This window comes from Phacochoerus africanus, chromosome 5, assembly GCF_016906955.1.
Source record: "Phacochoerus africanus isolate WHEZ1 chromosome 5, ROS_Pafr_v1, whole genome shotgun sequence".
NCBI classification, from domain to species: Eukaryota; Metazoa; Chordata; class Mammalia; order Artiodactyla; family Suidae; genus Phacochoerus; species Phacochoerus africanus.
Window position 1 is genome coordinate 103,263,899 of NC_062548.1, and position 144,179 is coordinate 103,408,077.

A 144,179-nucleotide genomic window follows, 5' to 3' on the forward strand; every position below is an offset into this window, starting at 1 on the left:
AGTAGGAGACCTAATATCCCCCTCACATCAATGGACAGATCCTCTAGACAGAAAACCAATAAAGCAACAGAGATCCTAAAGGAAACAATAGAAAAGTTAGACTTCATTGATATCTTCAGGACCCTACATCCAAAAAAAAAGCAGATACACATTCTTCTCAAATGCTCATGGAAAATTCTCAAGAATCGACCACATATTGAGACACAAAGCTAATCTCAATAAATTTAGGAGCATAGAAATTATCTCAAGTATCTTCTGACCACAATGCCTGAAATATAGAAATAACCATGGGAAAGGAAAGAGAAAAAACCTACTGCATGGAGACTAAACAACATGCTCTAAAAAAACCAATGGGTCAATGAGGAAATCAGAAAGAAATTAAAAAATACCTCCAGACAAATGATAATGAGACACAACCGCTCAAAATCTATGGGATGCTGCGAAAGCAGTGCTCAGAGGGAAATTCATAGCAATACAAGCCTTTCTCAAAAAAGAAGAAAGATCCCAAATGGACAACTTAACCCTCACTAAGTGAATAAAGAGAAGAACAAAAAAGGCCTAAAGTCAGCAGAAGGAGGAAATTATAAAGATCAAAGAAGAAATCAATAAAATAGAGACTCAAAAAACAATAGAGAAACTTAATAAAACCAGAGATGGTTCTTTGAAAAGGTGAACAAAATTGACAAACCCCTGGCCAGATCACTAAAAAGAGGAGAGAAAGAACCCAAAAACCAAAATTAGAAATGAAAAGAGAGAAATCACAACGGATACTGCAGAATACAAAAAACCATAAGAGAATACTATGAACAAACTATATGGCAACAAAGTTTGACAATTGGAAGAAATGGACAATTTTCTAAATCTTACAGCCTGCCAAAACTGAATCAGTAGAAACAGACCAACTGAACAGACCGATCACTAGAAATGAAATTGAAGAGGTCATAAAATCACTCCCTCAAATAAAAGTCAGGACCAGATGGCTCACAGGTGAATTTTATCAAACATATAAAGAGGAATTGGTGCCCATCCTCCTTAAACTTTTCAAAAGGTGAAGAAGAAGGAATACTCCCAAAGACATTCTATGATGCCACCATCACCCTCATTCCAAAACCAGACAGAGATACCACCAAAAAAGAAAGCTATAGGCCAATATCTTTGATGAATATAGATGCAAAAATTCTCAACAAAATCTTAGCCAACCGAATCCAACAACATACCAAAAAAATATACACCATGACCAGGTAGGGTTCATCTCCTAGGTTCACAAGGATGGTTCAACATAGGCAAATCATCAGCATCATACACCACATTAACAAAAAAAAAGTCAGAAATCATATGATCATTCTGACGCAAAAAAAGCATTTGACAAAGTCCACATCCATTCATGATCAAGACCCTCGCCAAAGTGGGTTAGAGGAACATTCCTGAATAATCAAAGCTATTTATGAAACACACAGCAAATATAATCCTCAATGGGGAAAAACTGAAAGCTTCTCCCTCAAATCTGGAACAAGACAGGGATGCCCACCTCACCACGCTCTTCAACAGAGTTTTGGAAGTCCTAGCCATAGCAATTAGGCAACAAAGAAAGAATAAAAGGCATCCATATGGAAGAGAAGAGATCAAACTGTCTACTGTATGCAGATGACATGATACTGTACATAGAAAACCCAAGGACTCAACCAAAACTACTTGAACTGATCAACAAAATTCAGCAAAGTAGTAGGATATAAGATTAACATTCAGAAGTCAGTTGCATTTCTGTATACCCAATATGAAAATTTAGAAGGAATACAAAAAATACAACCTTTTAAAATTGCACCTCCAAAATCAAATACCTCGGAATACACCTGACCAAGGAGGTAAAGGACCTATATGCTGAGAACTATAAAACTTTAATTAAAGAAATCAAAGAAGATGTAAGAAATGGAAAGATATTCCATGTTCCTGGATTGGGAAAATCTATATTGTAAAAATGGCCATACTACCCAAAGCAATCTACAGATTCAATGCAATCTCTATCAAGTTACCATGACATTTTTCACAGAACTAGAACAAGCAATCCAAACATTTATATGGAACCACAAAGACCCAGAATCGCCAAAGCAATCCTGAGAAACAAAAACCAAGCAGGAGGCATAACTCTCCCAGACTTCAAGAAATACTACAAAGCCCAAGTCATCAAAACAGTGTGGTACTGGTATCAAAACAGACAGACAGACCAATGGAACAGAATAGAGAACTCGGAAATAAACCCTGACACCTATCGTCAATTCATCTTTGACAAGGGAGGCAAGAACATCAAATGGAAAAAGAAAGTCTATTCAGAAGCATTGCTGGGAAACCTGGACAGCTGCATGCAAAGAATGAAATGAACACACCTTCACACCATGCAAGAAAATAAACCAAAATGGCAGAAAGAACTTAAATATAAGACTAGACACCATCAAATGCCTGGAAGAGAACATAGGCAAAACACTCTCTGACATCAACATCATGAATATTTTCTCAGGTCAGTCTCCCAAGGCAACAGAAGTAAGAGCAAAATAAACCAATGGAACCTCATCAAACTGACAAGCTTTTGCACAGCAAAGGAAACCAAAAAGAAAACAAAAAGACAACTTACAGAATGGGAGAAAACAGTTTCAAATGATGCAACCGACAAGGGCTTCATCTCTAGAATATATAAACAACTTATACAACCCAACAGCAAAAAAGCCAATCAATCAAAGGAAAAATGGGCAAAAGACCTGAATAGACCATTCTCCAAGGAAGATATACAGATGGCCAACAAACACATGAAAAAATGCTCAACATACCTGATATTTAGAGAAATGCAAATCAAAACTACCATGAGATATCACCTCACACCAGTCAGAATGGCCATCATTAATAAATCCACAAATAAAAAAGTGTGGAGGGGGTGTGGAGAAAAGGGAACCCTCCTACACTGTTGGTGGGAATGTAAACTGGTACAGCCACTATGGAGAACAGTTTGGAGATACCTTAGAAATCTATACATAGAACTACCATATGACCCCGCAATCCCACTCTTGGGCATATATCTGGACAAAACTTTCCTTAAAAAAGACACATGCCCCACATGTTCATTGCAGCACTATTCACAATAGCCAAGACATGGAACCAACCCAAATGTCCATCGACAGATGATTGGATTAGGAAGGTGTGGTATATATACACAATGGAATACTACTCAGCCATAGAAAAGAATGACATAATGCCATTTTCGCACATGGATGGAACTAGAGAATCCATCCTGAGTGAAGTAAGTCAGAAAGAGAAAGACAAATACCATATGATATCACTTATAACTGGAATCTAATATACAGCACAAATGAACATCTCCTTAGAAAAGAAAATCATGGACTTGGAGAATAGACTTGTGGCTGCCAGGGGGGAGAGGGAGGGAGTGGGAGGGATCAGGAGTGTGGGGTTATAGGATGCAAACTATTGCTCTTGGAATGGATTTACAATGAGTTCCTGCTGTGTATCATTGATAACTATGTCTAGATACTTATAACAGAACAAAGGGAGGAAAAAAATGTATACATGTAAGTGTAACTTGGTCCCCACGCTATACAGCAGAATAAATAAATAAATAAATAATAAATAAATAAAATTGAATAAGACAAAAAAATAAATTGGAAAAAAATACTTTTATAGTAATAATTGTCATCTTTCATATAAAAAGATGATCTACTATTAGAATTTGTGTTTTGAATTAGAATGATTTGTATAGCTCTAGCCCCATTACATGCCCTGTCTCCCATGTGGCCACTGGCACACATTCCCGAGTTGGCAGAGAAAAATTATACCCATGGCCTTGAAACCAAATAATTGGCCCATATGTCAATGAAGCCATAGCCTTGGCTTCTTTAGCAGCACGTACTGATCAACTGTGCCAACTGACTAAGCTGACCCCTCTGATGAGTTACTGTCACTAAAGGAACAAGGCTGATTTTTATCTTTAACTATAGGAATGATGCATACCTAAAAATGTAACTGATAAATGTAGACAGAAGGACTAAAGCATAAAAATACCGTTTCTATCATCAATGTAATAAATGACCTAGACAAGGATCATCATTAAATGCCAAAATCATTGGATAAAGGGTTTGGAGGTAACAAGATATGCACCCTACAGATAACATTTTATGTGCAAGATTACTAATCAAAAGGAAACCTTTTTTTGAAATTCAGAATGTAGGACCTTCTAGAAGACAATAGATTTATGCTCTTCAAAAAAAAAAAAAGACAATGTCATTAAAAACAAACAATAAAAAGACAGGCAGAGTGTTCTGAATTAAGAGACTGAAGACATAAAATAACCAAATGTAATATAACAACTTTGGATCTTGAATTTTTAAAATGAGCTTTAAAAGACATTTCTCCAGTTGAACATAGCACACTATATAATGTTACTGAATGTCACTTTTAGGTGTGAAACTGGCATTGTAGTTATGGAGGAAAACGTCCTTATTTTGGGGATTTACAAGCAGTAGTTAGAGTGAAGTGCTATGATGGTTGCAACTTGGGATAAGATAGAAATAGAGATGGATAAAGAGATAGATGATGATGGATTGGTGAATGGATGGCAGGAGGAAGCGAGTGTGATAAATAGTTACAACTGAATGAAGAAGATACGTGTCCATTTTCTTTAGTCTTAAATTTTTCAAATAAAAAGTTGGGGGAAATAATGCAGAAGATAAAACTATTCTCTTCTTTTACTCCACTATACAGTAAATCTAATCCTGAAACATAGCCTAAGATATTTAGGTTGAATGCATTTTAATAACAAAAGCTGATACACACTGACACAAATGTCTAAACAAGTTGTGGCATCTCCTTGTGGGAGATATTAAAACCTAGTGTGCAGTTCTCTAAAATGACTTGATGCTATTGTAATCAACTCAAGCTAAATGTCTGGCTGAAAACTAACCCCTAAATATCCTCTCTGTCCAGGAAGTTCTGATTATTAATTTACTCCAAGGACACTTACCTTATAATTAATAGAGAATTCAAAAGAATAATACAGCAAAATAATGTATTTTTTTTTTTTTAGTGTCTGTGAAACTAAATTCAGGCTTCAAAATGTAAGCTAGCACACTGATGCAATAGACTCCCTATAGTTAAATTCTGTTAATATTCAATAACTACCAGAGTAGTTTAAGATGGAAGCCAGCCTTATCACCAATGGATTAGGGAAGTAACATTTTCCCCAAACCTAGAATCAATTTCTGGCCAATCTGGATTTTTTAACATTTTTTTTTTTTCCCACTGTACAGCAAGGGGGTCAGGTTATCCTTACATGTATACATTACAATTACATTTTTCCCCCACCCTTTCTTCTGTTGCAACATGAGTATCTAGACGAAGTTCTCAATGCTATTCAGCAGGATCTCCTTGTAAATCTATTCTAAATTGTGTCTGATAAGCCCAAGCTCCCGATCCCTCCCACTCCCTCCCCCTCCCATCAGGCAGCCACAAGTCTCTTCTCCAAGTCCATGATTTTCTTTTCTAAGGAGATGTTCATTTGTGCTGTATATTAGATTCCAGTTATAAGTGATATCATATGGTATTTGTCTTTCTCTTTCTGACTTACTTCACTCAGGATGGAAGTCTCTAGTTCCATCCATGTTGCTGAAAATGGCATTATGTCATTCTTTTCTATGGCTGAGTAGTATTCCATTGTGTATATATACCACACCTTCCTAATCCAATCATCTGTCGATGGACATTTGGGTTGGTTCCATGTCTTGGCTATTGTGAATAGTGCTGCAATGAACATGTGGGGCATGTGTCTTTTTTAAGGAAAGTTTTGTCCAGATATATGCCCAAGAGTGGGATTGCGGGGTCATATGGTAGTTCTATGTATAGATTTCTAAGGTATCTCCAAACTGTTCTCCATAGTGGCTGTACCAGTTTACATTCCCACCAACAGTGTAGGAGGGTTCCCTTTTCTCCACACCCCCTCCAGCACTTGTTATTTGTGGATTTATTAATGATGGCCATTCTGACTGGTGTGAGGTGATATCTCATGGTAGTTTTGATTTGCATTTCTCTAATAATCAGGTATGTTGAGCATTTTTTCATGTGTTTGTTGGCCATCTGTATATCTTCCTTGGAGAATGGTCTATTCAGGTCTTTTGCCCATTTTTCCTTTGATTGATTGGCTTTTTTGCTGTTGGGTTGTATAAGTTGTTTATATATTCTAGAGATGAAGCCCTTGTCGGTTGCATCATTTGAAACTGTTTTCTCCCATTCTGTAAGTTGTCTTTTTGTTTTCTTTTTGGTTTCCTTTGCTGTGCAAAAGCTTGTCAGTTTGATGAGGTTCCATTGGTTTATTTTTGCTCTTACTTCTGTTGCCTTGGGAGACTGACCTGAGAAAATATTCATGATGTTGATGTCAGAGAGTGTTTTGCCTATGTTCTCTTCCAGGCATTTGATGGTGTCTAGTCTTATATTTAAGTCTTTCTGCCATTTTGAGTTTATTTTCTTGCATGGTGTGAAGGTGTGTTCATTTCATTGCTTTGCATGCAGCTGTCCAGGTTTCCCAGCAATGCTTGCTGAATAGACTTTCTTTTTCCCATTTGATGTTCTTGCCTCCCTTGTCAAAGATGAATTGACGATAGGTGTCAGGGTTTATTTCCGGATTCTCTATTCTGTTCCATTGGTCTGTCTGTCTGTTTTGATACCAGTACCACACTGTTTTGATGACTGTGGCTTTGTAGTATTTCTTGAAGTCTGGGAGAGTTATGCCTCCTGCTTGGTTTTTGTTTCTCAGGATTGCTTTGGCGATTCTGGGTCTTTTGTGGTTCCATATAAATGTTTGGATTGCTTGTTCTAGTTCTGTGAAAAATGTCATGGGTAACTTGATAGAGATTGCATTGAATCTGTAGATTGCTTTGGGTAGTATGGCCATTTTTACAATATAGATTTTCCCAATCCAGGAACATGGAATATCTTTCCATTTCTTTACATCTTCTTTGATTTCTTTAATTAAAGTTTTATAGTTCTCAGCATATAGGTCCTTTACCTCCTTGGTCAGGTGTATTCCGAGGTATTTGATTTTGGGAGGTGCAATTTTAAAAGGTATTGTATTTTTGTATTCCTTTTCTAATATTTCATTATTGGGTATACAGAAATGCAACTGACTTCTGAATGTTAATCTTATATCCTACTACTTTGCTGAATTTGTTGATCAGTTCAAGTAGTTTTGGGTTGAGTCCTTAGGGTTTTCTATGTACAGTATCATGTCATCTGCATACAGTGACAGTTTGATCTCTTCTCTTCCTATATGGATGCCTTTTATTTCTTTCGTTTGTCTAATTGCTGCAGCTAGGACTTCCAATACTATGCTGAATAACAGTGGTGAGAGTGGGCATCCCTGTCTTGTTCTAGATTTGAGGGAGAAGGCTTTCAGTTTTTCCCCATTGAGGATTATATTTGCTGTGGGTTTATCATAAATGGCTTTGATTATATTCAGGAATGTTCCCTCTATACCCACTTTGGTGAGAGTTTTTATCATAAATGGATGTTGGACTTTGTCAAATGCTTTTTCTGCTTCTATTGAGACGATCATATGGTTTTTGACTTTTCTTTTGTTAATGTGGTGTATGATGATTTGCATATGTTGAACCATCCTTGTGAACCTGGGATGAATCCCACCTGGTTGTGGTGTACGATCTTTTTGGTATGTTGTTGGATTCGGTTGGCTAAGATTTTGTTGAGAATTTTTGCATCTATATTCATCAAAGATATTGGCCTATAGCTTTCTTTTTTGGTGGTATTTTTGTCTGGTTTTGGAATTAGGGTGATGGTGGCATCATGGAATGTCTTTGGGAGTGTTCCTTCTTCTTTACCCTTTTGAAAAAGTTGAAGGAGAATGGGCATCAGATCCTCTATGTATGTTTGGCAGAACTTGCCTGTGAAGCCATCTGGTCCTGGACTTTTATTTGTAGGGAGTGGTTTTATGACATTTAATTTCATTTCTAGTGATCGGTCTGTTCAGTTGGTCTCTTTCTTCTTGATTCAGTTTTGTCAGGCTGTAAGATTCTAGAAAATTGTCCATTTCTTCCATATTGTCATATTTGTTGGCATATAATTGTTCATAGTATTCTTGCATGGTATTTTGTATTTCTGCAGTATCCGTTGTGATTTCTCCTTTTTCATTTCTTATTTTGTTTATTTGGCTTCTTTCTCTCCTCTTCTTAGTGAGTCTAGCCAGGGGTTTGTCAATTTTGTTTACCTTTTCAAAGAACCAGCTCTTGGTTTTATTAATTTTCTCTATTGTTTTTTGAATCTCTATTTTATTGATTTCTTCTTTGATCTTTCTACTTCCTTCCTTCTGGTGACTTTAGGTCTTTTTTGTTTTTTTTTTATTCATTTAGGTGGAGGGTTAAGTTGTCAATTTGAGAGCTTTCTTCTTTTTTGAGGAAGGCCTGTATTGCTATGAATTTCCCTCTGAGCACTGCTTTTGTGGCATCCCATAGATTTTGAGCGGTTGTGTCTTCATTATCATTTGTCTGGAGGTATTTTTTAATTTCTTTCTTGATTTCCTCATTGACCCACTGGTTTTTTAGTAGCATGTTGTTTAGTTTCCATGTAATAGGTTTTTTTCTCATTTCTTTTCCTGTGGTTGATTTCTAGTTTCATGCCATTGTGGTCAGAGAAGATACTTGAAATAATTTCTATGCTCCTAAATTTGTTGAGGTTAGCTTTGTGCCACAACATGTGATTGATTCTTGAGAATGTTCCATGTGCATTTGAAAAGAATGTGTATTCTGATTTTTTTGGATGTAGTGTCCTGAAGATGTCGATTGTCTAACTTTTCTATTGTTTCCTTTAGGATCTCTGTTGCTTTATTGGTTTTCTGTCTAGAGGATCTGTCCATTGATGTGAGTGGGGTATTAAAGTCTCCTACTATGATTGTATTCTCATCAATATCTCCCTTTATGTCTGTTAATATTTGTTGGAGGTACCTGGGTGCTCCTATATTTGGGGCATATATGTTGACAATAGTAATGTCCTCTTCTTAAATGGATCCCTTAATCAATAAATAATGTCCTTCTTTGTCTTTCTTTATGTCTTTTGTTTTAAAGTCTATTTTGTCTGATATGAGTATTGCAACTTCTGCTTTCCTGTCATGTCTATTGGCGTGAAATATTTTTTCCCACCCCCAATCTATATGTGTCCTTTGTCCTAAGGTGAGTTTCTTGTAGGCAGCAGATTTAAGGTTTTTTCTTTTTTATCCACTTAGACACTCTGTGTCTTTTGATTTGAGCATTCAGTCCATTGACATTTAAGGTGATAATTGATAGATGATTATTTATTGCCATTTTAAACCTCATTTTCCAGTTGATTCTATGATTCTCCATTCTTCCTCCTTTTTTTCGTTGGATGGTTTCCAACTATTTTCTACTTGAGTGTTTTTCTTTTCATTTTTTGTGAATGCAATGTTTGGTTTTGATTTGTGGTTGCCCTGTTTTTTAAGTATGTTAACCCTTTCCTATAATTGTGTGTTTTAGCCTGATAGTCCTGTAGGTTCAAATACTTCATTACTATACTAAAATAAAGATGAAAAAAAAGAGAGAGAAAAATAAGAAAAAAAATTTATAAAAGAGTCTATTTATTTCCTTACTTCCCTTGCCCACATTTTATGATTTTGATGTCTTTTTTAAAAAATTTTATTTTGTTTTGAACATGTTCATGATTAAATCTGTGTGCTAGCTTATTTGAGTGACTGCTGTCTGATTGCAGTTTCCTCAGTCCTAGTTCTTCCTCTTTTATTTTTTTCTTTTATTTTAGAGAAGCCCTTTTAATATTTCTTTTAGCCTGGGTTTTGTATTGCTGTATTCTTTTAGCTTTTGTTTGTTGGAAAAAAATTTTATTTCCCCTTCTATTTTAAATGATATTCTTGCTGGATAGAGTATTCTAGGTTGCATACTTTTTCCTTTTAGCACTTTAAATATCTCTTGCCATTCCCTCCTGGCCTGTAGTGTTTCTGTAGAGAAGTCAGCTGATATTCTTATGGGGGTTCCCTTGTAGGTAACATTCTGTTTTTCTCTTGCTGCCTTTAGGATCCTCTCTTTATCACCTACTTTTGCCATTTTTATTATAATGTGTCTTGGAGTGGGTCTATTTGGGTTCAGTTTGTTTGGGGACCTCTGTGCTTCCTGTATCTTGAACTCAGTATCCTTTAGATTTGGGAAGTTTCCAGCAATAATTTCTTCAAATATATTTTCCATCTCCTTATCCTTTCTACTCCTTCTGGAATCCCTATTGTGCGTAGATTGGCCTGCTTTATATTATCCCACAGGCCTCTTATATTGCTTTTGTGTTTTTTTTTTTTTTTTTTCATTTGGTTTTCTGTCTGCTGTCCTGTTTGGGTGATTTCCATTATTCTATCTTCCACATCACTAATTCGTTCTTCTGCATTATTCATTCTGGTTTTTACTGCCCTTAGCTCAGTTTGTATCTCTGCAAATGAATTCTCTAGTTTTTATTGGCTCCTCCTTGTATTTTCTAGTTCCTTTCTGAGGGAGTCTGCATTACTGTTCATATCTTCTCTTAATTCCTTCTGTATTCTCACTAGTTCCCTTTTGAACTCAAAGTCTGTCAGACTGCAGAAGTCTGTTTCATTGTTGACTGCTTTAGGTGAGCTCTCCTGTTGGTTTAACTTGGAGTGATTTCTCCGCTTCTTCATCTTGCTTGTTGTTTTCTTTTTCTTGGTAGAGCTGTACTCCCCGTGGCTGGGCAGGGTTTTTCCTGGCATTGCTGTGGAGTGTTTTCTGAGAGCTGGCAGTGTTGGCTAATCTTCTTTGAAGCAGCATGGCTTTTCCTGAGGGTGGGCAGGGCTAGCAGGGTCTCTCTGAAGGAAAGGAGGACTTACTGAGGGCAGGCAGGCCTGGGAGGTCCTCACTGCAATGGAAGCAGATTTCGCATGGCCAGGCAGAGCTTGCTCTGGTGTTTCTGGGCTATGGGGCTCTTCCAGGAGGCTGGTGGTGCTGGGCACTGCTCCACAGGAGTGAAGCACCTCCTGAGGGCATGAGCAGCTAGCCAGGCCACTGGGAAACAAAGGGGCACTTCCCCTGGGCAGCCAGAACTGGCAGGACCATCTTGCAATGGAAGCAGATTTCCTGTGGCCTGCTGGAGCTTGCTCTAGCTTTTCTGGGCTGTGGGACTCTTCCAGGGGGCTGGTGGAGCTGGGAAGCTGTTCCGCAGGAGTGCAGCACCCTCAAGGGTGGGAGCGGCTAGCTGGGCTACTGGGAAACCAAGGGGCACTTCCCCAGGCCTGCCAGGACTGGCAGGACTGCCCCACAATGTAAGCAGATTTTGCACGGCCGGGCAGAGCTTGCTCTATCTTTTCTGGGTTGTGGGACTTTTCCAGGGGACCAGAAGTGCTGGTCACTGCTCCATGAGGGTGTAGCCTCTCCAGAGGGCAGGCAGGCAAGTAGTGAGGCCAGCCCTCCAGGATGGCAGGCAGCCTCAGGTCAGGTGCATGCATGGGGTAGGGGGAGGGGGGATGCACTGGGAAGCACTGCTTTCTGCTAGCTGGTGGGCAAGTGAGCTCGCTGTGGTGCAAGGAGAATTCTGTGGCAGCCCACCCCTCCTCCTCTCCCCATCCCAACACTGGTGCCTTGTCTCTCCTGTGGATACAGCTCTTCTCCTGGGTTCCCTCTGCTGTGGCTTTCCACTCCCCAGCCCTCAGCACATTGCACCCTCCACCCGCGACGCTCTGCTTCCTAGTTCCCCAGGCAGTCTCAGCACCACCAACCCTATGCTCTGCTTTCTAGTCCCCCAGGCAGTCTCTGCACCACCCACCCCAGCCCACTCCTGGGGATTAACCTCTGGAGCTGAGGTCTCGGTGCCCAGCCCCCACCCAAGCATCTCGGTTTTTGGTGACTGTGCCCGTAGTTCAGATGATCTGTTCGGCTCTCACTCTGCCTTTCAGATCTCAGACCTATTGCTGTGCTCTTCTTGGCGTCTGAAGATCCCTCTGATTCCATTGATCTTTCTGTCGATTAGGCGACTTTCCAGGGTGTGGGGTCCCTTTCTCCTCCACAGTTCCCTTTCAGGAGTGCCCGTCCAGCCCCGTTTCCCCTTCTCTCACTCTCCTCTTTTCTCATTTTACCCAGTTATGTCATGAGATTCTTGTTGATGTTGGAGTTTAAGTTCTTCTGCCAGCGATTAATTGCTGTTCTGTGCCAGTCCTTTAACATGTAGATGTGTTATTTTTGTTGTGTTTGTGGGGGAGGGTGAGCACGTCCCCCTACTCTTCCGTCATCTTGCCTTTCTCTCCCAATTTATTTCTTTAGGTTCTATTTTTTTGAATATTTAAAGATTTTTGTGACTTGCTTTTTTTTTATTTCTGGCAGCTACCCCAAATAATACTTCTGCTGAAAGAAATTTAAAAAGATGTCATTAAAAATGATGTAAAATATATTCTGCTGAAAGAAATTTAAAAAGATGTCATTAAAAATGATGTAAAATATATTCTCAAATAGACATTTTGGAGTTTCCATTGTAGCTCAGCAGTAACGAACCTGACTAATATCCATGAGACGCGGGTTCCATCCCAGGTCTTGCTCAGTGGATTAAGGTTCCTGCATTGCCTGAGCTATGGTGTAGGTTGAGACATGGCTCGGATGTGGCTCGGATGTGGCTCGGATCCTGTGTTGCTGTGACTGTGGTGCAGACTGGCAGCTGCAGCTGTGATTTGACCTCTAGCCTGGGAAGCTCCATATGCTGCAGGTGCAGCCCTAAAAAAAAGACAAAAAAAAAGATTAAGAAAAAGATGATGCATACTGTCAGAAAATTTGTCCTTATAAAACCTCTGAAATCTAGACTATTTTCAAGAAAAAGCAAAAACAATCACAGAAAAGAAAATAATTGTTGAGGAATTCAAACAAACATTGAATGAAATATTGATAATAGTGTCTAATAGGATGAAAATTGGGAAAGGAGATGATCAATACTAATGTGTTTTAAAGCTCTTTTATTTTTCAGTTGTAGTTTAGTGTTAGACTTAGCATGTTAAAAGGTTAACGGTATAATCAGAATTCTCTTGTGGCACAGTTGGTTAAGGATCTGGCATTGTCACTGCAGCGACTCCAGTTGCTGCTGTGGTGTGGGTTTGATACCTGGCCCAGGAACTTCCCATGCCGTGAGTGTGGCCAAAAGAGATGTTAAGGGTAAAAGAACAAAGTATATAAACTCCAAATCAATATATGAGAAAAAAAGTGCATTAAAGGAAAAAAAAAAACCAAAACAAAACAAAAATAAAAAGCAAGAAGACAGGAAAAAAGGAAAGGGACAAGTGAGATAAAAAACAGAAAATATACTAGGAAAATGTATATCAATGATTATAATAAATGTAAATGGACTCAATTCACCAGTTGAATAACAGAGATTGTAAATTGATAAATCATTCAGATAAATGTTATTTATAAAAATCTATAACAAAAGAACACATAAAGGTTGAAAGTGAAGGGCAGAGAAAGTTTTATCAGGCAATCACTAATGAAAGAAATCTGGTGTGGCTATATTAATACCAGAAAACAAATGGATTTTAAGGAAAAAAAAAGCCTGATGTATACAGAAGGTCATAGCACAATAAGAAAAGTTTGATTTCATAAGGAAAATACAATTCTAAATGAATGTGTAACTAATAAAATATCCCCCAAATATATATGAACTGACAAACCCATCACTATCATAATGAGAAATTCCATGCTTTTTACTCATTATTGATAGGGAAATAGGTAAAAAAATAAGCAAACTTTTTATAAGATTAGAACAGACAGGTACAAACTTTATTTAAGGTACCTATAAGGAATTCTGTATTCAACATGAGAGAATACACATTCATCCCAAGCGATTATAAATGAGGCATATATAAAAATTGATTATGTACTCGGCAACAAAGAAAATTTCCATCAAATTTCAAAGTTATTATTCTGGCCAAAACCTTGGACCACAATGTAATTAAGTCAGAGCTTAAAAACAGAAGGATAAATAGAATTTTTCCTAATATTTAGAAATTAAATTTCTAAATTAATCATAGGTCAAGGAAAAATAATAAGGACTATTAAAGATAAATACTAAGAACTGAAAGAAAATAAAAAATTTTCATATAAAACTTACAGAAAGCAATAAAAGTAATGTTTTAAGAAAAATTTTTTATCCTTAAATGCTTATTTAGAGAAAAATAAAAGTTGGAAATTAATGAACTAAGCATACAACTTAAGATATCAACCAAAGAATAACATTAATCTAAAGAAAGTAGTCGGAAGGAAATAATGGAGACAATAGTAAAAAAAAAAAAATGAACTAGAGTAGTACCCATTGCAGCTCAATAGGTTAAGAACCTGACATAGTGTCCATGCAGAAGTAGTTTGATCCCTGGCCTTGCACAGTGGCTTAAAAGACATTGTTGCAACCTGCAGCATAGGTCACAGATGCTACTTGGATCTGGTGTTGCTGTGGCTGTGGTGTAGGCTGGCAGTTGCAGCTCCAATTCAACCCCTAGCTTGGGAACTTCCATATGCCACAGATGGGGCTCTAAAAAGAAAAAAAAATAATGAACTAGAAAACAAAGACACAGTAGAGATAATCAACAAAGAATTGAAGATATGAAAAACATTTGGTGAAACTAAGCAAGAGGAAAAAAAGGAGTGAAGGCAGAAATAAATAGCATATTAAAATATTTTAAAAAGTAAATGAAAGAAGTCGGAAAGGAGGAAAGGATAGTAATTGTGCATTGATTGAAATTTCCAGTTTAAAAGCAAATATTTTAGGTTATATACAGGCTGTTTTCAAGATACAAACCTAAAACATAAGGACATGAAATGTTGGAAGTAAATAGTTGAAAAAATGATATAGAAGGTTAACACTAACAAATAGAATGATAACTACGTTAATAGCACATTGAGTAAACTTTGACCCTAGGTTCAAATAAAACACTGTAAGAGACATAAAAAATTACTACTTAAAGTTTCAAGTTGGGAGTTCCCTTCATGGCTCAGGGGTTAACGAACCCTACTACCATCCATGAGGACACCAGTTCTATCCCTGGCCTCGCTCAGTGGGATAAGGATCTGGGTGTTGCTGTGAGCTGTGGTGTATGTCTCAGACGCAGCTCAGAGATGCAGCTTGGATTCCGCATTGCTGTGGCTGTGGTTTAGGCCAGCGCCTGTAGCTCCCACTCAATTCCTAGCCTGGGAACTTCCATATGCTGCGAGTACGGCCCTAAAAAGGAGGAAAAAAAACAGGCTTTAAGTCATTAGCAAGCTCTAAGAGTTCAAAATTATAAACTTAAAGACACACACAACAGAACTATAAGTAGAATTTGTCAAATCCATTATCACTGTGGATTAACACATATCTTTCAGCAGTTGACAGACTGTATATGTTGATAAAAACTCTTTGGAAAAATCACTTGGTAGTATCTTGTAAAATTAAAGAGTTGTGCTAACTCTATGACCCAGAGCTTTTGCTTCTAGTTACATGCCTAAGAGAAACTCTTGCACATGTGAACCAAGCATGCTTGTATGTGCAATGTTTGTAATTGCAATTTTTTTTTTGTCTTTTTTGGACTGCAGCTGCAGCATATAAAATCCCCAGGCTAGGAGTGGAATAGGAGTTACAGCTGCCGGCCTATACCACAGCCACAGCCACAGCCACGTGGGTTATGAGCTGCATGTGCAACCTACACTGTAGCTCAGAGCAACAGCAGATCCTTTACCCAGTGAGTGAGGCCAAGATCAAACCCATGTCCTCTTGGATGCTAATTGGGTTCATTACCACTGAGCCAACACAGGAACTCTGCAAAAATTTTAATCAACCCAAATGTCCAACTGAACTGGCAGTTGGTGATTTCATACAGTAGAACAAAATGTAGAACTAATAATTTACGAATTTTAGCTACATGAGTCAACCTGTATGAATCTTCATTTTGAAGTAGATAGACAATTTTCGGAAGAATTATGCCAAATTTGGGGAACAAAGCCAAATACGATAGGGTTTTTATGAACTCCCTGAACTGTTTGGTGAGTGTGAACCGGTTTCATTAAACAAGAGTCAGAAAGAGATGCTCTGTCTTCCTGCTTCATCTTTAAAAAAAATTGTTTGTTTTAGATTCTTTCATCAAAGTCAGTTGTTTCTTTTATTTACCGATTTATAGACACATAATATTTCACTCTTAGTTCTTAATAGGACATTGAGCTTCATCAATAAATGTGTCACTATTGGGGAGGGTGGTCAGTGGTATGTAAACAGGTGATTTTGGAAGACTACAAATAAAATCCTAGGCATTGATCATCTTGCAGAGAAAGAAAAATTAATTTAGTTCCAAAGGAACATTTTAATGATAAAGCAGTGAATAAAAATTGCATTTGAATTACAGAACCAAGACGTAAGTTTGATTATTTTTGGGTTGCCTGATAGCAATCACTTTAGTTCCAATCCCTATATCACTAATGTTTTCCCAATCATATAGTAATTGATTCCTAACGTTCTAGCCAAAGAAAGGTTTTAAAACTGGTTACCTTTAAAAATGATAATGATAAATAGGCATTCCCATTGTAGCTCAGAGTTAAGAACCCGATATAGTGTCCATGAGGACGTGGATTTGACACCTGGCCTCGATCACTGGGTTAAAAGGACAGACTGAATTTCTTTGCAGAGCAGATGCTGACTCACAGACATTGAAAAACTTATGGTTTCCAGAGGAGACAGTTTGGGGGGTGGGGGGATGTGCTTGGGTTATGGGATGGAAATCCTGTGAAATTGGATTGTTATGATCGTTATGCAACTACAGATGTGATAAATTCATTTGAGTAATAATAAAAAAAAAAGAATCTAGCGTTGCTGCAAGCTGTGGCGTAGTTTACAGATGTGATAAATTCATTTGAGTATTAAAAAAAAAAGAATCTAGCATTGCTGAAAGCTGTGGCGTAGTTTACAGATGTGGCTTGGATCCTGTGTTGCTGTGGTTGTGGCACAGGTGGGCAGCTGCAGCTCTGATTCAAACTTTAGCCCAGGAACTTCTATTTGCTGCAGGTGTGGCCCTAAAAAGAAAGAAAAAAAATAGAATGAGTAAATAGAGCATGCATACTGACCCCACTGAGACATGTGGAGAACTATTTTGGTCACAGTGTTTTCTCTGCAGAAAAAGGTCACAGATTACCTCCTAATGCCAAAGAAATGTTGGTCAGATGATTAAAATCACAGAGTTTAAAGACTTGAGAATAAATGTATCTCACTCAAACAATTACTAAGTATCGCAGAAGCTAACAGAAAAATAAGTCACATTTGTTTTCTTCATTCCAAAGTTAAAATTGAATGCTTGATGGATCAATAACAGGTCTAATAGCATATTCTAACTGAATCAGAGTGTAGGATGAGTGCTTTGAAGAAAATGGATTGTTGCTGTCTAAAAAATGCTGTAGGCCAGAATCTACTACGTTTCCCCTCCCCTATTTTCCTTCCCCTGATGTTACATTGAGACATTTAGTACTATTTTAAAAATGGAGAAAAGTATTGTTTTCCAGCAAGAAAACAGAAAACCACCTATTGTCAGAGTCTCATCCTCAGGGTGGTTTGCACTCTTGTCAATATCAGAAGTCAGCTCTGGTATAGAGTTCATGAAGGCTTGGTTAGCTCTCAAGAGCTGTAAACATTGATGATGATAAAGCTGGCCTCTGGAGACCCTTAAAAATGATTTCACACACATGCACCATGTCCTTAATGAAGCCCGGTTTAAGCAAGCCAACATAAAGCAAAAAACCCGAACAAGCATACCAAATTTTGAAACTTCTAAGTAATAGTGAAATACATGAGGTTTATCTAGGACCCAGGAGTGATCATTCCGTTTAACTAGATGCTCAAATGGTTTATGGGTAAAATGTCATTTTAAAGGACAGGGAGTTCTCTCATAGTGCAGTGGGGTAAGGATCCAGTGTTGTCACTGCAGTGGCTAGTGTTACTGCAGCGGCTAGTGCTGCTGTTGTGGCAGGTTTGATCCCCGTCTGGGGAACTTCCAAATGCTGTGGGCACAGCAAAAACTCCCAAACCCCAAACCGAAACCAAACCAAACAAAAAACCTACATAAACAATCATGTCAATATAATAGGGTTGTATTTCCTCTGCCTCTTCACAGAAGTCATTATCACCTGATACCTAAAAGATAGGTCCTTTTGTTACATAGCTCTTTAATAATAAACCCTACTTGTACATAGAAGAAAAAATTTTTTCCTAGTAGTTGACTAAGGGCATTCTTGCAACTATTTTGAACATGGTCCATTCACCTGTCCACAATAGATTTGAAGATATGTTAAAAAAAATCTTTTTGGATGTATAGAAATTGTGATTTAAACTTATAAAGTCAGCATGATAGTACCTCATCTTACTGTGGCAAAAAGAAAAGAGTTGTTTCATAACTTGGCTATTGTGAATAATGCATTCTGTTTGTTTTAGATGTGATCTAATTGACAAACTTAATACCTTATTATCAGTATAATTTGCATGGTCTCAGCCTCTGGACTTTCAAGTCCTCCCCAGGTAACTCTTTTGTTTTTCTTTTATTACTCAATGAATTTATTACATTTATAGTTGTACAATGATCATATTATTTTCTACTTTATTTTTATTTTTATTTTATTTTATTTTTTCCACTGTACAGCATGGGAACCAAGTTACACATACATGTATACATAATTTTTCCTCCCATTGTCATGTTGCGATGTAAGTATCTAGACATGGTTCTCAGTGCTACACAGCAGGATGTCATTGTAAATCCATTCCATGAGCAATAGTTTGCATCTGTTGACCCCCAAGCTCCCAATCCCTCCTACTCCCTCCCCCTCCCCCTGGGGAACCACAAGTCTATTCCCCAAGTCTATGCTCTTCTTTTCTTGTGAAAAGGTTCATTTGTGCTGTACACCAGATTCCAGTTATAAGTGATATATGGTATTTGTCTCTTTCTGATTTATTTCACTCAGTATGAGAGTCTCTATTTCCATCCATGTTGCTGCAAATCGCATTATGTCGTTCTTTTTTATGGCTGAGTAGTATTCTATTGTGTATATATATACCACAACTTCCTAATCCAATCATCTGTCGATGGACATTTGGGTTGGTTCCATGTCTTGGCTATTGTGAATAGAGCTGCAATGAACATGCGGGTGCATGTGTCTTTTTTAAGGAAAGTTTTGTCCAGATATACGCCCAAGAGTGGGATTGCTGGATTACATGGTAGTTCTATGTATAGATTTCTAAGTTCTCCATAGTGGCTGTACCAGCTTACATTCCCACCAGCAGTGCAGGAGGGTTCCCTTTTCTCCACACCCCCTCTAGCACTTGTTATTTGTGGACTTATTAATGATGGCCATTCTGACTGGTGTGAGGTGGTATCTCGTGGTAGTTTTGATTTGTATTTCTCTAATAATCAGGTATGTTGAGCATTTTTTCATATGCTTATTGGCCATCTGTATATCTTCCTTGGAGAAAGTCTACCCAGGTAATTCTAATCAGTTGCATGGATGAGAATTGCTGAGTTAAGTCACTGATGTTTCCTGGAGGCCTATTTGACTGCCTTCTCTTTTCTCATGTGAGAAAGCAGAAAGCAGTGATTCTCTTAAACATAGGGAAGTGGGAGAAATCACCTTCAAAGCACCTGGAGAGCTTTTCAAATACCATTGCCTGGGCCTCTAGTTAGAGAATCACAAGCATAAGAAATATAAGAACGAAAGGATAATGTTATTATGGATTATAGATTTAATCTCAATGTGCCCAAATATATATATTTGAAGTAAATACGTTAAAACTAACATTAGCTTGAAACATATGAAAATGTTGTTTATGTATGTACAAATACTCAGACATCAGTCTAATACTATTAAAAATACTCATGCCGATGGAATATGAGAAAAAGAACGTATACACATATACGACTGCGTCATTTTGCTGTACAACAGAAATTGGCACAGTATTATAAATCAAGTCTAATTAAAAGAAAAATTCATGTTGCATGTTTTAAATAATTGCAATTTATTAGTACCAATGCTAAGAAAAGCTTCTCTAAGACTTAATTCATTTGTAAAATGGAGACTGTCCTAGGTGAAGATGATGATGTTAGCAATGCTGATTTTGATAATAATGATGATATTTAATATCTGTTAAGCACTTGCTAAGTGTTCATCAATATGTTAAACGCTACATAGGTTACTGCATTAGTCTTCACCAAAGACCCTAGGATAGGTACTGATGTTACTCCCATATTACAGGTGAGGGAACTGAGGTTTGGAGAACTAAATGATTTACCCAAGGTTATAGTGATATTCCATAGTGGAACAAGGATTTGGGCTTAAGCTGACTGAAGAATATATATCTCTATAAGATGCTACCTCTTTGGGGATCATGGAGGTTCTGTTTAGGTTTCATAGCTAGAGTCTAGGTCAGACAGAGTAATGGCTGTATTTCCATCTAGGTCTATGGAGACAGCTTATCACTCTCCAAGGCTACCTTCCACCTTGATTGGTTGAATCTTACTTTATCTTCTTTCATCAAAAATAGTTTTAAGTCAGCCGGATATTATTTTTTGAATCATCAGGAATTCCTCAGATATTTTTCCTCCTGTTTGGGGGTCACAATGTACCTGATGTAGGATTAGATTGTGGTGTATGGTTAGGCTATTCGAGATGGCTGTTTTCTTGCTTTCTGTATGTTCTCTGATTGACCAGTCTCTGCTTTACTCACATGACTATCTGATCATTTAATTGTAGGGCTTAATTATCCCTGGTAACTGATGAGCCCACCTGATGTCAATTCCCCTCTATAAAACAGTAGCCTCCTCCTCCTTGTGTGAGTAGCGAAGGCTTGCTGTACGCTGTCCGTTGTCTGCTGCACATGGTGGGTGTTGTTCCAGGAGCCTTTGTGTAAGCTCCCCCATCCAGTAAACTGCAGCCGTCTCTGGGCTCTTTTTTCAGTCTCGAGGCTGGGCAACTTGCAGGCCTACAGGGTACAGCCCAACAGATGGTAATTTAAGATTAATGAAGAATGGTCCTTATCCTCAAGGAGTCTCAGTTAAGTAGGGAAGATGAAAGATAGCACAGTAGAACAGCTTCTATAAGTTATGAATGAGATCCAGGGATGGTAGATTGGGATGGACTAATTTTGGTGTACCAGTGGGTTGCCTCATGAGAGCTTTCATAGGTGGGACAGTTGAGTAAAAAATTCTCTAGGCCTTCAAGCGTGAACAAAGTTACTGCAAGCAGAGGGAAATACTGTCAATTTGCCTGGATGCGAGGGACTTTGTATGGCAAATTTGTGGAAACTATTAGGCTCAGTGTGGCCAAGGTGAAGTTGGCTAGTGACAAAGTATACAGTGTAGGGTGGGGGTTAGTGGGTAGGAAGAGAAATGGCAGGAAAGGAAGGCAGTGGCTAGGCAAAAGGACTTTAAGCCATGGTAAGAAATTGAAAGTTTATCCTGTAGGCAATGGGATTCTATTCTCCCCTCAGTATGAGGTTAGAACTTACTCGAAGGACTAGGCTGCTGCCCTCCACAGCCTCAGGCACTCCTAGGCCTGCCCTGGGGGCCTTCCAAGCTTCGAGATCCAAGTGTGCATTGCCAGAGCACTGCATTTATTCCTGTGAAGGCTCAACATTCTCCTCACTATCTGCCTCTGGCACCAACAAGCAGCTCTTGCTTTTCTGCCCTTGTTGACACCTCCAGTACCATCACCACACAAAGTGGGGACAATTGTCATCCTTGTCAATTTCCAGACTTCAGAGGAGACCTTCTCAATTTTTCATCACTGTGCCTGCTCAAGACCACACCTCTCTCCAGGTGGGGAATGTGGAGGAGGAAGCAATGGCTCCAGGGTTGCTGACCACTTGATCAAAGGGTTTGGAGACCTACACAAAGGGGTAATGGACCCCTCCATGAGAAGGGCATTGCTGAACCTGGCTCAGAAAATTCTGTAGAGACATGATGCTGGAGAACCTTTTGAACCTGGGCTCAGTGGGGGTTATTCTCCATAAACCCAAATGCTCATCTAGGTGGAGCAGAAAGAGCTGAGGACTGAGAGAAGACTCCTTCAAGACACCTGTGCAGACCAGAAGACTCAGCTTGAAGCCAAAGAGACTACCTACTGCAAAGCTGATGAAGTTTGGGGAAAACCATTTACTGGCAGGAAAACATGCAGAACTTGTAAGCAGCAGAATCCCCATGGGTGCAAAGAAAGTGAGAAAGCTTTTAGTTACCACTTATACTTTAATCAGCAGGCACCAACTCAACCTGGAGAGCAGCCCTGTGAATATAGCCCATGTGGACAAGCCACAGAAGGGAATTCTACCTATATTAAGCCCAAGAGAAATTACAAGGGAGAGAAATGAAGTGAGTGTAAAGAATGTGGGAAAGCATTTACCTAGGCTCTGCACACATGTGATGGATTTCATCTGGTGAGATACTTTTTTTTTTTTTTTTTTGCGTGGATGGGGCAGAGCTCATTGCAGAGACAGGGAAAAGGGCTGGCAGCCCCTGGCTATGAAATCTAAGCCTGGGTGGCTGTTGGCTTGGTAGCTGTCAGGTGCTGTCTATCCCAGGGTGGCTTCAGTGTGGGCACCTCCTTTGTGAACATGAAGCTGTCTCCAGTGGTGTGTCATGAAGGGTGGAGGCAAATAGTGGGGGGGTCCCAGCACAGTGTCCTCATGAAGGGCTGGTTTTTCATCTCTGCATTCCACTCACTGGACCTTGAGCAGGCAAGCGACTCCCTCATATCTGTGTTTGGAAAGATCACATAGAAGAAGATGAACTAGTTTTCTTTGCCTAACATATATTATGGTTGCTTAAAAATAAATGTCATTATCATTATTATCATCTTCAAATGTTAGAACGAGGAAGGCCTTGGAAATGTGGTCTAGCACTACCTACCGCCCTAGAGCTTTGTGTTTTGTTTTGAACCCAGGTTGGGAAAAAGAGTAAAAATTATACATTCGTTTCCTGAATAGTTGGTGTAGGAAATAAAACTGCTTGAAGCAAAATTGCCTGTTGCATCATGTTATACTTAAATACAGATTTTTTTTTTTAAAGAATTAAGACAAGTTTGAGATTTCTTAGCTGTTGGGTAAGTCAGTGGAGGATTTTCTAGTTTTTGAGGGGAAATATTAATGAATTCAGGTATAAATCAAGATCCAAAATTTGTGGGTTACCTACTTGTTTAGAATAGATTTTGTCATGAAAATTGTGATTAATTTCACAGGCAAATCCCCAGAAGTTTAATTCAAAAATGTAGGTGAAGCTAGCTCTCTTTTGGTTGTCATTTAAACTAACTGAAGCAAAAAAAAAGTGATAGTCATGGTGGAAGGTGGGGAGTTTAATGGCTTGCAAGCCCTACCAGGGCAGAGACCTCATCCGTCTCACTTTTGGATCTCTAATGCCTAGTAACATGCTTGGCCTTTAGTAGGTATGTACTGAATATTTATTGAATTAATGAAATAAACCAACCCTAAGAATGTCAGAGTTTTAGGTGGACCATAGACTGAATGGATTTGAATACCCTCAGAATTATCTTCCTTGGATTTCCATTGTCTGCTGCTTTGTGTGTTGGCCTTACTCTTGGCGACAAAGTCATCCTTGTGGCTGGAAACTTGGTCATGTGGAACATTTATATTCACATATTTTCAGGTTTTGCATTAAACAAAAAACTTCCTCTTTTTAAAATCGAAAATCTTAAGGGAAAAATGTTCTGATTGGCTCAGGTGGAGTTCATTGCTTACTGTTAGATCGGCCATGGCAGGTGGAATCCTTTATGAACATGAAAACCTCAGGAACTATATAGTTAGGCTGAAGAAAGAGGCTTTTGCCAGTTTCCTACTCGCAGACTTTATCATCTTTTAAGAAAAGAGCCTTAACCAAAACAATGGGTTATAAAAAGAACAAGGGGGTGTATTCCCTGTTTCCGAAGTGTATATACTTTATGATGGCTCAAGATAATGAGATCTAAAAAACAAGAGTCTTGAGATATGCAAAAGCACACTGAAGTGAATACAAGTAATTTTGATGAAAACACAGCAGAGAGAAAATTACAGGAGAACAATTGAGAAGAAATGAGGAAAAAGCTTCCCATGGTATGTTTAGAGAAGAGAAATGTTATTTCATGGGAATATTTATACATTTTTTGAGTAGCTGCTATGTGCCAGGTGTTGCAAATGGATCATGTTTAGATCAATAAGATCTGTGAGGCAGAGTTTTTCCCCAAACAAGCTGGAATCTACCTCGATGGAACTGACGCATTTGAAACATCCATATGATAGCAATAATGGGAAAACACAAAATCAACCTAAAGAATTATGTAGCACTCCTGCAGAAAATGTTTACTCAATTTATATGTGATTGGTATTAGAGTTCATTTGTAACCATTTTCATGGAAAACTCCTTACCCTGCACCCAATCAATGATGTAGCTGTTAAATTCTCATATGGTGATGACTATACCCTGGGCAATAACAAAGTCTCCAATCTGTTCTATTTTGAAATATTTCTTACTCCTAAACTTCTGAGGATTGATTCTCTCACACCCTTCTGAGGTGTTTTTGATATACCCACTTAGGGAGCCTAAATCATCTCTAAGAACTTATTATTACTTATATTTTCTACATTTTATTTTCAAGTCACCTGCATAAAGAGTTTCTTGGTTATTAAAGCCATACTCTTAAAACCTGGCATAAGAAAAGGCCAGAATGAGAGGTAAATTTAGCCCAGTTCCGCAACTACAATGTGAAGCTTCAGTAGGAAATCGTGCTTCTATTAAATACTGTTTGAGCATTTTCCTAAATGTTATATAGATAGGGAAAGTTCTATCGCACATGCAAGTGAACTTGCATAATGCCAAGTAATATGCTTTGTTTTTCCTCGTGTGTGTTTCTTCTGTTTTTGAACACTTTAGGTTGTGAATCTCTGCAGATCTGCCTTCTGCAAATCATTTGGTAAGGAAATCTTACTGAGGATGTGGAAATACTGCGAGAGAATCCTGTGATCCTGATAATTCCCAACATGAAGAGATACTTTTGCAGGTTAGTCCTTGAACACATTTTCATCCTTCACTGAGATCACCTAATGTTTGCCATTTGTCAGGTACCTGCTATGTGCCAGACACTGTTCTGGGCCTTGAGGGTACAAAGGTGGATAATACACAGGCACTGTACCTGGTTGGTTAAGCCTATTTTCTTGCTGTTTTCAGTGTTGGAGGTAAATTTCTACTAGAAAATTCATGTGAGAAGTTGTGGTAAAGCCATTTTTTTGAGGTGTAATTGATTTAAAATGTTAAATGAATTTTAGGTATACAACCTAATGATTCGATATTTTCATGTGCTGCGAAATATCAATGTAGTAAATCTAGTTAACATCTTGTCTAATTATTGAGCCAGCAGGCAATAAAGCCAATTCCATTGTGTAAGTTTCCCTAGTTGGTCCTCTGTTGGTCAAACAGAAGTCACCCGAGTGGGTCTTCTCACCATAGGGGGAAAAGTGCAGGGGGAGGCTTTTGTTGCTTCAGGTTTCATATGTGCTGTTGGTCTAGGATTGGGCTCCACAAACTTCGGTGCCAACTGGGTAATTGGATATTGATTAGATGAAGCAAGGTAAAAGGGGCAGGGATCACCCTTTCCCTTTGAAATTCAGGCTCAAACACTGGGCTAGAGCTGTTGGAAGTCCTCACCTTGACCTTCAGCATCTTTGTATGCTGAGAATGAGCATCTTCAGAGGAACCACTATCTCTTTGCAGTAGTTTTGCTGCAGCGTTTGGCCTTAGCAGCAGGCACCTAGTTGGGAATTGGTAGAGCTCCAGAAATCTTTTCTTTGAGCTCAAGAAAGCCCATATCAAGACCCTGTCTTTGAAATAAAGTAGCTGCCTAGTTATAACATTTTCAGGCACTAGTTTTCCTGAGCTTTATTGTAGCAGGATAGGATGGGTTTCCTGGAAGGAGGTTAATATGGTTCCTGATTGGAGTGGTTTGGGTTTGTTACAGGAGAAACTTCTGTATAGTTTGAGTGGCTAGCTTGAGGGTTATCAAAGTTCACTCTAATTTCTAAGTCAGCAATTCTATTGCAATTGTTATTCAGGTGGTAAAAGCAGATAATAACCATACCTTAGAGGTTTTTGTTTGAACCAGGCTTGTGTCTGTCTAGTATTTTTATAACTGGCCTATTAGAGGTTCATCTCTGGAATGGGGAGGGGGCAGGGTGCAAGGAGAAGACCTTCATAACTTGAAAAATGCTTTTCTTGTACCCCCCTCGGTGTAACAATGATCTCAATCACTTATTTTATAATTTCTTGACTGCTGCTTGCCTATATCTTATTTACACGTAGCTGGTTGGAAATAGACTTTGTTCCAACAGAGAAAAAATAGAGGTCTTGAAAATAGTTTGCTGTTTCCATTACACATGTAAACTTTAAAAATTGTAAGCTTCTAAGCAGTGCTGAATTTTGCTGTTTTGTTGAAAATGCGCTCAAACTGGGAAAAGATGCCTTATTCATCACCTTTCTTATGTTCTCTGGGGGTTGCCAGCATAGATGATTATCAGAATCTTGATATGTTTTGAACTATGAACAAACAAATCCACTTATTTCCTCAGGTGGTTTTAGAGGGCAAATAACTATGAGTTACTAGTCAAAAGTCAAAAGGGTAAATTATTGAAAATTAACAAGAAAAGGGGGCAGAGCTAATGTTTCATTTAGTCATCTTAAAAGATCTCTGTAACTAAAAACACTTATATAACACATTTGAGTGATATTAAGTATTATATAATTAAAGTGTTGTCCAGAAACTGCTCAGTTTAAGAGCTACAAATTCATAGGAACAGCATTTATTGAAAAAGTGTTATGTACAGGCTCTGTCATATACATTATATGGAGTCAATATAACACTCCGGAATGGGATCAAATTTCCATATCTTCCTGATAAACAAAGACTTAGAGAGGTAATAAGCCTAAATTTTCATAGCTGGAGCCAGGAATTAACCCCAGGTCTGCCTGCCCTACAAAATGTGTGCTTTTTTTCAGGACATCAAAACCCACCTGTCTTTGATGTGATTCCCTTCATGTCAATTCATGCCATGATTTTCTAAGAAAAGTCTCTTGAGAATGCAATTGTGTGGGTGGTTAAATGATTGATAGAAAAAACAGAAGAGTGCTAGCAAGAAGCTTCGTTCTATTCTAAATATCGCAGGTTTGGGGGAAGGTGTATGTGGGACAGTATAATTCTTATAGCTTTTCCCCTTGCCTCTTAAAAGCCCCATAGATTTTTTTTTTTAAGACAGGACAAATAAAAATACGCCAAACAAAATTAAGTATAATGGTTTATTTTATGGTGTTAAAGTCCTATTCAAACATTTTATGATGTGTTTTGTTTGTTGTGGTTTATTTAGATAAATGAATTTCTTTCTAATCTGTTTCTTAGCTATCTTGTGAGTAACAGAATTTGGTATTTTTTTCCCCCCAGTTGTACACTTGGCTCAGTAGTAGTGGTAGTGGTCATGGTGGTGATGAGCTGTGTGTGTGTATGTGTGTATGTGTGTGTATGTGTATTGGGGCATGGTTCAGGTTACAACTTTTTCCTTAAACTTAAAGGCTTAGGACCCCATATGAGAAGAGTTTGTCACTACCTGCATAGTGTGAGAGGTATTGAAAAGAAAAATCTATGGAAGTGATTTTTTTTCCCCTTCTCAATCTTAACTAGACAACAGTGCTTAGATTTGTTATTACTGGGAGTTGTGTGTGGCTGTGGGCCAAAAAGATTGGCACCGTGGTATATACTAAATGGAACATTGGTGATTCAAAAGCAAGGAGAGGCATGGAAAGAGGATTGCACACCCTAAAGCAGAACTAGTTGGCGTTAGTACCAACTTTGTGGTAAAGCCTGAAGCCAAGAGATGTTTAACCCTTGACCAACCATGACTTAGATTTCTATCTCATAAGGACAAGGCTCATGGGGACAAGGGTACAGTGAAGACAGCAAAAAGTGTCCATGGCACCCACATTGAAGATAAGCCTTCAATACTTCACCAGTTTTTGAATGAGCTCAGCTGCCTTGACCTACCTCTGACTTACTGGGTGCCAATCCTAAGTGAGCCTAGCCTGGAGACTTACTAGTGTTAAGATGAAACTTTGTGCTAATTAAGTGGGAACAGGAAAGAGGATTTTGTTTTCTTATCAGAGTCCTTTCTGGAACCTATAGACCTAATGTAGTATTTCAGGATGTTCTTAAAAAGTACCCTTTGAAAATGTAGATATGGGCCTTAGACTGGCTTTTCTGAGAAGGGTTATTAACGTTTTTATAGGGAAGGTTTTATTTTTCCCAAATACCTTGTCACCAGAGAGTAGGGAAGCATAGGCAGAAGATGAAGATAGAAAGGATTGTTATCTGGGGGTCAGGTTACCTGGCAGAGGTGACCTATGGTTGAGTCCTCCTCCTTCTTTTTAAGCCTTGGGGATAGATTTGGAAGAGAAAGCATGGCATAGGAAACTGGTTAGGAAAAGAAACAGGTAAGCCTTGAGATCTAAGGCCAGGTTCTAACCAATGACCAGGTTCTAACAAGGTAAGACACTATTAAATTAAACCATCAATATGAATTCATGAATCCCTGAGTAGCCATTTAATGTATAGGGTGTCAACATAGGATGCAGGCTAGAATCAGTTCTTGCTGGACACTAAGCCAGGGTGCCTTTCTAGGCTCATGAGAGCTTGAACACTTGTCTTGAAACACTTGATTAACTTCCACAAATCAAACGTAGAAATTAAAGCTTGATTTTTGAATTTTGATAATTAGCCTTAACTTAGTAAATTTAAACTGATTTTACTTTGATATAATCATTTCCCTCAACTCTATTGATTTTGACTTTCTTTTCATGGTGACATGTTGGACAGGATCCTGAAATCTTCCAGTTACTTCTAGCTTAAAAAATATAATTGGAGTTCCCTGGTGGCCTAGTAGATAAGGATCTGGCATTATCACTGCTGTGACTCCAGTAACTGTTGGCCTGGGAACTACTGAATGCTGCTGGAGAGACCAACAAAACAAGACAAAACCAACAATAAAACAACATTCAGTTTAACATTTTAATCTCCTGACTTAAATCTTGGATCTGTGACCACCTGGAGTGGGAAGTGTTGTGTTCCCTCTGAGACTCTTTGTAATTGTCCTTCTCTTTCTAGTTCCTCTTACATACTCATATTGGTAAACAGAGAGAAGAAAAGTACTAGAGTCTGGTCTTCAATTGACCTCTGTGTGGCTTCTTCATTGTTACTGCCAGTCTGGCCAGTATCATTACTGATGGCCTTTATAGGACAGGTGTCCAAAGGCTGGCTCTGTGGAAGTGCACATGTATGTGGGATGACCTTTGTGGAAGGATCCCTTTGTATGGGGCTGTAGTGTCTTATTACACAAATGCCCTTCGGAGGAAATCTGGCTCTATTTCAGACTCAACTATATCTTCCCTGGCAGTCAGCCTTCCTGAGCCTGGTACTATCAGGACAGCTTAAGACCAGCTTCTCTCTGTGATCCTAAAGGAATGCACATTTTGTACTATCCAAGAAGAGCATGTTCAGGCTCTCCATGGTTTGTTCCTCTTTTTCTTCTGCTTTCTCTTACTAGCTTTCTCCCCCTGGTTCTGTAGGCACAGGGTAGATCGTTACATTCTCTGCACAAGCAGACACCTTTTGGGGGTAATAATCATGGTCTCCTCTTCTCAAATTGCCCCCATCTTTCTGAATAATTCCTGGGACCCTGCCTCTTCCATGGAGGAATGTCTACATTTCATGTAGGTTTCTACACCACCCACTAGGTCCATAACTAAGGACTCCCACAATTTCTTATTTCCATTCTAGTTTATTAGTGAAAAGGAGTGGTGGGGCTGGGGCGTGGGATGGCCCTGAATTGATGACTTGGGAGACTTGGGAAAAGTTCAGCTACTTCCTAGTGAGTTTTTATGGAGGTTTTGGACTCTTGATGTTGGCCATTCTGTTTAAAATGTGGCATGCTCTGTGCTTCTTATCAGTTTTGAGTCTTAGGTGCTAATGTGGGAGCAATAGAAAATGTCCCATTCAACCTTCTGTTAAACTGTCTTCTCCCTGCACAATTTTGCCTATCATTGTTTTTTTTTTCCCCCCCAGATCTTGCCCTATCTCCAAGTAGAGCATGAAAGGACACAGCTGAAGCACAGCTATTAATAGAGAACATGTAAATTACAATCTAAAAGGCAATATTTTAAGGGTGAAAGGGATTCACTAGGCAAACCACGATGCTAGGAAGATGCATGCTAACAGGGTCTGTCAGTGGAAAATTGGGACATATGTTCACAGTAGCTATTGGCCCCTTGAGTATGTTGGTTCTTCCTGGTGTGACTTTACATGGCTGTGCAGGTGTGAGGATAAGGAATAGCAGGTGTGTCCTGGTCCCCAGAAGGAGGCAGGCTCTGCAATTGTTAATTGTTAATGGCTGGTAAATGTCATGCTCTTTGGAGTGTTGAAGTCTCCACAGGAGGTTAGTAACACAGAGGATAAAGTTAAAGAATTATAGCATACATCACTTATATAAACTCAGTTCTACAAACATGATGGATGCACTTTTGGTGCCAAGCTCTTTGGATCATAAAGGTGGATTATACATAGGCCCTGCCTTAAGTGGTTTATGATCCAATGGGAGAAGAATATGAACAAATATCTACAGCACAATTGGATTGTAGTTAGTATCTCACAGAAAGGAGCAAGGCAGAGTTTCTGTCTCAAATCTGGTAAAAGGCAAATTATTTTAAATGAGAACACTTTTTTAGTATTTTATGTAGGTTGGTGACTTCTCTCAGATGTTAACCAAAATTCTAGAACAGGAAGTGATCACAAAATAGGATGACATTTCATAAACTGTACTAACATGAAAATTTATATTTCAAATCATTTGTATAAACAAATATCAGCAATCTTATTCAGAACCATTTTTGTGTGTCATAATAGTAAATTTGGATAATGTATAAAGATTATCTCTGGAGAGAAAAATAAATACAAAAGAGACAAAATGTAACCAACATGTAAAAAAATAATTTTCTCATCTTTCCCTCATAGCATTAAAAGAAAACTTTCTTTAATCTGAACTCAGTAGAAAGTTGCAAAAACATCATGAAATGTGTTCTGTATTAAGTTGATGTAGTTTAAAAATAAAACATATCAAAACCAAAAATAAACAGCAGCTCATTGTATCTTAATGGATAAGGTTCCTTAGAAACTCTGCGAAAATCTCAGGCTGGTTTCTTTTTTTCAATTGAAGTAAAGTTGATTTACAATATTGTTTCAAGTGTGTAGCAAAGTGATTCAGTCATATATATATATTTTTTTTCAGATTATTTCCCATTGTTGGTTATTATAAGATAGTTGTATATAGTTTCCTGTGTTATACAGTAGATACTTACCCTGTTTTATGTATGGTAGTTTGTATTTATTAATCCCATACTCCTAATTTATCCTTCTCCCTACCCCCCTTTACCCTTTGGTAATCATAAATTTAATTTCTATATCTGTGAGACTGTTTTCTGTTTTGTATATAGATTCAATTGTGTTATTTTTTAAAGTCCATGTGTAAGTGATACTACATCATAATTGTTTTTCTCCTTCTGTCTTTCCTAAGTATAATACTCTCTAAATCCATCCATGTTTTTGCAAATGCCAATATTTCATTCTTTTTAATGGCCAAGTAATACTCCATTCAATGTGGTATGTGTATGTGTGTGTATATATACACACAAATACCACATCTTCTTAAATCTGTTGTCTGTTGATGGGCACTTGGGTTGTTTTCATGTCTTGGCTATTTTAAATAGTGTTGCTATGAACAATGGGGTTCTTGCATCTTTTCGAATTAGTTTTCATCTTTTCTAGATACATACCCAGGAGTGGGATTGCTGAATCCTACAGTAGCTTTATTTTTAGCATTTTTTTTTTTAGTATTACTCAATGAATTTACTACATTTGTAGTCGTACAATGATCATCACAACCCAATTTTTAGCATTTCCATCCCAAACCCCCAGCGCATCCCCCCCACCCCCCAAAATGTCTCCTTTGGAAACCATATGTTTTTCAAAGTTTGCAAGTCAGTACCTATTCTGCAAAGAAGTTCATTCTGTTCTTTTTTCAGATTCCACATGTCAGTGATAGCATTTGATGTTGGTGTCTCATTGTCTGACTGACTTCAATTAGCATGATAATTTCTAGGTCCATCCATGTTGCTAAAAATGCCGGTATTTCATTCCTTTTAATGGCTAAGTAATGTTCCACTGTGTATATGTACCACACCTGCTTTATCACATCCTCTGTAGATGGACGTGCAGGTTGTTTCAATGTCTTGGCTATTGTAAATAGTGCTGCAATGAACATTGGAGTACATGTGTCTTTTTGAGTCATGGTTTTCTCTGGAGAGATGCCCAGAGAGGGATTGCTGGATCAAATGGTAGTTCTATTTTTAGTTTTCAGAGGCATGTCCATACCGTTTTCCACAGTGGTTGCACCAGTTTGCAATCTCACCAACAGTGTACTAGGGTTCCTTTTTCTCCACACCTTCTCCAGCACTTACTGTTTGTAGACTTTTTTTTGATGGCCATGCTGACTATTATAAGATGGTACCTGATAGTGGTTTTGATTTGCATTTCTCTAATAATGAGTGATGTTGAACATCTTTTCATGTGTTTTTTGGCCATCTGTATGTCTTTGGAGAGTTACCTGTTGACATCTTCTGCCCATTTTTTGATGGGGTTGTTTGTTTGTTTTTTGGTATTGAGTGGTAGGAGGTGTTTATAAATTTTGGAGATTAATCCCTTGTCAGTCGATTCATTTGCAAATATATTCTCAGATTCTGTGGGTTGTCTTTTTGTTTTGTTTAGGGTTCCCTTTGATGTGCAGAAACTTTTAAGTTCGTTTAGGTCACATTTGTTTATTTTTGTTTTTACTGTCACTGCTCTAAGAGTTGGATCTGGAGAAGATGTTGCTGTTGTTTATGTCAGAGAGTGTTTGGCTTATGCTTTCCTCTAAGAGTTTTATATTGTCTGGTCTTATATCTAGGTCTTTAATCCATCTTGAGTTTATTTTGTGTATGGTGTTCTGGAGTGTTCTAATTTCATTCTTTTCCCATGTGGCTGTCCAATTTTCCCAGCACCGCTTATTGAACAAGCTATCTTTTCTCCATTGTATAGTCTTGCCTCCTTTGTCATAGATTAGTTGGCTGTAGGTGCGTGGGTTTAATTCTGGGCTTTCTATCCTGTTCCACTGAACTATACTTCTGTCTTTGTGCTAGTACCATGCGGTTTTGATTGTTGCTTTGTAGTATAGTGTGAAGTCAGGGAGCCTGATACCTCCAGCTTCATTTTTCCTTTTCAGGATATCTTTGGCTATTCCGGGTCTTTTGTGCTTCCAAACAAATTTCAAAATATTTTGTTTGAGTTCTGTGAAAAATGTCCTTGGTAATTTGCTAGGGATTGCATTGAATCTGTAGATTGCCTTGGGTAGTATAGTCATTTTGATATTATTAACTCTTCCAATCCACGAGCATGGTATATCTTTCCATCTATTTGTGTCATCTTTGATTTCTTTCATCAGTGGCTTATAGTTTTCAGAGTACCCGTCTTTTGTCTCTTTAGGTAGGTTTACTCCTAGGTATTTTATTCTTTTGGATGTGATGATAAATGGGATTGCGTCCCTAATTTCTTTTTCTGCTCTTTCGTTGTTAGTGATTAGAAATGCCATCGATTTCTGTGCATTAATTTTGTATCCTGCAATGTTGCCAAATTCATGAATGAGCTCTACCAGTTTTCTGGTAGAGTCTTTAGGATTCTCTAGGTATAGTATCATGTCACCTGCAAATAGGGATAGTTTGACTTCTTCCTTTCCAATTTGGATTCCTTTTATTTCTTTTACTTCTATGATTGCTGTGGCTAGGACTTCCAAAACAATATTGAAGAGTAGTGGCAAGAGCAGACATCCTTGTCTTGTTCCTGATCTCAGCAGGAATTCTTTCAGCTTTTCACCGCTGAGAATGATGTTAGCTGTGGGTTTGTCATATATGGCCTTTATCATGTTGAGGTAGGTTCCCATTATGCCCACTTTCTGAAGGATTTTTATCAGAAATGGGTGTTGGATTTTGTCAAAGGCTTTTTCTGTATCTATTGAGAGGATCATATGTTTTTTATTCTTCAGTTTGTTAATGTGGTGTATCACACTGATGGATTTGTGGATATTGAAGAACCCTTGCATCCCTGGGATAAATCCCACTTGATCATGATGTACAATCCTTTTCATGTATTGTTGGATGTGGTTTCCTAGCATTTTGTTGAGGATTTTTGCATCGATGTTCATCAGTGACATTGGCCTGTACGTTTCTTTTTTTTGTGGAGTCTTTGTCTGGTTTTGGTATCAGGGTGATGACGGCCTCATAGAATGAGTTTGGGAGTATCCCTTCCTCTGCAATTTTTTGGAATAGTTTCAGAGGATAGGTGTTCTTCTCTAAATGTTTGATAGAATTCACCTCTGAAGCCATCTGGTCCTGGACTTTTGTTTGTTGGAAGTTTTTTCATCACAGTTTCAATTTCAGTTCTTGTGATGGGTCCATTCATCTTTTCTATTTCATCTTGGTTTAGTCTTGGGAGATTGTACTTTTCTAAGAATTTGCCCATTTCTTCTAGGTTGTCTGTTTTATTGGTGTATAGTTGCATGTATTTAATCTCTTAAGATCGTTTGTATTTCTGTGATGTCTATTGTTACCTCTCCTTTTTCATTTCTAATTTTATTGATTTGAGTCCTCTCTCTTTTTTACTTGATAAGTCTGGCTAAGAGTTTATCAATGTTCATCTTTTCAAAGAACCAAGTGTTCATTTCATTGATCTTTTCTATGGTTTTCTTTGTTTCTACTTCATTGATTTCTGCTCTGATCTTTATGATGTCTTTCCTTCTACTAGCTTTAGGTCTTGTCTGTTCTTCTCTCTCGAGCTGCTTTAGATGTAAAGTTAGCTTGTTTATTTGAGCTTTTTCTTGTTTCCTGAGGTGGGCTTGTATTGCTATAAACTTTCCTCTCAGAATGGCTTTTGCTGCATCCCATAGGTTTTGGAGGGTCGTATCTTCGTTGTCATTTGCTGCCAGGTATTTTTTAATTTCCTCTTTGATTTCTTCAGTGATCCATTGGTTGTTGAGTAGCATGTTGTTGAGTCTCCACGTGTTTGTGTTTTTTGCATATTTTTTCTCGTTGATGTCCAGTCGTACAGTGTTGTGGTTGGAAAAGATGCTTGATATGATTTCAGTTTTAAATTTAGCGATGTTGGATTTGTAGCCCAGGATGTGATCAATCTTAGAGAATGTTCCATGTGCACTTGAGAAGAATGTGTATTCTGTTGCTTTTGGATGGAATGTCCTATAAATATCTATTCAGTCCATCTGGTCTAATGCTTCATTCAGGGCCTTTGTTTCCTTGTTGGTTTTCTGTCTGGATGACAGATTGTGTTATTGTCAATTTCTCCTTTTAAGGTTGTTAGCAGTTGCCTTATGTATTGTGGTGAACGTATGTTGTGTGTGTAGATATTTAAAATTGTTATATCATCTTCTTGGATTGATCCTTTGATCATTATGTAATGTCCTTCTTTGTCCCTTAAAATATTCTTTATTTTAAAGTCTATTTTGTCTGATGCAAGTATTGCTACTCCAGCTTTCTTTTGATCCCCGTTTGCATGAAATATTTTCTTCCATCCTCTTACTTTCAATTTGTGTGTCCCCCTAGAAGTGAAGTGGGTCTCTTGAAGATAGCATATATATGGGTCTTATTTTTGTATGCATTCAGCCAGTCTATGTCTTTTGGTTGGGGCGTTTAGTCCATTAACATTTAAGGTGATTATTGGTATGTATGTTCTTAGTGCCATTTTATTAATTGCTTTGGATTTGTTTTTGTTGCTCTTTTTTCTTTCCTTCTTTTCTTGTTCTCTCCTCTTGTGGTTTGATGACTATCTTTAATGTTGCATTTGATTTGATTTTTCTTATTTGTGAATCAATTGTAGATTTTTGGTTTGCAGTTACTCTGAAGTTTTGATATGAGTATATATACATATAATAAGAGATTGTTTTAGGAGTTCCCGTTGTGGCGCAGTGGTTAACGAATCCGACTAGGAACCATGAGGTTGCGGGTTTGGTCCCTGCCCTTGCTCAGTGGGTTAAGGAACCGGCGTTGCCGTGAGCTGTGGTGTAGGTTGCAGACGCGGCTCGGATCCCGCGTTGCTGTGGCTCTGGCGTAGGCCGGTGGCTATAGCTCCCATTCGACCCCTAGCCTGGGAACCTCCCTATGCCGCAGGTGCGGCCCAAGAAATAGCAACAACAACAACAACAACAAAAAAGACAAAAAAAAAGAGATTGTTTTAAGTTGTTAATCTCTTAATTGCAAGTGCATCTCCAGTGTCCTGCATTTGTACCCTCTTCTTCCCATGATTTCTGATTTTGGTGGCATAATTGTGCATGGATGATTTCATATCTTTACTGTATATATACCTTTACTGGTGAGCCTTGTCATCTGTGGTATTTTTGTTTCTGGTTGTAGCCTTTTCTTTTCTGCCTGGAGTAATTCCTTTAGTATTTGTTGTAAAGCTGGTTTAGTGTTGTTGCATTCTCTTAGCTTTGGCTTATCTGTGAAGCTTTTGATTTCTCCTTCACATCTGAATGAGAGCCTTGCTGGGTAAAGTAATCTTGGCTGGAGGTTTTTTCTTTTCATCACATTAACAATATCATGCCACTCCCTTCTGGCCTGCAGTTTCTGCTGAAAAATCTGCTGATTACCGCATCAGGGTTCCCTTGTATGTTTTTGTTTCTTTTCCCTAGCTGCTTTCAAGATTTTCTCTTTGTCTTTAATTTTGGTCAGTTTGATTAATAAGTGTCTTGGGGTGTTCCTCCTTGGGTTTATTTTATATGGTACTCATTGAGCTTCCTGGATTTGAGTGAGTGGTTCCTTTCCCATGTTGGGGAAGTTTTTGACTATTATCCCTTTGAATTTTTTTTCTGTCCCTTTCTCTCTCTTTCTCTTTTCCTTCTGGCATTCCTGTAATATTGGTGCATTTGGCAACATTCATATTGGTGCATTTAATATTGTCCCAGACTTCTCTGAGACTCTCTTTATTTGTTTTCAACCTTTTTTCTCTTTTCTGTTCCACTTCTGTGATTTCCACTAGTCTTTCCTCTACCTCACATATTCATTCTTCTGCCTCATGTATCCTGCTATTAGCTGCTTCTAGTGAATTTTTTATTTCAGTGATTGTATTTTGCATCTCTTCTTAAGTTTTATATCTTGTATTTCTTTGCTCAGTGTTTCCTGTAAATTATCCATATTTGCCTCCAGTTTATTTCCAATGTTTTGCATTATCTTTAGCATCAACAGTCTAAAGTCTTTTTCCTGGAGGTTGAGAACCTTATCACTTAGCTAATTTTCCAGAGTTTTTTCTTTCTCCCTTATCTGAGTTATAGTTTTTTGTCCATTTTATAGGTTTTTGGTGTGGTGCCCTTTTTACAGATGGTATAGTTGTAACCCTCTTACTTCTGATGTCTGCCCCCCTTGTGGCTGAAGTTGGTATGGGGGCTTACTGTAGCCTTCCTGATGGGAGAGACTGAGCCTCACTGGTAGGTGGGGCTGATTCCTATTCCTCTGGTGGGTGGGGCTTTATCTCTGGGTGGCTGTGTGACCATGGGGTCTTTAGGCAGCATGTTTACTGATGGGCAGGGCTGTGATTCCACCTGAATTGGTGTTTTTTTTTTTTTTTTTAATCTTTTGTCCTTTGAGGGCTGCACCTGTGGCATATTGAGGTTCCCAGGCTAGGGCCCTAATCAAAGCTACAGCTTCTGGCCTATGCCTGTGCCGCAGTAACACCAGATTCGAGCTGCATCTGTGACCTACACCACAGCTCACTGCAATGCTGGGTCCTTAACCCACTGAGAGAGGCCAAGGATTGAACCTGCAACCCCATGGTTCATAGTGGGATTTGTTTCCACTGCACCATGGCAGGAACTCCCCCACCTGGATTGTTTTTTTTGGCCTGGGGCTTCTCCGGGCTGATGGGTGAGCCAGATTTTACCAAAATGGACACCTCCAAAGAAACGCATGCTGATGAATATTCCCAAGAGCTTTGCTTCCAATGCCCTTCCCCCACAACAAGGCACATTCACCCCCTGTTTTCCTAGGAGATCCTCCAAGAACTGCAGTCAGATCTGACCCAGATTCCTATGGAGACTTTGCCTTGCCCTGGGACCCAGTGCATGCGAAAGTCTGCATGCACCTTTTAAGAACGTGTGGTCTCTCTTTCCCCCAGTCCCATGGAGTTGTTGTGCACAAGCCCCACTGGCCTTCCATGCCAGATCTATAGGCATGGGCAACTTGATGTGGGATTGAGAACTCTCACTCCTATAGGTGAGTCTCTGTGATAGAGTTAGTTTCCAGTCTGTGGGGCTTCCCATCCGCATAGTATGGGGTTACTTATATCACATAATTGCCCCTCCTGCCTCTTGATGCGGCCTTCTCTTTGTCTTCTCTATTTTTAGCTTTCTAAATCACCATCATACAGTTTGCCATAGTGGCTGCACCAGTTTACATTCCACCCAGAGTGTAGGAGGGTTCTCTTTTCTCTACTTTATTTATCATTTATTATTTATAGCCTTTTTGATGATTATCTGGTGTTCTTAGTTAATTCTCAACCTTTTGGGCAAGACCGAGAGATCAATTTTTAAATAAAATCTTTGTTGTATAAGCAAGGACAAATAGCAACTATACTCAAATAATAGACTTAGAAGTTATTTTTGATAAGTGGTAAGAAGCTGGAAACCAGTAGATGCTAGTCAGTGAGTCACTGTCAGATACATAAAGCAAATGTGTTTTGTTTTATAATCTACTTGAACAGTAATGCCTCTATGTATGAATATTATTTTAACTCCTATATGCATATAAATATTTTCTTATTTTAGAAAATACAGCTTCTATCTGCATAATATTGTGTATTTTTTTCTGAACAATATTTAAATATTTTATTCAAATAGGTAATAGAGTGGGAGGAACTTGAAACTAGTTTCTAGCTTGGTTTCCTCCATTAAGTAATAATAAGCTGAATATCCTAACATGAGTCACTTTACCCTTCTATCACCACTTGTCAGGAACAAATATGCTTGTCTTATAGTTGAAAACTCTTTGGTTCATGACCATTTTTCCATTTTTTTTTCCCAATGGGAAACTAAAGTTGAGAGAGGTTAAGTCATTGCCTTAAGCTACCTAGTTATAAATGATAGGGGCTGGAGGATCAGTCTTGTTGTTCCCGTGTGTTCTTGTCTTTTACTCTACTGTGGCACTTGCAATCCATGGAGGCCAGGAAAGAGGAATTACCGAAGAAATCTCTGTGATAAACAATAGTAGTCTATATCCACATACAATAAGTAGTTTATGGCTGGTTTTTATATACACAAAGGCATCTAATCATTCTGATAACCGTATAGGCAGAAATGATAAACACTTTTATAGATAAATGATAAAATACTGTTTTATATCAATGTTTTATGAGTTAGAAATTAGAACTCATAGAACTGAAATGACTTAGCCAAATTGCCACAGAGAATGAGTGATAAAAAAGGAATTCTATGTTTCCAATTCCTGGTGCATTACAAATTATGGTCCATTACATATCAGTTGTCTTTTTGATTCAATTTTGGGTCTTGCCTTTATCTTCTGAGGAATAGGCTGCTTGCTGATGGCTCACTTTAGCAACGATAGAGAAACACAATTCACAATTCTAATTCTTAATATTTTCACCCACCCCAATATTTCACCATCTTTCATTGAATTTCATTCCTGTTATTTCAACATTTTGGATTAGAATTTTTTTTTTAATTTGGATGATATAATTTCTTGGACACTACTAATGCATTTTAGTCTACTCAGTAAGCCCAAGCAAAACGGACCTAAGAACTAGATCTCATTCAATTAACAAGCTTTCACCAACATTTAGCTCAAATTGTTGCTTTCTGTATGGTACATATATTTACAATATGCAATAGGATTTTCTTTTTCTTCCTCCTTGTTTTCAATGGCATAAAAAAAATCTCTTGATAATAATGTATCATATTCCGTTGCAATGTGTTCCAGTGATAAAATACAGAGAGCTACCTCCCCAGGCCAGGCACTCTGCTAAATTTTTGGGAAGAAATGCAGAAGAGTAAGGCAAAGTAAGTCTCTGTCTCAAGCTTAGAGAGAGAGAGAGACATATAAATGTGATAATTGTGCAAGAGCTGGGGTGAAGTTCCTTATGAAAAGCCAAAGGAGGAGAAGGTGACAAGTGAGCTGGACTTGGAAGTTAAATTGAATCTCGATAAGCAAACAAAAGAAGGAGAGAAAGTTAGGATTAAGACCGCTTTAAACCTAAATCTTTTCTGAAAAAAGTATCAGGCATACCCCAAAAATATCAATATACCATTATATATTTGAAATTCAAAAACAGTAATTATGAAAGTATTTGCACTGCAGTTTTCCTGTGTATTTGTTTGTAATTTTAATGGTGAAAGTTAATATGGAAAAATGTTTACACCATGAGCATGGCAGAGAATATAAAGAGATAAAGCACAAGACCCTTCCCTATACACACACACACACCCATGTACCTTCTTCCTCCCCTGGACTGTTATGTATCTTTCTGATTGGTGTCTGGATACATGCAAATATGTAACTATCTTCTTACCTTAATTATCTTTAAAAATATTCATAGAAAAATTAGTTGTCATGTTAGGAAATTTCCTATGAGTCCTCCTAATATTTACCAGCTATAAATTCAGATTCTGATACTAGGAATCATTTAATTTAACCATGTCACTTTGTCATGGTAGACACAGGTTCTGAGGATAAATGTTGGTGCAGGTCCTCCATGCAAGTAATTACACATTTCCTGTTTCTTGCCACCTAGGAGCATGATTTGATTGTTTTTTTCACTTCATGGATTTGGGCTATCTCAACTAATCATCAAAACAAAAAATAAAACACCACATAAGTCTTTGAGGATATTACTAAGATTTTTCAAGCATGAAGATAATGAAAGCAAGGGACTAGTGTCCTCAAATTCATGCCTATTCCCTAAATAATTTTTTTTTCAAAACTCTATCTTATCCTATTGAAACAAATACCCATGAAGTGTAATGATTTCTATAAATTGTTCCTATCTTTGAGACATATTAATGTAATGAAACATATTAAAATTGTGTTGCTATATTAGTAACAGAGATTATTACCAATAGAAATGGGGGAGGGGGATAGCGAGTATGTATATTAAGTAATTAGGGCATTGATGACTCAGTAAAACTGATCATTGAAATTCCTGGAGTGAATTCTTGGTAAATTTCCTCAGATTTACCCATCATTAGAATAATATGCCTAAGAAGCAATTTAGATGGTGCTGCATTAATTCGGTATTCATTTTGAATAACAAGTAATTCTGCTTAGAATGGCCTTCTCAGGTGAGAAGACATTTGTAGTTGCAAGAAAATCATTAACATTTTTTTTTCCTTCAGAAAAAGGTATATGCATATGTTGAAGTTAACTGTAATCTCTTAAACATCTGTCCTGCTTCAGGGGGCAAACAGCAAAACTAACCTTTTTTTAAAAAAATGTGGCTTTAAAGAAACCCTGCAGAGTCCAGAACAATGGCTTGCTTTAACTGAAAGGAAAACAATTATTCTCAGCATAAGATAACAAGGTGGGTTGTGGAAAATTGCGAAAATGGCCCTACCTCAAGCACAAATGTCTTTCTCTGGCTTAATTCCATCTGTGAGAATTGACATTCTATCATGAGGTCATAAACTCAATCTAATCATTGACTAAAAAGAAGAAACTTATTCTCACTGTGGTGATTGTGACCTTCAAAGCAAGCAAAGCCTCATCTTTGCTGTCTATTTTTTTCTTTTAAAAATCCAATGTGTTAATTGATCAGGAAAGAAATCTGCAGCCTGAGGAACTGAGTCCCAATGAGTGCCCACACCTCATCATAGTGAAACAATGAAAGCCATTTATTTTGCCATTCTATAAATGGGGTAGGGTTCCTAGGTGCCACAAATGACAAGTAGTTATGTTTTCCAACAAGTACTTGATGTATCTAGTGGAGCATTTCTTCATAGAGTAGATTATAGGAACAGGATGTGCAAATATTTGAGCTACATGTTTATAGTTCATATTTTTAACCTACCAGTGAAGAATTCTGAAGTGCTTTCAAGGTGGTACAGCAAAACCCACGTGATCCAAAAGTAGGTTTCCATATTGATTTTCTTGTTGTAAATTCTCAATTTTATGAGTGTTTTTTTTGACTCTGAGTTACTCAGTCTCTGAATGTTAGAAATGTATAGTTTATAAATTTGGATGGTTTCTGTATTAAAATGGCATTAAGTACAAGCTTTTTTAAAGAACTACCTACCAGCCTATGAAATATTTATCATTCTGAGAGGTGTCAAAAAGGATGTATTTGGTGGCCCTGAGCCTGAGGAAGTACAGCATTTTACCAGTGTAATACCTCATGCTTCATTTTTATTACAATGACTTGCCTGTAGCATGGTTTCATTTCAGTTAATCTTATTTCTTTTAGAACTTGCACCTATGCTAATTGTCATGGCTAATTAGTCTTACAGCAAAAGCAGACAAACCAATGGAAGAAATGCCCTTTCAAAGAAAAGCTTTTTGACAGTATATTTTACTATACAGTAATACGGTTGACAAGTAGAACAATCTGACAAAACACTGAGTGCTTAGTCTAGAAGTATTACAAATCTTGACATTAACCTGTATATTATACATTTTGTACTTGGATAGGACAGGTTTTTATTCTTCAGCATTTATTACTGTTACAAAATGCCCTAATAAGATGACTTAATGTTGCAAACAACTTGCCCATTAATAAGAAATAGGTAATAATTAATAAGTAATAAAATTTAAGTAGAGGTTGATATACATAAATATATTTGCTGCCCAGGTTCATCCCCTGAGGAGGAGGACTTTCTGGGATGGACAAAGATCTCTTACTTTAACCCTCAATCATAAAGGGAGGAAAATCTCTAGGAATAATAAATTACATGTAGGCATGCTTGGAGTCATTGGGATGATAGACTCACAAACTGGGTTAGGCTGGCTGGCATTGTGCTTGACCTTGAGTCACTGTGTGTGTATGAAAGCTGCAGTCGTCCAAGGTACATGAAGAAAGGGAAGTTAATAGGAAATCTCCCAAACCTGTGGACTCCTAGAACCAGGGAATACAACCCACAAGAGCACCAAGACAGTGACCTGGGTCACAAGTTCTCTTGCGATAGCTGCTGTTAATGGCAGTTTTTACTGTCACCAACTGCTTACTCTATGGAGTAGCAGCTCTATGCTAGGCATTACAAATACAGTGTCCCTTTACATCCTTAAGGGGTCCATTTTAAAAAACAAAATCAACCCTCAGAAAGAGCATAACTCTCTTAAGGCCACAAACCTAGTAAAGAAGCAGAAAACTTACATATGTCTCTAAAATTTGTCATCTTATTAGACAGTGAATATCACAGGCTTATTTAGTTGGAGGAGGGGAAATGGGACATTCCTAAGAGGTTTTATTCTATTTTATTTATATTATTATTATTTTTTGTCTTTTCTAGAGCCACACCCTCAGCACATGGAGGTTCCTAGGCTAGGTGTCTAATTGGAGCTGTAGCTGCCAGCCTATGCCACAGCCACAGCAACACAGGATCTGAGCCACGTCTGCAACTTACACCACAGCTCATGACAACGCCAGATCCTTAACCCACTGAGCAAGCCAGGGATTGAACCCGCAACCCCATGGTTCCTAGTCAGATTTGTTAATCACTGAGCCACGATGGGAACTCCTTTTTTTTTTTTTTTAATAGCAAGGGCTTAGAAATTTCTTCGGTGTGTTTCCTGAAGTGTTTTTCTTCCAGAACGAATCTATTAAACAATTCTACTTCAACAGCAATGATACATCTGTCTCACTTTAATGAAAGAAACATAATAGAAAGTGGGGTTGCTTCTTTTAAACTTAGGTATTTGAAGGGCTGAGTTTTCTAATAGCGATTGCTATGCTTGTCTAAAAGAATGAGTCATGTAAACAGTGCATTTCCTGAAAAAGGTCATTATAAATGGAGTACAAAATCACATGTACTATGTCTATAGGCAACTTTTTTGTGTTCAGCCTGAAAAGGCTTCTTATAAAGACAAGTGATATCTGAAGTAATATATTTCTAAATCTGTTCTCAGAAGGACTACAGGAGACTGTTGTGGGAACTGGGTTTCTTACCAACTTTTAATGTGATACAGTGCCAGGCATATTTAGAATAGATCTGCTTCATAGCAGTTTCAGAGAAAGAGACCTTGGGGTTCTGTTTCCTAAGCCTGATGTTCTTGAACACAGGGTGTTCACTTAGGGCATAATGTGCTAACCTGGCAGGCTTCCCACCAGGACCAATCACTTTACACAGACTCAGCATATTCTGCTCAGTGCCTCTGACTACAGCATAATCTTGTCAGTCTTTAATAAGGGGCCATTCACTTTCAGCCAAATGAAACATTCCCAGTGGAAGAGAGGTGTAAGAGAAGTAAAAGGAATATAGCATTGCAAAGAAATCTGGGACCTGTAGGGAATATTCTGTGTTCTCAACATTGGGGTAAAAAAAGTGGAGGAGGATTAGGCCAGTTTATTCAAAGGACTTGGAAGCTATGGGCTATGAATTAGAATAATTTACTTCCTATGGAATATAGCACTGGACTATAGCACTTGCAGGAATTCCAGATCTTGCTTGAATAGCTGTAGAGAAATGAAATGGTCAGGTGGATTGTTCCTGGCCTTACTACCCACAACCCTGTCCATTCAACATAGGTTCCTAGAAGCAGGAGGCATATCTTGTTCTCAGATAAAGCTCTTCATGTTTTAGCACACTGCCTGGCACAATACTGGGGACTAAAGTAGTGTTTGTTGAAAGAATAATAGACCCCTATTCCCACTTGGAGAATTGCGTGGTCTCTCAGTATCTTATAGATAGATGTTAACTATCTTATAAATGGTTATTCAACTTTGCAATGGAATATTTGGATATTGCTTAGCCTTAGCACTATGTATGTATTTTTAACCTTGAGTTCTCCCTGTGGAGACTTGGAATATGACATTGAGGAAACTTGAGAAAGACAATACTATTTAACTTTTATTTTCTTCTCCAACAAGGACTTTTATATAGTAAAATGTAGAATAAAACTGACTAAGGGAAGTTCCTGTTGTGGCTGAAGGGATTAAGAACCTGACATAGTGTCTGTGAAGGTGTGGGTTTGATCCTTGGCCGCACTCAATGGGTTAATTATCTGGTGTTGCTCCAAGCTGCAGCATAGTTGACAGATGCAGCTTGATGTGGCTGTGGTGGTGGTGTAGGCCTGTAGCTGCAGCTCCTATTCAACCTCTAGCCTTGGAACTTCCATATGCTGCAGGTGTGGCCATAAAAAGAAGAAAAATCTGATTAAGGGACACTGAAGTACAAGACAGGTGGACTAGTGATAATAAGGACCTGTACATAGGTTTTCAATGATTTACAGTCTGTACACATAAATGCATTTCTTCTATAGGTAATGAAACAACATTTGATGTGATTGGGCAAGCCCTGAGTAATTTTGGAAAAAATCACACAGAGGGAATTGTGCTGGGAGATTGGAAATAGTGGCTTAGTTTTTATTCACGCCCAGAAATAAGGATCTAGGTGCAAGTAGGTTTTTGGGAAGTGATCCCAGGAATCACAGAATGGGAGTGGAAAAGTGAACCAAAGGGAGGAGGAAAGCCAGAAAAGGTGAACTGATTAGTGAATTATTCTTGTTGGAAGTTAACTCATCCTATCTTATACCCTGAGAGACTGCAGGGCATGCCTGAGGAGAGTCTCATTGAGGGGATTCATTACTTTTTAAATTTTCATTTTATATTGGAGTATAGTTGATTTACAGTGTGGTGCTAGTTTCAGGTAGTACAGTAAAGTGACTGAGTTATACATGTATATACATATATCTACTTTTTCAGATTCTTTTATAGGTAATTACAAAATGTTGAGTATAGTTTCCTGTGCTATACAGTAGGTCCTCGTTGATCATCTATTTTATATATAGCAGTGTGGATATATTAATCCCAAACTCCTAATTTATCCCTCCCTACCACATTTCCGCTTGGTAACCATAAATTTGCTTTCAAGGTCTGTGAGTCTGTTTCTGTTATGGAAATAGGGGGTTTTTACTCACTAAGCTTCATCCCTCATTAAGATAAACTGGCCATTAGCTCTTTGGCAAATTCTACTCTGCTCATAGGTCTAGCAGACCCCTCTGGCAAAAACTGCCCTTTGGCATATATGAAGGAAGTGTGCAGTGACCTTCAGAGAAGACTGAAGGGGTAAATGAGTGGGGTACTGTTAACATCTGCTATAGGGACATAAAAATAATCTTAAAAGTGGTGGATGCAAGTACTCTGGCACCGTGGGTTGAGGATCCAGCATTGTCACCGCAGCAGTTCTGGTCACTGTTGTGGTGTGGGTTTGATCCTGGCCCAGGAACTTCCACATACCTTGGGTGTGGCCAAAGGAAAATGGTGAATAAGAGGAAAATTCTGGAATCTTTATACCAGTGAAATGGATGTTAATTTCCAGAAAAATTGCCCATTGTTTTTGAACTCTCAGAGAAAAAGTAATGAAACTAAACAATGCTGAATTAGCCTTATTAAAAAAAAATTTTTTTGGAATGGCTCATAAGAGGTCTTGATTTAGAAGCTCATGCAGTCAACATTTTTTCCTCCATCCTGTGGATGTAAATGGATGAAAGCGCAGATGGGAAAATTCACAGGTAATTGATCAACAGTATACTTAGCATGTTGATGAATTATTCTTTGCCTCCTAGGTCAATGTTTCTAGTCCTTTAAAGCTAATTCTTGTTATTTTGAAAAATATAAAAATATCTCAAGTCCACACAGGGATTTTTCTATGTCCTAATATCCTAGGGCAAGCATTCCCTCTCAGTCATGAATATTTTGACTTAGATAAAGGTGTCTTGTGGCAGGCCCTAAAGCTCTACCCTGCATTGTGTGTGTGTGTGTGTGTGTGTGTGTGTTTTATAAATGCCTTGGATGAAGGCATGGAAGGCATATCTGAAAAATTTCCTACAGATGGCGTCTATGATAGATGACACAACTGGGTTCAATAAAGCTCTCAAGGGACTGGAATGAAGACCCAAACCTCGTTACTAATTTTATTAAGGAGGAAATGTAAAATCTTGCACACAGGTTCAAAAAATAAAAATATGCTGGCAGAAAATGAGTGTCTGGTTTACAATAATTCCTATTAGAAAGATGGAGGGCCTTTTTGTTCATTACAAGCTGAAAATGAGCTAATTTACTTCAGCTGTCGAAAATTTAATGCAGTCTTAGATAAAAGACGTAAAAGCTTTATGTCCAGAACAAAGAGGTTCCACTGTATGTTTACCAAGTTGATTTTATTTGGTGGATTGTGCAGTGTTCCAAAGGCACTTTCGGGCTGGTGAGAGCCTGAGAGGCCACTTAGATCTGTATTCCATAGCCTGGGTGCGTGTGCTCACCGCGCTGTTGCAAGTGTGCAAGGCATAGAGAAACTGAGGATGAATATGTCAAATCTTGTGAGCACCAGTGTTACTTAACCTGGTAAGGGAAAGTGGATTAAAGTTGAATAGTTTCCAAAATGATCGTTAGGTTAGATCACATATTGTGATATAATTATTAAACCACATATTTGATGAATAGAAGTCCACATCGCATTTGAAGTGAATATTTGAGAAATTTCAAAGAAATTTCAATTTGAGGAAGATGATTTTTCAGAGCAGTTTCCAGAACTCTCAGTCTTGTGTTCCATGTCTTCTGCTGGTACTTTTATTCAACAAATGTTTGAGTACCTATTACGTGTTGAGTACTGGTCTAAGTGCTTGCTCTATCAGTGATCAAAGTGAATAAAGAGTCCTTGCTTGATTATAATTAAAAAAGTTTTAAGTACAGTTTATCTGAATTTGACAGATGACAAGATATGTGACACAATGTTCGTTCTGAGTTCTACTCATAGTTTTAGCACTTAGCCATCTTGGTAATCAGTCATTTCATTCCTTTTTTTTCTTTTTAGGGCTGCACCTGTGGCATATGGAGGTTCCTGGGCTAGGTGTCTCATCAGAGCTACAGTTGCTGGCCTACGCCACAGCCGCACGGGATCCAAGCTGCGTCTGTGACCTACATCACAGCTCATGGCAACGCCAGATCCTTAACCCACTGAGTGAGGCCAGGGATCAAACCCTCAACCTCTTGGTTCCTAGTCAGATTCATTTCTGCTGGGCCACAATGAAAATTCCAGTCCTTTCATTTCTTTAAGTCTCTGTCTTTTCATCTGTATAATGATGGAACAAGACTTACCTACTTTATAGATAGGAGTATTCAATGACATAACATGGGCAAAGTGCGTGGGAAAGGCCTAATCTAGAGCGTATGTTCATTAGGTAAATAGCTGATGATCATTATCACAGAGGTCATGTGGCTTGCTTAAATCCATACCATTAGATGGCAACAGATTTGTACGTAGGCTCAGGTCTTTCGATTCCTCCTTCTGAACTCTTTTTGTGACAACAGTCTTGGGTATTATAAAATAAGTCCTACTTATACATTTTTTGTTCAAATAATTCATGTACAATGAGAAAGAATTCACAGATGCAGAAAACGAAACAACAATAAAACAGACACAATGCCAAAAGAAAAAACTTTTATTACCATTCATAACATCTTAATTGAAATTTTGGTGGAAGCTGTCAGCTTTTTCTTAATGCAGAGTTGTGTGCTTAGCATAGTTAGATTTTGTCTGTTTATTTTGCTATTTTTTCTAATTATTAAAGCATATGCCTTGCCTTGTGTCATCAGAAGCTTTTTATTAGCATCATGTTTAGTAACTGCATAATGGCCTTTCGAGTATATGATAGTTTTCTCAACCATTTCTTCAGAGTGGACATTTAAGTTGCGGTAATAAAGACCTTGTCCAGAAATAGCTTTCACGATCCTAAGAGTGCCCTTGTTACCAACAGGCAAAACCCAAACTTGTATGGATGGCGGTCCTGCTATTATATTTTGGTGCTTTAGGCAACTTTAGCCTGAGCTTTCGGTTCACGCTCTCAAACTTGCTTAAACTACCCAGGCAAAGATTCTTCTTTTGGGGCATGACTCTTCATCTGGTTCCTCTTGTGTTGGGTAGCCTCTTTGTCTCCCAAATCATGACTGTTCTAGGATATTCTTTCTGAATTTCCTTTGCTCCTCCTTTAACAGCACAAATTGATCCTGCTTCTACCTGTCTTTCTTGGTTCTCGGAAATTACCCAGGAAATTCCTAGGTGAGGTGGCTGGAAGTGTATTTAATGATGTGTGTGTGTGTATGTGCTCGCACAATGTGAATTTGAACTACAGTTCTGAAAAACCTGGAACACTTTGAACTTTATGGATTGTTAAACTTTGAAAGAAATTATCTGCCTGAGTTGCTTTCGTGTTAGATGTTAAAAAATATATTGCTGGTGGTGTTTATTGCGGAAAGTTTTATACAAGGGAAACCATTCCCTGCCACTTGATATATGCTGAACACAAAATGATGATCCATCCACATTTTCTCTAAGACAAAGAAAATATGACACATAGCTTTTATCCACCATTTCGACGCCGTAGCTCAAAAATGGAAACAAATTTTCCCATAAAGCCCTGGAGAATGATGAAGGCCTCAGGGAAGCAAGTGTATACTGGTCTCTCATCTAGCGTTTTGTGGAGTAAATGTAAAATATTACTGATGCTTCATAGGAAGGTCAGAAAGTATACATAGTGAGAGTTATATGAGCATCAGGCTTTCTGAATTAAGATTCAGAATTTGTACCTAAAACTTGTGGTTGTGTACCGTTCCACATGACTGATTTTTTTTTTCAGATTCATCAAATATTCTTTTCCAGTATAATTAATGCTAATCTACTGGCATCAGCAGAATGCACATGAAATTCTAAATGAATATGCCATTATACTTAACTCTTAGTTCTTACCTCGAGCCAGGGAACAAGAACAAAGCAGAAATAACCTTCCATTATACCTAGAACTGTCAGTGCAGCATATTGGGAACATGTTGAATTGTAGAAGGAAAGCGTTTATGTATTCTTCAAGATCAAATATTTATAAATCTGGAGACCAAGAATGATGCAAATATGAATTTTTTTTTTTTCAGAATTCAGTTGGGTTAGAATGAATGATGTATGATCACTCTGCAAACTAATACAGGTTCTGTTTTCTAATTTTGTTCAAATTCCTTTGCAAGTTTGTCTTTGGATATTTTTGTAGCTTTAGCATCCTAGGGCTTTTAGGTCAGGAGTTAAATAGTCAGAGACAGAACTTGGGTCCCCACCCATGGCATCCCCAGGACCTCATAGACCTGGAAGTGGATGAGCTTCCGCTGCTGATGAGCTCAAAGTCAAAGATTTTCACTCCCATTCGCCTTATCACTCTAAGTCTACTAGGTTACTAGAGCCTGTTTTGCATCCTCTTGGTTTGGTTCTAAGACAAGACCCATAGATAGAATTGGATAGCACTACAGACCCCTTCTCCTTGCCTAAATACTCTCCAGTGGACCCCAGTGGAGGGAACAAAGGTGAGGGAGACCATAGTCCTCAAATAGGACATGTGATTTCTTTTTAAAGTTTTATTGACATATAGTTGACTTACAATGTTAGTTTCAGGTGTGTAGCAAAATGATTCCGTTATACATATATCCATTCTTTTTCAGATTCTTTGCCCATGGAAGTTATTATAGAATATTAAGTAGACCTCTTTGCCTATAAATAGGTCCTTATTTATCAATTTTATATATAGTGGTGTATACCTGTTAATTTTAAACTCCTAATTTATCCTCCTCTCCCACCTTTCCCCTTTCGTAACTGTAAACATGTTTTCAAAGAACTGAGTCTGTTTGAGTCCTGTAAATAAGTTCACTCGAATGATTTTAAAATTAGATTCCACATATAAGTGATGTCATATGATGTTTATTTTTCTTTGTAGAATGTGTAATTTTTGAAGGAGGAGAATTATAAGCTGGATGAGGGAGGGACATGAGATAGCTGCTCTCCATTTCTCTCTTAAGAAAGCTGAGATAGAGCCTCATTATTTAGGGTCCCGCAGTTATGCATTTCTCAGAGTCCCCTAGGTGCCTGCCATTGTGGATTTTCCTATGTTGAAGTTCCTGTTGTTTTTTTCCTTTTCTTTTTTTTAAAATTTTTATTTTATTTTTTTATTATTTCCCCAATACAATTTTTTTTTTCCTACTGTACGGCATGGTGACCCAGTTACTCATACATGTATACATTCTTTTTTCTCCAGCACAAATGAACCTTTCCACAGAAAAGAAAATCATGGACTTGGAGAATAGACTTGTATTGTGGTTGCCGAGGGGGAGGAGGGGGAGGGAGTGGGATGGATTGGGAGCTTGGGGTTAATAAATGCAAACTATTGCTTTTGGAATGGATTAGCAATGAGATTCTGCTGTGTAGCACTGAGAACTATGTCTAGCCACCTATTATTATTATTTTTAAGCCCCTTGTAGGCTGAATACTTTCAAGATATCTGCCACCCCTATAAAACCCAGTAGTCTAGGGATCTGGTCATAGTATTGGTTATTGCCTGGGGTGGTCTAACCTTGACTGTCATTTAACACATAAAAATATATGTGCAGCGTTTTCTCTTTGTTTTCCTTTATAATTTCCTTGACTGTCCTGGCTTGTTTGTTTCTTTTGGTTTGCTTTCCCAATTGTTTGATGATGTCTGTCATTTTGTTACGACCCCTCTCTAAGTTAGCAATGTTCTCTGATGGTGAAACCTAGGTCAGGCTATAGTTATCACCAGGGCCTGGTTATTGCCTTGAAATTAACAAAAGTCATGACTTTGGAGATCTCAGTGGTACTATTTTTTTCTCTCACTGCTTTACTGTTACTGTGGACAGAAAATAAGAAATCCAAGACTTCAGTCACAGAACACAGACAGTGGAGGTGAACTGTGTGTGTGTGTTCATGTACTCATGTGAGTGAAGTTAGCTCATCTGATCATGTCATCCATACAGTGCAATGAGTGACACTGTTTTAGATGGATACAAGCTATGTAAATGTTAATAAGAATGATGCCAGTCTCCCATGCCATTTGAGGTGACTCAGCCTTAGAGTTTTGCTATCAATAATAGTGTTAAAATACTTTCACACATATATCACATCTGGCTCCAGCCTCTCTGTAGCCTCTTTTCCTCTTCCTCTTTTTTCAGTAATTTGGTTCCAACAGCCCCAACTTCCTTGCTGTTCCTAAAAAGTACTAACTAATCATTTGCCCATCTCAGGGTCTTTCCCTTGCAGTTCTGCCTGGAAGGTTCTTAGAGAGGTTGACACATTTTACCTTCTCAGTGCACTCACACCTCTTCTCAGAAAGCAATTCCTCAGCAGAACCTTTCTCCCTTCCCCAACTGATACAGGACTGCCTTGTCATTCTCTCTTCTCTTACCCTGGTTTACTTTTTTTTTTTTTTTGGCTTTTTAGGGCCATACCTGTGACATATGGAAGTTCCCAGGCTAGGGGTTAATCAGCGCTTCGGCTGCTGGCCTACTCTATGGCCATAGCAAAGTGGAATCCAAGCTGCATCTGCAACCTACACCACAGCTCATGGCAATACTAGGTCCTTAACCCACTGAGAGTGACCAGGGATAGAGCCTGTGTCCTCATGGATACTAGTTGGATTTGTTACCACTGAGCCACCATGGGAACTCCTGGTTTACTTTTCTTGTGAGCACTTGTTACTCCTTGAAGGTATATATCCATCTACTTATTTGATTTCTGTCTTTCTCATTGAAATGTAAACACTAGGAGGACTGGGACTTGTTTTCTGTACAGCTGTATCATTGATGCCTAGAACAGTGACATTGAAAACATAATTGTTAAAATAAATGTTCAAATGCATGAATTTGATTCTTAAAATAATTTTGTGAGGTAGCGTAGACAGATATCCCCATTTTACAATATGAAGATGAGGGAGAGGAGAGTTTGAGTGACTTGCCCCAAGGCAAAGACTTGAAATCAAGTTCTCTTGGGTCCAAGTTCCTGTACTCAGAATTGATCACTTGCATGCGCATGAAAAGGGTACCCTGACAACTTTTTAATCTTAGGCTTTTGGGCTGGATTTAATTTCATGCGTACTTTATGATACTTTTTTTTTAAGGCAAAGCTTTCTGCAACTATTAAAAATTCTTTTGAAAGTTTTACTTGCTTGCTCCTCTAGAGAAATGCAGTGAAAAAGGGATGTTTTATTTTTGCTGTGTTCAGCAAGTCTCTAAGGCATGTATTTATGAAGAGTAGAGCGCAAAATGGCTTTGTCTTTTTTAGCATAATGCAAACAATTCTTAGTGTTGAAAGAGAGGAGAAAAGATTTCATGCTTCTCCCAATCCATTGTGCCACCAGCTCAGCATCTAAAGAGAATTCTGTGCTGTGATCAACGGTCAGAGATTTAGGAACAAGACCCAAATGGAGTATGCATAGAGAGGCTTCCTACTAGTTGCCACTGTGGCAATTTAAGCCATTTGTAGGCTGGAAAAGAAGGCTGAGGTCTTCTTAGTCCTTGAGTATACCTCCTCTTTTCATCTTAGAAGGCTGTTTCTTTTCCTGTTATATATTTTTTTGACCTTCCAAGACTTGTTTTCCTTATGTAGAAAAATGTCATTTCATTTGTATCTTTTCACCAAATATTAATTTACTTTGTTCACCAAACCAAATATTTTAGTTGCCTACTCTCTGCCAGTTACTATGTTAAATTCTGAAAATATAAAAAATGTAATGAGGATACAGCCCCTCCCCTCAAGGAGCCCATTTTTTAAAAGGCAGGATAGTCAATAAACCACTAATTACACAGGACATGCCAATTCATACTCTGATTGCTCTGATTTTATAAGCACAACATTTTCCAGGAACCCAAGCACAGTTTTAATCCAGATTCAGGGGTCAGGGGAAATGTCTTGAGAGGACAGTTAGGCCTGAGATGATTTTGACAAGGAGAGAGAAAGAACAAGAACCAGGCCACATACGTATTTGTATGCCATGTTTTGTTTACATATTTTTAAAGAAACTGTTGTCCTGGGAGGAAGTGATGTGATTAGATCTTTTTATTTATTTATTTATTTTTTTGTCTTTTCTAAGGCTGCTCCCTCGGCATATGGAGGTTCCCAGGCTGGGGGTCTAATCGGAGCCAGAGCCACAGCAACGCGGGATCCAAGCCACGTCTGCAACCTACACCACAGCTCACAGCAATGCTGGATCCTTAACCCACTGAGCAAGGCCAGGGATCGAACCTGCAACCTCATGGTTCCTAGTCAGATTTGTTAACCACTGAGCCACGACAGGAACTCCTAGAACTTTTTCTCAATAGATAACCCAATAGTTAATTGAGTGTAGGAGAGAGGTGATGATGATGGCAGTAAGAAAGATGGAAGGAGCAGTCAGGTTTTGGGGATATTGAAGAAAGAATTTATTGCCAAGATAGATGGACTGATGGAGGGTGGTAAGTGAGGAGGTGGGCTGCTAGCGATGACTCCCAAGTTCCTTCATGGAGGTGTGTGTGGATGGACAGCTTGCTATTCACCAAGAGAAGGGATAGAGGGGAATAATTTGGTTAGGTGGAAATAACAAGTTTATATCTGATGATGTCATTTTTGACATCTCCTTAGAGATGTCCAAAAGTTAGTTGGATTACATATCAGGGGCTTAGGATCGAGAATGATTATATACAGGGAGTTCCCAGTGTGGCTCAGTGGGTTAAAAACCTGACTAGAGGGAGTTCCTGACGTGGTGCAGTGGTATAGGCTGCAGACGTGGCTTGGATCCTGAGTTGCTGTGGCTCTGGCATAGGCTGGTGGCTACAGCTCTGATTCGACTCTTAGCCTGGGAACCTCCATATGCAGGAGCGGCCCAAGAAATGGTAAAAAGACAAAAAAAAAAAAAAAACCCCACAAACAAACAAACAAAAAACACAAAACCTGACCAGAAAAAAAAGAGAAAGAACCCAACTAGTATCCATGAGGATGCGGGTTTGGTCTCTGACCCCGCTCAGTGGGTTAAGGATCTGGCATTGCTGTGAGCTGTATTGCAGGTCGCAGATGTGGCTTGGATCCCGCCATAGGTTGGCATAAGTTGGCAGCTGCAACTCTTGGACCCCTTAGCCTGGGAACTTTCATATGCCATAGGTGCAGATGTAAAAAGCAAAAAAAAAAAAAAATTATTAGATGGGGAAAAGAGTTGATACCTTCAAGGAAGAATCTATTGCATGTGATAGAAGAGTACTGAAAATAGAAATTTCAGGAAAAGAAAGATATTGAAGAAAAGAGGAAGAGGGTTGAGAAAGGGTAAGGAGAGTAAAGGGTCACCAATTGCTGTGTCTTGATTCTACAAAATGTTCTAATAATCTGATAATTCTTTGTTTAAACTGACTCATCTGAATTCAAGACATGGACCTCTATATCCTTAGAGGATTTTTTAAAAGTCACCCAACTTAATTATTATCCATAAAGAATGCAAAAGCTATGCATTTATCTAATGACAAATCAAGAATATCTGAATTTAGACAGGTAAGAAATCATCTGTCATTGTAAAAGGAAGCTTACCATTATTCTAAGTCACAGTTTGAAACATTCACTTGTCTTCAATAAAAGGTGGCATTTTCAAAACTGAAACAACCTGACACCTAGAATTTAGCTGCCATGTGGTGTCACAGCATTACGTAGAGTAAGACAGAAATTAAATATCTTGGATCAGAACAGTACACACTGTGCAAAGTGGGAGACAATACAATGATGACTGGCCCCACTTTTTATTCAAAGGGAAGACGTAGAGGTATGGAATAAACCCCCAGAAACTGGTGGTCTTAATCAATGAAAGGTAAGTTGAATCTTTACAGTTCTAATATTGCTGATTGTGGTCTGTTAGGAATATAGTCTGCTTTCTCTCCCCAGTCTTCTCTATTTTTAGCTGCATAAAATGACTGGGGTCCTCACAAAAAAGAATGAAATAATACCATTTGCAGCAACATGGATGCAACTAGGGATTCTCATACTAAGTGGAGTCAGAAAGAGAAAGACATACTATATGATATCACTTGTATGTGGAATCTAAAATACAGCACAAATGAAGCTGTCTACAAAACAGAAACAGACTCACAGGCATAGAGAACAAACATGTAGTTGCCTAGGAAGAGAGGGAGTGGGATGGATTTGGAGTTTACTGTTAGCAGATACAAACTATTATATTTAGTTAGAGTGGACAAGCAATGAGGTCCTATTGTATAGCACAGGGATCTCTATCTCATTTCTTGGAATAGAACATGATGGAACATAATATGAAAAAAAATAAAGAATATGTATAGTTGGGTCACTTTGCTGTACAGTAGAAGTTGGCACAACATTGTAAATCAACTATACTTTAAAAAAATGACTGGGGCACTGAGCTGACTGTAGGTTTGTGGGGAAGGGAAAATGAGGTGGCAAGGGGTTAGTAAAGGAGTGGGATAGGGCATGAAACCAAATAATAGAGAATGTGGGGAAAACATGAGCATTTGCTTTTATTCATTCATTCATTTAATAAATAGCGTTGGGGACTTAATACATGTCAAAAAAAAAAAAAAAAAAGGTCAGCTCCAAGAGCATAGATGTAGTGAAGTAACAGATATATCCATATTCATAAGTAACTGCAATACTAGATAGATCAAGAAATAGTAATGGGCAAGACATGGGTTGTTATCTTCACAGGTTTTTATATGCACAGGGATTAAGGTGTAAAGGTATTTTGGAGGAGAAAAATATGGCATTCAGCAGAACTATACAGAGAAGCTTAAAGGAGGGAATAAAGTTAAAAGGGGAGCAAGACTTAGGAATGGAAGTTCTCAATTCTTGCTCATGAATAGAATCACGTGGAGAACTTTAAAAACTTACCAGTAAGTAGGCACCTCACCAGGTCAGTCATTTTTTAAAAAGTTGGTCCAATAATTTTTCTGTGCATTCAGGATGAGAACCACTGAATTAAGTTAGGGGAAAAAAATGAAGTTTCTAGTTATTTTTCAGTCTGTGGTTTAACTTCTATTAACTCAAGTACAATTAAGTAAAATACTTACTCTACCAATTTCTTCTTCTATGACTTAAACTCTTTATAATTTAGTTTTTTCTTTGCATATAACATTTAAAAATAGGTTAAAATAATCAAGAAAGCAATTGGGCTTTATTTTAAAAAAGCTTCCAAAATTATTCTGAATCTATTATATTTCACTTCAGTTTCTGAGGCAGTGTGTACTTAGGATTATCTCAAATTATGACAGGGAGATCATAAATGAATTGTTCTATCTTAAGGCAGGCAAGTATAGAGATAAATATTGAAAGAGATTTTTACTGTGAGGTTTGGGAATTAAATATTCTACATTATCCAGGAAAACATCATTAATAAAGAATATTTTCTTAGAGCATTCTGCATCATGGTGTTTATTATATATGTCATTCAAATGTTCATAGGGAGAATAATATTATGCTGATAAATAGAGCAAATGGAAATCTATACAGAAAATTTATGTTAGAGAACTTTTTATGTTAGAGAACATAGGTGTCTTCCTTTTTTAATATCTCTAAGAAAATGAAGCAAAACTAAATGAGTAACGATCTAGACATTAGTTTAATTGGTCTTAATCCTGCTTTTATGATGACAGGGCAGTGTCCCATTATATTGGCAGATAAATCGATACAAAATAATTGGTAATATTATTTTTCCATTCCTAAATAATTTGTATATAATCATATATGGCTTCAACAGCCACCAGTCCAAGGATTTGCCTTGTAAAGATGGTCAGATTTTTAAAATTAGCAAAAAAAGTACTAATTTATTTCTGCAGCTGCCATATTTTATCTGTCTTTTGCTCTTGAGGCCTGCTCTTGACTAATTTCCTACAGTCTTACTGAACGTTTGTTGACGTTTCATAGTGAAAATTTTAGTTTCTTTAAAGTGATGGTGACTTTGGATGTATTCTTCAGCTGGGGTGTCCTACTGGTGCCCACTTCCAAGAAGTTAGTCCCTGAACTTGATGAGAACCCTATTTCCTTTGCCCACCTCCATAAATAAGATGAAATTACCTATTACTTGCTTCCTTGCTGTTAACCTTGAAGGAAGTTTTAAAAATCATATACAATTATTTGTAAAATCAAAACATTGCATTAATTGTGTTGTGTATATATATATATATATGGCATGTTAAGTAGGTCAGATTGTTTATTAGGGAGAATGATTATTGAGCTGTATAAAAAGCATCTATCTGAAAAAATAGAATTGGTGGTTTTGAGTACGTCCACAAAATTGGTCAACTGTCACCAAAATCTAATTCTGGAACATTTTCATTAACCTAGCAAAAAAACCCTGTACCTGTAGTTCTTAGACTCTTGCTTTGTGGTTGCTATAGCACCACTTAGGGTAAAAACTATATCCAGCTTTCCCATTATGTTACCCCCATTTCCGTGACACTATTGGTCTTCCAAAATTAATAAAAAAATTGAAAATCCCAAGATTTTGGAAGATATTGATACATTTTGTAGACCAAAAATTGTCCATGTTCAGTATATGTTTAGTGTTAAATTCAAGTATAAAATGCATGTATATGTGTATACATAGATGCACTTTAGAAAGTATGTGACATTTTGTTAATCAGAATTTGCGATCATGTTGAATTCTCCATTCTATGACATTCACATGATACTGTTTTTATCCTTTCCTGCTATCATCTGAGACTCTTTAGTACTTTGTGACTCAAACAGCTGTGCCTGACCTAATGCTCCTGTTTAAAGGTGGTATTGTAGAAAGGCTTAAGAATAACAGCTACGAAAGATATTTTTATCTGGGATATTTTATTTTGTTTATGATTGCACAGAAGGAGAGCAATATAACAAGCTTCTGCTAAGCATACTAGGTATTTAGTATTTTCTCGAATTGAGGGAAATGACCATAGCAGGCACTATGTAGTTTCTATCCAAATTTGGTCCTCAATTAATATCCGGTTGAGCATCAGCTGAATCCATGACCCTGTCATGTGTGTTATGGCAAACTAAGAATTTTCAACTGAAAATGAGAAGGGCATCAACTTTTAAACTTAACAGGGAGTACTTGAAAATAAGTTGTTCTGGAGTCTGACAGTTGAGACCTTTACAACAGCTTCCTAGTCGTCAGAACCAGCTGCAAAGGACAGGGTTCAATTTATTTATTTATTTTCTGTCATGCAACAACAAATTGATGCGACTGATTTTTCTTTTGGTCAAACAGATAGATTGTTTACTTCTTCAGTGATAATTTTTTTTTTTTTTTTTTTTTGCCATTAAGCCATTAACAATTTAGCCATGGTTTCCCATGTGAATCCCTAGCAGTTGATGCCTTTTCAGGGATTGAACTGGTGCTCTGCAAGCACATTAAGCAAACAGACAAACCATGGATGTGAGCAGCAGGTGGAATTTGCTGTCTAAGATTAAAATGTAGCCACTAGTAAAGAATGGGTTGGAAATGAAAGAGGAATTCTGGAAATTGCAACAGAAAATGAATAGAAGCAATCTCTATTGAAAGATCAGTAGGGAAATAAAAATTGGTTTTTATTGAACTGTTATTTTTATTTGTATCCTGTAGATATTTTTGACCTATTTCTGCAGTATCTGTGTTGATTCTACACTTTCCTTGTGTACATATAATCCAATGTTTTTAGATAATTTGCCTGATGATTGGTTTGATCTAATTGATAGTACAGATGTATTAATTGATTATTCATAGACTAACCATGAAAACAAATCTGCTTTGTGTTGTGGGAATGGTGGTAGATTTTAATCCCACATAGCATTGGCTTGAATATCTATGTCTATTTGTCCAGAAACATTTATGAAGATTTTGGATATAGAACTTATAATATAGGAAATAATATCTAAATAATTTCTAAATATTTCCAAACCAATAGTGGAATATATGCATTGAAAAATTCTAGATCTAGTCTGGTTAACAAAGAATGCACTATTTCCTGAGAAATAATCCTAATTTAAAGATTTTTTCCTTTTGCCAATTGGAAGTCTAAACCACCTGAGAGATGATGGTTTCTCATTTTAGCTAAAACCTACATTTCAGAAAATTGCCCAAGAAACCAATTGCAATAAACATTGGCTTTTGACAGAATCCATGATATTATACAGTTAAATGTATACATAGGATAGAGGGAAAGAAGTGATTAGAAAAGGAAAAATGTAAATAATAATTAGGATAATTATGCAAATAAAATTCTGGTGACATTACACAAATAATTCTGAAATCACTGGCACTTTATTTTTTTTTTTTAAACCTAGGTGGGGCTAATTGGCTAATATGATGATCTATAAATCATCATATAGGAGTTTCCTGGTGACCTAGTGGTTAAGTGGTGTTGTCACTGCTGTGGCTCAGTTTCGATCCCTGGCCTAAAAATGTCATTCATTGCAGGCATGGCCAAAAAAATGTGGTCTTTTATAATTAGGATCTACGTAGAATTTTTAAAATGAATCACAATAATTTGAGAGTGGAAGGTGATGCTATTAGCATTTATGTTTTTGCCCAAAGACACTCCACTTTATCATAACTATATAGAATATTTTGTATTCTATACATCCAGTTGATGTGTAGATACCATGGCAATGAAGTGTTTTCTGTTCACATGAAGACTGCATATTTATCTGTGTTTGGTTGTTAGGAGAAGTTTATAAAAATGTCACAAATATCTTACTTGGGGTGGTTGCTATGTACTTTTTATTCAAGAATTGTGTGTTGGAGTTCCTGTCGTGGCTCAATGGTTAACAAATCTGACTAGGAACCATGAGGTTGCGGGTTCAATCCCTGGCCTTGCTCAGTGGGTTAAGGATCTGGCGTTGCTGTGAGCTGTGGTGTAGGTTGCAGACCCGGCTTGGATCCCGTGTGGCTGTGGCGTAGGCTTGGTGGCTACAGCTCCGATTCGACCCCTAGCCTGGGAACCTCCATGTGCCATGGGAGCGGCCCTAGAAATGGCAGAAAGACAAAAAAAAAAAAAAAGAAGAATTGCGTGTGAAAAATCCGAGCTCCTCTCCACATGTGAAAAGAAAGCCCATGAAGGTAAAGGGATTTATCTGAAGAAGCACGACCAGAATTAGAACCCAGTCATCTAACCCAAACCCAATGCTCCTTCATCATCTATTAATCTAACAGATATTTTAGAGCATCCATCTGTGTTAGGTACTGTCCAAGTCAGTTATGGTACACACTTTAAACATGTGCCCCCTATTTTACTGTAACTCCCATCTTTTCATTGTGTCTGATCAGAGAATAGTTCTTTATTTTATCCTACTCAGCAACCATGTTCATAGAGAGTTGATGTCATTTCTGCCTGGTCAGACTATAACTGTAATCCTCAAGATTCCTTTGTTACGTATTTTTAATTAGTGTGATCTAGTATGGAATGGAATTAAATGAAACAGAATATTGTTAAATCAACAATGCATTCATTAATAGGGCTTTTGTCCCATGTAATTGAAGCTGTTTTTGATATGAATAAAAGTCCAATTATGAATAAAAGTCCAGTTTTATACCTTTTTGTATCCTTTAGTCATTGTAATAAATACTACTGGCCACATGTTTGATCCTAATGGTGTTATTAGCTTTCTGACCCTTAGGAGTTTCAGTTTACTTGGGAGATGGTATTCACTTGTCTTATAAAATGCATAAAGTATTAAGTTAGTAAGTTAGACATGTTAAGTAAAAAAAAAAAATCATAATTATAGGCAATAGATTGTAAATTTCATGCAAGCAGAAACATATGTGTTCTGTTCACCACTGTGGGATCTATCATGATGTCTGATACAGACTAGGTAGGCTTCATAAACATTTGTTAAAAGAGTAATTGAATAAATAAATGAGAACTGCCTGTTACAGTTAGTAAACTAAAAGAGTTCAAAGGAGAAAGGGAGCAGGTGGAAAGGCTTAAGGACAAGTAAAACTTATTAAAAATGTTTAACTCGGTGATAGCATCACAGTGATTTAAAATTTTCTTGATTTTAAAAGTTCTAACACTGAACATATTTAATGTTCTAACACTGAACATGTATTTAATACTAATAAATTTATTACTATTATTATTATTGTTATTTGGTCTTTTTGTCTTTTCTAGGGCCACACCCTCAGCACATGGAGGTTCCCAGGCTAGGGGTTGAATTGGAGCTGCAGCCTCCAGCCTACACCAGAGCCATGGCAACCCCAGATCTGAGTCGCGGCTGCTACCTACACCACAGCTCATGGCAACGCCGTATCCTTAACCCACTGAGCAAGGCCAGAGATCGAACTCGCAACCTCATGGTTCCTAGTCGGATTCGTTTCCACTGTGCCACGACAGGAACTCCCATAATGCTAATAAATTTATTATTTAAAAAAATACTAGCCCTGAACAAGAGCTGTGAGGATGAATAGGTTTTGCATTAAAAAAAAATAAATAAAAGCCTTTGGAATGGATTAGCAATGAGATCCTGCTGTGTAGCACTGGGAAATATGTTTGGTCACTTATGATGGAGCATGATAATGTGAGAAAAGAATGTATACATGTATGTGTAACTGGGTCACCATGCTGTACAGTAGAAAATTGACAGAACACTGTAAACCAGCTATAATGGAAAAAAAGTAAAAATCATTATTAAAAAAAAAGGGGAAGGAGAGAATTTCTAGTGGAATGCATGACAGTACCCAAATTACAGGCTGGAAAAGGATATCTTACATTTGGAAGGGCTAGAAGGGAGAGAAGTAGGAGATGGGCAGGTAAGCTTTGAAGGGGCGCTTACTGGACCAGAGTCTACTTTAGGCATGCTGGAAGAACCATCTGTGCAGATGGATTTTAGGACCTGAGGTAGGTCCAGTTCTCTGCAGCTTACCCCTTTCTACTGACTGATTTCTAAAAAAAAAAAGTAGAGATTAATTTTAATGCTTTAAATCCTTTGTCCTCATAAAATAACTCTTTTAGATCTGTCTACTAGATGTGAGTCATTTTCATTCTAACATGAATGAAGAATTTTGCGAGCAGAGGCTGTAATTTTGTGGACCAGGAAGATATGGAAACACAGACATGGAGGCATTGCTGGATAAGAGAAAGATCCAAAAACGGGGCTGACAGACCCTGCAGCTTATATTGCTGCTTATGTCCCCTTGGAGGGACATATGAGTTCATTTTATACACAGTCTCCAGAGGTTGATAGGCTTCACTCCCTCGGAAGGTCACATCCAATGACTTTATTTTTTGGCTTTGAACTTGCTTGATGCTATGGAAAGAACTTAGGCTCTGTATGCAGGTCTAGCTGTAACTAGAAACAACTAAACAACTGATGCTTATCATTTTATGATAATGATCAAACTCTGGAACATCTCTGAGCCTTCGTTTCTTTACCTCTAACAACAGGATAGTACCCTTCACTGATAGGGTTTTAATGTGAGTGAAATGACATAGCTAGAAGAAGTATCTGACAAGTAATCATTGCTATTTTCTTTTTCCCCTTCTGAGGTTGGCCTTGATAGGCTGCTTTCACCTTGGAGATTTGTTTTTCCTTTTCTGCATCAGCTTGTTGAGAATTCATGACCATGAAGAAAGGACTACAGGCCATAAAATGAGCCTTTTAAATAATAGGTGTTAGGAAATATCAATCACTTCATGTTCTAAACAAACAATCACCAGAAATACTGTATGTGACAAAGGGTTTTTCCCCTTTGCTAGGCAATGATCCATAATATTTTACATTTACATTCAGTACAAATAGACTGGCAACTTAGTGCAGTCACTGAATACTGCAACCTAGGATTTATTCTCTCTCTAGTCTTTGTACATTGGGTATCTTCAGCATTTTATAGATGTCTGTTAGTCTTATTTCAGTTGTAGTCCAGCCACAGCCTGTCCAACTGGTGGGTTTTTTGTACACCTTATTGGCACTTTACTTCATTAAATGACATGGCTTAAAGTGGCAGGAAGAGTGACCCAAGGTCTGCTTATGTATGGAGAGCAGGCTGTAGCTAGCCTTAGCCATGATGTATAGGTATTGAATAAAATATCCTGTGGTACTTTGAGAGTGAGGGAGCTTTAGGTTGCCTCGGTCCAGAGATGTTCTGATTCCCCTGAGCTCTCAGACCACTGGAATAGAAAGTTTGGTATGAACCACCTCTCTGGTCCCAGAAGCTAGAAGGAAATTTAAAAATGTAAATCATATCATATGATTCCCTTAAATTCCTCCAGTGGCTTTTCATTGCATTTAGAATAATATCCAACTCCTTACAGTGGTTTACAAGACTCTACCTAATCGGTTGTTGCTTATTTTTTCGGATTTCATCTTCAACTGTTCTCTCCCACTCGCATGAGATCTAGTCACTTACAGGTCCTTTCTGTTCCTTGAATGTGCCAAGTTCATTCTACCTTAGGATGGCACCTCCTGTCCTGTCTGCCTTGAATCCGTTGAATCTATGAGCACCTACTTCCTGTTATTCAATCTCAGTTCAATGTCATTTTATTGATAGTTATATCAGCTGAACTACACTCACCTCTTAATTCTGTGTGTTTTTCTTCACAGCATAGAGCACCTTCTGAAATTATATTGCTTATGCATTCACTTTTTTTTTTTTTTTTTTGCTATTTCTTGGACCACTTCCACGACACATGGAGGTTCCCAGGCTAGGGGTTGAATCGGAGCTGTAGCCACCAGCCTACGCCAGAGCCACAGCAACGCAGGATCCGAGCCGCGTCTGCAACCTACACCACAGCTCACGGCAATGCCGGATCGTTAACCCACTGAGCAAGGGCAGGGATCGAACCCGCAACCTCATGGTTCCTAGTCGGACTCGTTAACCACTGCGCCACGATGGGAACTCCTGCATTCACTTGTTTATTTGCAACATCCCTCCTGCAGATAAGTTTCATGATTGCAGGGAATTGTGTGCTGCTGGTATATCTCTACTGCCTACAATGGTGCCTGGTAGTCAGGTGCTCAGTACATATTTAAATAAATAAGTTGTGGAAATAAAGAATAGAGAGATGGAAAACAGAAATGATGTTTGAAGTGATCTCCATTATATTCCTACATATGCAATGTATAGTCTTTCCTTAGTTATTAATGATTGGTGAATGAGAACAATCTGTAAACTTTTTAATCAAAAGATTTCAAGTTTGTTTTCCCTTTCCCTGAATAGAAACACTGGCCAGTGATACAAAATAAGGTGGTGTGTATCCATACCTAATTTCAAAGTAGTTTAGATCCTGCTTTGGGTGTTTATACCAAGTTGGTCTAGACCTGGCTCCCAGAAAATCCCAGGCAAAAAAACTTGATAATGTCCAGTTTATTGATTTTTTTTTTATGGATTGTGTTTTTAGTGTTATATCTAAAAATCTTCACCAATTCCCAGGTCCCCCAATTTTTTCTTCTTTCTTTTCATTCTTTCCTTTCCTTCTTCCTTTCCTTTCTTTCTTCTCTTCTTTCTTCCATTCCTTTTTTCTTTTTCTTTTCTTTCTGAAAGTGTTACAGTTCATAGTTAATATTTCAATCTGTAGCCAATTTTGAGTTAGTTTGGGTAAGAGGTGACACTTGAATTGAGATTTATTTATTTTTGGATATCTAATTTTTTTGATACACTTTTTTTTTGAAAGATTGTGCTTTCTCCATTGAGTTGCTCTTCACCTTTGTCAAAATCAGTTGTCTCTACTTGTGTGGGCCTATTTCTGGCCTCTCCATGCTGTTCCATTGATCTGTGTGTGCTTCATCGATACCACACAGTCTTGATTGTGTAAATACATAATGAGTCTTGAAATTAAGTAGAAGGATTCCTGGAGTTCCTGTCGTGGCTCACTGGTTAATGAATCCAATGAGGTACCATGAGGTTGCGGGTTTGATTCCTGGCCTTGCTCAGTAGGGTAAGGATCCAGCGATGCTGTGAGCTGTGGTGTAGGTTGCAGAGGTGGCTCGGATCCCAAGTTGCTGTGGCTCTGGTGTAGGCCGGCGGCTACAGCTCTGATTAGACCCCTAGCCTGGGAACCTCCATATGCTGCAGGAGTCGCCCTAGGAAAGGCAAAAAGCCAAAAAAAACCCACAAACAAAAAAATAGAAGGATTCCTCCCCAGGTCTCTGACTTCTTCATTACAGGCTCAGACGCATTAGGCTAAAAGCATGCTGGCACCAAACTCACATTTTTATACATCCAGCTGTTTTAAAGATAGCCCAACTAAGCAGATTTATAGCCATTTAGAGCTTGCCTGCTTTACGTTCCCTGCAAAACCTCATCTTATATCTGCTGACCATTGATAAGCTAAAGCCTTATGGTTATACAACTCCCAGAGACGATGGCCCTTGGGGTCCTGTGTCCCAGAGGCTGCCTGCTGTGCTGCTGAATGACATCCCCTAAACAGATCAGCCTCCTCTCTGACCCTCCTCTCCTTGACCTCCACCCCTTCTGAGTAGCAGCAACCCCTCAAGTCATAGCCTCTGAATGGACTCCTGTGCAACCCTGTCCAAGCACAACCCAATAAAGCTTGTGGTGTATTACTGCCAAAAAAAAAAAAAGAACTTGAATTGGAGACTCTAACTAAAGATTTTATTACTATTAAAACTCAGATCTTTCTTAAGATAATTGGGACTGAATGATAATTTTCTAAATCTTCAAATTTATGTCAAGAAAAACTCTTTTCTAAGGTGACCTTTAAATCTATTGTATGAACAAGAGCTGCATAAATTTAAGCACTAATATAACCTTGGTAATGTATAGACTACTTAGGTTAAGGTAACTATGCTGGGCATAAGCTGCTGGCATGATGATTAATTCTGCAAATGGGTGAAGGAAATTGAGAACCATATTTCCAAGGTTGCTGCCACAAAGCCTTGAGGTATGGCAGTCAAGGGGGCCGCTCTGTCCCCAATAGAAATATCATTGCAATAACCCTGTTGATCTCAGCCTTCTTTAGCCTTTCTCTTTCCTTCTGACTCTGCAGAAATTACCTCGTAGAGGTACTTTTATGATAAAAGCCTGCAGGAAAGATTAAAATTCTTTATTCAAAGGGAACAACAGACAATCTCATTTGATGTTTACTCACTGCAGAAATGGAATTAACTTTATTCGGTAGACTTCCCAGAGAATAAAGAAGACGGCAGATGTATAGAGACTTGCTATTCCTTTTTAGAGGGTTTAATTTAACAAAAAAGAGACATCATTTTAAAAAACTGCCTTCTTAAAATAGATGAAGAATCTGGAATGAGCATTTGATGGAGCATAGCATTTGCTTGTGACTGATGTATATGCATGTCAATATCACTGAAATCCCAACTAAAACCCAAAGGACAATTAATTCCTCAGGGATGTTTTAATTTCACACACTTACATATTACAAGTTTTGTGGGTGCTCTCTGCAAGCTAAGCATCAATCTTTTTTTTCTGTCTGTCTTCTTGAAATAATCAGGATTTTAGAATTTCATTTTAACTTATGATCAGGTGCTGTCATTCCAATATATTTAGGTCTGGTGATTGTAAAAGCTATTTGGGGATTAGTTAAACTTCAAATGTTACCCTGCATTAAAAGTTAAGGATTGTTGAGCTTCGTTTGTATTCTATTGCACTTTTTTTTTAACCATTCAGCAATTGTGATTTTCTAACCTACGTTTATTTCAGCAGGATTTATGTTTTCAGAACAATAATTTGAAAAAGGAACTCAGAGACTTACATAAATTGAAAGATGCATTAATTTGATGCATTAGGAAAAAAAGTAAAAGACCAGATATTCTATCTTTACTACCTGTAATTCTTTTTTATCTCCAAAGAATCTAATTTTTTCATACTTCTGTTTATCTTTAAGTTGATAAAGTGAATACTTAATATGAAGTTTATAGGTAACTCCCAAAGCCTCCTTTTATTCTTAAAGTGGACTCTATAGTAAGTTTGGTTACTTGTCCAGATCAAAGCCATCATCCAATCAATGACCACAGTGGGGAGACCAGTCAACATTTCTTTACTTCCCCTCACCCTGATGAAGCATCTCAAATGAGATGTTGCAAGATGGAGCCACTGCAGGAAAGTTTCAAATAATACTATTAATTGCATGTAGTTGATGAATACATATTTTCTGATGGAAAATTTTTTTGATTTGGAGCTTTTAGACTACAAAGGCTTGAAAGTAAAGGATCATAGAACTGTTTAATATTTATATTTAGTCCATGGCTGGCATTGTGTAAAACTTTATTTATTTCCCAACATATCTGGAAGAGGTACTCCCTGACAAACAGACTTTATGTTGTGTTCAGCAAATCTTTTACATGAATACCTAATATGGACCCCAGTACAGGGTTTTTCTTTTTCTAGAAAAAACAAAGAGCAGAAAGTAAGTATTGGTCCCTGCTGAAAGAGTGACATAGCAGGCAAGTTTCATGCCCTTTGAACTTATCCCAGGCCAGGGCTCTGATTTCAAAGAAAACTTCAATATCAGTTTGTAGGACCTGAAACAAGAAAATGAATGGATTCCTGCTAAAAGTGAAAATCCTGATAAAGCACAAATTACTTCAAATTGTCCTCACTTCAATAGATAGCATAATTAGGAGCTTTTGAGTCATAGTTTCTACTTAGTAGCCCATACCATCTTGCAAGGTTTTTGTTTTGTTTTTTTCTTTTTTGCATTTTTAGGGCCATACCCACAGCATATGGAAGTTCCCAGTCTAGGGGCTGAATCAGAGCTGTAGCTGTTGGCCTACACTATAGCCACAGCAATGCCATACCTGAGCCATGTCTATGACCTACACCACAGTTCGTGGCAATGCCTGATCCTTAACCCACTAAGCGAGTCCTGGGATCGAAGCTGTGTCCCCAAGGATACTAGTCATATTTGTTACCACTGAGCCATGATGGGAACTCCATCTTCCAAGTTCTAATACCAGAACATCGTCTTAATCTTGGTGCCCGACATATGGTCCTAATGCCCTATTCAGTGTAGTGACCTTGATGCCCATTCAGCAGTACAGTCACCTGCATGTCTGTAATGGAACAGTCACCACATACCTGAATTAATGCCTTAGTTCTTACTCTGCATGTAAGAGGAAATCAAGGATCTCATAAATTCAGTCCAGTCTATAGCCTATTGCATGTAGGAACTTAATTTTGGTGAGCAGCTTAAGGTATGGCTGTTTTTCTCATCCTTAAAACTATCAGTGTGCCTAGAAGGCTGGTATTTCTCCCTCCTCAGTGAGAAAGATAACAAAAGAATACTCTCTTAACTTACTACTCTGAAATTAATAAGGGGGGTGTTCCTGTTCTCTCCTAGTAGTTCCTCACGCTGAGGTAGAAAAGGTGCAAGTTGTGATGTACCAAGTGATAAGCATATGGCTATGATAGTTCAGTATGGTTCAAGTCATCTCTCACTGGCTATAGTTCTCCTAGGGCTTGGTAGCTAAGTGGAGCTTGTTTCCTTTGGCAGTGGTTCTCCTGGGGCCTCTTAAACTGATGCTGTCTTTGTTCTACTCTTGGCCAGCTCAGACTGGCTCTCCACCCTACCCATTAGAAGGTTATTTATAGTGGTGCCCCTTCTGCCAAATCATGTTCTTTAAAAATGAAATCTTTACAGACACTCTGGAGTTGTACTAGAAAAGTGTATCTCCATATCAAGGAAGTATATATCTGATTAGAAGAAGTAGAAATTTTATTAAAATAGTGTCAGGATGTTTTATTATAAAGAAAGGGTTATTGCAGAGAATCAAAGACAGAATATGCAAATGAACATCAAGAAAAATCAGACCTGAGAGCAGGGGTGCCAGCAAAACCCAAGAAATATTCCTCCCTTAACCCCTCCCCTTGGATGGGTCTCTTGTCTGTCCTTTGCTTCAGATGAAGTCTTGTTGGTCATTAGTATACATTGTCTGAGCATGGTTGCCCTAGCTTCTAAGTTTATGAGAATGTCTGGGTGCAGAGGCTATTTCCAATTGCTCCCTAGTTTATATGTCTTACTTTGAAATCCTAATAAGAGAGAATTTGTCTCAGCCCATAGTCCAGAAGTCTGAACTGTAACTTCATCTGGTGTGGTCAGGGTTGGTAGAATGTGATAAAAACATGGCATCAGGGTCCAACCCTATGAACTGAGGCTGTCAGTAGGAGTGGCAGTTTTCCAAAAAGAAATTGTGGGGTAGACATACTTGCTGCTTGGAGGGTGTACTCTAACTACAGTTTAGTGTTCTGATCCTGAGTCCTCCTAATTTTTTATTTCAAAGAAGGATAAAAAAATCTGATGCGTTTTCTTTGCCATAGAGAGTATGCCTAACTTGTCAAAGTTACTAAGTTGTTCTCACCCTCCTGTCTTTTTCACATGAAGGGATCTTGGCAACAGCTCCAAATTTCTCTTTAAACATTCAACTCATAGGGGACAAGGACACTTGCAATTAAGGCCAAGTTGTCCCAAAATAAATAAGCACACAGAATTCTACTAAATACCCAGGTAAGATCTGTAATTTTATAATTGGAAAGCTTGAGACCAGATTCTCTGCTTCCATACACTAGAAGTATAATTACTATCTTCTTCTGCCTGAAGGAGATGGTATTCATTTCCTAGGGCTGCTGAAATAAAGTGCTACACACCAGTGACTTAAAATACCAGAAATTTGTTGTCTTAAGAGTTCTAGAAGTCTGAAATCACGGTGTTACCAGGGTGGGTTCTTTTGGGAGGTACTGAGAGTGCAAAGGACTGCTTTATATACCCCGCCCCGTAATTCATACATCGATGCTCTAATACCCAGATTGACGATAGGTGGGTAGAGGGTCTTTAGATGGTAATACAGATTAAAAAGAAGATCATCAGAGTGCAGCCCCAATCCTGTAGAACTGGTGGCCTTATAAGAAGAGGAAGTGAGAGAGATTTTATATTTCTTACCACCTACAACTATGAGAAAAAATTCTGTTGCTTAAGCCATCCATTCAATGGTATTGTGCTATGGAAGCCCAAGCAGACTAATACAGTGAGGTTCTGTTTCTAGCTTTTCTTCTGGCTTTGGCACTTGCTGGCTATCATTGGTGATGATGTTTTGTAGATGTATCATTCTGCTCTCTACCTTTATGATCACGAGGTCTGTTTCTGTATCTTTTCTTCAGACAAGGGTACAGTCATTGAGTTAGGGTTCATTCTAATTGTGTGACCTCACCTTAACTTGATTATCTCTGCAAAGACCCTATGTTCAAATAAAGTCACATTCACAGATACTGAATGTTAGGATGTATACGTATATTTTTTGGAAAACACAGTTAACCTGCAACAGAGATCCTGTTCCAAAAGCACATGCATTTCTCTTACTGAGAAAGTTCTGGAGTTCCCGTAGTGGCGCAGTGGTTAACGAATCCGACTAGGAACCATGAGGTTGCGGGTTCGGTCCCTGCCCTTGCTCAGTGGGTTGACGATCCGGCGTTGCTGTGAGCTGTGGTGTAGGTCGCAGACCTGGCTCGGATCCCACATTGCTGTGGCTCTGGCGTAGGCCAGTGGCTACAGCTCCGATTCAACCCCTGGCCTGGGAACCTCCATATGCCGCGGGAGCGGCCCAAGAAATAGCAACAACAACAACAACAACAAAAAAGACAAAAGACAAAAAAAAAAAAAAGAAATTTCTCTTATCTACCAAGGGCCCCTGAATATGTTGAAATACAAAGCCTAATGTGCTCTAATCCTGAGCCGCAATTAAGGCAACCTCAATGCCATGATTATCATGACTGCTCTCAATGGAGGGGGGACTGTCTTGTTCAGTGCTTGTTGTAAAAGCTGCTGAGCCCTTAGTCCTTAGTTTCTCAACTGTGGGGCAACCTATTGCAAGTGAGGCTACGATCTAGGACTTGTCATGACTGTGGGAGTTGGGGCGAAGGAAAATGGTGCTATTAATGATGATCCTACTGCTTGTCTGCTGTGCTGAGTTGCAAGCAGTCTTTCTTTGATTCTCTGTCTTATTGTCCACTTTTGACGATAGTGGAATTTTGGCAAACCAACCTGCTTGTGGGCTTTGTCATCTCCTTTGTAATCTTGTTACTCCTTGCCATTCATTCCTTTTGCATTCTGAGCCTTGACATATAACATTTCTCCATCTAGGATGCCCTCTCCTAGGGCTTCACGCATGTGTGATCACATAGAATCCTGACCTTAGAAGGGCCCCACACTTGGGTTAATGCTCTCCTCTTCCTGAGTTCTTGCTTTTAAAATAAAGGGCTCAGCATTCTTAACTTTATGCTGGGTCCAATCGATTATGTACCTGGTCCTACTTTCTCTTTAGTCAGGTTATGGATTTTCAGGGTTTAGCTTAGAAGTAATACCTGTTTGCCTCTCTTCCTCTTCCCACCACTCCTGATGTTTGATCTTGTTCTAGTTACTAGACAGATTTGCTGCTCTTCTATGGAAAGTGGTGTTCATTTTAATTCTGAAGGCCTTAGTTGACAAAAAATCCAAAGGTAAAATAAATCCACTTGCTTATGAGGTATATGTCTGTTTTGACTTCCATATTAAGAAATCAACACTGTGAACTCAGGCACCTCTCAACACCTGACTTCATACTCAGGTGAGGAAGGGGTCTTGCTAAGGTGCCAAGGCTGAGTACCCAGGATGGATCAATTTTTCACTTTATTCACTGGCAGAAACTTTCTACTTAGAACAATGACAGGGTTATGCATTTCCTATATCTGTACTTCTATAATTTATCATTTTGATATACATATTTCTTAGCATTTTTAGTTGTGTTTGTGGCTATTGTTTTTCTTTTCTACCCCAATCTACCACCTTCTGTTCACCCCACTATAAGCACTGTGAAAACACTTATCTTTTACACTAGGGTCTGCCCACCATGACTTGGGAAGTGTCTTGGGTGATTTGATTGCTTAAACTTAATTTTACTAAGCTTGTCCTGAGGACCAGCATCCAACTTTGGCACCCAGGCAGAGACATCTGGTCCACAGATCTTCTGGTATTAGAGAGCAGAAGAATGAGGCAGCTGTACACTGCTTATAAAACTGTAACCACCACTGACATAATGAGAGGAAAAAAACTGACACTTGGCAAAATTTAAAGGGCCTGACAAGGGGAAAAATAAAATTTTAATAAACCAGCTGGATTGGAAGACATGATTATTCAAAATGGCCAGGTTTGTATGTTGTAGAAGTCCTGATAAATATTCTTGTTAACTTCGTCTTAACTAACATGATTTTACTTAAAACATGGCATTGTGAAGTGAGGTAAGCTGTTCCCAGCATCACCATTTTCTGCAGAGCTACAATGGGAAACCTCTAGCGTTATAAATTTACTTCAAAATAATGAAAGCATTTGGAAACAGAGATCACCCACACTTTTTCTTTTAGGAAATTTTCCTCGTGGAGCACTTGATAAACTTTTTATCGAGTGACTCAGTAATCTATGGAAACTTATAAAGAGGGTATTTTTAGTTGTAAACTTTATACAAAGGTATTCCAAGCCTGGTATACTTAATACCAGTTTCTATTGGCATTTTATGCACATATATATCTTCTAATGTTCTTAGCATTTTACTTTCAAAATTTTCTAGCAGGTGCCAATTTGACTTTCTTTTTTTTTCTTTTCTTTTCTTTTTCTGCTTTAGTAACACTAGGTTTCCATTTTAAATAGGACCAACTAGAAAGAGGGAACTGGAAATTTTAGCAGTTGGGAACCTCTATGTGAAAAGCATCACATGCTTTCTGTCTAGCACTTTTGTTCCATGAGAACATTATTACCTTTCCTTTCTCACTTCACTTCCACCTCCCTGTGTCCTAATTAGGCTGGTGAACAAGTTGGTAAGGTTTTTCACTATGTTCTTTCTAGGGGAATAGAATGCTCTCCATGCATGACAAAGTGACGAACTTGATACACCAGTTGTACCTTTTCAGTGTAGGAGGTGTAGAATTTCTGTTGATGTAAGTTTTCACCTTTTGGGGGTTCAGCGTTTGGATAACCTGAATTCATTTCTGTTGAATGTGACATTTAGAGTCAGTACTATACCTGTTGCAGCTTCTTAAGTAAGTAACCTAGCTTATTTGTTACCTTTTACTTCGACACACAAACAGAATAAATTTGGCATCATTAAAGTCACTTTTGGAGTAACAAACACCAAATGGGATTCTTGGAATCATCCAAAGTAGCCATGAAAACAAGAATTTATTAGTTATTTCACCATGAACTAAGTATGGCTAGTTTTGGCCTTGAGGAAATCAGAATATGAGAAAGTAAACATTCCATAGTAATCAGAGTGTGACCCATCATATTTGGACAACCAACACCCATTTGTCCCTTTTGCCAAAACATGGTTGTTAGAAGTGAGATATTACAGAAACACCTTGTGAGCATTTGGCCAGCTACCCACTCTTGTGGCCTGAGAAGATTTTGTAAGTTTAAGAAAATGCTAATAAGTAAAAATGAAACATGACTAAATGATAGCTCTTAGATGGATTCGAGATCCCACATAGCTCAGCTCATCTCTCTGAATCCAGATCACACCTGAAAGCTTGGGGTTGGGAGAGGCCACTTAGTTTTGTGTTTTGGTACCTAATAGTGGCTATAAGAAGCTTTTTTCTTGTATCAAATTGCATTTCCAAGAGTTATGCATGAAGGAAAAAAAAAGTAACAGAAGGTGAGACCCTCTCCTGGGACAGCCCTTTGTATAAATGAGGGATTGTTTACGTCTATCTGCAAAGAGTCAATTGAAAAGTAAAATACCTGTTTCCTGCTTTTCTATTATGAAAACAAGCTGTGATTTGTATGCTATGGTTCACATTCTTTAAGTTTCACTTTGAAAATGGCAGCCTTTTTTTTTTCCTCCTGGTGGTACAACGAAAACTAGTATTTTACTTTACATTGACACTCATTAAAGAATTTCAAAATTTCTTCTCAGAGTCCTCTTTTAAAAAAGAAAGCATCTAACACAACATTGTAAATCCAATAATACATTAATAAAAAATGTAAAACATATCAGTAATTTTTGTGAACTTGATCATCATCAACTGCATCTTTAAATTCCATGTCTCCTTTAAGATTTCATTATTTAAATAAATTTTAATATCTTGCCTGATGGCATCAGATCCTTAGATGATACTGCTATCTTTTGAAATATATATACATTATATTTGATAATCCTACATAATATCAAAGTGAGATGATTTAGTCAAGATGACACATATTATCTTAGACTGAGTATAGGTAATTTGTTTTGTCACTAGTATTTTGACTTTATTTTCATTAGCCAGCAAAGTGAGGGGGCCCAACATGCAATCACACAATTAAAATGCAATGTGAGTAAAGTCCCCAAAGAATTGTAGAAATATAGGAAAAGGAGAAGCTAAGTCATTGTTTCCCTGCCCCCCAAATACTTCTACCAAAGTATCCCAAATATGTGAAGTGAATACATAAGCAGAACCAGAGAAACTTGCCTGATATGGAAATGAAATATTTTATAGTTTCAAGTTTATTTTTTTCAATTGTGTATATTTTGCAGTATGCTGTACTTTATATATATACACATTTGTTTCTATAAAAACATTTTTATATTGTTCATTCTCTAAAAACTTGCATCATATTTATCCTGTGGTTATATGTAATTTTTTTTTCTTTTTTCTTTTTTCTTTCTTTTTTTTTTTTTTTGGTTTAACTGAATGATTAGTACACCCATTGAAGAAGTTGGGGTATAAAAATGGGTCCTGGATCCAGGCAGTTAAGACTCAGGCAAGATCTAGGTACCTGAGATCAGAATGAGAGTAAATTCTGAATAAAATAAATGAACTTTCACAGGAAGTAGCCTCTCACTAGGGGTTCAGACTTTTTCTCATGGAGGAATTGATTCCTGTGAAAGTAGCTGCTGATTTCCAAGCTTGGCTAGCCAAGGACACTGGAGCCTGCTGCGGAAATCATAATAGCTAGTCTTGGGACATGAGAGTAAGAGGCAATGCCCAGTCTCCTCTAGTCATCTGAGATAATTGCACTATATCAGTTTAGAGAGAGAAGAGAGATTGTGATGACAATATGAGCAGCCAAGAGAGGGCATTGGCTCTGTGACTGCTGTTACTTTTCTTTCAGGTTACCAAGAGATTTTGGCAGAAGTTAAAATTAATTTAAAAAAAAACTTAATTATCTAAGTTCAATTATAGTTTTATCAACAGTAAAATTTTAAATTTCCTAAAGGTTGTAAGTGATAGTGTAGTGGGTACCAGATACAATGGACTCTGCAGTTGTAAAGTGTGTGTATTCCAAGTGGAAATGGCAGTTATTTAACTATAGATCTGAAGCTCTTTTTTTTTTTTTTTTTTTTTTTTAAATCAGCAAAACACCCAGTGGGCCTGCCTTCGTGGAGTGTTCTTGAGTTAGAAATAGCAGCTTGGTCAGAAAGCAGTGAGTGACAGGAAAATATAATACTTAAGTTCTTTAGTTGACATTCAGGATTTGATTTGCTTTTAAGTTATGTTTGGCTAAAATTTGAGTACTTTTTTCCTTCATAGTTAGGGCTTAATACTTAAAAGGATCAGTTAATCTTCATCTAATGGACAAGGAAACCAAGGCCGATGGACTTTAAGTGCCTTGCTTAAAGTGACACAGCTTTTTGACAGGAGAATTTGGACTTGAAACAAGTGTTCAGATTCCTCATTCCACATCGTGGTGCCATACAGTTACTCTGGGTGAGGAATCATTTCATTTACAGAGTAAAAGAGAAAAAAATTGTAATGACAAATCCAGGCAACCTGAATATTTCCACTAACCTTCCATTTCTATGAATTATCAAGAGTAGTATTTGTTAAACAAATTTCAGAACAAGAATTTCAAACCCTTTCATCCTACAATCTTGATAATGACAGAGACATTGAAAAAAATGTTTTACAAATGAATGTATTCTTCTTAAATACCTGTCTTTCTTCTTTTAGATAGTTGGAATAATGGACAATGGCCTTAATTCCTTAATAAAGTGTCATTTTTCTGCTTGATGACTATTCAAATTACTAATTTAACATTTTTAACTCAAATCACTTATGATACCCCAGTGTGTTGTAATGCAGATTTTCTCTTCAGTTCTTCATACTGTCCTATCGTTTTGGGAAGCTGCAGAGAAACTTTCCCCCTATTGCCTCCTAGGTAAGTTCATCACCACTTAGAGCCAGTACACAACAGTGCCCTTGGATGATGTCAGTACCAACCTTTTGGCAGCATTGTCCCAGCTGGGGTCCCTGAAGTTACTGATAGGGATTTGTAAACTACTTTCAGTATTTTAGAAACCCTAATTGGACTGAAGATTGGTAAACTTGCACAAGCTAACTAAAATGCCAAGCAGGTTCTTTGCTTTTGTATGGAGTTACATTAATTCAGCGTGGTTATTCATTTGCATTGGTGTTTCTAATCGGCAGCAACATGGGCTTTTGATGAATAAAGAAAGGGAAATGAATAAGTTAATATTTAATGAATGTAAATTTTGGGTAGACAGTGATCTCCAAAATATAAGTGACAGGGAGTGTCTGTTGTGGCTCAGGAGGTGATGAACCCCACTAGTATCTATGAGGATGTGGGTTCGATTCCTGGCTCTGCTCAGTGGGTTAAGGATACTGTGTTGCCACAAGCTATGGTGTAGATTGCAGATGTTGCTGTGGCTGTGGCATTGGTTGACACCTGCACTCTGATTCAGCCCCTAGCCTGGGTACTTCCATATGCCATAGGTGCAGCCATGAAAAGCAAAAAACAAAACAAAAAGCAAACAAAGTATAAGTAACAAGGATATCATAGACAAGAATCATATGAATTGCAGCTCTGTTAGGAAGGTGTATAAGATCATATCTTTTCCCATACACAAAATAATAGACCTCTGCTTTTCTACTTCCATCTTACTTCTATAGAATCTTTAATGTATTCTTAATTTTGAAGATGAATATATTCTTTAAAATTTACCATTGGGCTCAACAATATATTTTAAATGATTTTAAGTAGTTGACATTGTAGTAAGTAAAAGTTACTATGAAGGCTTTCATAGCCTCTGTTTCAAATCCCAGAAATTCATATTCTTTTTTATTATTATTGTTTATTTATTTTGCTTTTTAGGGCTGAACCCACGGCACAGGGAGGTTCCCAGGCTAGGGGTCAAATCGGAGTTATAGCTGCCAGTCTATGCCACAGTCACAGCAATGCACAACAATGTAGCCACATCTGTGACCTACACAACTCATGGCAACACCAGATCCTTAACCCACTGAGCAAGGCCAGGGATCAAACCCGCAACCTCATGGTTCCTAGTCGGATTCGTTTCCAGTGAGCCATGATGGGAACTCCCAGAAATTCATATTCTTAAGGGTAATAGTGGGTCACAGGAACAAAGATGGACATCTTTCTTGCCCCGAATTCATTTTCTTTAAAAGGCAGCTTCTTGTAGTATACTCATTTTGATGATACCACTGATAGATACAAATTCCTTGTTTTCATCATTTTCAGGGAGTGGGTCCTTGATTCTTTTCTGGCTCATTGCTGATTCTTGCCCATATATTCTAATAACTACTCTCCTCCAAGTTTAAAAATATTAACTAAAAGAGATGCGGGTGTAAGATTCATTAGTACTGACTCTTACACCTCTTCTGCATTTAAATTCCCGAATTTCTGCTTTAGTTTTCTGTGCTACCTTCTTGGCATATCAAAATATTTCCCATATGCATATATTCACAATTTAAGCAGTTGTTCCTCTGTTCTTATCTTTTAATATTCTGCATCTCAAATGTCAATATTTTTCTGATAAATATCTTCATCTGTTCTCATAAATCAATTGATCAGTGGTATTAGCTGCCAAACATGAGCACACTTTATATTTCTGTTTGTAATTTTCCATCAGATGCTGATGGCAAAGGTACAATGTTGTGGGTTTTCCATTGCTCTCTTTATGCTGCTTTCTGAGTGTCACCCTTGGCTTCTTGCTGTCTCTTACCTAACTGCCTCCACTACATAAGTTCTGTGGATCCTGTCTCATAAACATTTCTCAAATACCTTTTCTTCTCTCCATCCCATCTTTACACTAGCATCTCTAAAATAGTTTCCTTCCAGCTTCATCTTGTGCTTCCATGCTTTTCTCTCCTTGATCTAGTCTCCCTACTGTAGCTATGAGACGATTACCTTTGCACATCACCCTCTAATGGCTTTTCATTGCTTTTTTCGTTCTACTGTTTTTTTGTTTTTGTTTTTGTTTTTGTCGCTTACTTTGTCTCCAGCCTCATCTGTTATTTTACCTTGCTTTCTTAGCTCTAGCTTTATAAGATTTCATTAGTTTCTCACACATGTATGAATCCATCTTCCCCTTCTTTCAGGAAAATTCCTACTCCTGTTTCTGGGTTCATCTTCATTTCTCTGAGGAGCCTTTTCCTTATTACTGTTCTTGTTCTGATTCTCCAGCTCCCTGAACCTCCCTTGTCAAAATACTCTTAATGCTTGTTACTTGTTATTTTGTCATCTTCCCCATTATCCTATGTAGGAAAACAGTGCAATTTATTGAGAAGGAATGTTAGTCATGACTCAAAATTGCTTCGGGAGATGCTGGGATATGTAGCATGATATTTTATAGAATGAGCCTGTGTTCAAATGTCAGCTCAGTCACTTAGAAACTGTGTAACTTTGGGCAAGTTACTATATTTTGCATGCTTGAATTTCCTATCTGTATTGGGATAGTGACTATCTCATGGGTTTGTTGTTAGAATTAAATGATATGTGAGTGTTAGAACAGGCTTGCCTGACACACTATTAGTGTGCTATGTACTATTATTATCATCATTATCATTGAGAGATGATTTCTCATTTCAGTTGCTTGTTTCATGCTTTCCAGAGCAAAAATCATGTCTGTCTGTCTGGCTCTCTCTCACCTGCTGCTCAGTTCAAATCCTGCTTCCCAACTTGGTGTCCACTTTCCCAGGGCCTCACGTAGCTGATGTTCTCAGTGGACCTCAGAGACACGTCTTGCCCATTCCCTTTAATACTTTGGAGGATGTGCTATATACTCAAATGTTAGAATATTTTTCTCAAGTTGGATTATTTCATCAATAAATGGAATATTAATCATTTTTATGAAAGTGGAATATTAGTCATAAAATATTTATGACATTTATCCATCCATCCATATGAACACTTAGGTTGTTCCCATATGTTGGCTATTTTAAATAGTGCTGCAGTGAACACAGGGGTGCATACATTTAAAAAAAAATTAATGTTTTTGTTTTCTTTCAAAAATATCCAATGTGAAATGCTAGATTGTATCATATATAGTACTTCTACTTTTAAAATTTTGATGAGCTTTTATACTTTTTTCCCAATTAACATTCTCATTAGCAGTGGACAAGGGTTCCCTTTTCTCCATGTCTTCCCCAATACTTGTTATTTCTTCTCTTTTTGATAGTGGCAATTCTGACAGGTGTGAGCGAAATGTCATCATGGTTTTGATTTGCATAACCATGTCGATTAGAGGTATTGAGAACCTTTTAATGTACCTTTTAGTTATCTGCATGTCTTCTTGGGAGAAATAGCTATTCAGGTCTTCGTGTTTTTAACTCAAGCTGTTAATTTTTTTTTTTGACGTTGAGTTGTATGAGTTCTTTGTGTATTTTGGATATTAACCCCTTATCAAATTTATCATTTACAGATATCTCCCTTTCAGTAGGCTGTCTTTAATAGTTTTCTTCACTGTGCAATTGCTTTTTAGTTTGAGGTAGTCACATTTATTTTTACTTCTGTTTTCTTGTCTGAGGAGTCACATCAAGAAAAATATTACTAAGACTGATGTCAAAGAGCATCATGCCTTTATCTTTCTTTTTTTAAATTTGTGTGTCCATATAGTTTTTTGGCTTGTGGGTCCCATTAGATTTGGATATAACCAACCATGTATGTACAGAATTGTTTCAGGTTGTGTTTCTCTTATTTTCAGATGCATTTTCAATATTCTGCATTTGTCTTCTCATGTTTGCTAGTTTTTAATATCATATTTGTCAATGATTAATTTTATACCTTTGTTGTCTTTGTACTTACCAGTGAGTTTTTCCATTGGAAATTTTCTTGTTTCTGATTGTGCCTTTTTCTTTTCTGCTTGAGTAGTTGTAGAGCTGGTTTGGAGGTCCTGAATTCTCTTAGCTTTTGCTTGCCTGAGAAGCTTTTGCTCTCTCCATCAAATCTGAGTGAGAGCCTTGCTGGTTATAGTATTCATAGTTCTTGTTTCCTCTCCTTTATAACCTTAAATATATCTTACCACTACCTTCTAGCTTGCAGAGTTTCTGCTGAAAGATCACCTGTGATCCTTATGATCATTCCCTTGTATGGTATTTGTTGCTTTTCCCTCATGGCTTTTAATATTTTTTTCTTTGCATTTTAATTTTTTTCAGTTTGGTATGTGTGTTGCTGTGTTTCTTCTTTGGTTTAATCCCATGTGGGATTCTCTGTGCTTCCACAACTTGAGTGAGTGTTTCCTTTCCCATATTAGGGAATTTTTTGGCTATAATGTCTTTGAATATTTTCTCTGGACCTTTCTTGCTCTCTTCTCCTTCTGGGCCCCTATGATGTGAATGTTGGTACCTTTAATGTTATCCCATAGATTTCTTAGACTTTTCTCAGTTCTTTTCACTCTTTTTTTCTTTAGTTTTTTTGTGTGGCATTGCTTTCTACCATTGTCTTCCATGACACATATTCATTCTTCAGCCTCCATTATCCTGCTGTTTATTCCTTTTAGTGTATTTTCATCTCAGATATTGGGCTATCCATCTTAGTTTGCTTGTTCTTTAGGTCTTCTAGCTCTTTGTTAAACCACTGCTATTCAACCTAGTTTTGGAAGTTCTGGCAACAGCAATCAGAGAAGAAGAAATAAAAGGAATCCAAATTGGGAAAGAATAGGTAAAACTATAACTGTTTGCAGATGACATGATACTATACCTAGAAAATCCTAAAGACGCTACCAGAGGACTGTTAGAACACATTAATGAATTTGGCAAAGTTGCAGGATACAAAATGAATACACAGAAGTCAATTGCATTTCTATATACTAACAATGAAAGATCAGAAAGAGATATTATAGAAAACATCCCATTTACCATCACATCAAAAATAGAATACCTAGGCACAAACCTACCTAAAGAGACAAAAGACCTGTACTCTGAAAACTACAATGCTGATGAAAGAAATCAAAGACAACACAAACAGATGGAAAAATATACCACAGTCTTGGATTGGAAGAATAAATGTTGTCAAAAAGACTATACTGCCCAAGGCAATCCACAGATTTGATAAAATCCCTATCAAATTACCAAGGACCTTCTTCACAGAACTAGAACAGAATATTTTAAAATTTATGCAGAAACACAAAAGACCCCAGATAGCCAAAGCAATATTGAGGAGGAAAAACGAAAATTGAGAAATTAGGCTCGCTGATGTCAAACAATACTACAAAGCTACAGTTATCAAAACAATATGGTACTGATGCAAAACCAGAAATATAGATCAATGGAACAGGATAGAAAGTCCAGAAATAAACTCAAGCACCTATGGTCAACTAATCTATGACAGAGGAGGCAAGAACATACAGTGGAAGAAAGATTGTCTCTTCAATAAGTGGTGCTGGGAAAACTGGACAGCTACATGTATAAGAATGAAATTAGAACATTCTCTAACACCATACACAAAAATAAACTTAAAATGGATTAAAGACCTAAATGTAAGTCCAGATACTATAAAACTCCTAGAGGAAAACACAAGGAGAAAGCTCTTCAACATAAATCACAGCAATATCTTGTTTGATCCACCTCCTAGAATAAGGTCAGAAAAACAAAAATAAACCAATGGGACCTAATTAAACTTAGAAACTTTTGCACAGAAAAGGAAAACATTAAAAAAAAAGATTACCCACAGAACAGGAGAAAAATCTTTGCAAATGATTCAACAGACAAGGGCCTAATCTCCAAAATATATAAACAACTCATAACAACTCAACAACAACAAACCAACAAAGCCTAATTGAAAAATGCGTTGAAGTCCTAAATAGCCATTTCTCTGAAGAAGAGATATGGATGGCCACCAGACATATGAAAAGATGCTCAACATCATTGATTATTAGAGAAATGCAAATCAAAAAACTACAATGAGGTACCACCTCACACCAGTCAGAATGGCTGTCATTAAAAAGTCAACAAACAATGAATACTGGAGAGGATGTGGTAAAAAGGGTACCCTTCTTCCCTGTTGGTGGGAATGTAAATTGGTACAACCACTATGAAAAACAGTATGAAAGTACCTCAGAAAACCAAATATAGAACTACCATATGATCCAGTAATCCCACTCCTGGGCATATATCCAGACAAAAACTTTCTTTCATAAAGATACATGCACCTCTATATTTATCATAGCATTATCCACAACAGCTAAGACATGGAAACTACCTAAATGTCTATTGACAGATGACTGGATTAATAAGATGTGGCTGGAATACTACTCAGCCATAAAAATAACAAAATAATGCCATTTGCAGCAACATGGATGGAACTAGAGATCTCATACTAAGTGAAGTAAGTCAGAAAGAAAGACAAATACCATATGATATAATTTGTATCTGGAATCGAATATGCAGTGAAAATGAACCTTTCCACAGAAAATAAGCTCATGGAGTTGGAGAACAGAATTATGGTTGTCAAGGGGGAGAAGGGAGCAGGTGGGGTGGACTTGGATTCTGGGGTTAATAGATGCAAACTATTGCCTTTGGGATGGATAAGCAATGAGATCCTGCTGTATAGCACTGGGAACTATAGTCACTTATGATGGAGCATGTTGGAGGATAATGTGAGGAAAAGAATGCATACATGTATGTGTGACTGGCTCATGTTGCTGCACAGTAGAAAATTGACAGAACATTGTAAACCAGCTATAATGGAAAAAATAAAAATCATTAAAAAAATAAAATATGGCACAGATGGTCCTATCTTCAAAACAGAAAGAGATCGCAGACATGGGAGCAGACTTGTGGTTGCCAGTGGTAAGCGGGGAGGGAGTAGGATGGACAGGGAATTTGGGGTTGGTGGATGCAAACTAACATTTGGAATGGATGGGCAATGGGGTCCTGCTGTGTGGCAATGGGTTGCTTAGAGTTTCATAGGACAGATAGATGAGCAGGAAAATACAGTTCAGTCCTCTGTGCTATAATGTGGGTATACAAAAGATGTCGTTGGAACTCATAAGGGCAATATCAGTCTTGAAGAGTTCAGGGGTGCTTTATGAGTGATTTTGACACTGTGTATTTAAAGCCAGGAATGACATAATCTGTTTCATTTTATAAAGTTTACACTGGCTGCCAGCTGGGGAACAGATTGAAAAGCACTGAGCTAGAGAAAGGTAAACCAGTCAGGTGGCTGTTGTCTTGCTAATAATAGCTCACATTTAATGAGTGCTCACTATATGCCAGGCACTCTCCCTGGCACTTAGTGTAAATACATGTAAGCACTTTATGTATATTAATTTTAGTCCTCAGAGCAACATTTTGAGGTGAGTTGCTTATTTTTCTTATCCTTGCTTTTTTAATAAAACAGAGAGATTAAGAATTTTCCAAGATTGTTCAGTTGGTAAGAAGCAGAGCTGGGATCTGAATGCAGTCAACCTGGCCCCAGAATCCATGCTTTTAACTGTTAGGATATGCATTTGCCTCACATAGTTATCCAGAAGAGAGATTAATGATGTGAAAGAAGTGGCATTGGGGCTGGTAATGAAAGGATTCTTGGAAAGGTACTAAGGAGCTAGAATCAACAGGGCTTGGTACTTGATTAGATTAGGAGGCTAATGGAAAGAAAAACGTCATGAGACTCTTAAAGTTTTGGCTTTGGCACTTGGGTGAGTGGAAATACCATTCATTGGAGTTGAGATCCCAAGAAGTGGGCTGATTTTTTTTTTTTTTTGGAAAAAAATAATGAATTCTGTGTGTGCTGAGTTTGAGGTCTTTGTGGAATATCCTAGTGGAAACATTTAGTAGAATGTTAGAAATATGTGGAGATTGAGATCAGGGTTAAAGTAATATATTTGAGAATCATTGGCAAATTTACACATAATATATATAGACACATATTCATATATATCATAAATACTACCATATATACCATGTTATATAATTACTTTAACCATATATATATGTGTGTGTATATATATGTATGTATATATACAGAGAAAGTCATACTAGGAAGAGTTTCAGAGCAAAATAAGAGCTAAAGAAAGAACCCTGTATAACTCTGACATTTAAGGGAAGAGTAAAAGAGGAGATTCCACAAGGATATTGAGAAGGATGAAACAGAAATAGGAGGAACATGAGGAGAGGAGAACACAGAAACCTAAGAAGAGTTTTAAGAAGGAAAAATGATCAAAAGTGTCAACAGCTACAGAGAAGTTAATCTGAAGTCATAAAATTCTCCAGGGGTTTAGCAAAAAAGAAATTGATAATTTTGGTGAGAATAGCCTCAATAGAGTAGTGATCATGAAAACCCCAAATGGCACTAGATTAAAAAAAAATGGCAATTGAAAACATATGTACAGTGAATGTAAATTAATCTTCAAGAATAAGTTTCATAAATTTTTTAGATGTTAATCTTTATTCAAGATACTAAGCCATGTCTTATGAAAATAATTTGCCACCCTAGAGAAATAGACAGGATTATTTACCTACTGGGAATGTGTGAGTATCCTCTATTTAGTGAGATTTTAGGGTACCAATATTTCTTTCCTGTTAGCATATCACTGGTACATGAAACTCTACTATTAATGTTGCATGGCTTTGAGCTAATGATCCTGGGGAGGGATAACAAAATTAAGCTTCAAATAGTTACAACCCTTATATGAAAACCATTTATTACGTCTTTTCCTGGAAGTGCTAAGTGCAGAGAGCAGTTGCATACAGGTAACTTAGAATGGGAGTCGGTGAGGGAGGAGGCACAGAATTGGAGGAAACAGCTAGAATTTAGTGCATAGAGTGTATTTGAAGAGAATAAGAGTCCTGGGTGTGTATGCATGGGTGTAGGGGGAAGATGGGCGGGAGATGATAATTCCAGAAGATAAACTGTAATTTCTTAAATTCAGCTCTGCATAGAGCTCACCACGTCTGCAAGACTCTAGTGCCCTGGCTGTGTGTAAACGACCACAGCTAATTAGTAAAACTTATTAGCAGTACGCTTCACTAAGCATTTCTTTTTTTTTTTTTGCCTTTTCTAGGGCCGCTTCTGCGGCACATGGAGATTCCCAGGCTAGGGGTCTAATCAGAGCCTAGCCGACAGCCTACGCCAGAGCCACAGCAACTCGGGATCTGAGCCGCATCTGCAACCTACACCACAGCTCACGGCAACGCTGGATCCTTAACCTCCTGAGCAAGGCCAGAGATCAAACTCGCAACCTCATGGTTCCTAGTCGGATTCATTAACCACTGCGCCATGATGGGAACTCCCACTAAGCATTTCTGAGTATCTCTCAGGAGTCTCTTTGTGCCCTTAAGGAGACAGTTGTTAATAGGCATGTGACACAGTACAAGTGCCTTCCTTACTTAGGCACAGTTTGAATGATGATGAAGAAACAGAACACTGACTCTTTTGGGAGTTCCTGTTGTGGCTCAGTGGGTTAAGAACCTGCCATAATGTCCCTGAGGATGCAGGTTCAATCCCTTGGGTTTGGATCCAGCATTGCTTCAAGCCACAGCACAGGTCTCAGGTGTGGCTCAGGTTCATCTGTGTTTATGTAGCTGTGGCATAGGCAACAACTGCAGCTCTGATTTGACCTGTAGCCTGGGAACTTGTATATGCTATGAAAGGTGCGGCCATAAAAAGAAAGAAAAATACTGGCTATTTTGAGGGAGAGGAATATATTATGAGATACTTATAGAAATATCTTTCATCCTCTTGACTTTAGATAGTATTGACTTTCAGAATTAATGCTTGTTAGCTGTGCGTGTGTGTGTATGTGTATAAGTAATTTTAAAGATGCACTGTCCCCAGACAAGGGGTGTTGGTTAAAAGCCTGTTGAAACACCTACTTGCACTTTGGAAATGTACCACTGGGAGAAGGAGGGATGGATCTTGAAGTGAAATCAGTGTCTTTGAGGAATTCCTGTCCGTGTATAGTGGAAACGAATCTGACTAGGAAACATGAGGTTGCGGGTTTAATCCCTGGCCTTGCTCAGTGAGTTAGGGATCTGGCATTGCCATGAGCTGTGGTGTAGGCCGCAGATGTGGTTTGGATCCCGAGTTGCTGTGGCTCTGGAGTAGGCCAGCGGCTATAGCTCTGATCAGGCCCCTAGCCTGGGAACCTCCATGTGCTGCGGGTGCAGCCCTAAATATGACAAAAGACAAAAAAACAAAACAAAACAATGTCTTTGGATACAGGGAAGAATTCTTAGAGAATGGAAATTCTCCTAAGTAAGGTTGGAAAGATTGAGGCAGTTTAAGGGGAGGACTGAGAGGAAAGAGCTCACCTGGGACAAGAGATGCCATCTAGAAATACTTGGATCCTTCTCTCTATCTCCTGCCAGATAAGAAACTATGAGGAAAATCACATTTAATATATAATGTTAAGTCTGGTCTTATATCATTATTCCTTTGAGTTATTCCAAACGCTATAGAAATTCCAGTATATCTGTATGTTATGGTGGTAAAGATAATATAGAGAAAAGGAAGTTAGGAAAGTAGACCCTGACACCATATCAGATTTTCTTCTGCTTCCTGTGGAATATTATACTTTATGACAGAATCCTATAATTACTTCCTATGATTACTGCCATGAAGTTAAATTGAAAATTGGCACAAGATACTCAGAGGAGCCCACGAATGTCACAGAGAAACCAAAGGGCTATTTATAAGACAATAAGGAACTCAAATCAAGAGTCTGTCAACAAATTGAGGGTTGCCATGTATTTACTATCTAAGGACAAAGAACGCAGTGCATTGCATCTGAACTCAGGCAGTTGAATAGATGTGGTTTGTGCTAGTGTTGGTTTATGGGTTACAGAAGCTCTGGCAGCTCTTGATTAGCATGAAGGGTAGCCACACTTGCCTTTGTTCCCAAGGCAGTGATCAAATTCTTGTTTTTAAATTCATTTTAGATGTACCTACATACCTAATCCCTTCACTGCTATCAGGCAGTACCAATTATTGATTAACATCCTTATAAGAAGTCTTAGCAAATATCTAAAAGCTTCAGCCCAAGGCATATTTCACTTTAGAAATGTTTGTCTTTTAGATTAGGATGCTGTTTCATGGATTTTATTTCCATAGGGACCAACAAATGAAATATTACAAAAATACTGAAACATTATAATACGTACGGTCCAGCAAAATGTGTCAAAGAGAAAATCTCTAGAAGCACTTTTTAAACGGTGGAATTTTATTCAAATGTGAATATCTTGAACTCGATAAGTTCCCAGATAAGTAGAGGTGGACTATTTTGAGAGATCAGTTTTAACCAGTAGCCTAGAACTTCTAATTAGAATGTGGTTGTTAATACGGTTTGGGAACTGATAACCTGCTTAAAATATGGTTCTGTGACATGAGATACAACTTTTGTTTAAAGGATGATAAAAATTAAAAAATTGCTAAGGGTGTTGAATCATACAGTACAGTGTAAAATGTATAACTGATAACTACTTATCCCCTTCCAAAATTGGAGAAATAAGATTTGGCCATATTAGCTTTTTTTTTTCCTGTCTTTATTTTTTTAGGGAGGGTAAAAAAATACTTACAAATTTTTGCCAAACAGAAAAAGGAGTTACTTAAAATACATTTTATTGTTACCTTTTTTTAATAATAATTTTTATTTTTTCCATTATAGCTGGTTTACATTGTTCTGTCAAACTTTATACTGTACAGCAAGGTGACCCAGTCACACATACGTGTGTTCATTTTTTTTCTCACATTATCATGCTCCATCATAAGTGACTAGACATAGTTCCCAGTGCTATACAGCAGGATCTCATTACTTATCCATTGCAAAGGCAATAGTTTGCATTAACCCCAAATTCCCAGTCCATCCCACCTAATCCCTGCCCCTCTTCGCAACCACAAGTCTGTTTTTCCTGTCCATGATTTTCTTTTCTGTGGAAAGGTTCATTTCTGCCGTATATTAGATTCCAGATATAAGTGATATCATATGGTATTTGTCTTTCTCTTTCTCACTTCACTCAATATGAGTCTCTAGTTCCATCCATGTTGCTGCAGATGGCATTATTTTGTTCTTTTTTATGGCTGAGTAGTATTCCATTGTGTACATACACCACATCTTCTTAATCCAATCATCTGTCAATGGATATTTGGGTTGGTTCCATGTCTTGGCTATTGCGAATGGTGCTGCAGTGTATATGTGGGTTAATGTGTCTTTTTTAAGGAATGTTTTGTCCAGATATATGCCCAAGAGTGGTAGAAAAAAAATTATGTATTGGGGAAATAAATAAAAAAGAAAAACACATGCAAGAGTGGGATTGCTGGGTCATATGGTAGTTCTATGTATAGTTTTCTAAGGTACCTCCATACTGTTTTTCATGGTGGGAATGTAAATTGGTACAACCACTAATAGTGCAGGAGGGTTCTCTTTTCTCCACTAGCATTTGTTATTTGTGGACTTATTAATGATGGCCATTCTGACTGGTGTGAGGTGATACCTCATGGTAATTTTGATTTGCATTTCTCTAATAATTAGTGATGTTGAATACTTTTTCATGTGCTTGTTGGCCATCTGTATATCTTCTTTGGAGACATGTCTATTCAGGTCTTTAGCCAATTTTTCCATTGGGTTGTTGGCTTTTTTGATGTTGAGTTGTATAAGTTGTTTGTATATATTAGAGATTAAGCCCTTGTCTTTTGCATCATTTGATACTATTTTCTTGCATTCTGTAAGTTGTCTTTTTTTTTATGATTTCCTTTGCTGTGGTAAAACATATTTGCTTCTAATCTCTTTGTCTTCCTGTGTACTCTCGCCCACTTGCCCCTCCTCCTCTTTCTTTCCCTACCCTCACTTCAAAGAAATAGAAATTACAAATAAAGTGAAATCACCTTCCTTCTCCCTTCTTTTTCTCTCTTCTTCCCCAGAAATTGGTGTGTATCTAAAAACACGATGTGTAGTGAAAAGCAAGTTGCAAAAGAGTACTTGGAATTCATTCACATGAAAGTACATTTTAAAAACACAGAAAATATTATGCATTGTTTGATTAGAGATGTTTTAATAAGACCTTTTCCCCACAGTAAGTAAATAAGAAATAACCAATACATGAGGATTTATATATCACAAGCAATAAAAAAAAACTTGCAACAAGATATTATTGAACTCACATATGCACTCAAGGATATCTTAATATTCTAATTTATTAGTCAAGAGTAGTCTGTCTTGATATATTTAAGTAATAAGAATACTTGCAGTACTAGAGCTATAACTGCTCCTGTTTGGTCAGTTACATATCTCCTTCAGTACATAAACCTAGAGCATTGTAGATATGATGCAATGCTGCATAGTAAAATACTTTTCCTTGGTTGGATTTAGCTAGTAAAGAAAGTAATTAAATGCCATGGCTTGAAGTTCCAACTGATTTACTTCAGGAGAAATGACCCCATAAACGTCTCACTCAGTTATATATGCTAACTCTCCATTCCATTGCATCTTAAATGATTTATAGACATGTTGGGGTGAGGGGAAATAGAACTATAAAATGTACCAAGGTTATTTCTTAAAATAATTGGTCAAGGTATATGTACTTAATAAACTTAAAGATAATATTAGCACCTAGTAAGTTTTAATTTTTACTATGAAGTATGCCTAAATGCATGGCCTCCAGTAAACTCTTTTCTTATTCTTAGCATTGAATTAATGTTATTTTTCTGTTCTGTTTTATTCTCTGTTTTGTGTGTTTACTTTTATTTTTTTATATACCCTTCGTGCCTAAATAGGTGTTAGCGAATAATTATATTTTGCATTGTTTTAAATATTTTTGAAATAAAAATTGAATCTGACTTAAGTTATAGAATTATGCAAACAGGAAACACAAAAGTTGTGGTCCTTTATGAGTATACATTGATTGTTCCCTCCACCTGATCCACCTGATTCCTAATTCCAGTTTTTAAGGCATTAAGGAAAAATTGTAGTGTAATCCAAAAGAAAAATTAAATATAACCTGAATAAAAAGAATTGGGCCTTGTATTAAAATTGTTGTCAATATATTGTTATAAATATAATAATTGTTTTATAATTGTTATGCTCTTGGTTATTTGTGGTGAAAAATGTTCAATCGAAAAACTAGAATCGATGATTCATTGAATAGTGTAACTCTTTACATTACAAAAGTGAAACCAGCCTTAATTGGTTTTATTCTTATTTTCAGCTAGAATCTTCTGACTCTCCCTTTGCTGTTTGTCAACAGAACTGGGTCAGATTGTGTAACTTCCTAGTCACATTAAATATTTAAAGGTTTGATACTGTTGAAATCTCATTCCAAGTTCTTCCTCTCCCCTTCTCCACAGCAGGCCCCAAAGTGTTAGGATGGGTAAAAAGGAGATTTCTTTAGAAAAGAGATCACTCTGGTAGTTTCCTTCCTTTGAGTTACTGCTGCTTCTCTGCTTAACAAGTATTAGTCATCTACACCCTCTGTGTGGTAGTGTCGAGTTTTTAGCTGTCTTGTGCGTCTGTGTGTGAGGTGGGTCAGGGGCTTAGGGAAGCTCTGGGGCCTGTTCACTGTACAGCTTCCTACCTTGATGGCTACAAATTCAACTTCATCACTTCCACCCAAGTTTTTGCTTTCAGTTGCTGCCACTGGTATTCCCCCATAGTCTCTTACACCTGTGGGTACGTGTATGTGCCTATACATGTGTGTGGCGTGTTTTTATCCTGCATTGACATTTTTTAGGGCTGTATAAGCAAAATGGCTACAGCCCAGCTACCGTCCATGATATCTGTTTGATCTATGGGAAACCTACCTACCTTGAGTGTGCTAAATAGTGGAAATGAAGGTTGCTCACCTGCAGGGCATTCCACACCTTCTGCCTGTCTTCTTTTTCCAGCTCCCTTTTCTTCTCTGCAGGTGCAGGAACCAGCATCTCCCTTTCTTGGCTATAACACCATTACTCAACTGAACAGTGGTCATACTTTATTGCAAGCATCCCCAGTCACTATAGTAATTTCCTTGGAGTCTTCCCCCTTACTTTGCCTGTGATGCTGTCTGTGGATGAAAATAGGAGGTGGGAAGAGTAATTGCTTCCTCATGTTTCCAATCCTCCTCAGCCTCCTTTGCTAAAAGTTGGAGAGGTGGGTAGGGAAAGATGCTTGTGGTAGTAAAACCATTTCTGTGGTCTGCTTGTGTTCCCAGGGAAACGTTTGTGTGTGTGTGTTTGTCTTTTCTAGGGCTGTTCCCGCGGCATATGGAGTTTCCCAGGCTAGGGGTCAAATTGGGGCTGTAGCCACCGGCCTACCCCAGATCCACAGCAACGTGGGATCCGAGCTGCATCTGCAACCTACACCATAGCTCATGGCAATGCCAGATCCTTAACCCACTGAGGAAGGCCAGGGATCAAAGACTCAACCTCATGGTTCCTAGTTGGATTTGTTAACCTCTGAGCCATGAAGGGAACTCTGAAACTTCCTGACTCTATCCTTTTGGTGGTTCTCTTTCATAAGTGGACTATGCATTTAGTGCCTCTTAATCCTTAGGTTTTGGCCAAATTGCTTTCTGAATTCTGTATTGTAGACAGTTTCCAAAATAGCTCCCAATGATCTCTGCTTCCTGTTATTCATGCCCTGTGTACCACCGTCCTTTTTTGTGTGTGTACTGGTCCTTGTAACTCACTTCTGATGAGTAGAATATGGTGAAAGTAATGGGATGTCTGGGAATGAAAATAATAAAATAATTATTATTTGTAATTATAATAAGTAAAACAATAATAAAATAATTAAAAAATAATAAAATAATAATAAAACCCTGGTACCTCTGTCTTGTTTGCACTCTTTCTTACTCACTTGCATTAATGAAGCAAGCTTCCATGTGTGAGCTGCTTTATGGAAAGGCCCACATGGCAAGGGACTGAGGGCAGCCACCGGTCAACAGCTGTGAGGAAGTAATTTATGCCAAAAACCATGGAAGTGTGCTTGGAAACAAATCCTTCCCCAGTCAAGCCCCAGGCAAAACCTTGATTTCAGCCTGTGACTCTGAAATGGAGAACCTATTTAAGTTGCACCTGGATTCCTGTCTCATTTATTATCCTGTGAGATAATAAATGTTGTTTTAAGTCATTAAATGCTGGGAATCATTTGTTACACAGCAGTAGACAAATGTTACATCCTGCTACTTCTCTTTGCATCTTCTGTATTAACTTTGGAAGGAGTACAAATATTTTAGAAAAATATAGATATAAGCATTTCATGTGTAGTCATCGAATATTCAATTTTTCTATAGCATAATGATTTAATAAAGCTTCCTATTGATTTTTGAACTTCTTCCAGAAACTTTTATTCTCATTTTTCTCATCTAGCAAATATTTTTGATATCTTTCTGTCCAGGCAAGATGAAATGAGACTTGGTTTCTGAGTTCTTTGATGGCAAGTCTAAGTAGTTTGCTAGATGACAAAAATTAGACTAGTGGAAACTCTATTTCTTTAAAAGTCAGTCAGTCATTAGGAATACCAGGCTTTAACCCACCATCTGATTTGAGTGTAGCTCATACTTACAATATATTATTTTACTTAATTTTTTTTTGTCTTTTTAGGGCTGCACCCACAACATATGAAGGTTCCCAGGCGAGGGGTTGAACTGGAGCTGCAACTGCTGGCCACAGCCACAGCAAGCGGGATCTGAGCTGCATCTGCAACCTATACCACAGCTCATGGTAACACCGGATCCTTAACCCACTGAGCAAGGGTGGAGATCGAACCCGTGTCCTCATGGATACTAGTCATTTCTGCTGAGCCACAATGTGAACTTAAAATTTTTAAAGAAATATTTTCAGTCCCTTTTCTCTGATGCTAATCAAGAAAGGGGAAAGATGAGAATGAAAACAGATTTTTTTTTCCTTCCTAACCTTTTATGCACGTCTGACCTTTCTCCTTGAAGTGTCTGAAATATACTGTCCTTAAAAAAAAAAAATTACCAGATTGGGTCTCTTGGGAATTTCCCCAGTCATTTCTGATATAGTTTCCTTTGCTCCAAATATGATGAATATATGTTTAAAATTACTATTGCTTCAAGATGGCAGGCAACATTTTTTTCTTTTTTTAAAAAATAAATGTTCTGTCTTTTCTCATTTTTCACTCTGTGTGTGCATTTCATTCAATCATACGTGAGTTAGATAGCACAGCAATCCTAGCATCCTAGGGATTGAGGAAAAACTATATCCTCTAGTCACTTTAATGGTACTCACACTGCATTTCAGAAAACAATCAGTTAATCTTAGTTTTAAACCTCATGTGAGACATCTGTTTACACTTCATTGGTAATATACTTTTGTATTTAAAATCATATTCCAGTAATTTGGCTAAAGGAAAGAGGAATATTTAGTCATTTGTTTAAATCGATGTCGTGGCTCTTCCTTTGGGTTATGTGTTTCACTTCACAGTTGTGCTCTCATACCTGTCAGCATCTCTTATTCTTAAAAGACGTCCTACTTAGAAGGAACTCTTTTCTTCTTTGTATGGGAGGCATCAGAGCTCAGAGCTCAGTCTAAGTTTCAGTTTCTCTAAAAGCTTTTTAATGCTTTTCCAATTTTCTATCTGATTTCCTACTGCTTAGGGGTATTTTCCTATAGAGTCTTATTTGTTCATAAATTTTTTTCATACTTAGGAATGTTTTCATTTCCTAACTTAAGCATTGCAATTAAAAGCCCATACCTTTTCTAGGTAGTTGTTTTCTCTAGACTTACAGTGACAAGGAATTGGTAGAATTTTAAGCTCTGGAAAGTTTATGGGATGGCTATTTTGGAGTCAGGCTATCTGCCCAGTTCCTTTGAAAAACTCCTCCAGAACAAAGTTATGTGTGGGTGAACATGATTTTAATAGGGAAAACTTCCTACTTCTTCATACCCTGTATGTCTCTGCTGAACCCTGTTATTGTACTTTTAAGATTTCCCCTTAAATGTTCAATGATTACTGAACCAACCACAATTATAGCTCTGTTCATAGCAAGATTATTGGGGATGTTTTATATTGAATTTATAGGGTATTCAACTGCTGTTCATTTGGCAGTTTTTCTGGCCAAGGTTCTTTGGTAGTCACTCATGGGATCAGTCTATACATTATGTCTTAATTATAACTTTGAAAGAGAACCTTGAAAAATCTGTCAGAGGATATAATGATGGCTATCTCCTAGAACTTAAACCTATGCATGAGTGTGACAATTCACAGAGAAGTGGAGAACCAGGTCGGGCATCCCTCCAAATGTTAGCCTACGTGAGATTTCAGCAGTTCAAGTTTATGGTGAGAGAGAGAGAGAGAGAGAGAGAGAGAGAGAGAGGGATTGATTGAGAGAGAGAAGGAAGGAAGAAGAAGGAGAGAAAGATTGAGAGGTAATGCTATCAATATAAGTTAGTAATGGGAGTTCCCATCGTGTTTCAGTGGTTAACGAATCTGACTAGGAACCATGAGATTTCAGGTTCAATCCCTGGTTTTGATCAGTGGGTTGAGGATCCAGTGTTGCCATGAGCTGTGGTGTAGGTTGCAGACATGACTTGGATCCCACATTGCTGTGTCTCTGACATAGGCCAGCAGCTACAGCTCCGATTCGACCCCTAGCCTGGGAACCCCCATATGTTGTGGGTGTGGCCCTAAAAGGACAAAAGACAAAAAAAAAGTTAGTAATGGTATGACTTTTCTGTCATTCTGAACATTCAAAAATAATAAAAACTCATGAACATTGACCTGGAAATACTGACAACTTTGATACTAAAAGGCATAAAGACAGCAATTCATTTGACATGAAAAAGTATTTTTCCTTTAGGAATTGGAAATATACAAAGGCTTTAAATTTGGTAAAGTGCCAAATATTTAGAGGAAGTAAAAAAAAGTCTATCCAGATGTTTGCAAATGTTTGAATATTTAGAACCATTTGAACATCTATTTGAACTTTCATGTTAGATATATGTAAATGTGAAGTCTGAGACTTAAACAAATACCAACTGCCTGTTGATTATATGCTGAGGGAAGAAGAGAGAATTTATGGAAATGAAAGACGAAAGGTTGCCTTGAAGTCTGAATCTATTTTGTTTAAAATAGAGAATCTTAAAATTTCTTAAACAGTAGAATGCCTTACAAAATATTTTTAAGATTTCATTAAAAAGTTTCCTACAGTATAACCAAATGTTTCTTTTTACAGTTCTATTAATCTTAATACATGTATAGATTAATGGAACTATCATCACAATTAGGCTACCCAACAGTTCCATCACCTCCAAAACTCCCTGTGCTATCCTCTGAGTCAAAATGTTACCCACACATAACTCTTGATAACTACTGACTTGTTTCCAATAACTACAGTTTTTGGTTTTTTTTTTTTGAGAATGTCATGCATGTGGAATCACAGTGCATATTTACTTCTGGGACTAGCTTCTTTCACTGAGCATAATGCCTTTGTTGTATATAGCAATAGTTTGTTATTGTTGAGTAATATTCCACTCGTATGGATGTACCACTGTTAATCTATCACCTGCTCAAGGACACCGGTGATGTTTTCAATTGTGGTGATTATGAATAGAGCTACTATAAATTCTTGTGAACAGATTTTTTTCTGTGATATGTTTTCATATCTCTAGGGTAAATCAAGGAATGGGATTGCTTGTATATATATGTACAACTTTATAAAAAATTATAGGAAACTGCCTAAGCTTTTTCCAGGATAGCTTTCCTACTTTGCATTTTTACCAGCAGTGTGTAAGTGTTCTCATTGCTCTGCATTCTCCCAAAACTTGCTATTTCAATAAAAAATTAGCCATTCTTGTAGATGTATACTGATACCTCATTTTGACTTCAATTTGCATTTTTTTGGTCACTAATGATATTGAACATATTTCGTTGTGCTTATTTGCCATCCATTTGTATATCCTCTTTTGGTGAAGTTTCTGTTCAAGCTTTTTGCCCATTTTAAATTTGGTGGATGGTTTCCTTACTGTTGAGTTTTGAGAGTTCTTTATATTTTTGAAATTTCTGACATTGGTAACAGTGAGGACAGTGGATTAGGCAAAAATATCTAAAGGCAGAGAAATAAGGGAGGAAGCAGTAATTGATTTTCTACTATGGGCTTCTCATGGATTGTTCTTATATATCTGTTAATATTTTGGATCAATGCTTATTTCTTGTCTCTGCATATCTGCTTGAACAGTGAATGATTGATCCAATGTACTTGTTTTTTTACAGATTGCAGCCTAATGTTAGCTTGCAGTTTTGATTCTTCCAGCAACCCAATCAGATATTACCACTCACATTTCACAGATGAGGAAACCGAAGGGCTTAGAAAACCCCGCACTTGTCCAAGGTGACTTAGATGTGTGAACTGGAACTGGAACCCAGAAACGTGGTTTCCACACTGTGTCCTCTTTTTGTGGTCCCAGAACAGCTTGAAAAGTAAAATTTATTCCATCATCTGCATGTAATCCATCTGGTCACAATTTGGGAGGGCAGAAACCCTGTGATCAGACCATCCATTAACCATTTACACCAGATACATGTATATGGTATATATTTTTGATGATGGTCTTAAGGTTCTTGGGGATTTGGGGATGGGAAACTTAAGACTGATTCTCCAGTCATTGTTCAGCTCTAAAAACAAGATTCTCAGTCATATTTTAACCATGTGCTAGTTAATAGCTATTTGTTCTTTTATAATTTAGAAATTATTCATAAATTTATTTCTCATAAAAGTGCTGAAAGTAAATTTATTTAATTTCTTATTAAAATAGAAAATTTTGTATAGATTAGTAAAACTGGTTACAGTTTAAAAATAAAATAACTGGAACCACAACAGAGCCTAATAAATTGGAACATTATTCTAAGCTTGGAGGTGAATTACACAAAATGACTTGAGGAAAATCATATTTTCCAAACCTAGCAGATGTTATTATGCCTCTCAAATCCCTTTCCATTTTTTTTTTTTTTTACTCCTCTGAATACAAATTTCCCCAACTGGTATTTATGGTCTTTGGAAAGTCATTTAGCTGTTCCCAAGGACAGAAATGGTATTTTAAACTTTGTATAGTGGTGTGCACATAGCTAAGTGGAAGAGCTGGGAGGTTAACCTGCATGACTGATCTCTATATTGGGTTAAACCTCCGTTCTTTACAGACCAAAGACGTATTTTTTTCCCCTGTCCCTCACCGGAGAATTATGGAATTATAGAGGAGCCTTTGCACATGATTAGACCATGAAATTTGAAGGAGTGTTAAACTTACTTGGGCTTAGAAAAGCTTTTCTAGGAATATTGCCCTGGCAAAGATGAAGTATTTTCATCAAATTTATTAGCCAAGAGAGAAAAGCTTATTTTAATGACCCCTCTGGCCCCATAAGTTATGCTCCCTATCTGCCATGGAGGAAAATAATTAAATTATTGATGTTTGTTGGCTCATATGTGCAACTGCTTTTTCATTTATATTGTTCATACATCCAATGCAAATATTCCAGACTTCAAGTAAATCAGTGACCCAGGACTAAAGATATATTAGTTTGACAAGAGATGCCAGGGGTTTAATTTCCTCCAAGGAAAGTGGTGTAGACTGATTTTATCTGCTGCCAGCATTAATCCCAGTGTGATTAAGTTCAGAATATTTAAGTATGTATTTCCAGGGTTTGAAAATTCCCTTCCTTAGATTGCTTCAGGAATGTAAACCAGTCTTTCTTTAATTTCCACCCTCTGAACAATGTCGAAGGGCAAACATAAAGGCTCACCTATGACAACACTGACCCTGCATGCTTGGGAAAACGGGCTGGCCCGGGAGGCAGGATGTAGATTTTGTCTTCCTGAAGTATGTTCTAAATATGATCTTGAAAAAGCGTAATGTTTCCATTCTACCTCTATTCTGGGGTCCGTAGTTGTGGGTTCAGATGCGTTCCATCTGAAAGTCTATACTACCCTGATACTATGTAGAATATTATTGGGCACTTTTCACCCCCTCATCCTCCCAAAAACTTTCATGATCCAAATACTGGGTGAAAATATTTCCAGATTATATTGAAAGCTATAAAGTAGATTAAAAAAAAAAAGTTTAAATAAGATTTTGAGAATGTTGTTCTGGAAACATTGGAGAACCCTTAAATGAAATTTTAATAATTCTTTGGTGTTCCCTCAACTGATGAAGCACTTAGAGATGATGCTTCATCTATCTGAGGTATTGGGGAGGGACAGAGCACAGAGTATTGGTTTCTACAGATAACTGTTCATTTCGCTTTGCTACCTTGACAAGCTTTTGCAACAGAACTGATAAGAAACTGAGAATTCAATGATGGGAGATCTCATGAAGGGTATAGAAAGTATGCATTGTGCTTTGTATTGTCCAGGAGCCACTGATGGAATAATTTAGGACACATCCTCTCTCATTCCCTTTTTAAGATGGCTGCAAAAAGATATTTCTCAGGGCTTAGTGAAACATCCTGGAGTGGCCTTGATTTGCAGTGTGAAGTTTGGAGATCTGTAACCTGGACATGGGGAAAGCTTGATGTCCCAGAAAAGCTGTTTTATTCTTGGTACTTATGTATGTGGTACAACATGAAACTTCCAGTGTCCTTAATAAAGTGCTTCCTCAGTGAATGTGCAGGAGGATCTATTGCATTACTAGAAACTTTTATTTTTTTTTTATTTTTTCAATTAATTATTATAAACGTCCTTTTATTTGTCATCTAGAAATTCATTATAGTCAGGTACCATAACATAATTAATTCTCTATTTTTTCACCAAAACTTTTAAACTATTTAAACTCTTTAGACAAGCTATAGAAAAGTAATATTCCAAAGGGGAAAACACCCTAAGCAGCATGTCTGCTTTAAGGAAAATATTTTAGATCTTGTAATGATAAGAAATTCCTGATCATATCTTTTTATTACTTAAAAAATGCTTCAGGGTTTTCATATTCTTATGTACAAGAGGGGAAATAGCTAAATGTGGTCATTTTGGAGGAGAATAAAGGGGCATGGGTCATTCCATAATTCCAAAACAAATGTCACATTGTTTAGTGCATACAGGGAACGCGATAATGGGAGAATTAATTACTTGGCAAAGGCTTAATGCGATCAAGTCAGAGATTGGGCCTTTGGATGAGGTCATGTCCACAGTATTGTGGGGCAAATAGTTCATGCTCTCTATTTTTGTCCAGTGTGTCAGAAAATTTACAAGCAAACTGACAGTTTTAAATTTCAGCCTTTCCCTCATGTCCTACTCCTAAGTCTACATAAATGCCTCACAGTCTTGGTGTCAAATAAATGCAATCTCACTTGACTTTAGGGGGAGTATTAAATAATCTTTCCATACATAGAGAGCTCACACAGAGCTGCCAGGCCTGGAATCTCACCAGTTTACTTCATCGAAATATTTTCTTGCTCCTTTTGAGCAAGATGAATGTTTAGCCAGTTTGAAAATAGTTTTGCATTTAGTTGGAGTGTCTTTTTCTGTTCTGATAAATTAAGATACTAAAACATGCATAAATTCTTTCTGCTTCTGAACATTATATCATGATTGTTATTATTCAATATTGTTAACATCGCTGTAGTCAGTGTATACACAGAGGAATTAAGTATTAAAACATGAATCTAGAGGGAGTTCCCTGGTGGCCCATTGGTTAAGGATCCAGCATTGTCACTGCTGTGGCTCGGGTTCCATCCCTGGCCTGGGAACTTCTGCATGCCATGGGTGTGACCAGAAAAAAGGAATATAGATTTTTATGGGGACCATTTGGGTGTTTATGTGGATGCTGAAGATAGATGCCTTTTATAGTATGGATCACATTTTCTAGCTCTAGTTTGGGTTGTATTCCCAATTAAATCATACTCCTGGGCTTTGTTAAGCTTGCATTCAGATTTTGGCTAGTTTTTCTTGGTGGCAGCTCTTTCATAGACCCTCATATTTGTTCTTAGCCACAATTAGCTGCAGTGTGAGTTGGTCATCTCAGCACTGGAATAATGCACTGAGAGTCCTTAGATCAGCAAAGCTGATGTAAATATTTACACAAACATTTCAGGTTTCCAACCTAATGTGCCTACTTCACCCTCTTTCCCCATTTTCCTACTATTTTTAATCTGTTCTTTCCTGGCAAAAAAAACTTTATGAGGGCAAGGTTTTGTTTTTGTGAGACGTTCAGAAACTTTACAGAGAATAAAAGTTTAATCAGTTTTGCTCTTTATGAGAAAAATTCCAATAATGGAAATGGTAGGTTTCTATAGTGATATATTATGTTTTCTACATTTAACAGGAGCGAAACTCTTAAGCAAGAAGGAACATAAATGGTTTTTATTAATATTCATATAATATTGCTTCCCACTCACAATAAAACCCATTAAAATTTAATCAACTAGTTAGCAAATTCACCTAATGTTAATTCTCCAATCTTGCTGTTCATATTTAGATCTCCACTCTGTTTCTTTGCTTAGAGGCTAAAACAAATGCCCTTCAACATTGTGTTGGTGTACCATTTTCACAGCCTAATACCATACAGAACATTAGTTCTCATCAATTATAATTAGCTTTTCAAGTTTGTTCTGCAGTGTTATCCTCTATAATTAATATGCAACAAATTTCAATGTGTAGAATAGTAAAAAAGTTTTAATACTCAAACTGCTTTAAAATTGGGGCAACACTTTCTTGTGTCACTAACATCTTAGGTCTTCAGTCACTGGTAGATTTTTGTAAACTATACCATTATTAGCAAAGTAGACACTTCTAACCTAGGATAATGGTTCTCAGTCAGAGGCAATTTTGGCCCCTTTCCCCCATAAGGATAAGTGGCAATGTCTGGAGACCTTTTTGGTTGTCCTGACTGGGGAGTGCTACTGACACCTAGCGAGGAGAGGTCAGGGATGCTGCTGAACATCCTATAACACATAAGCCAGCCCTGCTCCCCCACCTCCTACCCCAGCGCTTGAGTGCATGTGCAGGCACACACACATGCCAGAAAATTATTCAGTTTAAGGTGTAAACAGCGTCATGACTAAGAAATCTTTAGGACCATATCTGTTCATTTTGTGATAAATAAGCTTGGCAACTGAGATATATTAAGTTACCAAGGAGTCTTAAAACTTATTCCTTGAATTTTAGAACTAAATGGGATACCATTGATTGCTTATAACTTTAATGTATTTGCCAGGGAAGAAAATATAGCACAATGAAGAAAAAAATGTAGTAGAATTTTGTTTCCATTTCATAGATGAAACTTGTTTTCAAGTGTAGATTCTCCCAAGGTTCTTTGGGTCAGCTTGAGTAGATACCTAAGTAGAAGAAAATGTCAGTGTAATTCTACATGACAGGCTCTTCAAAGCCCTGCTGAAGACATAGAACTTAAGAAAAAATGTTGTAACTTTGTTTCTTGGAATAGGAGTACTTGTCAAGACTGAAAATGTTATTTGATTAAATCTTACTCATCCTCAGTGTATTACAGATTTCCTCTTCTCCCCCAAATTAATAGTTTTTTTTTTTTTCTAGAGTTGTTAAAGAGTAAAGCATTTTGAAATTTCTTGATAGTTCTGCTTAATCATTATCAATATGTACTTAAAGTTTTTAAAAACTGTACTTTTAAAGAACTCTGAAGTTTACGATAAATGCTACTCAAATACAGAATATTAAATTTCAATTTACTCACAAACAAAACTATAACATTTATGCTGCATGAAGATAGGGACTTCAGCTGCCATGAAATTAGCTCTGGTTTCCAACACCTGGATCAATCCTTTGTACAGAAGATGAATTCGGGAAATGCTAGTGAAATTAACACACTAAAACTAGTTGTGCCAGTCTGTGGACCATTCTGTAAATATGTCTATATTTAAACAAGTAAAACATGCATTGAGAAAAGCCTATGTAGAATAAGAAGTAGTATCAGAGTACAAATCTTGCTTATATTCAAAAAGCCTAGAGTAAGCAAGTCTAGGGTAGTGACTTCCCCAACCCAAAAAGATTTTTTTAAATTTTATTGAAATATAGTTAATTTACAACGTTGTATTAGGTTCAGGTTTACAGCAGAATGAATCAGCTCCACATATTCATATAGCTATTCTTTTTACCCCATATGAGTTTTTACAGAACATTAAGTAGATCTCCCTGTGCTGTGCAGTAGGTCCTTGCTACCTATTTTATATGGCCTGTAGTTTCTCTTGAGACCACCACTTTTTCTTGCTTCCTTTATCCAGAATGTTGTGTGGGTTATAGGCTATAGACATCACTGCACAGTAAACAGCATAATGGACATTCCTTTTGCCACAACAGCCCCCCATCCTATGTACTGTAGAGTGACGGCTGTCATCAATATGACACTTACACAAAACAAACTGGAAGTATTCCAGTTTCTTCAAAGGTATTTAATCCACTTTAGAATTTATTCATTGGCTCTTTTAAAAGTTTTACGTATTCACTTTTCAAGTGCATTTAATTTTTGTTTTCTTTTTTTCCCTCTTTTTAAGGCTGCACCTGTGGCATACTTCCGGAAGTTCCAAGGCTAGGGGTTGAGTCTGAACTTAGCTGCCGGCCTACACCACAGCCACAGCAACACTGCATCTGAGCTGTGTCAGCAACTTACACCAAAGCTCATGGCAACACCCAGATCCTTAACCCACTGAGTGAGGCCAGGGATCAAACCCAAGTCCTTGTGGAGACTAGTTGGGTTCGTTAGCCATGACAGGAACTCCTAATTAATTGTATTTTTTCACCTGCATTAATTGTAACTCAAAGCATTTAGAACTTCCTTGGACACATTATCTGAAATGAGTGATGGACAGTATCTTCACTCACAAAGTTATAACTTCTACCTATAGATGGATGTCTCATACTTTATTACTTCAGCCCAGCCCCCTCGAGCAGCTCCAAGCTACTTCTCTGACTTTATACTGGAAAACTCTATTTGGGTCTCCTCTGATTTCCAGTTATACTTGCCTTAAAGTAAACTCGATGTCTTTTCCCTCCCAAAGCTGATTTTTATCTTTGTTTTTCACCTAACTGAATTGATTTTCTGTTTCTTTCGGTGGCCAAGCCTGCAAATAATAATTCACTATTTAGCTACTATTTGGCCTTGTTTTTTCTAGAAATTACAAATTTCCATCGCTAATGAACAGATTGTTTTTCATGATTCATGCTTACGTTCTATTGTTGATTACTAATTTCACATGGTTAGCAGTTTACCATTTAAGATAAAACTGGGAAAATATTGACTGTTGTTAAAAAGATCCCTTAGATCTTTAATATTCATTTATGAATCTTTATTTGCTGTTATGAGGAAGATAATATGACAGCTAAAATTCTGTGAAGCTACTTTTTTTTATTCAAACATAGTTGATTTACAATGTTCCTTCAATTTCTGCTGTACAGCAAAATGACCCAGTCATACATATTTATACATTCTTTTTTTTTTAAATATTATCTTCCATCATACTCTAACCCAAGAGACTGGACATGGTTCCCTGTGTAGGATCCCATTACTTATCCATTCCCAATGTAATTCTTCGTATCTACCAATCCCAAACTCCCTATCCATCACACTCTCTCCCCTTTCCCCCGACAACCACAAGTCTGCTCTCCGTGTCTGTGATCTATTTCTGCGTTGTAGATAGGATCATCTGTGTCATGTTTTAGATTCTACATATGAGTGATGTCATATGGTATTTGTCTCTTTCTGATTTAGCTCACTTAGTATGAGAATCTCTAGTTCCAGCCACGTTGCTGCAAATGGCATCATTTTGTCTTTTTTATGGCTGAGTAGTATTCCATTGTGTGTGTGTGTGTGTGTGTGTGTGTATATATATATATATATATATATATATATATATATACCACAACTTCTTAATCCATTCATCTGTCAATGGATATTTAGGTTGTTTCCATGTCTTGGCTCTTGTGATTCGTGCTGTGATGAACATAGGGGTGCATGTATCTTTATGAATGAAAGTTTTGTCTGGATATATGCCCAGGAGTGGGATTGCTGGATCATGTGGTAATTCTATATTTGCTGAAGTACCTCCATACTGTTTTCCATAGTTGTTCTACTAATTTACATTCTCACCAAGAGTGAAGGGGGGTATCCTTTTCTCTACACCCTCTCCAGAATTTATTTTTTGACTTGTTAATGATGGCCATTCTGACTTGTGTGAGGTGATACCTCATTGTAGTTTTGATTTACATTTCTCTAATAATTAGTGAAATTAACTATCTTTTTATGTGCCTGTTGGCCATCTGTATGTCTTATTTGGAGAAATGTCTATTTAGGTCTGCTGTCCATTTTTTGATTGGATTTTTTCTTTTTTTTTTTTGTTGTTGTATGAGCTGTTTGTATGTTTTCAGGATTAGGACTTTGTCTATAGCATCATTTGCAAAGATTTTCTCCTATTCTGTTTATTGTCTTTTTTAAAAATGGTTTCCTTTGTTGCACCAAAACTTTTGAGTTTAATTAGGTCCCATTGGTTTATTTTTGTTTTTATTGTCATATTCTAGGAGGTGGATCAAACAAGATGTTGCTGTGATTTATGTTTTAGTGCTTTCTGCCTATGTTGTTCTCTAGGAATTTTAACAGTATCTGACCTTATATTTAAGTATTTAATCCATTTTGAGTTTATTTTTGTGTATGGTGTTAGAGAATGTTCTAATTTCATGCTTTTAATATAGCTGTCTAGTTTCCCAGCACCACTTATTGAAGAGACAATCTTTCTTTCACTGTCTGTTGTTGCCTCCTTTGTCATAGATTAGTTGACCATAGGTACTTGGGTTTATTTCTGGACTTTTTATCCTGTTCCATTGATCTGTTTATCTGTTTTTGTGCCAGTATCATACTGTTTTGATTACTGTAACTTTGTAATATAGACTGCTGTCAGGGAGCTGATTCCTCCATTTCTATTTTTCTTTTCCTATATTCCTTTCACTATCCAGGGTCTTTTGTTATCATACATATTTTAAAATATTCTGTTCTAGTTTTATGAAGAATGTCTTGGTAATTTGATAGGGATTGCATTGAATCTGTATACTGCTTTGGGCAGTATAGTCTTTTTGATAATATTGGACTCTTCTAATCCAAGAGCATGGTATATCTTTCCATTTGTTTGTGTTGTCTTTGATTTCTTTCATTAGCATCTTATAGTTTTCCTAGTAGAGGTCTTTTGTCCCTTTAGGTTGGTTTATTCCTAGATATTTTATTATTTTTAAAGTGATGGTAAATAGGGTGGTTTCCCTAATTTCCCTTTCTAATCTTTCATTGTCAGTATATAGAAATGTAATAAATTTCTATTTATTAATTTTGTATCCTGCAGCTTTACCAAATTCATTGATGAGTTCTCTGTCAAGATACCTTTAATTAAAAATCCAAAATATAGTTAATAATAATAGTTTAAATTGGTTCAGAATAGTTTTACATTAATTTTTGAATTGCAATACATTCTGAGAATTATGGAGAAAAACTTAGTAATCTAAGTTTACAGATCCACTTTATAGATTTGGAAATGTAGGTACATAAAGATTGCGCTTTATAATAGTCATATGACAATTTGAGAGGAAAAGTAGTATTCGATTCATACTGATATATTTCCAATTCTCTCTCTCTTCTGCTAAATGCTGTTGCTTCTCATCTTTGAAAAAAGTACATTTTTCATGGGAATTTAGGATTTATTTTATTTTTATTTAGTCCTTTGAAAATGCCATGCTCCTTCCTGTCTCAAAGCCTTTGCCTGTGATATTCTTCTGCTTGAAACTTTCCCTGCTTTCTCCCAGCTTCATTTCTCTTTAGCTAATCAAGTGCCCTCATTTTCAAATTCCAACTCCAGCATCTTTTCTTCAGGGATGACTTCACTTACATCCCATATTCATATGCTTGTAATAGAAATGTGTAATTATTTATTTATTTATTATTATTTTTTTACCTTTTTTTCCCTACTGTACAGCATGGTGACCCACTTACACATACATGTATGTATTTTTTTTCACATTATCGTGTTCCATCATAAGTGACTAGACATAGTTCCCAGTGCTACACAGCAGGATCTCATTGCTAATCCATTCGAAGGCAATAGTCTGCATCTATTAACCCCAGATTCCCAGTCCATCCTGTTCCCTCCCTATCCCCTGTGGCAACCACAAGTCTGTTCTCCAAGTCTATGATTTTCTTTTCTGTGGAAAGGTTCATTTGTGCTATATATTAGATTCCAGATATAAGTGATATCATATGGTATTTGTTTTTCCGACTTACTTCTGTAATTTTTTTTTAAAAATATGCCACAGTGGTCTAATTTCAGTTTGTGTATGTGTGTGTGATTGATTATTTATTTAATGACTCTTTTCCCCCTAGACTATAAACACTATGAGAACAGAGCTTGGGTTGATTTGTTCTTCACTGTATCCTCGGGGAGAGGATGCCTGTTACATAATAAAAGAAAATCAAATTTATAAAGGAATGATACTTGAATATAGTAAGAATATTCTAAAGTAAATTGTAATTAAATTGTAGAAGAAAAATGGAAAAAACATAAGGAAAGGGTGTTTCTTATAGGTAGAAATTAGCACCTAAATGTCCTATACCAAAGAGGAATTCCGTGAGTCACCTTCACTGAAAGTTTCTTAAACCTGGAGATAGTTGTACAGACTGCTTTCTGTTAGTTACATGTATTCCTAACAACAGTAAATGTCAGAGTATGCTTACCATAAGTCTCACCATCCTGTGTCCTCCTAACGATTGTGGTCACTAAAACCGTAACGGTTGCCTTTGGGGTGCAGGGCACTAAACGAGACATTTTATGGAAACTGGAGAGGACATTCCCTTAGCATTAAGTTGTTCTTTGTGACTGCATTTTATGGTTGAAATCTTTTACTAAACATCTGCTTCTCTGGGAATGGACATGATTTGCTAGAAAAGAGGTGAGCAGACAGGGTAAAAAGGATTTAAAAAAATGTGCATGAGTTACTTATGTTGGCCAACTTATCACTACCATGTGATAAGTTTAATTTTGTATTTCCATCAGTAAAATATTCTTCAAAAAGTGTAATTTCTTTCCCCAGTTGACTGGATTAGAATTCAACAAGTGTTCATTGAGTATTTACTATGTGCCAGACACTTACTAGATCATGGTGATAGAAAGGTTAGACCCATCCCCATCCTTCAGAGACCTGGCAGACTATGAGAGACAAAGGAATAAACTATGGCAGTGGAATGGGTTTTGAGATGTGGAGATGCCACGGGGATTATGAGGGCACAGAGAAAGAGGACTATACTCACAGTAATTCTGTTAGGTCTCCTAAAGAAAATGAGGATTAAAATTATTCTTGAATAACCAGCAAATATGGGCCATGTGAAGAAGGAAAAGAAGGGGTGGTTTAGAAAGAGGGAAAGGCATGGGCAAAGGGATGGGGAGTGAAAGACTTTGAGGAGTGCCGAAAAGTTTCTTCAGACGGAGCAGGGACCTCGGGAAGCATCCTGAATGTCTTCATAGATGGTGGAATTTTATTCTAGACATGGTGAGAATCATTTGAAGATATTAAATTGGAAATGGGTGAGATAGATCATAACACCTGGTGGCTGATTGATAAGATTCAGGAAAGAGTGTAGAATAATGCTTTAGATTCTGATTTGGGCTAGAGAATATAGAAAGAAGATTACATCTGAAGATAGATAATTAGTTTTTCTCATTGAATTAAACCTGTAGCATATTCAAGTGGAACTGTGAACTCGGTGGTTGGTTGGATTAAAGGATTTGGATACTAGGAAAGCACTTAGGTCTACAAACAGATTATTATAAAGGTGGTAGTTGAAAATATATGGATGAGATGTTTTTGAAAGCATGTACAGGGAGAAGAGAAATTTTCCCCTATTTGTGTCAAAAATATCTTGGTTTTGCCATCTAGCATCCATCCATCTTACTTCTTCAAAGAGTACCCCATGTTCCCTTTGGGTTACTATGTCTGTCTAACTTTTATTGCATATTATTGACTAATCCCGTGTCCCACTCTGGTGATGGCTATGTAAATCAGCATCCATTAGTTGGCTTATTCCATTTCTCTGGCCTCAGTAATTGGTTCCTTGGTGGAAATGTGCCTGAAAATAGGCTATGAGCAGTCAGAAACAGGACATTTATACTACGCGGGTGGGGAGGAATTCTCTCTTTTCTTCCGGACTTGAATCTGGAGAATGTTAACTAGGGGTTGTTGGGGCTACCTCGAATAGCCTGAGAATAAAATCAACATCAAAGAAGTCAGAGCTAAGAGATGGAGGAAAACAGAACAAAAACCTCCCTGCCCTGCTCTGCTTAGGAAGTACTTGATGATGTTCCATTAGAGAAAACTTGAAGCATTGTTAATGTGAATTACCAAATGCATAATCTTGTCCCTGGCTATCTCTCCAGTCTCATTTTTTTTCTCTCATTTTACTTGGAATGTGCTATATTTGTTTCCTTATAGGACCATTCCATATGCTGTTTCTTTCTTTAAGAACTTTACCTTTCTCTATCTAGTAAATAACCTCCTAATCCTGAGACCTGAGAGCCAATGCTTGGGAAAGAAGGCCTTTTCCGACCAGCATGTGGCCATGTATTTCTTACTATAGACCAGGAGGGGTAAATGTTTTTCTGTAAAAGGCCAGATAATAAATATTTGAAGCTTCATATGACCTGTGGTCTCTATCGCATCTACTCAGCATTGTATATGGTGTGAAAGTAACCATACACAATATGTAAATTAATGGATATGGCAGTATTTCAATAAAACTTTATTTACAAATATAGTCAGAGGGTGGTATTTAGCCCACAGACCATAGGGGCCTGAGCCCTTTTATAGACTTTTATTTCATTCTGAACTCTAATCCCAGTTTGTAATTATACATTCATCATGGTAATTATGTGATTAACATTTCTGTCTACTACCAGATACGCATCTCCAAGATATCAGGGACCATGTGTTTTTGCTCACTACCATTTTTCCAGATTTTAGCATGATGTCTGCTACCCAGTAGAGTTTTGTGCATGTTGTAGTTACATGTTTAAGACGTTATTAGAGGAGAAGGGGCCCATGAAGAAGACTGAGAAGGAATGAACTGAGGTAGTTGTAGAATATGGATGAATTAGAATGATTAACATTTTAAGGAGAAAGTTTATAGAAGGAGAGCTTTGTTAACAGCATCAAATGCTCTAGTCAAGTGATGAAGACAAGAATAGTAAAAACATTTCCCCTTTGGCATCTGGGGGGAAATGGATTAGCCTGGAGAGCACAGCTTCATTGGAGTAGTGAGGGTCAGAAAAGCAGTCAAGGGTCAAGTTATTTTTGAAGAAATGAAGATGAGGAATGTAGACAACTGTTTTGTGAGGTTTACTGTTAAGGGAAGGAGTTGGGGTTATAGCCATAGGGAGATTTAAGCCACTGAAATTAAATTTCCTAGAATAAAACAGGGCAATATTTTCTTAACATTGTAACAGGGAAAAGAGGTCTTACATAGAACACAGAGCCCTAATTCCCAAGCAGTTACCTTTGTTTCATCTGCAATTTGCCCTTCTTCTTGGTTAGACCATCCTTACATTGGTGAGTAACTAAGACAGATTACATTTTCTTTTCCTCTTCCTTCTGTGTACATGAGAATAAAGATTTGATTGGGAGCTCCGGTGTAGGAACTTATAATAGGATTAAGTATGGAATAAAAATACCCTCTGCATGAAATTAAAAGATAATAAGGCCCTGATGTATACTAAAAACAATTTATTAGGTTCTAACAACTTGATTATCTCCTTTGGAGAGAGTGAGCACTCCTGCCCACTTTTTTCTCATCACTGCCCAGACTTGCCTGGAGAGACTTATCACCTCACAGTCACAACTGAATTACCCTCATAATCGCTTCAATTTTCTACTGAAGTTATGGGAGCTTTCTTTCAAAATTGGGCCAAATCAGGCAGATTTCTTTGGAATGACTGTACAACATGGTGTACAGAACATTTAAGGGCTAATTGCAGAGGAAATGAAGGTAACTTCTTGGGGTTTAGAGCTCTGTAATCACTTGAGATTTATGAAATTTTTGGACAGGTGCAGACCATATTTGTATGATAATCCCTTTTTTTGTTTGTTTGTTTTAGGGCTCACTCACGGCATATTGGAGGTTCCCAGGTTAGGGGTCGAATTGGAGCTGCAGCTGCCGGCCTACACCAAAGCCACAGCAATGAGGGATCCAAGCCACGTCTGCGACCTACACCACATCTCACAGAAATTCCAGATCCTTAACCCATTGAGCAAGGCCAAGAATTGAACCTGTGTCCTCATGGTTGCTATGATTCATTTCCTTTGAGCCATTATGGGAACTCCATAATCCCTTTTCTTTAAGGATTTTCCTTCTCACCGGTTCTCTCTTGACTAGTGGAGAGTAAAGTTGTGCATATGATTTCACAGGAACTTTTGTGATGAAGTCACTGAGGATTAAAGGGAAGATAATAGTACCCTAACGTATCCCAATTGTCATGGGTCCTGCATTTGTTCAGTAATGACACAAACTGTCATTATAGTATTTCTTTCTCTCATCAAGGGAACCTAATTTTTTCTTTCTTCCTTTCTGGGTAACACATAAGATATATCTTGCCACGTGTACCCAGAACAAATTCTGCCCCAATTATTGAGGTCTAGTTTAAGTTCCTCTCTCTCCGTGAATGCTACCAACATTACTATAACCTAACTGTCCTTTTTCTTTTCTATTCTTTTCATTGTGAACATATAAAATGCACACTCTACCATACAATTCATTTTGTTTAGTAATATAACTAGTTTATCTTATGTACTTGTCTGGTATTTCCTATTAGATTAAAGCTCTCTGGAGAAAATAATCATGCATTATTCTTGAGATTTGTCAACAGATACTCAGTAAATGGTTTCTATTTTTTCCTGGCATATTAAAAATAAATACAAGAACGCTATTAATATATCCCCAGGTGAGTTTCATCAAATTTCAGAATTAGGTATTTTTATAATTCACTTCATGTTTAGAGTCCAAAAGAAAAATGAGATAATAAATGAGAGCTGAAATGCAAACCTCAACTTGTCAAAATGAAAATAAAAAAGAAGTAGGGAATTATGAGTAGCTTGGCTCTTCTGGTGTGGAAATTATTTTTTTCTTTAATTATTTGGAGCAGAGCCACACACTCTGCTTATGTGCCAGAATTTGGGTTTACACCTTTGGTGCAATGGAACTAATTTTACTAAAAATATCTTGACTCAACAATTTTATAACTTGAAAACCAAATGTTACTTTTATGGAGTTTTAGCCATTTCATTTTTTCTCCTCTTTTTTTTCCAAAATGTTATAACTAAGGAAACACAATGACAACTAACTGTCAGTGAAGCTATTTGTTTTAATGACAAGTGGCAGTTGTTTGTAATTATACCATTCATTTCTGTGAAAAAAAAAATAAAGCTTGGCACACAAAATATCAATACCAAAGTACAAATGGTTCAGCTTTTATAAACACCAGTTTTAATTTTTTTAAAAATGGAATTTTAATGTGTATATGACTTTATTTTTTATTATTTGGCTTTGATTTGCTTAGGTCTTGTGGGTGGTCCAGGATGCACTCAGCAGAGTACACATATTTGACAAATACTGGTGAGATCAATCACTGTCATGACCACAAAATGCAGCTATTGTTCCAGTCTGCCCTTACAACAATGTTTTCTAAGGCCACACAAAAGATCAGACCAGGATAGAATGGCAACCTAAGGTCTCCAGGTAGAAGACGGGAATTGATTCTGGGCGTTGAAGTGTCAGAGAGGCTGAAATGGCAGAGCTCAGCAGCTGCCGGTAGAAGTCACAGTATTGTGACTTACCTGGGATACTGATGAATTGAGGTGTGCCTCAGTTCCCAAGCCTCCTTCCCCCTCATTCTTTTGTTTATATTCCACAGTTTCTCATTCAGTCCTATTCCACACCACAACTGGCCAAGAATCTTCTAGCTTCGGTCACTTCCTGTTTTCTTTACAAAATTGCTTTTTGTCTCTGGGTTTCAGTCCAGTTTCTCTCCTTTTGCTTTGTCTGGTGTTGAATATATTTGTGTTTTAGTTGTCATTTCCTTTCCTGGTTCCTGCAGAATTGGATCCTAGTTTCTTGTCCATTTTTAAGGACCAGAGTAGAATTTTTAAATATATGATTAATTTTTACAGCAGGGTCTCTGCTTCTTGAGAAATTTGCATCTTGGACTATTTCCTTCAAAACTCACAGTGTCCTAAATACAGAAAATAAGTCAATAGATGGAGTGCTGTAAGTTCAACAGTGGTATCAGTCAGTACCTCATGATGTGTGTATGGAGATGGGAGAGAGAGGATTGCAAGAAAACTACTTAGAGATGTGATACGGGTTATGTGATTATAAAATAGAATTGCATCTGGAGAAGTTACAGGATTACAGGGTCTGAGGGGACCTTAGAGGCCTAATTCTTTGACGGTGAGATAGGAAAAATGAAAAAGAAGGAAGGGGAAAAATATGATAGTGTGGAACAGATTTATTTCCTCTCCAATATGCTTTAGAACTGATTAGAGATTGTCATGGTGGAATCAAATAATCAAATCAATCAGCAAGCCAGATGAATAGTGCACAAAGATAGCATAGCTTTAGGAAGTGGCCCCTATAGATGGAGGTGCCACTGCCTAGACAGTTACTAGGAAGCTGAGGACAGTTCAATGTCCAGGGTGCCTATTGTACCGTATTTCTTTCTAATAAGTAGGACATTTCCTATTTGTTTAATTTGACACACATACCGAGCACTTATAATGGGCTAGGCGTAGCTAGAAATGCACTCGCTTCTTTCTACTATCCTACTATACTGAGGATAGTAAGGAGAAATGAGGAGGGAAGAAATAAGAAAGGGAGGGAGCAAGGAAGGTAGAAAACAGGAAAGAAAAAGGAAGAATGAAAGATAATTGGTCCCTGTCCTTGGGGAATATGTCCTCTTATAAATTTGGTTGTCACTACCTTAGGTTGTAGTAATAAAGTATTAATAGTTAGAATGAAGTCACAGTATAATAAATGTGAATATTATAGATTGCTTGAAGTGGATGGACCAGAAACTCTCACTTTTTCCAAGTTGTGTATGCCAGCCCTGAAATAGCTGAGTGATTGCTTTAGCTGGCTGCTTCATCGTACATATGGGGAACCAGGCATGATGCCATTATTTGTAAATGTGCCCTGATGGTGACAACCCTAGTTTTTGTTTTGCCTTTTTTCAGTGTTATCAGATGTTTGATACATGGTTTTTCTGTACCACAAATTTTGTTCAAACTGTCAAGTGAATATGAGAAAAGCAGTTGAGCAGCATCTATCATTTTCATGGTTTAGAGTAACCTGGGATAGAGACAGAGACCATAAGTTAAAGATTAAAAAACTGCCTCATGATGGTGAAGTTTTGAGGTACCAAGTAGAAGGATCTCTGTTTTTCAGAAATTGGGAACTAAAGCCTACAGCTGAGAACAAAAGTTTCTCTACTCTATATTTTAAGTTCAGAGAACCCATCAGCTATTGGGCTGGCCACTTCCCTTCAGAGATGGCTGAGGGGGTGCCTTTTCATCACAGGTAGACCCTCTCAGCCTGGCTCCACTCCTTTCTGTTCATGTAAGAAAAAGGCTAGGAGTAAGCTGGTTATGCCTTTTGTGGAATGATTCTTCAAGCAGAGAAGATAGGGCCTTCATTCTCCTTTCTGTGAGAGATGAGAAGGGTCCCCAACTGGTTGTTGTCTTTCAAAGTAAGGGGAAGGGTTAAGAGAAGCAGAATTTGGGCATGTCTACTAGAGGGTAAAATTACCTCTAGTGTCCTGTAGGATCTCTGCCAAGCAGCTAAGCTTGCTGATATTTTTTTATTTTATTTTTGTAATAAATTTTATTAGAACCTAGTGGACTTTCAGAGTTGTGTTAGTTTCAGGTGTACAGCAAAGTAAATTAATAGTACATATAAATATATCCATTCCTTTTCAGATTCTTTTCCCATATAGGTTATTACACAGTATTGAATAGATTACCCTTTGCTATATGGTAGGTCCTTGTTACTTACCCATTTTATGTATAGTAGTGTGCATATGTCAGTTCCAACCCCCTAATTTATTCTCCCCCCCATTTCCCCTTTGGTAACCATAAATTTGGTTCCCAAATCTTTGAGTCTGTTTCTGTTTTGTAAGTTCTGTTGTGTTTTTTATTAGGTTCTACATATTGGTGATCTCATATATTTGCCTGACTTACTTCACTTAGTATGATAATTTCTAAGTCCACCCATGTTGCTGCAAATGGCATTATTTTATTATTTTTTATGGCTGAATAATATTCCATTGTGTATATGTACCACATCTTCTTTATCCAGTTCTCTGTCAATAGACATGGAGGTTGTTTCCATGTCTTGGCTATTGTAAATAGTGCTGCCATGAACATAGGGTTGTATGCATTTTTGAATTATGGTTTTCTCTGGATATATACCCAGGAGTGGGATTTCTGGGTAATACAGTAGTTCTATATTGAGTTTTCTGAGGACCCTCCACACTGTTTTCCATGGTGGTTGTACCAATTTACATTTCCACCAACAGTGTAGGAGAGTTCCCTTTTCTCTACACTGTCTTTAGCATTTAGTGTTTGTCGACTTTTTGATGATGGTGTGAGGTGATACCTCATTGTTGTTTTTTTTTTGTTTTTGTTGTTTTTTCTTTTTAGAGCTACACCTGTGGCATGTAGAAGTTCCTGAGCAAGGGGTCGAATCAGAGCTGAAACTGCCAGCCTATGACATAGCCACAGCAATGCTGGATCTGGGCTGCATCTTCGACCCACACCATAGCTTGTGGCAATGCCAAATCCTTTAACCGACTGAGCGAGGCCAGGGATCAAATGCACATCCTCACAAACTCTGATTGGGTTCTTAACCCACTAAGCCACAATGGCAACTCCCTCATTGTACTTTTGATGTGAATTTCTCTAATAATTAGTGATGTTGATCATGTTTTCATATGCTTTTTGGCCATCTGTAGGTCTTTTTTGGGAAAATGTCTGTTTAAATCTTCCATTTTTTAGTTGGGTTTTTGTGTTTTTTTTTTTTTTTTGGTAAAAAGCTGTATGAGATATTGGTATATGTTGGAGATTTTGCCTGATTTGACATCATCAAGACAAATAGGATTAGAGCTCTGGGAAAGTTGGCATACTGGCTTTGCTCCTCAAGTCTCAGTCCCCAGGGTTAGGAGAAATGGACTTATTTATGCCATTGAGCTCCAGGGTTGAGAGCTATGGTGAGGGTGTGGGATTGGGATTGCAAGTTTTCTGGGGATTACTATAGTAATGAGCAAATGCTTACGTGTCAGAATAATGCTGCTTGATGCAAGCACGTGGGGGTGCTTAAAAGGAGAAGAGAAGAGTAACCTTGCCATAGGCAACGCATAGCAAAATATCTCTTTTCCTTTTCCCTTCTTCCTATCTTAATACAATGATCACCCAAGTGAAAAGATTGGGGACCAAAGACTAGGGATATTGCTAGTGCAAGAACCTTCTCACCTATTAGGTGTTTAAAGAATTTTCTCTAATTGTGAGATTAAATATTTTAAATGAATGGAATAGTCTTAAAAATGAAAATTGAACTGTTTTAAGTATAACAAAATTTTTGAAAAAGAATTAGATTAATATGTCATGAAATGAAACTCACTGATTAGAGAAAAGGGAAACTCAGTGCAGCATACTGGTTAAAATTGGCAAAACTAATAAAACTGTTTTATATTTATTCATCATGACTTTATCACACAATTTCAATGGAGTTCTGCTCAGTGATCCCTGCAGGAGGTGGATCGCCCCAATGGCTGCTGATACTTGGAAACTTTCATCCTTTGATGTGAATTTTAATTATTAACTCTGGGAAAATAAGCTATATTTCACTAAGAATTACACACTCTCCTACCACCCTAGAAATACACTAGAAAAAAAATGGAGAACAAACATCCTACTTAATAGTGAAACATTGAGCGTTTGTTGTTAGGTGTAAGAAAAGATGCCATTAATTGAGCATGATAATGTGAGAAAAAAGAATGTATGTGTGTATGTGTAACTGGGTCACCATGCTGTACAGTAGGAAAAAAAATAATGTATTGGGGAAATAAAAAAATTTTTTTAAATTTTCTTCAGCATTTTATTTAGAGCATTAGGCAGCAAGAAGAAAAGATAATGAAAGATGTAAGGATTGGAAAGGAAGATATAAAATTGTTATTATTTACAGATGACATGGTTGTGTACATAATCCTAAAATCTGTATATTAGTTATTATAATAACAGTTTAGCAAGTTTCTGGAATACCAATTCATTGACAAAACTGCATGGATATTTCTATGTACTAGAAATACATGGTTAGAGAATGATGCCATTTAAATAGCTTTCACATCGTCAAGTGGGAATTCCAGATGCCTGTAGGATTATGGTGACTATTCAATCTGAACTTTTCCCTGTATTGTCTAAAAATATTAATAAAAATAGGAAAAAAAATGTACCCCTAATTCACATGTACAGCACAACTAGGAGACAGAGGATAAACTTATTGAAACTTGTAAGTGGGAAAATAAATAAAACCATCTGAGTCACCTTTGGATCCCAATCCAGGGCAGCATCAAATAAAGACTGTACAGAAACAAGAGAGGGAAGGAGGTAGTAACAGACATGGTGAAATTGATCTCTGAACAAAGGATCCTGCCTTCAGTGTAAACACTGACAGTCAGTGTAACCTTTATATGGGGGAGTAAAAAGGAAAAGACGGGAGAGTTTATGTCGCCAGAGGTGACCAACTTGAGGTGCCAATTTTGGGGAATCAGGAGGCAGTTTGGGAGGAAGGAGGTTTTCTTTAAAGGCTGATTGGTGAAGGGAATTAAAGAAACATGCAAGTTAAAAAATTAAGTGCCTTATATAAAAGAGTATTACTAGGTGCAAACTATTGCATTTAGAATGATAAGCAATGAGGTCCTACTGTATTGCACAGGGAACTATATTTAATCTCTTCAGAGAGACCATGATGGAAGATAAGAAAGGGAATATGTATATATATGAATGACTGGGTCACTGCTGTACAGCAGAAATTGGCACGACATTGTAAATCAACTATACTTTAATAAAAAATAAAAAATTCAAATCTGAGAAAGAGTACTACTAAGAAGAAATATTAACCATCCCCCAAAGGTACATCTATTAAAGAAGTTAAACTTTTCTATACCAACTAAGAACTAAGAAGACATTAATCCACCTAAACCCTTCACCTCAGTCTCTTCCCATGGAGAAACACCTGTTATTTATGGTTCAGGAAAATCCAAAACATTTAAAATTGAATAGAAAATGTCAGACAACACCCACACAGCTACTTTAAGAGGGAGATTAAAAGTGAAAATCAAAGTTTTTCACATGGCAAAAACATTTCTTACGCCCCACACCACTAGGAAAACAACTATGAAGCAGAGGAAAACTAAAAAACATCTCAGCATTCATTAAATATCATTAAATGTATTTTCACACGTGAAAGAACACTTTGAATCAGAAATTCAAAAACAAACCTGAAATGGAAAGGATAGGCAGCTTAAAAAGAAATGAAAGGAAAAGAGAGAAAGATGTGATACAAATACTGATCATATAAACTCGGGAAAAAGATGAGAAAATTAAAAAAAATCATTTCCAAGATGAAGACAAAATTACAGCTAACTCAAGGAAGTATGGGTAGAAGGATAGAAAACATAAAGGCGAGGCATAGAAATAGGCAAGGGTAGGAAAACCCAAATAAAAAGTAAATGGATGAGAAAGTATTAGACATGGATAGACATGGAAGATAGAGTCCACCATACAAGTGATTATAGTCCCCAAGGAACTTACAAGGGAAAGAGTATAACAGAGCTATAATTAAAACTATAATTCAATAAAAATTGTGGGAATTTAAAAATTACTTACATGTACATATTGGAAGAGCCTACTGTGTACCTGGAAAGCTGGCCATAAATGTCACCTCTGAGACGTATCCTAGGAAAACTTTATTTTATTTTTTAAAATTTAAACTCAGGGAATTTTATTATATTTATAGTTGTACAACCGATAGCACAACCCAAATTTACAGCATTTCCACTCCAACCCCCAGCCCATCCTTCCCCCTCCCACCCCACAACCTGTCTCCTTTGGTAACCATAAGTTTTTTTAAAGTCTGTGAGTCAGTTTCTGTTTTGCAAAGTTCATTGTATCCTTTTTTTAGATTCCACATGTAAGTGATGGCATATGATCTTTGTATTTCACTGTCTAACTTTACTTAGCATGATAATTTCCAGGTCCATCAATGTTGCTAAAAATGCCATTATTTCATTCCTTTTTTTTTTGGTATTTTTTGCCATTTCTTGCGCTGCTCCCACAGCATATGGAGGTTCCCAGGCTAGGGGGTCTAATGGGAGCTGTAGCCACCAGCCTACACCACAGCCATAGCAACGTGGGATCCGAGCTGTGCCTGCAACCTACACCACAGCTCATGGAAATGCCGGATCCTTAACCCATTGAGCAAGGCCAGGGATCGAACCTGCAACCTAATGGTTCCTAGTTGGATTTAACCACTGAGCCACTACAAGAACGCCTCATTCCTTTTCATGGCTGAGTAACATTCCATTGTGTACATGTACCACATCTTTCTCCACTCCTCTGTCGATGGATATTTAGCTTGCTTCCATGTCTTGGCTATTGTATATAGTGTCACAATGAATACTGGGATGGATGTATCTTTTCAAGTCATGGTTTTCTCTGAATAGATGCCCAGGAGTGGGATTGCTGGATCAAATGGTAATTCTATTTCTAGGTTTTTGAGGACTCTCCATACTGTTGTCCATAGTGGTTGCACCAATTTACATTCCCACCAGTGGTGTAAGAGGATTCCCTTTTCTCCACACCCTCTCCAGCATTTACTGTTTATAGACTTTTTGATGATGGCCATTCTGGTGGTATAAGGTGGTGCCTCATAGTAGTTTTGCTTTGCATTTCTCTAACAATTAGTGATGTTGTTTTCATGTGTTTTTTGGCCATCTGTATGTCTTTGGGAATTGTCTGTTTAGATCTTCTGCCTAATTTTTAATGGGGTCGTTTTTTTGGTATTGAGCTGCAGGAGGTGTTTATATATTTTGGAGATTAATCCCTTGTTGGTCAGTTACTTCATTTGCAAATGTTTTCTCCCATTCTGTGGGTTGTCTTTGTGTTTTGTTTAGGGTTGACTTTGCTGTGCAAAAACTTAAGTTTAATTAGGTCAAATTTGTTTTATTTTTGTTTTTATTATCATTAGTCTAGGAGGTGGATCTGAGAAGATGTTGCTGTGGAAAACTTTGAGACTTAAGGAAAATTCTTGAGATAGGCCAAAAGAGCAAGTCATTTACAAAACAAAAGAAATTAGGCCAGTTTTGGAATTTTGAAAGCAACATAGCATAAAGCAACAGTGAAATAGCATTGTCATAAAACTCAAGGAAAGAAAGTAGAATCTATAGGTTTGATATCCAGTGAAACAGTGAACGTGTTCCTCAAGTAGTGTCAAGGCTATAGAAACAACTCAAAGCATGAGGAATTCAAGAAATATTGAGCTTAAAAACCTTCCTGTGGAATCTCCCAGAGGACAAGATTTATTAAATCAAGAGGTGATTGCAGATAATTCAGTTAAAGACATGATGGTGAGCATTTAATATATTTAATTGTAGACCTAAGACCAAAACAAAGGTTCTGGCAGCAAGCAGGAGGGCAGTATGTAAATGTTATATATTCTCATAATATAGAAATCATGCAGCTAAAACAAAATGGTGAGGATAAGTGAGAGTGGAAGGGGAAAGCAGAATAAGCTCATTAGTCACCACATAGGTGATAGTAATTAAAGCTATGGTAGAAGGTTAAGAAAGAGACAGGGGGCCTAGGAACATGATAAATATATTGGTATAGGGAGTTCCCTTTGTTACTCTGTGGTTAACGAACCTGACTAGGATCCAGTAGGATGAGGGTTCAATCCCTGGCCTTGCTCAATAGGTTAATGATCTGGTGTTGCTGTGAGCTGTGGTGTAGGTCACAGATGAGGCTCAGATCCTGCGTTGCTGTGCCTGAAACCTAGCCCAGCAGCTGTAGCTCCAATTTAACCCCTGGCCTGGGAACTTCCATTTGCCTTGGGTGTGGCCCTAAAGAGCAAAAAAAAAAAAAAAAAAAAAAAAAAGTTGGTATAAAGATCATCATTAAAACAATAATATAGCATTTTCTAAATACGCAAATAAATGCATAAGACAGCAAGGGAAATAGAATACCTAGAAACATATTAGCAGAAGTGCACTAAATATAATACAAAGTAATATGGGATAGAGACTATGTATTTCAGTTATATCATTAAATCTACTGGGCTAAACTCACCAATTAAAAGGCAAATAGTTTCAGATTAGTTTACAAAAATATCTAAATTTGTGTAAAGACAAGTACACCATTTCTAACATGGAATTTGGGACAGCTTTAAAAAAAGAGTATGGAAAATTCCTATTTACTGATCTGGAGTGAATTTCAGGGTATTTTAGGTTTAAAAAAGTGTAAAACATATGAAAGATTGCATGTAGTATGCTTTACAATTTTCCATTTTCCTTTCACCCCCACCAGCTTAGTCTTTTAAATTGTTTACTAACAGATCACTAATTGATTGAAGATGATTATCAGAAAAATTTAAACAACTAAGGGCCACTAAAACTTTAATATCAATTAAAAAGTTATTTAAAAGGCTATAAATCAATGAGAATGTGACATTTAATCCACAAAAATGTACTTAGTAGTTTTGAGGAACACATGTATTACATGGAAAATAACCTGTATCTGATTTGGGCAGATGTTACTTCTTAGATAAATTTGTTAAGAGGACAAAGTGTTATTGCATCTACTGATCAATCTGTTAAAAAAAAAAAAAGATGGCCAATTAAAAAACATTCTTTTTGGACAGGAAATGAACATATCTGTGGCAGATATGATAGCTTCGATCATTCAACATCTATTCCAACTCTCTCTAGTATTTCCTTCTATAGGGCACATGTTGGAGAACTAAAATCATCATTTCTCAGATGTCATTGAGACTCAAGTTTTGAATATGATTTAGGTTCCACCAATGAGGTGCACACAGGGAATTGTGAATTCTGAACTGAATTAAGTAGAGAAAGGCAATGGAGCTGGGATCTGTTTTGCTGGCAATGATATCAGTCAGTAGTTCTGGCAGCAGCTTTTGGACATTCAGATTGTGACCTAGGTGAGGTGATGCTGGAACCAGGAGTTGGCACAATGACTTCAAAACTGCAGTTTTCTAATAATAGCAGAGATAGCTATTTCCCTGTTGGACCACTTTTGGGGTGTTCTGGGAGTCAGCTTTGGAGCTTAATGCTTAGGTCTCTGTACTTAAACCCTTTATTCTTAGAATAGCTCGAGTTATTTCCCCTGTTCTGAAACTAAATCCTAACTGATACAATATCCTAGTGCGGAGGAAATAGCCTAAGGAAAAAATGTTGAACATTTGACGTGTATTCTCTGGAAGTTCCTAAGCCATAGAATTCATTATGGAACACCCTGAACTCTTAAACAGTGAATAGGTAGCAGTCTTCAGTATGCTGAGTAACCTGGCTATTCATCCTCCCGTCTCCTTTGGCATGGTCATTAGAGAATCAATGCCCAATCGATCATTCTCTTCCTATCTTGCTCCTACCTCTTACCTTTTGTTCACTACTTTTCAGTGATCACAGCAGCTATTGCCATATCAATCAAAGCAAGCCACCTCTATTAATTCTGTGACCTGCGCTGCAGAGGGATGATTTAGGCTTGTTAAAGAAATGTTAGGACTGGACTCAGGCCTGTCATCTTGGCTCAGGCTGTGGACAAATAGGGCCATCTCTAAAGCATAAAATTCCTTGTTATGGGGCTTTGGGGCCTGGCAGAGAAGCTAGAAGCTTTTCCTTCAAATGGACACTGTTCCTAGCTCTTAGCTAGGGAAGGTGAGTGCTTAGGAAATCCTTGGAAGAAAAAGAAGAGTGTTTTCTGTTACAGGAGTCAATAGTTTATCTAGGCCAAGACCTAATAGAGACCTGGATTTTGATTATAGAAGAACAGTTGCCTAGGCCAAACCTAGACAATGAAAGGATAATTTAAGTTGGTTCCAAGGCAAAGGCAATCAGAGGGTAAAGGCAGAGAAAGTGATGGGTTGCCTGTCATGTGCTTGTCACAGCAAGATTCAAAGATTATTTAGGAATGGAAAGGTAACAGGCTTTCAAAAGAGTAGGTCTCTTGGCATAGTAAGGCATGCTTATTTTCATGTCTCAGACCTTTGCATTTATTGCAAGGAAAAGTCTTCCCAACAGCTTTAAGTAGCTGGTTTCTCCCCCTCAGAGGTAATGTTTGATCATAATTAAAAACATAAACTCTCTGGAGAAAGACTTTCAAATCTCAATTTGACCATTAACGTATCTGTGACTTAGAACACAAGATTCATGTCTTTTCTAGGTCTCAGTTTTCAAAATTGTAAATAGGGATAATAACAGCACTTCCCTTAGAGGATTGTCTTGAGGTTTACATGGGTAATTACATATAAAGCAGTCAGAATGATGCATCGCATATACCACAGAAATGTTATTACCATTCAGATCTTGGTTCCTTCCTCAGGAGCCCTGGATGGTAATAATGTCTAAGAAGTCATTCCGTGTTGTCATTGTTTATCATAGTCCCCTAAGTTACTCTCGCCCCAATGCTATTTAAATATCTTATTAAAATATTTATTCCCCCCTACAGATGGAGAAATAAATGTTGAAAACAAAGGTATGACCTATGCATACATTTTGAAATTAATTTAATAGACCATGCACAAAAATAATAGAAAATATTGGAGTGTGTTTTTAATTAAAATAATAAACACTACTTTGTGAGACTTTTGTTTCAGTCATTTAAATATGTGTGTGTCTGGGTCACAAGGGATCCATGAATTTCTTATTGTAGGTCAATAGTTGGCAAATTGGAAAACACACTAGAATGAAGGTCTGTGAGAGCTGGAAGCTCTGTGTTTGGTTCATCAAAGTATCTTTAGCACCTAAAAGGGTGCCTGACACAGAGAAGGTACTTAATAAAGATTTGCTGAATGAATGGGGAAACAAAGGCGGGGGGATGACTTACAACTGATGAATTTTTTTTAATTAGCATTTGTTGAAGCACTGATATGATTCAGGTGCCATGATGACATTGGCAATACTGAGATTTAAAAAGAAAAAAATGTTTCATGTTATCTCTCCCTTACTTTACATTTTGGGTGGAAGGTTAGTATCCAATCTATGTTAGGAATGTATACCGCATAGCACCTAGTTTAATGTATAGCACATTTGGGCTTAATAGTGTATTCATATTTGCATGTGATGAATAATTAACTCAAGGTGGCAGGATTAACTTAATCCTTCAATTATCACTCAACAATCTGCCTTGCTGAGGTTTGTGGGCTTTACAGAGAATTAAGGTTCCATTTTTCATGACGACATATAATGAATTCACTTATTTTTTCTTTTATTTACATGGATATTCTTTCATGATCAAAATTGCAGTGAAACAGCAGACTGAGATGCAGACAATACAGCCGTATATACATCAAGCTTTTTGGGATGCTTGCAAAGAAATATAGTCCCTCTAAGTATAACCTGGGGTTGGTTTCTTAACTCTGGCACCACTGACATTGGGTGTGGATGACTCTTTGTTGAGGAGCTATCCTGTGCACTGTAGGAAGGTTGGCAGAATCTGCGGCTTCTACACCCTAGATGCTCATAATGCACTCTCTTGCCTCCTGGAGCTGATAAATTGCTCTCACTTGAGAAACATTGATCTATCCCTTCAGTTATATTAAAATAATTTTCCCCTGAGAGGTGAAAAATCATAGTAATCTTGGGAATATACTTCCAAATGCAACCACGAATTGGCTACTGATATAAGAGTCTAGGAAAACTCAGTGAAAGCATTCTGTGATAATCAGTTGGCTACATAGAATTTATAATACACAAAGTTGTATATTATTTTCAAAACGTGTCACACATCAGTTATATCAGATATTTTAAATAAACATGTAAGTGTACCTGTAAAGAAAATAGTAGTCCTGCTTTTGATTTTTTCCTTCATAAATCATGCTTAGATATATTTGGAAGTGTGGGAAAATTAAGTGGAAGTGTCATTAATCACTGTAATTCAAGGCTTATCAGTGATATACTCATTAGTTCATTCATCTAATATTTTGGGTTCTTTCTACACCGGGAGCAATACAGACTATATGCAGATAGCTTGTAATACTTGATTTGACTCTTTCTGTGTGTAGCAGAATTCATTTGATTGTTGCTAGTTTCTTGGCACTGAAAGAATATGAGCTGCCTCTATACCTCTGTACTGACTATTTCAGAGGCCCAGGGAATGGAAAATCTTAAGAGTAATAAGTCATATTTCAGCTAAAGTACTTTTACATATATTACCTCACTTGATATGAAAATTTACTGCATGTCTAAGGTCCTTTGGCTAGGAAATGGATGGTTTTGTTGGTTTTATTTTTTGGTATTACTCCTTTTGCAAACACAATTTTCCTAACCTCAAATAGTTCTTTTCACTGTACCTGGGATCCTAGTCATTGAACAAAGTATTAGTTACTATAATTTTAGTTGTTCAAATAAACAGTCTTGGAATTTCTGTGATGAAACACAATTTTATATCTCGTGCTAAGTTTCATGTGGTAGGGTGACTCTGAGGCAGCTTTAATTCAAAAGGTGAATTGCAGACCCCTCAACATCTGAGTCCTATGCTTTCAATAGTGTGAATGAGGGCAAAGGTAGAAAGAAAGTAGATGATCCTGTGAAACATTTTTGAGGCAAAATATGGAAATGATTACATTACTCCTGCCCCAAATCTAGGGCCCCACCCACGACATAACCCCTTTTTGAGGGTTAGGAAGAATGTTAGCTGGTATGGCAAATGGTATGGCAAATGGAGAGCATTGATTTCTATAAATATGAAGCAGGATTCAGTGGATAAAGGAATTTAGAGGGTTATTTTGTGGAAGCCACAGATTCCCTCAACAATGGGAGATGTTGACTGGACACTGCTGTGTTATAAGCACTATATGCAGATACTAAGAAGAGTGGTACTTTCAAAAAGAGCCTAAGCCAGAGGAAGTAAGAAAAGCTGTGGAGACTGGAAAAGATTCACTGCTTCCTCTGTGGATTGGAAGCCCCAGCAGAGACTCATCCTGAGGCAGGATGCTCAGGTATTGAGTTATGTGTCAGGCATTATTTCTACATAAACCAAGTCACTCTTTTTGCATACCTTTGTATTATTTTAAGGAATTCCCTTTAGAATTCCTGTCTCAGGAACTGCAAAATACCTTCTTTGTATTAATTCTCACTGCGTGGGAACATTAAAATTCAGAGACGTTAACTGCACAAACCACATAGCTAGTTAGTAGCTGCCTTTGTCTGAATTATAGAAGTAGACTAAACCATCTCTCCCCATTTCCTCCCTTCCCTCCGGCATGCCCCCTTCAGCCCAGAGGAGGCAGAATGCAGCCTAGGGAGGGAGGAGGGTGGGACAGGAGTCAAAGTGCGGATGGGGATGTGGAGAACTAGACCTCTTCTCCCACTGCAGGTGTACACTGTGGAGCAGAAACAAATTGTAGAAGGAATCCGTGGGTATTTTACATGGAATCAGAGGTTTTGTCACTGCAGGGTCCTTGTACTCATACAAGGATCTCTCTGATTGAAAAACTTCTAAGGAATTTTCATTTCCTGAGACTGGCCAGAAATGTCATGAGATCTGCCATCCATTTAATCTTAGGAGTAAGGAAAAATTAGCGTCACGGAGCTGGGAAGCAGAGGGGAAAGAATGATGTGGTTTTCTGCTTCGCCTCTATGGAGTTCCCCTCTTTGAATGTGACTCGCGTGACCTGTTGAGTTGTCACTGTGTGTCAAATGCTGGATTCAGAGAGGGAGAGAATCTTAGAGGGGACTTTACACTTAAAATATACAGATGGGTAGGTAGGGAATAACCAAAAGATAAAAAGTCAAAACATGGGAGTTTCTGCTATGGAGCAATAGGAAAAGAGGATCAGTGGCTTCTTGGGAGAGCTAGGACACAGGTTCAGTCCCTGGCCCAGCACAGTGGGTTAAGGACCTGGCGTTGGGGGAACTCTGCATGCCACAGGGCAGTCCAAAAAAAAAGGTCAAAACGTATTTTAATTTATAGCTATGTAATATGCAATATATAATATTGGCTATATCATAGTTCATTACAGATATAAACTTATTTTATTATGTCTAAAAATAGCTATGATGGTTTGAACGCCTGAGGAGAGGTTTTTGGAGGACAGTGGGGTTTTTCAGGCACGGAGAGGAGGCCATCCCCACAGCAGGAAGCAACGGGGAATCTCAGTCCTGGGAAGAAAATTTGTGGGAAGATGGGAATAGGTAATCCCTGAGGTTAAGGGAAGGATGCAAAGTACATTTGTCAGGCAGAACAGAGTAGATCTGCACTGGTAGCAGAGGAGAACAGTCAGGGAAATAGGAATTCTGGGAAAGGCATTAATGCTATTGTCTTACATTTTATCTATCCTCCTGTAGTAACGTACACACTGGTAAATCACAATGAAAACTTATTTTACTAGCTTAGGCCAAATGGCCTGGGGGAGCCTTTGTTTCTGTAATTGAAAAGCAATATAAGTGAGAAGCAAAGGTTTTCTAGATGAGCAATTATCTCCATCCACAAAATTCAATATTCCACTGGAAGTGAAAGATGTACTTGATTATTAAATGTCTTCTTTATTTAGAGGAACATGTTTGCCACAAGGGTAAACAGCAAGCTTGCAAATTTTTATTTGCTGAATCTGTGAACAGACTGGTGATAACTCTGTTATTTATGTTAATTGATTGACAATGGTGGTTGCGGAATTTGTTTTCCTGGGTATGTGATGAGGAAGAGGAAGGAAGAATACATGCTTTCTCTCTAAAATTCTTATGATCAACTTCTGAGTGTTTTAAATGCTTGGATTCATAAGAAGCCCATGTATTACGTAGCTGAGTGAAGTGGGGTTTCAAGTGGCTGTACATATTTCTAACCCCCGAGTCAGCTAACTTATCTTATGGAAGTAAGAAAAAAAACTATACCTGACTACTCAAAACACTTGATGTCCATTTCAGCTGAGTCCTATAAAAAAATCAAATTGCATAGGTAGGGACCGTGACTCATGCTACTTATTTTTGCAGATATATTTCCTTTGTATATCAGACCCATTCTCTGATGCCTTTGTATCCAGTGTTAATTGAGTTAATTTTTATGTGGCTGATTTAAAATGTGGTTCAGAAATGAAAAGATGACCAGGAAAAAGGAGAGGACAATGCCCTTGAGGGATCTAATGCCTTTGTCATCAAAACCTCTGTAATTACTTGGGTAATGTAAATATCCATAAATAAATCTATTGGTTTAATACAGCCTGGGCTTTAAACGGAAAAATTTTGCTTCTACACAATAGCAAAAGAACAGCAAGGGAAAAGAGCAGCTATTAACTTGGTCTTGCAAGAACTGTACCTTGTGGCTCTCAGAGGACAAAGGATCTATTCACCCTGTGAATTTTCACTTCCATTCACAGTTATAATTGTTGTTTCCACTGTGTGCCAGCATTGCTATAACTCTCAAGAGTTTCCATAAAACTTCTTAACATCAGCCCTTTATAGATATGGTCTTAATATTTAAATCCTTATATCTTCTATGTGTTTAGGAGTGACTGCTTTTCTTCCAAATGTTTGGAGAATTTATTTTCAACTTTTCTGTCCTGGGTACCCTGCCCCTTCCCTTTTTTCTTGCTCCATCACTCTCCCTGAAACTTTCAACACCTCCAAGTATTCTGTAATATGTGTGACATATCAAATCTGTTTTCTCTGCAAAGGGGATCGTTCTGTGTGGCAGAATTTGGGACTTTTTTTGTTATTCAAGGAGAACACCAGCATGTTCCCTGAAGGGGCGTGGGGGGGAACCCTCCTAATTCTAAAATCACATGATTATCTCTTAGCCTGTACTTCACCTGATATTACAAAACAAAAACAACTCCCTCCAACCAAAAAACCCTCCAGAATCCAACTCTCAGTAAATGATGCACTTAATTCACCCTTGCCCAGGAAACACTGACTTCTTTGCTGACGGAACTCCTGAGTTTTTCCATTTATATTTCCCCAACCCCGTCATTGATTTACCTTTTCTTCTATCTATAGGTATTTATTGCTTTCTATCATTAAGAACACAGATCTTGGACTAAAAAAGAAGGCTAAAGATGAATAGGTTTAACATAATACACCACAGAAGGCAGGTGCTTTGTGTTGTCACTTAAATCAAGTGGTATAAGAATTTCTTACTTGGTTGGCTGACAACAGTAGTGAGCTATGTGAGGTGAATGTTGCTGTATTTCCCTGGGGCACTTTGACAATCAAGTGTGATAGACACTTACATTTTAGGGGCCCAGGCAAGTAAAATTTAAAAACAACATGAAAGGTCCTCTTAGTTGGTGAGGTTAGTGGGAGAGTCTTCTTAAAGTACTAATTGTATTAAAATGCCTTTTAAAAGCCTCCCCCCCCCACCTTTATTCAAACTCAAAGTAGAGATCTATATTCTGATATATCTAATGAGCTTCGTCTTCTTTGGAGTCAGATATCCACTGAACAGTATTTGGGAGAGGAAAATCACTATTTTGTTTTTAGATGATGGATGTCAATGTTTGGGCTTTTAGTGCAAAAATAACAGCTGGTCCATGTTGAGTCTAGGAGAAAATTTATCTTAATAAGGCCAAAGGACCACACCAGCCCCCATCTATGTGCACACACACACACACCTGCCAATATATATTTTCATAAATAATTTGGGAAAGAGAGTCTCTGAGGATAGAAACTTTGTGGATGGGTACCTAAGGTAAGAAAGAACACCAGAAAGAGCAGCCTGTAGTTCCACAAGTGTTGCATTGTGCTAAGTCTGCATCTCTTTTCTCTCTAGTTCTGCTTCAAATAAATACATCCTAGTTTTGGCACAGTTAGGACTGAACAGAGATGATCCTGTCTTGGGTCTCCTGTGGGATTTCTGATTCATGCATGCCAGGACACAGCACCCTGGGCAAAGGGATAATCCCTGATGAACAATGCAGAGCAGAGAGGAGAGCTTGATGCCTGGTGGGGCATGACAGATGCCCTCCCCCATCCACTGGCTGCCATGCTGAGGCCTGGTGGGTAGATGGCAGTACGTGGTGAGTGCTACGTGAGACATTTCCCAGGCACTTGCAGGGGTATGCAGGAATGTCCTCTGAGGCTATCCAAACAGGGCAATGTATCCCTGCCCTGATTGGGTGACCTCATGAACCAGAACAGTGGTTTCAGTTTGTTAGGACTGAGGGCTGCAGGGAGCTGACATGACTTGTATACATTTGATGAAAACCAGTTAATTGAGTTATTTGAAAGAGAAATACCTTTTTATGTAAAATGCCTTTTATGAAAATATTGTGGGTTTGAATTTATAGATTTAATTAAAGCGTTTTGTTCTCGATCTTGAAAGACTTTGTGAAAAATAGTCCTCTTAGAATCAGGTTCCAAGTAACAGCAGTTTATCTTCAGCAAACTTGGGACTTTGTTGTGTCATAAAATATCCCAAAGCTCCACCAGACAATAGGGAGAAATGAAAACACACTTGTATGGAAACTTAAATTCCACTACCTAAATGCCTCTACATCCTACAGGAACCTCACCACGTGGCTGTTGGGATTTCTGCTATGAGGAGATTGGGCTATCCACATGCTAGTGATGAGTCTGCCTCCCCATATAATCTTCGAGTCATGCCTACTTCCTTACCTCTACTGTATTGACAAAAACTCTAGAACTAGGCTTCTGCCTTTGTTGACCTTCTGAGCACTCCTGCTCCTTAAAGGGACTAGAGCATTTTCTTCAACCCCATTCTCCACAGCTTGTGTTCTGGTAATTGTACTGGTAGCTTTAGCCAACTCTTAGAGAGGGTTGGATCCCTATGAGAGAGTATTTCCCCCATCTCTCACCTCTACTGTCAGTTCATCTTTGTAGCCGTAATGTTGTGGCCAAACAGACCTGATATTGAGTGTCCACTGTGGTATTTCACCCCGAGTGACCCTCTAACCCCCCAGGATATCATTAGTGATTCTAATGGCCAAAGGAGTCTTTCTTGCTCTCCCAGAGCTGCCCTCTACACAGATGCCTCCCAAACCCAAGTACGCACACAAAACACATGGACATCTTGCTACAATGCAGATGCTGATCACTACATCTAGGGTGGGGTCTAGGGTTGTGCTGATGCTGCTAGTCCAGGGACCACACTTTGAGGAGCAATGCTTTTTACCCACAGTGCTTCCTCCTCTGACTTCTTCTTACTGGGTCTTAGCTTCCTCCCTTTTTCTGATCCTTTTTACCAAAGTCTCTACATACTTTTGCTTGGGTCATCACAAACATTCTCCAAATAAAAAGTACTGGGGCATTTGTTGACCCCAAATGAGGTGACCTTCAGGTCAACCAAGCAGATCCTCACTGCAAACCAGACGTTCTCTGGTTTCTTTCTCTCTTCCTGCAGGTTGTCACCTTCTGCAACCTTAGAAGGATAAATGCTATTGAACTTGAATTAGCTATCAATAACATTCTGATTTCGTGAGTCCCTAAGCCACTGTGAAAATGTGGCAACTAAGTCTGCCAACAGTCACCTAGAAGCATGACTCTAAGTTCATTCAAAAAGGCTGACGCTTTGTCTCTGGGAAAATAAAGGTAGCACATCTTTCTCTTTCCTCTTTGTCATGTTTTACCTTGAATTTCCTCTAAACTAATATGCAAAACTGATGAAGGATCTTCCTTAGAGGGTTAGGGTACTTTCAGAAAGGAGTAACAACTAGGAGGTAAAGGTTAAAAGTTCTAGCTGAATTGAAACATTTTCTTGAATAGCCATAGGAAGCTAATTAATGACTGCACCTTTACAAGGAAAGTGGACCCTCTGCTCAGCACTAAACTCTCTGGATCTGAATTTCATGCTATGCTTTATAAGCATCCTTCTGACATCTCTCATCCAAAAAAAAAAAAAAAACCAAACAAACAGGAAAAAAAAACAAACCCAAAAAGCCAAAATAAAAAAACCAGAAAAAAATATTGCATTCCCTTGTATCTTTTTGTATCCTTGACTTGTTTCCTTTACAATGTCCTGAAGCCTCAGGGAGTGGCATGGACTTCAGCTGGGTAGGCAGCAATTCTTTTCATTGTCTAGTCTCAAGCTCTTCAACTTGACTTTGCTCTTGAATATTTCCACCAGTGGGAACTATGGACTTGAATGTTCTTTTGTAGATTGACCTACTGGAAAATTTATAGCACAGAATGCATTTAACTTAAAAATACTGTTTAAATCTATGTTGAGAAAAGTATATTTCCTCAATTAACAAGGCTTGTGATTTCCTACACTTGGAGTGATAGACACCTGTTAAAGTAATGGTTTGTTTTTTGTCTCTGCTTGAGGTCTGTTGAAATGACAAAAGAGCTAAATCAATCTCTAAAGGACCGTAAAAATTGTCAGATCTGGACCACCATTCTGTAATTTTCATCCCAAGCCATGGTATCCTTAATGATACATATAAATTCCTAGAATCTCACAGAATTTCTCAAAGGGATCTGAGCTACTCTTGATGTGGTACCATGGGAGAGCAGTAAATCTTCATTCCGGTCCTTTGTTAAAGCTGGGGCTCATCAGATTTCTAAATCACTCACATGCTAACATTAAGTTCTAGAACTGTGATTTTCACTGATTTATATCCATGTCAGACAATTCATGTGGTAGAGGAGATAAATCTGATATTATCAATGGCAAAGTGTTCCATTATTAGTAGCCTTTCTTTCAATTTTTTTTTTTAATTGGGAAGGGCTTTACCCTTCAATCCATCATCATCAGCATAGCAACAAGATTTCCCTCTCTCATCTGTGAGGAACATGACATTTAGAGAGATTCTATAAATTTCTCAAGGTCACACACAATGTGAGTAGCAATCAAGTGCTTGAGTGTTCACCTCTTGTTTAGGGCACTCTGTAATAAACCAGTCTACACACATTTCTAAAGCCTAATGCGATTTTCTGAGTACTTCATTTTCTCTGTTATTAAAACCTGCATTTCAAAAGGCCCTCTGGCTATAGTCTACATTTCTCTATAGACACCAGCCCAGAAAGTGTGATTAAAAACTGAAATGTAGTTCTGGGAAATGAGACTATGCTCTGAAACTCTGTTTGATGCTTTTTCACTTGCAAAACAGTTAAAAGTGTTTCTTGCTGTTTGTTTTTTTTTTCCTCACACCTCTAATACAGAGAAGCTCAGTGTTACTATAGTTTTGGTTTGGCAGTAATTGTTTCAATGATGATCTCAGAATCATCAGTAAGCTGGTAGCACAATGGAGATAAGTTGTCAGAGCTATTAAGTGTGTATCATTGATGGACCACGCAGTCTGGTTCTCACAACCTCTCCAGATCTTACTTTCTCATCTCTAAGTGTCCTTATAGTGCCAGATTTAAAAAAATCCTACTCTACATTATTTTAAATTTTTACTTAAAAAACTTAAGAGTATTTAATATATTCCAGGCTCCTAAAAACTTTACCACCTATTAATTTATTTACATTTATAAAAACACCAATTATAGGTAAATACTGTTGTCCCCTTTGTTTACAGGTAAAGGAACTGAGGTCTACAAAGGCTAATTAATTTACTTAAACCTAAACGGCTAGGAAGTGTTTGATTTGCTCTTGGAACCCAGTCTGGCTATAGAATCCATGCTTTTGATCAGGAAGTTCATTATGAATTCTTATCCTTGCCTCAGCCCTTATAACTCTCAATTTCTTTGTGGTTTGAGAGGTCTTTCTTTTCTTTATTTACAGTGCTTTGAGGTTTGCTCTGCCAGATTAATCATAAAACACATCTGGATTAATGAAAGTTCTTACCAAATCCCTTGGTTAGCTTTGTCAGTTCCCAGTCAAAAACATTCAACGCCTTTTGGAATATTCTCTTTGGGCATTTCTCATCTGTTAAGTGAAAATTAATAGAAAGCCCATGCTTGAAGTACTCTAATCAATTCTCCTTTACCTTTCGAACCCCTTTAATGGTTAAGATGCACACTGGCAGCCAAATCAACATAATTGGAGCTTGGACCATAACAAATCTGAATTCTGAAACAGGTTTGATTCAAATGGGAAGTGACTTGAATCTTGATAGTGTACCACCATAATTTTCTGGAAAGGAAGTTCATTGTGGAGAAACTAATTTTTCCTGTGTTGCTGAGAAGCCGAGTTGTATGCAAGCCCTTTCTTTTTTAACACCTGAAATATTATCAACTTAGTTGAAGCCAAGTAACATAGGGAATTTTGCAGGAAAATCTTCATGTGAGTTTTCTGAATGATTTGAGAGGAAGTGTGGTCCCTAGGTGTGTAACAAATCTGTCCTGAGCAATGTGGGATATATTTCCTTACAAGCATTTTGGGAGAGAGTCCTCTGATTGACTTAAGGCTTTGCCGTGGGAAATAGGGGAGTCCAGCTGTGGTTGGAATCTAAGGGGTAACACCTGTGTTTATTTCTCAGCATTAGGCAGATGAGTGAAAGGGCCTAAGTGTCTTGTCCTTCTTATGAGGACTGTGGTATTCCTGTTGTGGGGCTGACCCAAGAAAGGTATGAGCAGTTTCACAGGGAAGCTACCAGATGTTGCTGACAGCAGTACAGCTGTGTCTCTCTTCCAAATAACATCATATATAAAACCCAGGCTTTAAATAAAGATTTGCTAGTGACTGTCTATTTGCATTTTAGAAGTATTCTTCATAAAGGGTTCAACAGGGAGTTACTTTAAATAGCTTATTCCCTTAATGTGCTTAAAATAAAATTTATCAACCACTTCACAGAAACACAACAATAAGGGAAGTATAATTATAACTTTAAAAAGAGAATAATGTGATTCTTTATATAGATCATGTCTATAGGGGATGGATGAGATTTTGTTTCCTTTAAACCCTTGTTTGATAGTCTAATAACCTGATAATATAAAGTTATCTTACCTTATTTCCGTGTTACAGTTTACATTGCTTTCTCATGTGTTCCCACTGTGACTAGACACTCACAGTATCCCTGTGAGGTTAATTATGGGAGAAATAATACCCCATTTTACAGATAGTTGAGCTTACTATGTTCTGAAAGATTGGGACATGCCCTTTAAAAATAGCTAGGATAGCATTTTTTTTCACCTTGTGAATCTATTTCAGTGATAATCTGCCTATGCTCTACTCCTCTAAGCTTTGATTCTATGGGATGAATCCTGAAAATCTATGTTTCCTAGGCTGGGCTAATTGGTAAAAATTTTCCCTGTATGAAGTTAGTCTTGAAAGACCAGGTAAGGGAGCTGTTTCTTTCAAATGCAGGTATCTCAACAAAAAGCTACAAGGCATATAAAGAAATAGGGAGATATGGCTCAATCAAATGAACTGAATAAATCTCCAGAAACTTACCCTTAAAAGAAAGGAATTATGTGGATTAACTGACAAAGAACTCAAACTAGCCATCATAAAAATAATCAGTAAGCTTAAGAATACAACACATACATGAAATGAGAATATCACAGAGATAGAAAATGGAAAGAAATCAAACCAATATTGGAGCCTAAAAATAGAATAAATAGAAATATTCACTAGGGTTTCACTGGAAGAGTTCATTGGCGAACCTGATCAAACAAAAACAGAAAGTAGAATGGTGGTTGCCAGGAGCTCAGTGGGAAGAAGGGAAAAAACGTGGAGTCACTGTTCAACAGGTATGGAGTTGGTCATGCAAGATGAAGAACAAGTTTTAGAGATTATTGAAATAGTGTGCATATAGGTAATGATGCTGATTTATATACTAAGAGTTTGAGGGTAGATACCATGTTCTTTTTAAACACACACACACACACACACACACACACACACACACACACACATTTAGAAGTGAGTGATCACATCCCTATTCTTCCAAGAACTTAAATCATTTGTCTGTTATGTTAAGCACCCTGAGTTGATAAATGCTTGATATAGATCCTGGGTGAGAAAATATCCCTCATTTGGTAGGATAATTATGTTTGGTTTTCCAATCCAATCAATGAAGAGGTATCACTTTTACATTAAACACCTTCAGCCATTTGTCTTGAAAGAAAAGATTTTCCTTTTAGTAGCTTCCTAGTTGGATAAACAGAAACTTTCCATTACAGATAAATTGACCTAATGTTTCTTCTAGATGATGAGATGGAAATAATTAATGATAACAAGTCAGATTTATTTTTGAAAGTAAACATTTGGATTCAGAATGGAACCAGATATCCTGAGCATTCAGGGTTATCCTGAAGCCAGTGTTGAGAGGACTGAGGAGACCAGCCTGAATTCTAACATTCTACTCTACCCCATGAAGAGGGCTGTATGGTTGAGATCTTTAGGTTCACTCAGGAAGTTCCCATTGTGGCTCAGCAGGTTATGAACCCAGCTAGAATCCATGAAGATGTGTGTTTGATCCTTGGCCTCACTCAGTGGGTTAAGGATTTGGCGTTGAACTGTGGTGTAGGTTGTAGATGCTGGCTCGGATCCTGTGTTGCTGTAGCTGTGGTGTAGGCCAGCAGCTGAAGCTCCTATTTGACCCCTAGCCAGGGAACTTTCATATGCTGCAGGTGAGACCCTAAAAAGAAAAAAAAAAGTTTCACTCAGTTCCCATCATTTCTGCTGATCTAAGGCAGGAGAGAATTAGCTCCCATTCAGTGGGCTTGTCTTGCCATTACAGACTTCCAATTTGTGATGGTTAATTTAGTGTCAGTTTGACTGGGCTAAGGATGCCCAGATACTTTGTGAAACATTCCTGGGTGTGTCTGTGAGGATACTTCAGAAGAGATTTTCATTTGAAGTCATAGGTTGAGTGAAGATTACCTTCACCAATGTGAGTGGGCATCATTCAATTTGATTAAGGGCCTGAATGGAACAAAAAGATGGAGGAAGAGTGAACTTGATCTCTGCTTTAGCTGAGACATCCAGCTGCCCTCAGACATTGACAGTCCTGGTTCTTGGGCCTTTAGACTCAGGACAAACATATATTATCAGCTGGTTCTCCATCTTTGGACTCAGACTGAATTACACCACTGGCTCTAGTTTGCAGAAGGCAGATTTTTAGAACTTCTAGGCCTTTGTAATTGCAAGAGATGATTCCTATAATAAATCTCAGATCAATCTATCATCTATCATTCTATATATATATAACTGTATGTATCTATCTAGCTGTATCTATACATCATATTGATTCTATTTCTTGGAGAACCCTAATACATGCATCTAACTATAGAGCTGCCATTCTCCTTCTGGGTGCTGCATTCCATTGCCCATCTCTGGCCCAGTTTTAATCTCTGAATAGTTTTCTAGAAATTTTGGATCCTAACAGGGTTAGTGGTTGGCATTTGCAGCCCTCCCTCAGTCAGGAGAGTGCCCACTGAACAGGTGGGACCATAATCATGTTATTCACTAGCACTTTCTGCCATTGGTTTGTGGTCTGTCTGTATGGCACCACTATGCTCCACCAATTTTTTTTTTCTTTTTATGGCCATGGCATATGCAAGTTCCTAGGCTAGGGTTTGAATTGGAGCTAGAACTGCCAGCTTATGCTGCAGCTATAGCAATGCAGGATCGAGCCTCATCTGCAAACTACACTGCAGCTGTGGCAATGCCAGATTCATAACCCACTGAGTGGGGCCTGGGATCGAACCTGAATTTTCACAGAGACTATGCCGAGTTCTTAACCCACTGAGCCACTATAGAAACTCCCTGCTCCACCAAATTTAAAATCCAAAATCTTTGCCACAAGCTACAAGACCCTATGTGATTCGGCTCCTGGTTATCATTATGATTTCAGACCTGTCATTCTTCTTACCATCCTGCTTCCCCAATGGCTTTTTTTTTTAATTCCTTGAACAAATCAAACATGTTCCCATCTCAAGATTTTCTCCAGGTCCTTGCAGGCTAACACCTCATGTAATTCAAGTCTCTAAAAGCATCACCTTTTCAAGTAAGCCTTACCTAATTCTTATCCAAAATATCACCTCCTCTCACTCTCTATAAACCTTACCTGGCTTAATCTTTCTCCCTAGATTAATTGCAACATGCTATTATGTTTTATGTTTATATGATTTACAAATTTTTAATTTTCCATTGCTTATATTATACTATGAGATATCTAAGGATAGACATTCTGCCTATTTTATTTAACTTTGTGACTTAGCACAGAGTGCCTGACACCTTATTGAATAAATGAATCAATAAGTATTGAACGAACAAATGATTCTTTAAAATGAGTCAGTGAGAATCTGACTGTTGGTGTTCCTGACTCGTCTAGCACCATGACTTTGAGCTGATTTGTTTCCTTGACATGACTCCTGGTTTTTTTCCCCCTTCACCCCAAACTTGACCGTTTATTCTCCTTTGAACCTTTCCATCTGATCCAAGACTCCTAATTCTCCTTGATGATCTTACTCTGAATCAGACTGAATCTGGTTGTTGCAGCAGCTTCAAGGGAAACATAACCATTGCCTTCTGATGTTAAAACTTGACTATTGGTGAATAGCTGCCCAATCTTGCAATTGGCTTTTTTTTTTTTGTCTTTTTGCCTTTTCTGGGGCCACACCTGCGGCATATGGCGGTTCCCAGGCTAGGGGTCTAATCGGAGCTGTAGCCACCAGCCTACGCCAGAGCCACAGCAATGTGGGATCCAAGCCACATCTGTGACCTACGCCACAGCTCACGGCAACACCGGATCCTTAACCCACTGAGTGAGGCCAGGGGTCAAACCCACAACCTCATGGTTCCTAGTCAGATTCGTTAACCACTGAGCCACAACGGGAACTCCGCAATTGGCCTTTAAGGAAGAGTTGAGTTCATTCTTTATTAAAATGCTTTTAATCATATTGATAAACTAAATGCTTCTTCTCAATCAGAATAAGTGACAGGTGTAGAAGACATTTATAGTGATTTCAAAGATTAGAACTCATTGTAAAGATTTAGATAAATTTTTGTGTGGTGCAAATGAGTAGGTATGGTGTATGGTGTAATGACATCTATTATACCTTCTCTTCCAAATATTTGAGTAGAGATTTTCTTGTAAATGGAAGAGGTAAATAAAGAACAGATTTGCTTTCTTTTTTTTTTTTTCATTGACATACAAAAGAGTTTTTATTCTATTATTGTGATTCTTTTTTGGTCAATATTTTTTATTGAAGTGTCGACAGACAGCCATATATTAGTTTCAAGTATAATCGAATATATTCAATGTTTATATATATTGCAAAATGATCGCCACACTAAGTCCAATTAACATCTGTCACCATATATTTTTACATTTTTTTTCTTGTGATGAAAAATTTTAGGATCTCTTCTCTTAGCAACTTTCAAATATTCAATACATTATTATTAACCATGATGTATCTTACTTCCTTATGGCTTATTTTATAACTTGGGATTTGTTCATTTGACCCCATTTATTTATTTAGCCCATCTTCCATCCCCCATATCAGACAACCACCTATCTGTTCTCTGTGTCTATGAACTTGATTTTTATGTTGTTTTTCTTTTTGTATTCCACATGCAAGTGAGATCATCCAGTATTTGCCTTTTTCTTATTTATTTCATTTAGCATAATATCCTCAAGTTTAAAAAATTAATAAAGGTCATTAACAATCAAAAAAAAGCAATATTATTTATCATAACATTACTTGGATATTTAAACAAATGATTTGCTTTATGCCAAAGTAAAATGTTGAGAACACATACTACTCGCAAACATAGGAAAAAACTGATTGTTCTGTAGCCATGATAACAAGTACCCACCAGACCCCAATTTAAATGGGTTTAGTCTATCAATGATAATCGTTTTGTGAATATACTTTTTTTTTGGTGAACATATTTTATTTTTTGCTGTTTTTGTTTGCTTTTATTACTCAATGAATTTATCACATCTATAGTTGTATAATGATCAACACGATCCAATTTCACAGGATTCCACCCCACAACCCAAGCACATCCCCTCACCCCCAAACTGTCCAACCTGATTCCTCTAGAGATCATGTTTTTCAATGTCTGTGAGTCAACATCTGTTCTGCAAAGATCAGTCTGTCCTTTTTTCAAATTCCACATGTCAGTGAAAGCATTTGATGTTGGTGTCTCATTGCATGGCTGACTTCACTTAGCATTGTAATTTCTAGGTCCATCCATGTTGCTAAGAATGCCAGTATTTCATTCTTTTTAATGGCTAAGTAATATTCCATTGTGTATATGTACCACATCTTCTGGATCCACTCCTCTGTCAATGGACATTTAGGTTGTTTCCATGTCTTGGCTATTGAAAAGAGTGCTGCAATGAATATCGGAATACATGTGTCTTTGTTAGTCGTGGTTTTCTCTGGATAGATGCCCAGGAGTGGGATTGCTGGATCAAATAGTAGTTCTATTTTTAGTCTTCTGAGGAATCTCCATACTGCTTTCCACAGTGGTTGCATCAATTTACAATCCCACCAACAGTGTATTAGGGTTCCTTTTTCTCCACACCCTCTCCAGCACTTATTGTTTGTAGACTTTTTGATGATGGCCATTCTGGCTGGTGTAAGGTGGTACCTCAGAGTGGTTTTGACTTGTGTTTCTCTAATAATGAGTGATGTTGAACATGTGTTCATGTGATTTTTGGCCATCCGTATGTCTTCTTTGGAGAACTGTCTGTTTAGATCTTCTGCCCATTTTTCAATGGGGTTGTTTGTTTTTTTTAGTACTGAGCTGCAGAAGGTGTTTATAAATTTTGGAGATTAATCCCTTGTCAGTCGATTCATTTGCAAATATATTCTCAGATTCTGTGTCTTGTCTTTTCGTTTTGTTTAGGGATCCCTTCGCTGTGCAGAAACTTTGAAGTTTAATTAAGTCCCATTTGTTTATTTTTGTTTTTACTGTCATGACTCTAAGAGGTGGATTTGAGAAGATGTTGCTGTGGTTTATGTCAGAGAGTGTTTGGCCTATGTTTTCCTCTAAGAGATTTATAATGTCTGGTCTTATAGCTAGGTCTTTAATCCATTTGGAGTTGATTTTTGTGTATGGTGTTAGGGAGTGTTCTAATTTCATTCTTTTCCATGTGGCTGTCCAGTTTTCCCAGCACCACTTATTGAACAAGCTGTCTTTTCTCCAATGTATATTCTTGCCTCCTTTGTCGTAGATTCATTGGCTGTAGGTGTGTGGGTTGAATTCTGGGCTTTCTATCCTGTTCCACTGACCTATATGTCTGTCTTTGTGCCAGTACCATGCGTTTTTGATGATTGTTGCTTTGTAGTATAGTGTGAAGTCCGGTAGCCTGATGCCTCCAGCTCCATTTTTCTTTTTCAGGATGTCGTTGGCTATTGTGGGTCTTTTGTTCTTCCAAACAAACTTTAAAATATTTTGTTTGAGTTCTGTGAAAAATGTCCTTGGTAATTTTCTAGGGATTGCATTGAATCTGTAGATTGCCTTGGGTAGTATAGTCATTTTGATAATAGAGATTCTTCCAGTCCAAAAGCATGGTATGTCTTTCCATCTATTTGTGTCATCTTTGATTTCTTTCATGAGTGTCTTATAGTTTTCAGAGTACAGGTCTTTTGTCTCTATGGGTAGGTTTACTCCTAGGTATTTTATTCTTTTGGATGTGATGATAAACGGGATTGCTTCCCTAATTTCTCTTTCTGATCTTTCATTGTTAGTGTATAGAAATGCTGTGAATTGCTGTGCATTAATTTTGTATCCTGTGACTTTGCCAAATTCGTGGATGAGCTCTAACAGTTTTCTGGTAGTCCTTAGGATTCTCTAGATATAGTATCATGTCATCTGCAAAAAGCAATGGTTTTACTTCTTCCTTTCCAATTTGGATTCCTTTTATTTCTTTTACTTCTCCGATTGCTGTGGCTAGGACTTCCTAAAACTATGTTGAATAGCAGCTGTGAGAGTGGACATCCTTGTCTTGTTCCTGGTCTTAAGGGGAATTCTTTCAGCTTTTTACCATTGTGAATGATGTTAGCTGTGCTTTTGTCATATATGGCCTTTACTATGTTGAGGTAGGTTTCCTCTATGCCCACTTTCTGAAGGTTTTTTTTTTTTTATCAGAAATAGGTGTTGTGTTTTGTCAAAGGCTTTTTCTGCGTCTATCGAGAGGATCATATGTTTTTTATTCTTCAGTTTGTTAATGTGGCGTATCACACCGATGGATTTGTGGATATTGAAGAACCCTTGCTTCCCTGGGATAAATCCCACTTGATCATGATGTACAATCCTTTCAATGTACTGTTGGATGTGGTTTGCTAGTATTTTGTTGAGGATTTTTGCATCAATGTTCATCAGTGGAATTGACCTGTAGTTTTCATTTTTCATGGTATCTTTGTCTGGTTTTGGTATCAGGGTGATGGCGGCCTTATAGAATGAGTTTGGGTGTATCCCTTCCTCTGCAATTTTTTGGAATAGTTTCAGAAGGATAGGTGTTAGCTCTTCTCTAAATGTTTGATAGAATTCGCCTCTGAAGCCATCTGGTTTTGGACTTTTGTTTGTTGGAAGTTTTTTCATCACAGTTTCAATTTCAGTTCTTGTGATGGGTCCATTCATCTTTTCTATTTCATCTTGGTTTAGTCTTGGAAGATTGTACTTTTCTAAAGATTTGTCTATATCTTCTAGGTTTTCCATTTTATTGGCATATAGGTGCAAATAGTAGTCTCTTATGATTCTTTGTATTTCTGTGATGTCCATTGTTACTTCTCCTTTTTCACTTTTAATTTTATTGATTTGAGTCCTCTCTTTTTCTTGATAAGTCTGGCTGAGGGTTTATCAATGTTGTTGATCTTTTCAAAGAACCAGGTTTTTGTTTCATTGATCTTTTGTATGGTTTTCTTTGTTTATACTTCATTGATTTCTGCCTGATCTTTATGATTTCTTTTCTTTTACTAACTTTAGGTCTTTGTTCTTCTCTCTCGAGCTGCTTTAGATATAAAATTAGCTTGTTTATTTGAGCTTTTTCTTGTTTCCTGAGGTGGGCTTGTATTGCTATAAACTTTCCTCTCAGAATGGCTTTTGCTGCATCCCATAGATTTTGGAGTGTCGTATCTTTGTTGTCATTTGCTGCTAGGTATTTTTTAATTTCCTCTTTGATTTCTTCAGTGATCCATTGGTTGTTGAGTAGCATGTTGTTGAGTCTCCACGAGTTTGTGTTTTTTGCATATTTTTTCTTGTTGTTGACTTCCAGTCATATAGCATTGTGGATGGAAAAGATGCTTGATATGATTTCAATTTTCTTAAAGTAACTGATGTTGGATTTGTAGCCCAGGATGTGATCAATCTTAGAGAATGTTCCATGTGCACTTGAGAAGAATGTGTATTCTGTTGCTTTTGGATGGAATGTTCTATGAATCTCTATTAATTCCATCTTGTTTAATGCTTCATTCAGGGCCTGTGTTTCCTTGTTGATTTTCTGTCTGGATGATCTGTCCATTGCTGTAAGTGGGGTGTTAAACTCCCCCACTATGATTGTTTATTTTTGTTTTGTCCTTTTAAGGTTGTTAGCAGTTGCCTTATATATTGTGGTGAACCTATGTTGGGTGCGTAGATATTTGAAATTGTTTTGTCTTCTCCTTGGATTGTTTCTTTGATCATTATGTAGTGACCTTCTTTGTCCCTTAAAATATTCTTCACTTTAAAGTCTATTTTGTCTGATGCAAGTATTGCTACTCCA